Source organism: Salarias fasciatus, chromosome 17 (genome assembly GCF_902148845.1).
Source record: "Salarias fasciatus chromosome 17, fSalaFa1.1, whole genome shotgun sequence".
NCBI lineage: Eukaryota > Metazoa > Chordata > Actinopteri > Blenniiformes > Blenniidae > Salarias > Salarias fasciatus.
Genome location: NC_043761.1, coordinates 10401191 through 10528560, shown reverse-complemented (window position 1 = coordinate 10528560; position 127370 = coordinate 10401191). Strand labels below are relative to the sequence as shown.

Below are 127370 nucleotides of genomic sequence, written 5' to 3'. Positions count from 1 at the left end.
GTCGAAATGTTTTTTTGTGAGTAAATAGTTTGTTGACGTTCAAGAAGTTGACTCTTACAGCTTGACATTGATTTCTATGAACCGTTTAACTCAAAAAATGTCAATTTCATTTGAGATTTATTATTTCTTCTTACCAAAATATGCATAACAACACAATATCACCCCCTATGACTATATACTTTCACTATTTATCTGACAAACATGAGATGGTGTGCTGGTTATCAGATCTGTTGCCTTTCATACGGTGCAGACATGCTGCTTTCTAGCCTGTGTGAAACTAAACTACATATTGACAACAAAACTGTATTGATCTGTACTGTTTCTCAGGGGGGAAAAAATCTAAAAGGTAAAAATTTTTACTGGAAGAGAGGAAAACAGCTTTTCAATTCAATTTGTTTTTATAGCTGCGAATACGACACAGTAAACCTGAGGTCCTTTTACAGAGAAAAACCCAATAATTCCACATGAGCAAGGATAAAGGTGACGGTGAAAAGAAAAGATTCCCTGAGCAGGAAGAAATCTGCAGAACCAAACTCAGGTGGAGACTTTCTGTTTTTCTGGTTGGAGTTAGGAGACAGAAAGAGAGAAAAGGACAAAACATAAACCAACAAGTAACAGACGGACTGCCAGGTTTCTCGTGAAACATCACTGTATGGACTGTGGGAAAGAAAAGAATCTCAGAGCAGGTCTCCCAGCAGTCTAAACTTGTAGCAGCTAAACTAGAAAGTGATCAGCTCTAAGCTTTTATTAAATAAAAAAGATGTAAGCTGAACCTTCAAAACAGAGACTGTCGGTCTCCCTACCTGAAACGAGGATGATTCTTAAGAATTTTTTTGAGTTAAAGAAGGATTTTAGATTCTGTTCTAGAAGTTGATATTGGAGCGGTGTGATCTTTCCTGCTAGTTCCCCTCAGTTTTCTCGTTGCAGCATGTTGAATCACTTTGCTCCAAGTCAGAAGTTAAAACTTTAAAGCGGACTTCAACAGAAAAGCATCGATCAGCTTGTGCAGTGGTTTTCAAAGCGTGGGCCCGGGCGTCCCCGTTGGCCACCAGTGAGCTTGAGGAGGTGCAGAGCAGCAGGAAACATCTGGGGGTCGGGTGGAAGCTTTTTCCCCAGGATAATTTACCTCTTTTAAGTTCTTAAAAGAAACTGTGGAAAGAAATTGGTTGGGAGTAAAGCTATTGATCTGTGAAAGCACGCGTCCCCTGTAGCAATGCATTGGTTTAGTTTTGACCTTGGATGTGAGGGACTGAGTCGGAATCCCATCTGTGGAATGAGTCTATAGGTGCTGGCTGCAACGACTGCTGTGATCATTCTAAAGATTTTTTTTTTAATGTAATTTTAAAGTTTTTATTCACTGAAAGAACAAACATCCAGTGTTTAAAGCCTTATTAGGAAACTAAACGCCACATTTGCAGTGGCCGATGAGTTGCAGCTCAGACAAAAGCTCGTGACGAGCAGTGACAGCCATTCATCATGCAGGCGTGTTATATCTGCGACTCCGGACTATAAGCAGAGAGCGCAGATGCGTCGTTCTTCTTATCGCGAGTCACGCAGGTGCGGAGACCTCGGCGGTTCGGTCGAGGATGTCAGAGCACGTCCGGATACAACCTTGCAGATAACTCTTCACCCTTTCCCTCGGACCGCTCCTTCCCTTTCAGATGAGGTCACCTCCGCCACCGCTGACCTTTGAAGGTGACTGCTGGAGGAGAGATCACCAGCTGATGAACTCCCTTTGTTTTTATTCCCTCCCGGCTGGTTTGTTCTTCTCCTTAGTCAGAGTCCGCCCGCTCTCGTTCAGTGCTGATGTTTGCAGTCTGTCTGGGCTTAACAATGCATCCGCACTCTGCTTAAGCCGCCTCTGTGATCTATCCGTAAGCTCAGATTTGCTGACAAACACACAAAACTAGCCTGGTACTGCTATAAAAACACAATAACTCAAACACAAAGAGGCACACAGAAAAGCAGACTCCCAAAACTTATGGCCACATTGAAAATGCCGTTTTTACACAAACCCTGAAATCGTGCAGCATCCGACACTTCTAATGAATGTCAGCAATCACATTTCAAATTCCCCATTGCTTGTTGGAGTAAATCAACTTAGAACCATTATTTATTGGCCGTCCTTCAAGCTTTCGGCTGAACTTTGCTTACCAAGGAGTTTTGTGATAATAGGAAACACACATCAGCACTAACCAAATGTGTCAGAAGTCATTTTCTTATTCTAAGCAATGTAAACAACATGAGGTCTTGTCAGCATCAAGCCGTGGCTGGACTTTAGCTTTTTACACACACCGTTCAGAGATACACACCATCGAGTCTTGTTCGCTCAGAGATGAGAAAGCAGCTCATGCAAAAGTTGCAAAAGTCCAATCAGAGGTTTGATGATCGGAGAGTAGATTCTACCAGATATCTGGGGTGGGTGTGAGGTGCAATATTTAAAAAACCATTAGTTTGGACTACTGTAAAGTACCAGAGCCGCTAAATCGAAACTGTAAAAATGTAGAAGCGTTGTGATTCATGGTATCCTTAGGATGAGTTTTGTAGAGCCGAGATCAGGAATGATAAAAATGTTGATCACAGGATGGAGGAATTGTCATACTGCTTCTTTTCACCGGAGGCTGAACACATTTTACCACTTTAAAGAAAAATGAAAGTCTATAAAGTGCTGGTATTGTCGCCAGGAGCTCTTCTAAAAACATCCATTCACAATACTGTTATAAGTTTCAGATATATTTACCTCAGTTAAAACGCCACATTCCAATAGCAAAAAAAAAAGGGCTTAGGTTCAATAAAAGGGATGGAAAGATCTTTGGAAACGTGTGAGATTAAACATTTGTAATTAACATTCATGCAAACATGGAATGCATTATGTGGACGCAAATGAAAAAAGTTGTATACTCGGTTTGTCTTCAGATGTCTGTTTGTTGTTGAGGAACCTCCGTGTCAATGAAACCACCAATGATTAAATCAATAAACCATTGATGCATGGCATTTCTATAAACTGTGGCAACATAACTGAGATATTTTATTGGCGTTCCTTCCATATTGTTCATATCGCCCACTTTCAGTCATCTCCACTGTATCTTTCCTCTCTATTTCACATTCCTGTATCATCGCTCTTGTGAAGCTGGGCAGACTCATGACTCCTGCTCTTATGAAAAATATAAAATACTTGCATAACTTCGAGAGACGTGGAATGCAAAAGTTAACGCACTTTGCCTTCACAAACAAACCATCACTTCATGTTTGACACCTGTAGAGGCAGCATAGCAGCGGCCGTGTCTTGCTTCTAAGGACTCTTGCTTCTTTGACTTTATGTTCGCGCCTTCAAACAGCCGGGCCCGGTCATTATATATCTTATGGCAGAGTCTGTCCATGTGATTGGCCAGTCTGTAAAAGGTTAACCAAAAATAGCCTGCAACTGAGGAAAAGTGTTGCACTTCAAAGGAAGCAAGTCGCACTGCATTAGCATAAAGTCCTACTCAATTCTGACACTAGAAACTTTTTTTTAAGGAAAGCTGCAAACCAATCAAGTCAGAAGTGACTTCTTTAAAGGAAGGAAACGGCTGATCACACCTGCAACTTTTAGAAAGTCCTTGATGATATATGGAGTGGTGCGTCATGGGTAGAGAGGTGATCTAATTAGGGACAATGGTCACGTATTCGGAGGCCTGCCTTCCAGAATACCAAGAAACTGTCATTAAATAAGTTAGCAGGGCAAACTTTCCTCTGCCTTTCTCCCACAAAGTTGCCTTGAAGCGGATCAATGTAGACACATAACAGGGATGAGGCAGAGCTGCATCTTTAATCCACGCCGGGTAAAATAAAAACACCTGGGACTCACAAAATCTTGGTTTGATGAGTATCTGTGAGCGTCCTTCAACTAGGATAATTTGTGAGTCTTCAGAAAAGGAGCACGGAGGCTCAAAACACCCACAAGTTTTGTTTGACTTTAAGAAAGGATGTACATTTTGTCTATAACTTCTAATATTAGTTTTTAATAATAAGCAAGTTAAGCCTGTGATTTTCATCAGGATCCTGTGAATCATTAAAAAAAAAATACAGTTAGCTTGTTTTAGAGTTTGCCTTTATCCCAAGTGTTAAATACCCTGGCCAGAATTAAATGATCAGTGCAAATCAGCGGGATTTCTGTTCACGTCGACAGCTGGACATCTCAAAGCCAGCAGCGTGAGAAGAGCCCGAGGGCGACCCACACACACACATCTCAATTGCCATAACCCATACATTATTAAACGCTCTGAACTATTCATCCAAGTGAAAACATGATTAGAGTGCTACTTACTGCGTCGAGCTAAACGCTCGGGGAAAATGATTCTAATTGAAAAGCGGAGTCCTTCTATTTTATTTTTTTTTTGTTCCAATAATTACATTGTAACTATTCATTATTGTCTAATTGCTTTGCACGAGGCCAATTTTCACATCTAATCCTCATAATAACTATCTCTCCTCTATCCATTGTCTCCTGATCCTGATTGCTGAAACAAAATTACTGACTCTGTAAAATAAAAAAAGTGATTCCACACATTTAGTTTTAATTATCAAATTATGAGCACATTTTTTAAAGGAAACAAAAGGGTGGGGTCAATCCACAAAAGTAAGAAAAAGAAAAAACTGTTTAACCAGGATCCTTTTAGAGAAACACAGAAAGACCTTTTGTTCATAATTCGCTGACTGCTTGTTGGGCAAAAAACTCATTAATAAGGATGTTTTGGTAGAAGCGTGTGTGCGAAAGTCCAATCATAGATAGCAGCTGGGCAGAGAGAGGCCGGTTCATACACAAGAACAAAACATGTGATGATGACGGCGTATAAAACCCCACGGCGGAGCGAGACCCCAAGCGGAATCACTGCTAAATCAGTCACTAACACGTCCCTTCACTTCGCTCTGCTGAACAAAAGCCGTTTAGAAAAGCAAACGGGATCATTTCCAGATCACTCCTGAACCGCCGCGGCCAGACACGGCGTTAACTTCTTCTTGGTTAACTTCACGATTCGACACAGACAACAACCCGCAGCCGTGAGACCAGAATGACCAGAGGGAACGGGAGACCGCGACGGCAGCCGAGCCGGCGTCCGACCAGTTGACCTCAAAGCGCGTCAGCCGTGCGGGGTCAAGCAGCCTGTAAGGATGGATCTGTCCTCGGGCGGTGGGACTCGGGCTCAAGTTTCCATCAGTGGCTTCACCTTGACTGTTGAGAGGAAGAAATACAGGAAAATCAGTGTATCATTGCTGAGGTTCATCATCAGTGACCTCCCAGCGTCTCTCTCACTCTTGTCCTGTATCCACTCCGGATGTCCGAATTGCTGCACGGTTATGGGTTTACTCTAATATATTTTGAGCTCATGCAATTATTCGATTACAACGTTTAAACCAGCAGGATCTCGTGTGGATCACAGCTGCGTCTCAGGTTTTACTCTGACCATCATGTGTGTGTGTGTGTGAGCATTATTGACATAGAGAGAGAACGGCGGAGAGACACTACTATCACTGCTCCAGCCTTGGGGTATAAACCTACACATATATCCCCTGTGAGCATGCACACACACATCGCTGTGGAGTGCCGCTGGGCTCTGGGCCTGACCCTGTTGTGTTAACCCAATAGCATGGCTCCAATAAAACTGATTAGAGAAGTCTTCCCCTGCTGCTCCCTGGCCCTGCTGCTGGACTAATGGCACAAGCGGGCCCTTTAAACTTTCCACAACATCTGTGCCAGTATTGAACCGCGAGGATGGATGGAGCTCCGGAGTCGCAGGAGCACCTCTGGGAGAGAGAGGAAGACCGATGGAAAATATGGAGACAGATTATCAGAGAGCCATACACACTATAAGCGTAAAATAGATCAATAAGTAGGTAGATGTGTCCATTCAGTCGACATCCTGCTCCTCCTTTTGTTTTGCGTCTCCATCTGAATGGAATTCGCGTCATCCTCTCCTCGCCAGCTGTTCCTCCATTGTCCAGGTGCTTAACGGGATTACGGAGGGGCACGAGGCCAGCCTCTTCCACACACACACACACACACACACACACACACACACACACACACCCGCCGCGGCCAGAGGCTCCCGGAGACGGACTTGACCTGAAAACTTCAAAGGCAGATCGAGAAGCGCAAGGACACATCATCCCCCGGCTTTATGGATCAGGACCGGGTCGCGCTCGGCCGAGCATGCGGCTCAGCGCAACAAAAGGTGAACATAAATAGAAAAAAAAAAAAAAAAAAGGCCACGACAAGATGGGTAACGCTGAAAATAAAACTGCGTGCTGTAGAGTATTTTGATATGTAGTGAAATGTTATCATAATCGATTTTTTTCATTTTTATTGGTCGTTCAGAAAAAGAGGCTTCCAGGCTCTTTTCAACCACATCACTCTTTTCAGTCTGGAAAAAAACATCTCTTATGAGCTGTTTATATTGCACAAATACACAGTTTTCTCGCGGAGGCGGAAAACATCCAGCCTCTTCGTTCACTGAGGTTTATGACCAGTAATAACGGTTCGCAAAATGAGAGGGTTATTTCTGAAAACCGGAGCAATTCTGAGAGAAAACTTTCCTCCTGATCGATTGTCTGATAATGTAACAGAAAGAGCTGTTATTTTATCAACCTTAAATAATTTGTTATGCAGGAATAATTCTAAGTAGCTTAAAGTAATTATGTTAATACTATTAATCATTTCACGACTGGGAGGCAATAGGTTTAATTTTTTATTTTTTTTTAAAGATCTCACCGTTTCCGCCTCCCACTCCTTCGCTTTTATGTCTTCCACGTGCACATCCTCCCCCCGGTGGAGCGTGGCCCCTTTTTGATTTTTATCAGCGCGCCGGCTGGGCATGAAAGGGCTTCCCCGTCGTGAATTAATGTGGCCTTAATCTGGCTCCCCACACACGGCGATAAAGCGGCGTGGGGAACAGAGCATGTTCGGTCAGAGGACACGGGATTAGTCGTACGCCGCTGAGCTCCGAGTGGGGTCCGCAAAGTCGCGTGCTGTCTCACTTCCTGGTTCCAGCTGCTGGTGGGCCCCCGCTTCCCCGTCTAATCCCGACTGCGGGACAAAACCGCCGCCTGTCGGGAAGATAAGAAAGTCGCCATTGTCTCCCTGATCCTGGATCTGAAGGTGCTGCTCGAGTCAACGCGCCGACCTGAGGTGTGGCGACAATAGAGGAACAATGCCTCCCATCTGGAACGAAGGAGCGCAAAAATAAGAACACATGTCGGGGTGGCGTCCTTTCCGGATCTCCAGCTTCCTGTTTTCTCCTGAGGTCCTTCGCGGACGCAAAATATTTTGTGGACGTTAATTCCTTCACAAGGCGGGAGGATTATTCACTGACTTTACGTGTGAGTGCTCCGTGCGCGCTACACTGGGCCTGAGCCCCGGCCGTGAACGAGCACACCGTATTGATCCGCAGGCGCGGGTGTGGCGGGCTAACTGGCGGTATTTGGCCCGACGGTCAATATGCTCAATAAGGTTTGGATTGTAGAACATACTGTAATTTGGCAAATCCCAAGGAACACAGATCCATAGTGGGCTAATCTATACAGCGGGTCAGCGGGAACGCTGGTACACAGGCATAAATGTCTGTCCTTTAATTGTTAGTGCAGTTCTGTAATCACACAGTGACTTACAGCCAATGGGACGCAGCGTTTTGGTTCCAGTGCAACCAAACAGCGAGGCCTTAGCTTATGCCATCACTTTTACAGCCAGGAAACAGGAATATGAAAAAAATAACAATGAATAATCCAGCGTGCATTGTTGAGATTCATCACCTAGTTAAATCAGAACTGACAGGAGAACACAGACAGGAACGTTAACACATTTTGTAAGCAGTGGCCTTTGTTTAATTTCTCCAAACTGGCACCGGAATAATCGATGGAAAGTTTCCAAATGAAGCCATATGAAAGTTGAGGTTGTTACTCGTTCATGGCAATCATAAAATTTACCAGATAAACAAATACAAGCAGCCCTCCATTACGCTGAACTTTTACTCCATCCATCCCTCGGTGCCTTTTATTTTATTTAGTTGCATCTGCTGGAGAGCCACAGGGCCTCTGGGTTTAAACGTTCCCCGTCGCGGCGCACGGTTTTTAATGCCCACAATACTACCAGATATGTGGGAACAAAATGTTTTACTTTATTTTATTTGCTTTCAAAATGATCTACACGCAAATAAAGGTGATTGATTGCTTGATTGACTGGGCGTGCCTGCAGCAGCGTGCCAGTCTCCGGCTCCGTCCGAAGTGACCCATAAAAACATTTACTGTCCCCCGGATGGCCATACTGCCGGGGCAGAAGATGACTTTATGAGAACAAGATGACCCATCACAGTCCGACTGGACAGCTTCATGTCATTCTACAATATATGGTATTTATTTGAAACAAAAGGTCCTAAAGTTCAAAATTAATAATATGAAATAGCAGAGAGAAGAGGTTTACTGCGATGCCTGTGATGAATGTGTTGGGATTTAACGTTTGGAGGAATAAGAAAATGTGTTTTTTAAAATATTATTGTCAGTTTTCTGTTTGATATTGACATGGAAGATATTTAATTACAAACTGTTCACAGCAGCTTGAACATTAAAGGTCTGCTTCCTGCCGAAGCTTCAACGCCGGCGCTGTTATTACCTCGTACGTCAAAATGAATGAAGGATCGGATGTCGGCTGTCTTTACGATGCTAATGAGGATTGTAAAGGACCTTTTCACCAACGCAACATGAACATGCGTACACTTCTGAAGCACATGCGGACTAAAGATTTTGACAACATCCAAACGCTGACCTTTAACCAAAGGAGCGTTAACCTCACCGTGAAGAAGCATTTCAGAGTACGGTCATGTCCTCTCCTGCAGCTCACGCCCTGAATGTAGGAGTGGTATTGTTTTTTAATCCTGATTTTCTTTTCATGCACAAATCCATGTGCATGTGAGCATGCATGCGTGCATATTTGGATTCTATGCAATGCATCAACACAACATGTTGTGTAATTGTAAAGTGGAAGAAAAGTAATACATGTTTTTCAAATTCTTTTTTCTTTCTTGCAGTCCTCTGTGTTTAAGTCTTTTTTTGTCTTGATAATAGTCCTGTAAGATGCAAGTTAAGGCCTCCACAAAATAATGCTTATTCACTTCAACTCTCAGTGGTTGTCCTGTTATGGCTGTTTGCTGTATGATGCTACTTTAACGGGAGAATGATAATAATGATGATGAAAAGGTCAGAATCTATTTTCAGAAGTCACTTCACAAAGTGAAACTTTCCACCATGGAGCTGCTGCATTGAACAGTTCAGAGTGAACTCTTCCATTTTGGACAGAGGGAACGGTGTTCCCTGGCTGCAGTGGTGGTTTAGTGGTTCGCACTCCTACCCAGTAACAATATCCCCGGTTGGAGTCTGAATTTGGCGACCTCTCTGTATAGAGTTTGCTTCCGTCCCCATGGGTGTGAGGGTCTTCACTGGGTACCCTGATTCTGACTTCCAGCCCAGAAATATGCACTTGAGGTTAATTAGTGTTTCTTGTCTTCTGCGTGGGTGTGAATAAGAATATGTGGTTGGCTGTAGTTTAAATGTTTATCCTCCCTTCGCCTACAGTCCAGCTGGGATCAGTGCCAACACCCTGCAACCCTGAGAGTGATAAGACAATATAGAAAATTAGAGGATGAGTGATTTTTCCACTGACCTGTAAAAGAATAACAGCACAGCTTTTGATTTTGGTTGCTTAAAATGAATTTATGTGCTTTTCAAATTACATTATATGTCACGACGTGAGCCTCCTAAAACAAATTCCAACTAATCTGGTGGCTGTTTCAAACAAAGTCACTCAGAACTTGGGTGAAAAGAAAATTTTAATTATGTCTAAAGGTTTGAGGCAATGGAACAAACAGCAATCAGTAGCAGAAATGAGAAATCAAATGAAACATTCTTCTTTTTGAATTTAAGAACAGTAATAGTTGGGTTTTTGGGGAAAATACCTTCATGTGTGACCCTCAGACTAATCGTCACTGTGCTGCGGAGGGCTTGCCAGTCATTTACCACCTTGTTTTTTGTTGGTTAATCCTTGGTAAGTAGCTACTTAGTGAAGGTCAGCTGCGATTCCAACTCCAACAGCTTGCTTTGTGCTTTGGTTTGGTCCACAGTCATTACTGTGCACCATTTATTAATGGTGCAAAGACTTTTAATGCACATTAATTTAATTTTCTTAGATCAGTAATTATGCTCAGGATGGTTGTTGGCAGAAATCCAACCAGGATTTGACCCAACACAAAGTGTTTCACTTATTTACTTTGCATGAGTTTGCTCACCCTTTAAACGAATGATATCAAATATTTGCATTAATTGCTCTCAACACAAGCCGCTGCATGTTTCAGGCCTTCTTTTTACGTTAGGAAGTCACTTGTTTTTCTAATCTGGCTGCAGCCTTGTCAGTTGTTTATGACCCAATATCAAGCCATTTTTTTTACAGCCTCCCTGGACGGGCAGAAAGCGCAGAAGGTCAGAGTGTACATTTTTATTGGTATATACCAATGGTGAAAGTCGTAACGCTGTGAGAAGCATTTTACAGCTTTTTAAGTGCCTGTTAAGGACAAATCATCCCGCCACACATGATTGGACTTGTCATATTATCATGAATTAGCATCGCTCACCTGCGTGGGCAATATGTTGATCGTAGCAGTTTCGAGGCGAGCTCGGCGGCTGCTGCGGACTAAGACCTCCATTTTTACCTCGCTTACTTGACATCGTGCCACGGTTGTCATAGCGACGGAGCGATATGACAGAGCAGATGACAGAGGAGCGCTAAGCAGAGATCTGTCACTGAAATAGCCTCATATGGTGGAGCCGTGCTATAATGATGTGTATACCTGCGAGTGTGTGTGTGCGTGTGTGTGCGTGCACACAGACCGATCGACACTCGTGCCAACGTGTCATTACTTTTTCCTCTTTCCTCCGCTGTATCCACAGAAAATCCAGATAACTTCGTACTGATTTGACCTGGGAATTCTCGTCTCACTGCAAAAAATGACAAAGGAGCCGTGTCAAGTGTGTTTGTCCGGCATGTCCTGCACTGAAGGTGGACAAATAACCCAGAATGCCTTTCTGTTTGGGGGCATACTTGTCTGCAGCTAAAGGCTGCTGGAGGAAAAGAAACCAGCAGAAAAAAAATTCTTGCAACAATGAGACAGTTTTAAGAAATCAGCGGAACATTTCTTTACCAGTTTTCTGTCAACTTTATTTATGTTTAACAGGATTTTCAAAGAGTTTCTCAGTCTCTCCAGCAAGGCATGCTCTTAATCAAGCATCTTCTTTCTTACCTTGGGTGCAAATGGAGTAAATTAATAAATGTGCCACTTCAATCTGCGCCTCTCATGATATGAAGAAGGATTTTTCTCTGTTGGCCTTGAATAGATATTCCATCAGAATAGATCGTAAGGCCATCTGAAGGTCACCTCATGTCCCGGTGGGGTGACTCATTTCGGTCAAAGAAATTAGCCTGGTTAAGGTTCCTAATCTCATGAGAGGCGGCTTGTTTCAGTGGATTCATGATGCCATGAGGTCAGTGAAATGTCAAAGTTCAAACGGCACCACTACACCACAAAGCCTCTGTCCATCCAAGTTTTTTTTTTTCCATTTGTTCCCATGTCAGTAAAAAAATAAACCGGGGTTGTGTTATTTTGAAGAAAGACAATAAAAATCAGAGGCTGTCCTTGTTGAAATTTGTTTTAAAACCAGCAGCTATGATTTCACAGCTTTCCCCAGGCTCAGACCTCTCATCAAACCACTGCTCCGGGATTTACTGCTGTCTTTTCCTCGCTCACGGGGCTCCGCTGTCTCCGAACACACTGCTGCAATGCAGCGTTCCTTTCCCTCGACATCGCTGTACGGTTCAGTTGAAGGCAGAAGCTCCAGCAGCGTGGATCTAAACCGTCCAGACGTTTGACATTGCAGCCTTGCTCGGCGTGCATTTAAAGGTGCAGCATCTTTAAGTCAAGTTATGCCTTTTTAGTGCATTAGGCGGCAGTAGTGAGTCGATGTGTCGTTCAGTCCAGCTATTTTCTTCTGGCACTATGTTTAAAGTCAAAAATTAGCATGAGCCTATTAAATTTTTCCTTTTTGGACCGAGGGCAGACGAGATGCTGGATTTATCAGACCGGACAGAATGTTTTTATCTGATTAGCATGTTAACTCCACTGGCAACACTGAGAAAAATGGACTGGCAACTACCAAAACATGTTTTCACTCATGCTTGATGAAAAGAAAATATACCTGCATCTCATGCATTCAAATAAATCTAACTTTTTTGTTGCTTGTTGATTAAAAAGTGAGAAGGTTGTTGTGGCCACATGAATGCGTATCCCTGTTATTTGTGCTTTTTACTTGACCTAAGAGGCCACTTTTTTCATTTTATGATAATTTCGGGGCCTGCGGCAGGAGAGTCTTCAAGTGCTGCAGTGGCGAGCAAGACCACTCAAAGCTTTTAGAGCATGAGGGATAAAATGTGAAGAGACCTATTAAAGGTCCCAGCATCAAATCATGCCAAACATAGTCTCGGCTTGGTGTAATGTGTCCTAATGCCAGACTATTAGGTGTATTTATTGGGGCATTTCGATGGTGCAGGTCATTTTGCTTCCCCAGCCTTCACTCTTTCATCCCAAATATCCAACCGGTTCTTTCTTGCTCTTGTCATGGTGGATACACAGAGGAGGAACCAAAGGCACGCCAACAGGGCGAGGTTTGATCGACTAAAACACAGAAAACTGGAGGCGGCTGCAAAACACGCTACAAAAGACAGGGAGAAACCAGGAGTTGAATTTTAAGAGGGATAATCTGAAAAGATCTAAAACACCAAAGAGATGTGGAGTTGAATTACAACAGAGACAGAGACAGATGCAGTAAAAGACCAAAGACTGAACATGAGACGATACTGAGATTAAAAACACACAAACAATGAGACAAAACATTAGAGAAGGAATCAGCTCAGACAGGAAACACATGAGGGCAGCAGGAGGAGGGATGGGAAACAAAATGTGTCAGAAATAAACACATGAAGAGGAGGAGTAAAAAAAATGAAGACATGGAACAAGCTTTAGCATTTCACAGTGAACTAATAATTACTAAAAATACTCAAAAAACAGATTTTGAGAATGCAATTTTTTTAAATAAAGCATTGTGAACAGACAGGATTGACCAGACAGTCATTTAAATAAGGATATTCATGCCTCACTTCCGTATTCAAGCTTTACCCGAACATCAAAAGCTGTTTATGTGAAACTCCTCAGAAAATTAGACATTAATAAAAATATTCCAATGAAACACGCGGCTATAGATGCCACGAGTGGCTTTCAGTTAATAGTTTGACTTCAGTCAGTTGACGGCTCTGCTTTACCTGGATTTCACAATGCGATCATCTGATGTGCTTCAGTCGACCTGCTGCTAAAGTAATTTTAACCACAGTGAGGGGGAGATAGATTTTATACCTGCCTGAAAAAAAGAGTTTTTCAGAAAGAGGGAATGAGTCCACCTGAGGGGATGTGGATCCCCCTGTGCCCCTCCAGATAAATTACACTCGGGTCACGTGATACAATTTTGGCAGAAATAAAACGGCCTCTAATAGCTCTGCTTTTGATTGAGTATTATCTCACTCGTTGTGATCTGAGCGGAACAACTGCGACATTTTGTATCATTGATGAGGCCGTCCTGCCGCTGCTGCTTTTGTCTGAGCTACAACATATTGATGGAGCGGGAGGGGCGTCATTAATCTCCTCTTGGCCTTATCTTACTAAACAGCATCAAAATAAAAAAAAAGGAGAAAAATCATTAGAGCAACACGCCTCTAAAATAGGGTCATTGGATTTAGGCCTGCGGTAATCAATTTATTGATTTTACAATTGATCATGCTACTTTGATGCGATTCTTGTAATGAGATTAATGATTTATGAAAAATTATTGTATTTCTCCTGATTTCAGTTTTGTTCACCCCATTTCATTTTAAGCTGCTATTTTCTGTAAAAAAAAAAATTCAGTCACAAGTAAATATCATTGAAAACTCCGGATGAAATAACCGATAGAAGTGAAAAGTCATTTTATTGGGTCTTTTGCTGTTGATGGTGTGACCAGATAATCGTAGATAGACTCATAACAACCGATCCGAATCCAACAGATGGCAGCACGAGGCGTTCAATATGCAGAAATTAACTGATGGATTCTGAGTCAACTGCTCAGCTTTGCCCGAACGTTGAGGACCTCATCCAGTGTCTGTTTATTAAAAGCCATATGTTGTTGTGCCAAACACTCACCCCCTCACGCTAATCTGGTTTGAATAAACACCTCAGACGCCGTTACTGCGAGTACGGGATGTAATACGAAGGTGTGTGTGTGTTTGCAACAGATTTCTTTTTTACACACATGCACCGACGTACGCAAGTTGTTAACAGGTCGAAATCAATGAAGCAATCATGTTTTATTCTCTGCAAAGCAGTCAACACTCTGTGTTCTGAATAACAAATGTTGCGCACAGACATTAGAGATGATTTTTATAATTTTGTATGATGTGAGGTTTATGTGCACCGATGGTGTTTCTTACATAATAGTGATTACGAATGCTGCTGAGCGCAGTGTGTAAAGAGGAGGGGAGATGGACCTGTTTAGAGAGATAATAAAAAAAAAACAAGCATGGGTGTCAAATCTATGGCCCGTGGACCAAAACTAGTCCACTCCAGGGTCCATTCCAGGTCCTAAAAGTAAATGATTTACCCTGAGATCTTTTTGGGGTTTAGTTTAGTTTTTTTAAGCAAGAGAAGCAGAGATAACGAAACAAAAAGCAGAAAACCGAAAACTTTCATGTGTTTGTGAATTTTCTGAAAACACACAATGCTGAAGGCTGCAGAAAGTCTGTTCCCTGAGAAACAACAACCCTTTGCTAACATTAGCCAGAAGATAAAAACTGTGACAGACAAGCTTTCATCATTATACTCACATTAATTAAGCAAAAATGCTCATTTGATGAATTTCTGCAGCCAGAAAATGGCTTAATATGATACATAAAGACCTTTTTATAATGCGTTAAAAGACATCTTGAGGAGTTTTAAATAAGTTTTGCACTAATTTCACTGGTCTTCAATAAGTTTTGGCACTCCTGTTAATGGAGCTACACAGACAGAGAGTGACGGACATTGGTATCAACAAGAGGGATAAAAATGTACCACTGATCAGTCGACAGGGTTGTGCTTTCCCTGGTGTACACACGAGACAAATGGAAGGGTGGTGTCGGTATCTAGTAGTTGTATGATGTGTCTCTGTGCGTCTCTGCCTGTCATGCTCCCCTGCTTCCAATGCATGACAATTATCCTGTTCCAGACTGTGCAGACAATAAAAACAAGCCTCCATGAAATGACACCCCAGAAGGGATTTCAACGCAAAACTTCAGCTGTCAACAAGTACCTTGTGCACACAAACAGTCCTGTGATTTTTAGGGTTTGCTCTTAATTGAGTGAGGGTGGCTGTGCATACATCCCTTCATCTCTAAGATCAATAACAGCTGGTCTGACGTGTGATTCTTTTACTTCAGGAGTGTTTTTTTTGTTGTTGTTTGTTTTTAGCATTAACAGACTTTGTTTCTGCTTTAACCAATTCTCCGTCCCCGTTTAATTCATGTGTTGCTGTTTGTGACTTTATCTTTTCACAACAGTCAAATCCATTTGAACTTAAAAAACTTACTTTTTACATTTATTACTGACAATATTAGACCTCTTTCATATTCTTTTAAACCTTCATGATAATAATTAGGTCACAGTGAAAGCCGCCAGGATAGACGGATACATCGGCCGATATTTGAGTGTTTTACGTGTATCGGAATCGGCCGATACACGCCTGGATTGGCGGATTTATTTTTCTCTGGCATGATTTACAGACAGGCATCCACGGGCAGCTCTGTGTTGCCAGAAGACCCTTGCACGTGCAGGTTTTCCCTCCCCCACCAGTAGAGTCATGGCTGCAGCCTCCATAAGGGTAAGTTTAAAACTTTCAAAGCCTATAACTGTTAAACTTAGTTGAAATATTTGCCACCCACCTTGAAATTTGAAACATGAATGCAGAGTGCATTTAATACACATTTTTGCAAATATAGTTATTAAGTGTGTGGGTCAGAAAAAGGGGGGGGGGGGGGGGGGGGTACGTGCGTCTCACTTACAGAGGAGGACCTAATGAAGCACTTTATGTCAATGACAACTTTTTAGGTTTATTGTTTTCTCTTAAAATATTTACATTGTGCGATGAGTAGATTATACCTGTCTTTAATCATGTCAGCAAGCAATGCATCATCAAGGCTGTGCTGCAAATATTGATGAAAGGGTGGTGGTAATATGATGATGCAAAAAGATGGATCTGAGTCCATCGATGGAGGGGGAACAAGGTGCAGTTTCCCATTAAAAAAACAGACACAAAAAAAACATCCCATCTAGACTGTGCTTCTGTGTATGATGTCAGTTCATTAGTGTATATTGTACTGTCATTTTGCTCAAAGGGGAAAAACTACAGCCTCACGCAGTTCACTGTGCCTTGTGCGTTGCGGTTTTAGGTGTTATTGTAGTGTAGTTTTACATTTGTTCAGTGCGTGGAAGGTCTTGCCGGCTATAGATGGTCTACACATACTACGACGAGCTTTTTGGGGATAGTTTGGCCCAATATAGGACAAAATTGGACATTGTGGGTGTAAAAGTGTGCTCCTTCAGACTCCCTGCTGACGAGTAGCTGACGGTATGTGGGAATTTTTTTAGCAATTAATCTGTGAAGCGGCACTGTCTGAACAGCCCCGTCTGCTCCGCTTCGTCTGTGTGTGTAATTACCTCGTGCAACAAAGTAGTATCATAGTATTGTGTACAAAGCGCCGGTCAATTTACGTTCACGCGTAATTGTGCAATGAAAAACAGTGAACACCGGACATTTTCCTGAATTTATAAAACCCGCCCGGACGCCCCGGACAGGACGTAAAGAGTGGACATGTCCGGGAAAAAGAGGACGCTTGGTCACATCTCTATACAGTCCAGGTTAGATGAGGAGACAGTGCAGGAGGAAGAGGAGGACCGGGTGGAAGAGACAAAAAACACTGGAAAGGCATCAGGAGTAATAAATACATACCTGAAATAAAATGAGCTGAGCACATATGTGTAATGAGATCTTAGCTGCCATAAGTTGTTGTGGAGAGGAGTCAGACCATTTTCTGAATTCGATGTCGACTTTCTATTTATGACTTGCAGCCACAGTCGGCGCTTTTCTGGTTCCGTACACTCACTCGGTATCATATATAGAGTAGGATTTTTCCTTTTATTGTTGGTGTAGCCGACCACACAACAACTTTTAACCATCTTAGAACTTCCCTCGTATTGTACGTCTTTACTCTAAGTGAGCAGAGACGATGGCGTTCCCCTTTGCACTGGTTGCTATGGCCGACGGACCCGGATGTTGGCCAAATGCCCGGATGTCCGTCTGTATCAGTGTGCAGGAAGCTGGCCTCGCATGTCTTCACTCAGAACATCTTCACCGGGATAATGAGGATGAGCTGGAGCCACGGTTTGTATGACAGTGAAATCTGGGAAAATATTCTCAAGTCAGTCTGCACATGGATTTATACTCCCTCCAACCTCTCTTTCCATTCTCAGTCGAGGAAGGTCCGATTGGAGCCTCCTGAAACGTCACCACCTTGAGATGTTTGATGCCCAAAGGAAATGGCCTAATTCTGATACCAGGTCAAAAAAGGAGGGGGGCCCAGCTGCAGACCTGCCGAGTGAGTCCGCTTCCGATGCAGGCCCCCCTTTTAGGGCCAGTGTCAGACCCGGGGAAAAAACAACCTTCGTTTTCTGTTACTTTGTTGATTCGTGGTCGTGCCAGGAGCGGTGGGATTGCTGGAAGAGTGACCTGGGCCCTGTGAGCCACCACTGAATGTATGTGTTCCGGGTGTTCTTTTGAAATAAAGGCCCTGGATGTGGAGCAGAAGTCTTTGTGTCTTCTTTACTGCACGGAGCTGCCGCTGGACGCCACAGTATTTTCTTTTGAAAGACTGGAAAAATTGTTACATTTAGGAAATAACCAGTAAATCAAACCTTCCCAGAAAGTATGATGAAAAATACTTTCATAAAATTTTCCTTTGTTTTAATATGTTTTACAAAATGAACAATTTAGTTCTATTGCAAAATGGTATCGTAACAACTCAGCAGAGGGGTATAAACTTCTTAAGCCTTTGGTGAAATAGGAAATTTAAAAAAAAAATAGATCTCAGCTTCACAGCTGCTTCTTAGTGAAAAAACATTGAATCTCTGAGAAGAATAGACATAGTTCTTTAATAAAGGCTTGCCTGATTGTGATATTAGGCAATTTTGGATTAGTAATGTGTCCGTTCATCAAAAGCAAAGGGAGAATTGGGCTTACCAGACTTTCTAACAAGTTATAAGACAATTACAGATTGAGATTGCTTTGTTAATTTTATACTGAGACCTATGGAAATTGAATTTTGAACAAAAATCCTCTTAATAAAAAACGCTGCCTGTATCGTCTATAAATGCATCGCATCACAGACCACGGTGACCATGGGGGTGAGGGGGGAACCTCACTGAACCTCACTGCTGGCAAAGAAGTAACCAGTCCAGGAAGGAGGGGCAGACTAGAAAGGCTCTCCAGTTTTGTGTCATGACCCACGAACCATGAAAGAGCCTGGGAGATCTAAAATCCAGAAGTCCAGATTGAGTCTGAAACCACAAGGTGTCATCCAGTGTCCATGAAATGACACTGTTGTCACTGACCTTGAGGAATTTTGTTTGTGGTCTGTCACAACAAGTGGGAAATTCCAAGGAATTGCAATTTTACTTTCCACTCTGTTAGTGTCAGAGGAAAAAAACAAACTTTCTGCCGAGATGTGCCGAAGCAGGCAAACGTCTGAAGCCAGAGGACCACCTCTTTGTGGACCCAGGGGAAAAAAAACAAAACAGCGTCAATGTCTCAAACATTAAGAGCTTTATTTGATATTATTACATTTTGAGAGCACACTCTATTTAAAAAAATCTATTTCCTATCAGTGAATCTTAAAAAAAACAAAAATGTAATTAAAAACTTGATTGTTTCATCAATTATTTCTGAACTTATTCATACAAAAACAAAAACAAGTGTTCAGTGGAATCTACTTTTAAAAACATGGAAAGAATTTTTTGTACATAATAAATTTGAAATTTTAAAAGAAACAAACATGTTGATTATATCCAAAAAATTTTCCTTTTTTTTTTCTTTATGCTTACATTATTGAAAGAAAAAAAAAACACTTCGTCCTGTTGTTCTTTATATTCCTGAGCTGCACCAGTTAGAAACACATCTCTGAAGCTGCCAAACGTAATATGTGGCATCTCAAATAAAGGACTTGTCCAATTACCCCCCTACACAGCGTCTAATATGGATTTATGTCCTTGGTGAGACGCCTTTGTGTCCTTTCAGCAGCTTCGCGGGTCATAAACTTGGAGTCACATGAGGTCAGATGAGCACCGGGGTCACCTCCAAGCACATCCTGTCCAACCCCTGGAAGTGTCCCTCATCGGAACACATCAGCCAAACAAAACCTCGACGCTCGTCCTTGGGAATATGGACACAAAAGATATTTTTTTTTTTATTGCAATGATCTCACTAAAGAATGTCCCCTTTGTTGTTATTTGTTATATAATCGAAAGAATGACTGTTTGGGTGACGCCAGTGAAAACCTCTGACAACCTGTTCAGTCGCTTTGTTAAAAACTCTGGAAAACAGTGAGTTACGCCGTCTTTGCAATCACAAAAAAAAAAAAAAAAATCATATGTAAGCTTCAAAGGCTGCATAGCAGGGAATGAGAAATGAGATATTGAATTTTCACCCAATATAAAACAGAGGAGCGTAATAAATGTATTATTTAACATGTTTTTCTGCTTCACTTTATAAGATTTAATGTTTTTCACTTTCAAACTTGGAGAGCGCTCATTTATTGCTCTAATTGGCCAAATAAAAGCCGTGGAAGGGAATTTAAGTGGCAACATAAATTTCAATTACTGATTCCAATTATGTGAAATTGGATTCACCTCCATCTCACAAACAGTGACAAAATAAAACAACCTCCATTAACTTACACACACACACGTGTACACACACGCGCGCGTGCACGTGCGTGCAGCACGCATGCAGGGAAACGCCACAGGAATAAGATAACCTCACAATCTAAAGCAATCACTGCAAATATTTAATCATACAATTCAATTTGTTTGCGTCCGTGAGATGTTTACATCAATTAAACGACTCAGTTGGAATCAAGACTTATTTATTTATTAAATATTAATTTATGATTTATGGTTATAAAAAAGTTAATTACTTCCACAAAATTTTAAGTTCAAGGAGAATTCTTCTAGTGGACTTTAAAAAGAAGACACATTTTAAGTATTATTCAGCATTATTTCTGACATGTGTACCTCAAATATCCCATCTTTTAAGCGCATTAAGCTCCTTTAGGATGTATAATGTTCACACTGAATCTGCATTCTGTCTGAATAATAAACCAAGGCATTGAATTATGCAGCCGAGTCCTGCACAGTGTTATTTTTTGAAAGGCACTGAAATGAATAATGAAGGAACCAAAAACACTGATTTTTACCCAGACGTGGCTTTAATGTATTCTCCTGAATAATTTTTTTTATGCGTTTTTCCTCACGCTCATCTTGCTTTTGTTCCAAAATGTGAAGATTCGGCTGAAACTTTCATGCTTTTTACTAATCTCGCAATTATATGGAAATGAATTACACATTTTGAAGGCACGAGGAGATGCTCTGTCCAAGCTGACGCGCACGGCAGACGCTTTGCTTGCTCTGAAAACGATTACAGAGCAATTATCATACAGTCCTCCACAGTGTATCTCACATATTCAAATCAATACCTGCTTTACATGGGGCGCACTGGAAAAGAGCTGCTGCCTCAGACTAACATGCCTTTCTGTTTTCTTGCACACACACACACACACACACACACACTCACTGATCAATACCGGTGCCAGTAGCTGTGTTAAGGGTCTGAAGGTAACCTTGTTTGAGGATTCAGCTATGAAGCTGCCCGGGCTGATGGAGATTTGTGTTATTTGTTTCACCACATCCTCGCAGGGAGACCTGTTGACCCATCTGTTCAGCCGCTGATTATCTTTTCACTGGCAGAGAAAAATATGTTTCTCATTACCGGCGTTGGAGATTGATTGCGGTCTTCGTGCTCCGGCGCGGCGCGTCTGATTGGCCCGGCGGCGGAGATAATTGCGAGTCTCGTTGTCGGAGTATCCCGATTCTCATGCGCGGCCTTTATCGTCTGGCTGCCCGCAGAAAAGCCCGACGCTTTCATCAGCCTCGGGGTCTTCAGGTCACGTTTTTATTCCTCACTACACATGCAAATATACGACTCAGATACAATACTTTCTATCTTTAGTTCAGGCGATGGTTTCAGATATCACTCATTATAGAGCGAAAGGTTGAACTGTGGCTCTTAATGAAAGTTTTTCTTCAAAATCAATGCACATTTTTCAGCACTAAAAAAATACAATGTGTCTTAACCTGATGTTTCATTCTCCCTCTCCTGGGCTGTGAAGCCCAGATGCTACTTCTAATTAAGAACTGTTTGAGAGAAGCTCCAGACGTACGGCGACAGCTTTCCACCTCTCAGCAGCCAAATGCGATCCGTCAGACTCCATGACAAGCTCCACGTACCGATTTTGGCAGACTGCTCCGAACAAACATCTCCAAAGTATACGTAATGAGCACATGAAGCAAGATGGCGCGGTTTATATAGTGTGTCAGGTTGTGTTTGCCGAGCTGATATTTGAAGAGAAATATTGGTTTTAGGCCTGTTTTCACTGCTTCTCATTCTCAGAGGCGATGATGAGTAAAAGCTCATCCCTCTCTCCTTCTTCTGTCTAACTACTGATAATGACCATTATTACTCATCACTGTTAGGCGCACCTTAGACTCTGCTGTGATTGGGGTCATTCAAGAGGCTAAAGGTCGCAGAATAATCTGTTTTCTCCTGCTGGTCTTCCTGCATGTTCTCTCCACCACGAGGTGTTTTTGAAGCTGAGGAGAAGCTCTGGCTAAAGCGTGTGCGATTACAAACATGTAATCGCCTGACTCCATGACTTCAATCGAACATCTGTCTGAAGCCTCTCTTCCTATCGACTCCCATTTATTTTTATTAGTATGCAAATTAGAATATGACTGATTCCAAGTGCTCAGTGATGCTTGATTCTGTTCAGATGAATGATGATGTGCTTTGTGCCATTTTTTACACATCCAGTAACCTTTCAGTCGCGATATTTTAGCAGCTTCGATGCCACAGCGATGCGGATGTGTGAGGCTGAGAGGGGATGTGCACTTTACAGTATACAAGAGAAGGAAAGAAATGACAAATGAGCTTGTCTTTGGTTTTCATCAATTCCTGAGGAGCCGTTTGCATTATGGGTAGTCTAATGTATCACTGTCTGACCTCATTACCCCCCAACGCTCCCGTCCCCTGACCTTTGACCTCATCATAAAGTTCCCGGACATACCGGGGTCGCGCCACCGCTCACGGTTGTCACTATTTTAACCTTTGCACAGAATTAAAGCGATGCGCTGCTCAGGCGAGGTTGACAAACCACCTGCAACTGCGGAGCCTGTCTTGTTATTGTCTTGTTGGATTTTTTTTTCTTTTTTCTTTTTTTATAAGCAGTTCAGTTCTTTCTCTCTCATTTGTTTTGGCATTTATTATTATTTATCCTTTTGTTTCCACGAACTGAACCCTTCGCTGTGGTTTCCTCATCTGCTGGTCCATGAACTGCCCTTTGTACTTTCTGAGAAATGTGAGAAATGGGTTTGGAAATCACACCTGACAAAAAGTAGTTTGAAGCTGACGGCTGAGGCCGCACTGTTCAGGAGGTTAATGGTTTGTAGAGATAGGAGATTGTACAGTCCCGCTTTTTTTTTTTTTGATTCCCTTTGGAGAACGAAGGTGCAACATAACAAAACATGACATGAACTCAGTCAGAGACCAAACTCAAACTCAAGGCTGAAGCAAAACATAGTGCAGAGTAGATGATACAAATGATAAAGTCAGCCAATCGAAGCTATCTTCTTTGCTTTATTAATGAGGAAAAATCTAAAATGTGTCTTGATCCAAAGAGTTAAGACTGAAAACAGCACCTATAGCAGGCACCATACGTTGTTGTGAGTGTCCTCAGTAATCCAGCAGTGATGCAGTTTGAATGTTAAAGGTCTTTGAACCCTCTACCATTTACCTGTAGTTATCTTAAACTGACACTTAGTGCAGCTCCACCCTCCACAGGGATGAGCAGAGGGAGTCACCGTGAGTGGAGAGTGGGTGTGGGGTGATTAGCTCAACTGAGTCCATAATTTTATTCGGCCTGAGGGAGTACGGCTCCAGACTTTTAGTTTTGCTCCGGAGAGCATGAGGAAATATTGCAAAATCACAATGTGCCCTTGTGAAGTGTCTTTGAGGGAGGTATTAACTCCCTGCTTACTTACGCCCCTCTTCCATGTGGATCGTGGTGACGGCTACATTCTGGAACTGAAATGGGAAGAAACCCCACTGTTTGACAACGTTGAGCTTCATACAATCTTTTATCCAAACAGAACAATTCAGAAGTAGAAGTGAGTATCGCTCCATAAAGAAGAGGCTTCATGAAGGCTTATTCCTTCAAACAGATATTATTAGTGGCTAATCTCCTCTCACAGAGGACCTCTGGTGTCGTCAGCAGGCAGGAAGCTCAGAGTCTCGGCCGATATGTGTAATGTTGAGGAACAAAGGAGCGAGAGGCTTCGCTGTGTCATCCGTCAGTGACTAATGCAAAGCTTTCGGATCACGTCTGCCGGGAACTGACAGCACGAGCTCCCTGTTGTTCCAGAGGCCGTTTTTACAACGTGCTGATGAAGTCATGTTGAGTGAGCGGATGTCAGCCAATCAGACGTTCTTCCTGATGCGTCATTGTTTTTTTCTCGAAGTCATTTTTCCTTTGAGGAAAACGATACGATCACCTCCTCGCTGGATGGATATGGGTGGCTGGTCACCTTGCCTGTGTCCTACAGCTTCATTTCTACCCAACAGCACTTCAATCTCTCCATCATTCTCCCCTAAGCCTTTAACCTCTCTGATGGTTCAGGCGATCCTCCTGGCCATGTGGTTCACTGCTCTGCGATTCCTTTTCAGCCTCATGGTCCAAATTCTGATGTTATTTTTGTGTCACCTTTGCTACGCGACTCTTTTGGACATGTGCATGCTGTCCTTCAAAAAGACAATTAAAAAGAGACCGCAGGTGTTTTTTTTCTAAACCATTTTGTGAGGCGTTTGAATAAGTGACATTATTACATGACAAGATCATGCCGTGCGCGCTCACGCGGTGTGAAACTGGCGGTTTCAGAGCCGGGATCGGTTGACAAACTTACTGGAAAGCAACCCAAACATCTGCTCCGCTGTTCATTTTAGCGCCCAACTGCGGCGCAGTCTGCACCCCACCGCACCTCCCATGAGGCTTCAGGAAAGTGACAGATGGCAGCGGAGGGAATCAGAGTGTGCAGCGTGTGTTTGTCCACATCTCCTTGCACATACATGTTTTGCATTTGCGTGACGGCATCTGACAAGTGGGCCGGCGACGCTTCTCTGGTATCGGCCTGACTGGGCGACGCGTCGGAGTTGAGATGCCGCCTCAGGAGCATTCAGAGCTGAGTCCCGGAGATAAACACCGAATCTACTGGAGAAAACAGATGTTTCTTTTGGTGATTACAAACGGATTATGAAGCCGTGTGTAAAGAACAAACTGGGAGCTCAGCAATATCTGGAGTGTGATACAAAACTAAATCAGCATCCTTCAGAGCACTTATGGGCCGTTTAAGCTTTTCAAGAACCAAACAAATGCAGGTTAAAAGATTTCACCAGGGGGAAAGAACATTAAAAAAAAAACTGCAAAGTTTCGTCTTTCAGGAGAACCCAGAGCGATCGCTGATCCATTAGCATTTTTACTTACTGAGCATAATTTGATGCTTCTCTCGCTTTGAGGTACAACCCAACATTAAAAATGCATCTGTCTCAATTAAAACGATAAGAACACCCCGCACAAGGCTCTTTCACCTTTTATATTTGCCTGTATTTGTGTGGATTACCGAGGAATGCATTTTTATTAGGTGAAAAATCAGCAGTTTATTGAGATTGGATGTTTTTTTATGCGGCATTATGTTGGCATGTCAGCCACAGTAACGCTTAAGCGCCTCTCTAATTTTATCTGCCAGAGTCGATTTACGATGACTGATCCGAATATGAAAACAATTCTATGTCTACTGTTGCCCAGTTTTTAAGTATATTATATCTCAAATAAAATGAAATTGACCTGGTCAGGATGTAATGGGGGATGAAATGACCCTCTCCATTAACTTAAGTTTTCGATTCATTGTCTTATTCTCACACATTACTTTTGATTTATAAACAGATGTTTGTGTGTGTTCAGTCGTCTGCTTTGTGTCCAAAAACCAGTGATATCGTTGTGTGTGTCTCATCCAGGTGTTTGCTCTAATTAAGAGCTGTGTTTAAATCTCCAGACGCCTCACAGCAGCTTCGTACCGATTGCGATTAATCATCTTTCTGTCACGTCATATTTCCAGTGATGGTGCAGTCCCATTTAAATTACCCGGCTTCTACATTCAACTTAATGGTTTTTCCAATTACCGAGGTACTTTGCAACAAAATCGCTGGTTAGATTATGTTAGGTAGAAGCATTTCAGAGCATCACACTCACAGTTTCTCAAGGGAGAGGATATGAGCACAAAACACACGGGCTGAGATAAATGGACTTTTCTGTTTTTTTTTTGGTTTTTTTTACAAGAAGCACAAAAAAGAGCCAAAAAGTAGGAACAAAAGTAGGCAGGTGCATAAATGTGTGCACCCTTGTTTTATTGATTTGAGTATCTTTAGCACTAACTATTGGAACACAAAGTTTTTTTTGGGAAGCTCATTGACCCTTGACCTACATACACAGGTGATGTCAATCATGAGAAAGGGTATTTCAGGTGGCCAGTTGGAAGTTGTTCTCCTTTTTGCATCTCCTCTGAAGAGTAGTAACATGGGAGCCGCAAAACAACTCTCACAAAACAAAGATTATTCAACGTCATGGTTTCGGGGAAGGATGCAAAAAGCTAGCTCAGAGATTAAAGCTGTCAGTTTCCACTGTGAGGAACATGCGCTTATTAATCATCAGGAGTGCCCAAACTTTTTCATACCACTGTATACTGGGGTAAAAAACAGGCCAACAAATAACAAAAGCAAGTGTAGGTCAAGAGGCAACAACATGTGGAATATATGGAGTAGAAACAAGACAAAGCAAGATGCGAAAATCCATCAAGATGCCAAAGTTGAGACAACAAACTGTTAAAATTACAAGTATTATAGGTCTGCCTAATATGATAAACAATCCAGTCAACATGGGATTCTCAAAATTGATCAGATTCATGAGGGCAGGCCTAAATTTACTGACTTGTTTAGGTGTTTGGACATAAATTATACAGCCATTTGTTTAAATTATACACATTTATTGGATTTTCTGGAAGCTCACCACAACGCCTCCTTTATCTGCGTATAGGCAGGACATGACAACTGTTTGCTCCCAGGGTTTGCTCTTCTGATAACAAAGAGAAACCATTGTTAAAGCTCACAATGTGTCATGTCGGTGACTGTTTGGCCCACAAAGACAAGCCATCATTTATCAGAAGTGACATATTTACTGTTGTGCTGTGTGATTTTTTTTCTCTTCGGAGATAAAATTTTACGGCTGATCGGATAACATTTCTTGCTAAGGGGGAAGATTTTTGCTTGGAACAAGTGCAAGTAAACCAAGATGACAACAGACTGATCCTTTTCTATTAATAATGACTCTATGGAATATGTAAATAATCTCAGACGCTGGACTTCATCTTGTTTATGTGATGCAAACTGTTAACCTTCTGAGATGACATGATAATCAGTGTGTGAAAAAGATCACATTCAACTCGCTGTCAGAAAAAGGACAATGCAGACAAAGGACGTACAGATGCACAAACAAAGTAAGCAGACATGAAAATAGACGTGGCAGCAGTTCCATCTCGCCGTGCATCTGTTTCCACTTCAGCTTGAGACGAAGACGCCGGCTGAGACTTTTGAAATTGATACTTTCATCATCACTCCCACGCAGACGTCTTTCGGTATAAAAGGCAGAGTTTCAAAAGGATATTTTTAGGAGGGTGTTCCTGCTCAGAACGGCTCCTGGACCTTAACTTGATTTCTACTTTCATGTCATCTCATCCCTGTGAGAGGAAGCCGCTCTTGTAGCCGCGCTCGTCGTGATAAATCCAGCCTGGAGAGGGGAAGGATGGAGGCGATTGTTTCACATCATAGGGACAGAGAGAAGTCACATCATTTTGTGGAGTTTTCAAAGTCTCCTTTTTCGGCTCTTCATCTTCTTACTTTCTGCCAACTGTCTTTGTATGTGTGTGTGTATGTGTGTGTGTGTGTGTGTGTGAGTGTGTGTGTGTGGTGCCACTCTCTGCTCCCATCCTCCAGCTTTTCCCTCCTGACAGCGGGGGTTTCGCATTCCTCTTTTGTCAGCCTGACATCCATCCTTCACTTTACGGCTGAGAGCGAGCAACGCCGAACACTAATGGCTGCAGCTCCGCTCTTTTGTCCACAGCAGATGTGTGCCACTCCTCACAAAATAACAGATTCATTTCATAGCGTAACTTTCATGCACTAATACTAATCTCAATATGCAAATCGAACCAATAAGTCATTTGATCAAGAAATAATTCTTTGAATGGAAAGTCACTTTCTGAATCAGATCTCACAGTTGTTTACCTGCACTTCCCATTCAACCACAGCGAAAATGTTATTTGACATAATTTAATCAATTTAAAGTTAAATGCAAAGCATTTGTATGTGGATAAAATATCACCCTGAGAGTGGTGTATTACATGAATGCTGTGCTCTTCCAGACCCTCCACCTGACTGACAAGGTAATTGTAGGTACGAGAAACTGATCATCAGGCTCCTCGGTAATTAGAAGCACAGGCAGGCACCACTGCTCTATCCCTTTCAGCCATTTAAGAGTGTTTAACTAGAATATAAAAAGCATCATATAAGTTCTGCAGATTTGCATCAAGTTTTATAGGAGTGAGGTCTGTAGTTGAATACTTCAGCGATCCCTTATTTGCAGTCGTGTCGTATAGCAACCAGTAATGCAATGATAACCAACAACATAGAGCCTGCCTATAGTGTAAGAATTCTGGCAATTTTAAGCAAAATTTAACAAAATAAAGTCAATGCTGTAATAATATAGAAAAACAAATTTACTTAATTGAGAGAGAGTTTATCCTAGATGAAAAAAAGGACTAACTCTGTCAGCCGCTATACCCATTTCTGATAAGGTAACTGCATAAAAACTGCAAAAAACAACTTAGTTTTTTAAGAAATGCAATTTTATTTTGGTATCATTACACTATTATTTCGTAGTTATTATATTTTCAAAGACTTTTGTAAGTCTACCTCCAGCATAGAGTGTAGCTTATGAAATTCTTCTCAAAATGTCAAAAAACACAATTGGCAAGTTAGTGGTTTCATTACATCAGTTGCTGCCTGCTGGAGGCTGAGGTTTCTTCACTTTTAATAATCTGTAGAAAATATTTTGACGAAAATCACAAAAACAAATGAAAGGAAAGTACAAACTGTCGCTGCTTTTGGTCTCTTTAAGGAAAACCGTCACAGACCTTTCTGTGGCGAGTTTGCATGTTCTCCTCGTCCACGCTCAGGTTTTCTCCATTTCTCTCGCATCAGAAGATATATCAGAAGATATCTTCTCTTGGTCATCTTTAATTATGGAGTAACTTCCTTCCACACTGAATGCGAAAGTTATAAATTCCTACAGTGGACAAAATTTCATGAAGGCTGAAGATATGTCCTCAATTTCACTGACATGAGAATTTTCGGTTTTATGCTTTTGCCCTTGTTGATGTTGCACTTTACTGCGGCATTGGCCCGAGACGTTGGAATAAATTGAACCAAGCAGCCAAACACAACCTTGTCCGTGGAAAAGTGCCGCTACAGATGTCAAACAATGACACTCTTAATTGTATGTTTTGTGCATGCTGCCCGTTTTCCAGCTTCAGGAATGGCACTGAAAGAAGAAGGTATTTTCAACAAGAGAGAGGCTCCTGGGTCTGTGGATGTACTGCTCTTAATCTTTAATTGGACTCAAAGAGGATTGGAAACTGTGTTTCTGGCATCAGCATCAGCAAGCATCAGGTCTGCCAGCACAAGACAGAGACGGCGGGAGAAAGGATTTCGTGTTTCTGCCAAAGCTGACTGGGGGGTCGCGGCGCACAGCGAGCACAAATCTGGCGGGGGACTGATGAGCTGCACAAAAAAACCAAGTCGCACAATAGTCCAACCTGTGTGTTCTCGTTTCAGAATTTAGACAGCGCCGTTGGGTTTCTGGTATCTAGAGAGCATTCCCACAATGAAGTTTCTCAATTTACTCAGCGAACAGATAAGTTTTTCTTTTTTTCCAGTGTATGCAATACACACCGAGCAATCAATTCCCCTTCAATGCCACACAATGCGGCTAAAATTGTTTCCTTCAGCCTGGAAGTGCCCATTCTTTTTGTTCGCTAATAGTGAGAGAGAGCACCTATCAACCTCCCGTCTGACAAAGTACCGCCACCAGAAAGAAGGATGTGTGAAGGAGCTATTCCTCACAGGGTAAACAGGGCCATAAACTATCCATAGAACAGGCAATTACATCCTGACCTGACACCGCAACCCATTTCAGCCAATCAAACGGCAGGAGGAGCCAGCAACCTTGGTCTTGGAGGCTGCTAACCTGGTTAGCCGTGCGCGCGCAGGCCGGCTCTGCCACGCCAAATTGGTCTGAGAGATTTAGTGTGGCTCTTTCCAAACCCCGGGAGCCATCTGACGCCGCTCGGCGGGACGCTCTGCGTGAGACCGGCAGAGAGGCCGCTCTAGTCTGGGCTAACTAGCTAGCATGCCAGGGGACGCTGCCAAATGTGTGTGATTTATGGGCCACTGCGAAGGCTAATGTACCCTGCTCTGCATATGTCCTGGTGTGGCTCTTTGTTGCACATAAAGAATTTATTTTTGAGCTTTTCTGCATCTCTGATGGTGATTTTTCGTGATCTGCTGCTTTATTTTTAGACAGTATCTTCTCAATTTATGCTGTTGTGTAAAAATACAGTCGATTCTCTTTTCGGATGAAACTGGGAATAACTCACAGAAGGGAAATTGGGTTAAAAGGGTTCTGAGGATTTGATAAAAATGCAATGAGTGCACGTGAGAGACAACAGATCACACAGGCTGCACCTGCTTTGAGCACTAACAGCTACGGATCTTCTACTAAATCTATTTATGTACTTCTACCCTCACAGGTCCAACCTGACAGCAAGAGAGCTTCTTCTGATCAAATAGAAAACAGCAAAGGGAATATCTAATAAGTAAATAATCAGCTTTCCAGTGCATCAAGTGAATTTATTTTCTGTGTCTGGCATGTTGCATTAGAATACCTGGTGCCTGTAAGAAAATGAGTGGATTTATTTGTTTGTTTGTAGAGATCTGTGAGTGTCTGAGATGGTGCCACACTGTGCATTTATACAGGAGCACATGACAAGCGGTCCCAGAAAATGAATATTAGGGAATTAATGTGTTGCACACAGTTGCATCATCTGGCACAGCAATGGAAAAGGACACTTGAAAATACCATCTGTTATCTATAAACACACAAGAAAAACTCAGTTTTGAATATTTTTTTAAGTTATTATTTTGATCTTTTCCTCATATTTCTTAAATTCAACCCCAGAGAAATAGCCGGCTTTGGCCTTGGCGTTTTAAAAAGTGGTGTCATGCCAACATGAACACTGGCACAGGATTTAATGATGGTTCAACAAATATGTTAAGAAAACAGACAGTACGGTGGCCAAACGGGAGCCAAATCAGTTTCCAGCACAAAGAGGGGCGTCGCCATCCCGAAAACAGACGGAGGGACGAGGACAGACGATATTGTCTAAAATCTGTCCGTACAGCTGTGCTTGGTGATGTTGAAATGAATTTCCTGTCAGTTTCCCCTGTGTGTGAACACAGCCTCTGCACTTTATTCCACATGTACGAGGCTCGTATATCTTTCATCAGGTGAGTTAACCAGATCACCTTTCTTGCTTCGCAGAGTTACTTTGAGGGAAAGTAGCTCCCCCTGCACATATCTTATCATAATATCAGCGAGCCGTGCCACAAATGCCTTCGTGCAATGATCAACAACATTAGCAAGATTCCATCTTTGACATGCTTGAATGCCGACCGATTCGGCACCAGACCTGCAAAAAGGACAAACCAAAAACATCTAGAGAATTTCAATTTTATGCGAAATGAGTGCAGGAAATTAAAGAGATCTCCCTTTCCATGAAAGTAGCTAAGAGTGTTTTTCTGCTCATTCGCTATAGCAGACCAACATTGAGCATGTTAATAAAAGCAGACAGAATTCAGCGTGTATCACAACAACAGGCTTTTCAATATCCTCCTCTGGAGGAAGACTCGCTCTCCTGCCATGGAGGACTCACCTTTGTGCGTCTGCTCTGTTTGTTGGTAAATGATGGCAGCATTGATTCCAGCCTCATGCTGGATTTTCTCTGTCCGTGTTATTTGTTTGAAGGGATGGAGGTAAACACGGAGCAGAGCTAGTAATGGAAGTGGAAACCGGAGAGGTAAAAGCCGCCCACACAGAGACTACTACATTGTATACAAACAAGGAGGCTTTGGAGCATGACTAAAAGCACTCCAACAGACAAAAGCCTCATACTCCTCTGGAAGAGCGTCACAAGATATCATGGGTTTACTCTCTTCCCTTGGAATAAAAAAAAGAGCCGGTCAATCAAAGTATAATGAAATCTTCTAAAGTACCTGTAAATATGATGCAGCACCAAACTAATTAATATTATCATTATTATATTATTACTCTGAGGTTTTTAGAAGTCTTTACTTTAGGACATTCATAGAATGGAACAGTAAAACATATCTCATGATATTACATTATATTGCAATACTTCACAAGGAGTATGCCAATAATGTCCAGGCTTGAAACAAACAAAGCAGTGTTGTGCTGTCAAGCGAATGAGAATGGATTGATGGAGAACGTTGGTTCAGAGTGTGTGGATGCACTGCCCTCTGCTGACCGCTGCTGCACATCACCTCTCACGCTACAGGCCAGACACAAACATGTTCTCTGGCACAATATTTGCAGTGCAAATTTTGCATCAACGCAAATCTGTAATGATTCTTTGTTTTCTATTTCAAATATCACTCTTTACACTCAGTATTGTTCGCCTATGGCATGTTTTGAGCTTGTTTCCATCGCGTACAGCTTTTTGCAAGTCTTTCATTAACAGTACACACAGGAATTTTGGTCTCAAATGCAACTGCAGCATTTCAAAATCACACGATTAAAAGTGAAAGTGCTGTGTTGAAAAATACTTCAGTAAAAAAAAAAATACTTCACTGCCAATAACAGGAATTGAATTCAGTTCACTCGTATGAAAGAGTAATGCTCAATCACCATTTCTATGATTGTTAATAAAGCACATAAATTAATTTAATTTTGCAATACATTTATAAACAAATGTCTAAAAGTCTTGAAAATCGTTGTCTTAAAAGAAGACGGAACAGAAAAATTTAAATGTCGAACTCAGTCGTGACCTTTAATTTTAAAAGTAGTGGAATAAATACATGGCATGGACGTAAATATGACTGAAAGCACATATGTTATTAAAATAAAAATGTAAAAAAAGAAAAGCACCAATGAAAACGAAAATTTCCCAAAACACTGCATAATGACAGAACAGTGAGTAATCCATTACTCCCCTTCCAGCTCACAGTTCATGGTTGTCACAAAAGTGTAAATAAATAAACAAACAAACAAATAAATAAATAACATGATAATGAGAGAATGCACTTTTAAAGAAGAAACATTCAGAAGGGATAAAAGTTGTGTTTACATGAAAGTTCTTGTTGTATTGTGTTTATTGGTCTTGTCGCCCGCCAGAACGGACATTAGCATACAGATACACGATATATACAGAAGCCTCTGTTAATCCTACTGAACTCTGCTGTCAGCGTTCATAGAAAAGTAAAACCTGACTGTCGAAAACATTAATAGTTTTACAAAAAATTGCCCATGATATGGCTTTTCTTGAAATTGAAAAGACTTAAATGAACTCTGTGGATCCGGATTATTCAAAACACACAGCGCCCTTCGAGAAAAATAACCATGTTCTATCTTAGCAAAAAAGTAAAGTATGCTTTTATATTTTACAACAGTGCCTCTATTGTGAAGAGAAGTGTAATCATAAAGGGGGAAGTGGTGCGTTGTGAGAGATCGAATCAGAAGGAATTACCAGTAATATATCTGAACAACCCTGTACATCAGTCTTTTCTCTGCTTGAGCCATACAATACACTAGTTGTTCTGGTTGTTTGTTCTTCTAATTGTTTTTTTCCAATTTAACATTAAAATCATTAAAAAAAAAAAAAAAAAAAAAAAAAAACCTTTTTTGATATTACATTTCTACATGGATTTGGTTTATAAAAGTGGCCAGAGGGATTTATTTCCCTTGTCTGTCTCCTTTCATCCTGACCTTAGGGTACATTCAATAAAACATTTCAGTTCAAGAACTGCTGTTCAAAACGATAAAGTTTAAAGGTCCAAAACTAACTTTATTTAACACAAACAACAACTTTGAGTGCAGCGTTTTACCAGAACTAATGCAGAGCAGATGGCTGTAGTGGGATTTGAACCGGTGACTGTCGGTGTGAGGACTGCTTGATGCTGAAAACCGGATCCTCTCGTCGGTTTGTTTTCCCCTCCCAGAGTTTATGATACACTTAAATTCCCAGTCCCACGATGCACATTGCCAGCAGCACCGACGACACAAGGCTTAACGTCGGCGTGATTGTAGATGCTTTACCTGAAGAAGAGGGAGGAACAGTGTAAATGAAGCCGATAGGACAAACTAAAGTCATGAATTCGTTGTTGTGACGGTCGAGACTCACCCTGAATCCTGATCTTCCTCACCGGGCCGTCTCCTCCCTCATAACGCCCGCGCACCATCAGCTCATAATCTCCCACCTGAGGCATGGGGAAGTCCATGAAGTGCCAGCCGGTGACGTACACCTTCCCGTAAATATACCCCGTCTTCCTGAACATGACCTGTGAAATGAGGAAGGGAGACATATTGAATGAGGGCTGACTTTCACGAAGACGTCCTGTGTAGCGAGACGTGACGAAGCCGCCTGAGCGTACCTTGTAGTACAGGGGAAAGGAAACATTGCCGAACCAGTCGTACGTGATGTGGTCCCACCACACATACAGCCATTTTCCCGTCCAGCTGATGTAGCGCCACATCCTCGGAGGGTCTGGCGGCGCTGTGAAACATCGCAAACAAACATTTTATCAGCACACCCGTGGAATCCATTTCATTGCTCATCTAATTTCAGATTTCGGACGTGTGTTTTCTGTCTTACGGGGCCTCTTGGTGAACATCTCGCAGTGCTCGCCAGGCGGTCCAAGGCCCGCCCCGTTGAAGGCGCGGACCTCGATGAGGTAGTGCGAGTCTGGCAGCATGTTTTCCAGCCTGGTCTGATTCACCGACGCTGAGACGAAGATGCGATGGGCTCCTGGCTCTGGATCGTCATACTTTCTCCAGTATTTCACCTGAAGAGCAGAAAGTGGTATTTTTGTAATTATCGATCTGTGGATTTACTAATTAATTCAGAAAAGAAAGTACATATCAGTGCCCCACTGCAAGAAGGCCCTGGGTTGAAATGGTGGAGTTTGCATGTTCTCTCCATGTGTGCGTGGGTTCCCTCCGGGTACTCCGCCTTCCTCCCACGGTCCAAAAACAGGCATATCAGGTTAATTGACGACCTTTAATTGCCCCTAGGTGTGAATGTGAGAACGCATGGTCGTCTCTATATGCTGGCCCTGCGACAGCGTGGCGAACTGTCCAGGGTGACCCCGCCCTCGCCCAAATGAAGCTACAATTGACTCCAGTGACCCTGAAAAGGACAAGTGGCTAGCAAAATGAATATTATTATTATTAGCTCAAATATTTTAAAGCACTGATGGCAAATTATCATGCATTTATTACATTTAAAATGACATTACATTACATTAATGATCATTAGAGCTCTTAATATAGTGTAGTCACATCTGCATCATTGCAAACAATAAGTGAAAATGCATAATTATTACCTTTTTGACAATCATAACCAAAACTGAGCATCACAACATGATGTGGAATAATTCAGAGGTGGAGATCAGCTGTCACAGTACCTGGTATCCCTCAATGTACTGTTGTAATCCTGTTCCTGTGTCAACCACAGGCAGCCACCACACCAGAGCTTCAGTGGAAGACACTGGCCGAGCGTAGACGTCAGTGGGAGGTTCTGTCGGGACTGAAGGAGAAACAGAAGGAAATTAGATACTTTTATAGCTACACTTGAAAGCAGGGATGGACATTTTGACCATGATATTGATGACTATATTCTCGTCCTCACCGTCTCGTGGGTAGTAGATGACCTTGGTGAGGCTGTAGGGTCCGTCTCCCTTCACATTGAAGGACTTGATCTTCACCTGGAATTCACGCACTTGGAAATCTTCATCGGTGGGGATAAAGTAGGTGTCTCTGTGGACGTGTCGTCTCGTCTCGGGGTCGGAGATCGTCTCATACCACCAGTCGTAAGCATCGTGAGGCTTGAAAGCCAAAATGTAGCCAAACTTCTTCCCATAGAAGTACCACGGCTGCACCGGCTGTGGGTTGCAAGAAGAAGTGGAACATGTTTCATTTAGGAAACAAATGCAGCCTGTGAAAAAGAGGGTGAAATGGAGACACCTACTGTCCATGTGATGAAGACCTCGCCATTTCGACCTCCATAGCCTTGCAAATCCGTGGGTGAAATGACTGGAGCTACAAAGACAAAACGTAACATTAGGGTTTTATGTACATTTTCTGATAAAATGGCTAAATTATTGTTGGTCTTTGTCCTTACGGGCGTCCCAGGTTTTGATCTTGAGAGAGGGGATGCTGGCCTCTCCAGAGCCATACTCATTGGTAGCAATGATCCTGAACTGATACTCCATCCAGGGGTACAAGTCTGTCACCTCCGCCCTGTCCATGCTACCATCAAGAAAGGTTGGAGCTAAAAAACACACAGAGGAAACAAATTCAAACTTCAGTCACCTTAAAATTTAGAAACATTTATTTTTAACTACCGCTCAGTTCACGTGTGTGAAGTGTTTGAACCCCTGCCGGCTGTGCTTTACTCACACGTGCTGGCATTCCTCCAGTCGTCCTCGTAGAGAGCCCAGTAGTGCCTGGTCTGGATGGTGTAGGACAGGATGGGGCTGTTATGCTCCGATCCTTTAGTCCACAGCAGCTTCACCCACGTGTCGCCGATCTCCTCCACCCGGATCACACCAGGAGGCCCCGGCACACCTGCGATTTGTTCAATATGCGGAGTTAAAGATAGAACACGTGAAGATGACCGCCTCATCTGTGTAGATTCAGTCGATATGACTGACCGACGACTTTGAGGTCAGCGTAAGCCGAGTCGCTGTCCACCACGGTCTGAGCCGTGCAGGTGTAGCGACCTTCGTGCCAAATCTGTGCGTTCTTTATCCGCAGGTCGCCGACCCCATCTTCAGTCTGGACAGCAGGGAAGGAGACAGGAGAGGAGGATAAACTGAGCATTAATGAGTTAATGGACAGAATGGGGGTTAAAATTCACCCTACCAAGACGCGTTCGTAGTGTTGCCACTCGGCGTCAAAGTCGATGACTCTGAAGTCTATGGCCCAGATGAAGGTGATGTCCAGCATGGGGTCAAATGAAGCAGCGCATCTGAGGATCACTTCATCACCAACCTTGACCTCGGAGTCTTCAGGAGCCACTGAGAGGCTGGTCGCCTCTGCGTGAAGGACACGTGAACAGTAAAGCGGAAGTCATGAAGGAAAAACAAGACTTGTGTTGAGATATTTACACACATGCACAACCACCGACCTGTGATGGTGAGAGAGCCGGAGCTGTTGGCCTTTCCTCTGTCATTCTCAGCAAGGCAGGTGTAAACACCCTCGTCATTTTTGGTGGCATTGCGGATTTCCAGACTCCCGTCGAACAGGATGGATATACTGAAAATAATCAGTAATTAAAATTATGATGTCCACAGTGAAAAGGCATATTAAATGAAGGCAAATACATGAAGTGGTTTCTTATGTGCTGACCGTGAATTGTTGAAAAGCAGCTCCTTGCCCTTCGTCCAGGTGTATTGGGGCCGCGGCGCCGCCCTGGGTTTACACTCAATCACCACACGGCCATTATTAGCTCCCAGAAGCTGCTTCTTCACAGGGTTGAACTCAAACGTTGGAGCACAAGCTGGAAAGAGATCATACATTTAATTTGAAGGTCTTCATATGATTCAGAAGTTGGACTTTTTAAAAAGTGTATTCAACAAAACAGAAACTGGTAAAGCTCACCAATGACCCGCAGCTCAGCGTTGGCGTATTTGATGCCCCAGTAGTTCTCGGCAATACACTGGTACATCCCTGAGTCGTCAAAAGTGAGACTGGAAAACTTCAGCTCACCTTTCCCATACTAGAAAACACACAATGACAAAGTGAATTTAATTAAAAAGAAAATTAAAAAAGACCTACACTGTATCTTTTTTTAAAAAAAAATGTATTTACCATGTATCCATCCTTGTACCAGCGGATGAACGGGAAGGGTTTCCCCGATGCCACGCAGCGCATCGTGTGCTCCGAGCCAATGTCAATCTGAGTGTTGTTGATTGTCTCCGCCCACTCAGGTGCAGCTGAAAACAAAAAAACAAGCGCATGACTGACAACCGTTCATCCAACGCAAGGATGGAGGTGGGAGTGTTAACCACAACAGGCTAATCACTATCATCATCGACCAGTCACTTCACTCACACTCCACATAGAGCCAGGCTTTGTGCCAGTCCTTTCCTTTGGTGTTGATGGCCTCACACTCATATCCGCCCACATCTTCATACTGAACGTTGTACAGGTGGAGCACGGCTCCCGATTCACTGATTTCGTGGTTTGCCGGCAGGTCTGTGGCATCCACCTTTCTCCACACGATGTGGGGGATGGGACTGAACACACACACAGAGATACAAAGATGCGCAAAACACTCTAGTTTTTGATGAAATGTTTTAAAACAGTCTGTAAGATAATCTTACTTTCCAAGAGCAAAGCACTCCAAGGTAATATTGGATGCCAGCATGGCAGTGGTGTCTGGGAACTTCACCCTGATGTCTGCCGGATACTTCCTCTCCTCACCTGAAGCAAAACATCGTCATCATTCACGAACTGATTTTACAGACTGGAGGGTTTTTCTGCACAGCTGCTCACCGTCCTCGGGAGGTAAGGGGATGAGAGGGATGAACTTTGAGAAGACGCTCTTCCCTAAGATGGGACTAGAAACAAAGCAGGAATAGTTTCCAGCATCCTGCGCCTCGACTTTAGAGATGTACAGGTTCCCCGTCTTCTGCGAGACGAAACGACGACGGTCTGTGAAGAGGAACACTGGAAACTCGTTGTAGATCCAGCGGTAAGACACCTCCTCTGAAGAAAGAAGACAGAAAAATACACAAGTCAATATTTTGCCTCACCTTTCCACAACATGGAATATGACAGAGAATACATACGTGGCCAGGCTTTAGGAGGGGCACACAGCAGGACCGCTCCCTGTCCTTCCTTTACATACACCGGGTCTCTCTCTTCATCAGGAAACTCGCCCAGAACTACACACAAGAGGAGAACAAATCATTAGTAACAAATTATAAGACGTTATTATAAAACATATTTTGAGAACATGTTCTGTAGCTTACATCCAAACTTGACCCGAGCCTCTTTGCTGATGACAGTGCCGTATATATTCCTGGCCACACAGACGTACGTCCCAGCATGTTTCTTCTGCATGGGGTTGGTGATGACCAGGTTGCCCCCCACCAAGCTGTAGTGCTCATCCGGCTGCTCCATCAGCTTGATTTCCCACTGATCCCGACGCCACCTTCAAGGAAAATCATTACCATCAGTGTGCTATACGACCAATATGTCAATATGCCTGCATTCATTTGTAATCAAGTGAAATGCAAAATGCATAATTTTTCTGTGTAACCTGTATGTCGCTGGTGGGTTTGCTCGTGCCCGACAGTTCATTGAGAGCCTCTTATCAGGTGAGTCTTCAGTATAAACCACATCGACAGGCTCCTCTTCAAATATGGGGCCGTAACCAGTAGCATCCTCTGAGAATATTAACAAACACTATCAACTCATGCTCCTATTTATGCATCCCCCTTCAGTTGTTGGAAAATTCCAGCTCACCTCCATATATTCTTGGCTCACCGAACAACACCGCCACTGGAAAAAGCACAAGCATTTTCAAGTCAGTCGACGATGAACTGACTTTGCACTTTATCGCAAGAATCATGTATTTTGTTCCAAGTAATGATCGACTCTTGTTTGTCTTACCTGTGAGGGAGACAGAGGAGGAGAGGGCCAGCAGCAGGAAAGCAGTGGAAGCCATGACAGGTTGCAGACTGACTCACTGGAGGACAGCGGTTAGATGGACAGAGGGTGATGATGGACCAGGCATGAACTGGAAAACGACAAAATGAATTACACTTGGATGCATGCAGCTCACAGAATCAGAGAGAAAGCTGGTAATATATCTGAAATCCTGGCCTTTCACATGAATAATTCAAGACGTATGTGACTCAGCAGAACGCTGCATAGTGCAAGCGGAGAGTGTGCACATCCACAAGGACGCGCACCAGCTGAGGCACACAGGTCTGTGTTGTTTGTGTGAAACACCGAAAACACCGAAATCCCAGAACTGTCTTGCATGCACAAAAAGACACGGCAGCTCCGCAGCTTTCTTCACGGCTCCTGCTGCTGATACGTCACTTCTAAGGGACTGCTGTGTTCACCTGCATCTTTTCAAGCCGAGCATGATGGGAGAGATAAGAGAGGAGAACATCTAAAAGACAAAACGCTGGAGGAACAGACTAGAGAGAGTAGCAAAGATGTAAAAACTAGAAATCCAGAACCGAAGCAGATCGACCAGATGGGCGTGCAGCGTGCACAGTCATCACCAGCTGTGTGAGGCACTGCTGTGGCTCTGAAGCTAAATCTGAACATTTATTTAAAGAAACTCCAGATTCACAAAAATATTTTTAGTTTTTTATTTAATTCGTGCAGAAGACTTTGTAAATTAAGAAAAAATAATTGAGATAATATATGTTGTTATCTACAGCAGTCAGAATGTGGTAATAAATGTGTTCCATGGTGTTTGCAGAGTCATTGTGGGCGTGAGAAGAGGCAAGAAAAAAAAAGGAAAGCTGAATGACAGCGTAGGAAGGAAGAGCTGCCAGACAGCCACCTCCCCTCATACTCAGTCAGCAGAAACATCTGTCTCAGCCAACCAGAGAGAGAGAGAGGGAGAGGGAGAGAGAGAGGGAGAGAGAGAGAGAGAGAGCAAGGGGTACACCCAGTGCACAGCTCCTCCACAGGCAGCCACTGCAGAGACGGCACACTTGATGACTCAACAATAACACAATGGTGCACAGCGGCCGGCTGCATGTTTCCCACAACTCCCCAGCCACATGTCCTTGAGATTATTCTGGATGGACAAGACTCCAGCGCAGATATCATTTCATCACAGTCGAAACTCATGCACATTTCCACAAAACATTTGTGCTGCTCTGCAGATTATCAGTCGCAGTCTGTCCCTGCTGTTTCTGATCAGTTCATCAGAGTGTGTTTTCATGGGTTTCCCCCCCCCAAGCAATAATCCCATCTCAGATCCTCTTTGGACAGACCGGCTAAATTTAGGTCAGCACAGGAATAAGCCCAGAGTATCTCAGGAACAGGCTGAAATAAACATGGTTGCAGAGGTATTGTGATGGCAAAAAAAATGCTTTTACAGTTTATTTGGACAAGAAGGTATTCCAATAATTCTGTTTAAGTTTTGAGTGTAATGAGTGACAGATAACACTTAAGCCAAAATAATGTTTGGCATTGAAAAATACATCATTATTGGTCCAAAGTCAGCCTCATATATCCGGTGTGTTTTTCACATCAGGGGGATTAAATTGTTCTTAGACGCTCAAATGTTGCAGTGATGAGCCAAATTCGAGGAAGCAGAAAGAAACAGGGGTAGGAGGGGAGGCAGTGGGTCCTGCTAAGTGATGGGAAACAGATGCTGCTCATATTAGTCACTGGAGTAAGCATATATTGCAGAAAATGAGAGCAGTGCAGGACACTGTGTGCAGCCAGAATCACTCCAAATGTTTTATCTTTTTATTTTTAAGTTGATATGCATGTTCTATTGTAAGCTACAGTATGCTGATCCCAGAGCTAAGATTTGTTAAAACAGGCTGGTGAGGGTGTCGCCCCCTTTTTGCGCAACATTTTATCCTTCAACAGTTGCGTCCAAATGGCTCCCTGCGTCCTTGACGCACGCAGTGTCTGACACTCTCACCTTGCTCCTCCGCAGCCTCGCGCACACTTTAAACCTGCAGACACGGGGTCTGAAAGGACAGGGCTGGCCAGACGGCACTGCCTCGGTCGCATCCATCCCCCCCCCCCCAAAAAGTAAGTGCGCAGCCCCGTTACATCACTTCACCCCGGCACCGGCAGTTCGCGGCTCTGCATTGCGGTACTCCAGAGCCGGTCCACTTCACGCAGCGCTCAACTCATCCCGCATTTATTAACGCAAGTCCGGACATCTAAAAAAACGAGCCACGCACACACACACACACACACACACACACACACACATGCACACACTCCGTCTCTCCGCTGTGCTGTCTTTCTTACCTTACAGGCAGAATGGGAATAATTTCAAGAGCGCAGTTGTCATGACACACCTGGAGCCGAACCGCATCGTCCCGCTGAGCCCACCCGCCCGAGCGTCCCGTGCACACAGCAACTTTTCTATTGGAGGAAGGCGCGTGAGTGGCAGGCCGGGGAGGCAGGCAGGGGGCGGCTGTGATTGGTCCGCGAGAGCGTGGCGGAGGAGGATGGGAGGGATGCGGAGCAGCACGCTGCTGCGCATCCCGCACCGGGCTGGAGGGACGAAGCATCCCAGGAAAACACCAAGAAACTGGAGAGATCACGACGACAGGTCTGTTTACAATCATAGGTACTGTTAGAATTTTTTTTGTTTTGTTTTGTATTTTTTTTTAATCCAAAACCATAATTTAATACATTACAATATACGCAAAATGAACAAGCAAGAAAACCTGCAGCCATGTGCTGTGCATCATAAATGACCTTCAGTTCAATCTATTATTAATGGAAGGCTCTCTGGATGATATGAAACAAGAGACGTGATCTGATACCCAGTTTGAGTGTATAAAATAAAAGATTCCATCAGATTAAAAGCACTGATCCACATGAAAGTTAAAAAAAAACAAAAAACAAAAGTAAATCTGTCTTTTATTTTGATTGCATTTGTGAAGCAACTCACAAGAGAAAAAAAGAAGAAGTGTATTATATTGTGTGTTTGTTGAACATGTAGTACTGATGTAAATGTGATGAAAACAAAACTATAACTTGTGTTAGATAGAATAGGTGCAGCAGTATCTTTGTAAACATATGGGTGGGGGTCTTTATTTGATAAGCAATCATATTTCAGAAAGGAAAAAAAAATCTGAATTTATGTTATGTATCTAAACACAATGACGGCAAATGCATTTTTGATTAACAATATTTGACTAGAGCTGCTTTGATAACACTGTTTTGCCTTTAAATCTCACCAGTCATTGACACCAAACGCCTTGATATGAAACCAGTGAACCCATCGCTATAGGAAACAAAACTCTCCCAGTCGATGTGATTGAAAAAACAGGGAAAACACACTCGCACAGGCCCCAGATGTGTGTTAATCTGAGGATTAACACTTTGTTTTATCTATTAGCTACAAGCAAAAACCTGTTTGAACAGTAGGTGGCGCCACAAGCACACTTATGAATGTCCCATTTAAAGCAAACCCAAATGATTTGAAATCCTGAAACCAACATTTATTTCATTTTTTTTTAAACTTCATTTAAAATACAAAATATTTTGCAATATCATATTGTAGAGTAAACCATTTCGACAGCCTTTCATGCTTCTTGTGTAGCTTCAACATTAACCAGAATGTCATATATCATATCATATCATATACTGTGAGTTCACCAGTAACTAAAACATCGTTTCCAGGTTATTCACACACCGGTCCAATGCCGTGTCCATGCCGACTGCTTTCTCCAAATTGGTTTAATTCTGTTTGTATTTTGTTTTAGTGCACACTCTCAGGAGGATATGTCTTTTTTTTTTTTCTTTTTCTTTTTTTTTTTTTTTTGTCTTGTTCAGGACAACACACTTCACCCGGACACCAAATGCTGTCCTAAGTTACATCGGTGGATTACGCTGAAATGTAACGGCCTGTGTAACTGTGTGCATTGGTATAAGAAAAAAAATACAGAAAATGTGCGTGAACTGTCAAGAGACAGAAACAAATACAGGTGTCACAAGAGTTTCAATCACTCACGAGTTAAATAATCTCCTGATTGGCTGAACGGCTGACCTTGCAAATTTAGCTGAGAAGTAAAAAAAAAATATATAATAATCATAATAATAAAACAATTGCACACTAAATGAAAGAGTGAAAACCGTAAATAGTCTCATCTCACACAATGCCGTTTTCTCAACCTCAACCCCTACCCATAATGCAGCACGGGCCGGTTGAGGTCAAGCTCCGACCTCCACCCTCAACAGGTCAACGCTCAGTTCAAGCCATTATTTACAGAAAAAAGAAAAAAAAAAAGAAAGAAAACAAAAATATCTACACCTGGAAAGCTGACACATTGCAACCTAAAAACTTGATGCAAGTTATGATAAAACTAAGACATGGAAATGTTTTCTGAAAGAAAGTCTCCGATCTCCTGTCCGGAGACTGCTGGACACACATTGGAATTATAGACCAGAGATAGAAAGCAGTAGTATACATCACGCACGCTGTAACACGGTAGCATGCATGTGCCCCACACACACACACACACACACACGCTCACTCATTCACACACACACACACGCTTTGACATTCGCCCGTAAGTCCATTCGTTTACAGTAATAAAAACACACTGAGTGGTGCACTCCCAATGAAAACAACATACACATATATAAGGGTAAATGCATAAACCAGAGTCACCGCTGTGTTTCCCGTTTGCAGAGGGGGGGGGAGAAAAGAAAAGCAATATTTTCATTCGTATAAACAGGAAAAAAAAAACAAAAAAACTTGTTTCCACATTCAGCATTTTAACGCCATTTTCCACCCCCGTCGTTTGAAAGAGCCACCAGTAGGCGCCAGCGAGTCTTCACTGCTCCCTATCGGCGGTTACCTGGTGACCAGGTTGGCAGTAGTTTAATCCTCACGGTGAACGGATGAGGAAGAGGATGCTCTGAAGTGATGGCTGCGTGAACTCCGGTCTCCTACACGCTGATGGTTTTAATACTCGTCTGTTGTCGGATTCCCGGTCGGGTTTTGCTGCATGAGCAGATGGTAGCTGGATAACATGATTGTCACTCGGCCATAACAATCTGAACCTGACTAGTGTTCTTCTTAACTGTTGCCGCTATAAAACTGAGAAACTGGTCTATTGTCTTGAAGTTGTTTTGAGATCTGTGTAGGTTTCCCGGACTCCCAAAATCAAACCGCTCATAAAATTGTCATAACTCCCTCATCAAGCTGAATCCTGCATGTTTAAAGTAGTTTTTGAACGTTTGCAGCAATCTGTACAGCGAGGTTTTAAGTAGTAGTCGTATTTTTGATCAGCTCTGGTCTGTTTTTTTTTTTTTTTTATATGAAGACTGATGAAACAGAGGAGGAATCTGGGTCAGTTTTCTCTACAAAGGCACTAGAAACTGTGCTGAGAGCGTCTTGATCATCAAACAGCCGAATATCCAGAAACTACAATGTGTCCTGTCTCTGCGTGTGAGCAGATCTTCCTGGAAAAAAAAGGAAAACAAGGCCGTCGACGGCGGCCGTGAGGTGGAAGCACTTCAGGACGACACTGGATCAATCACTCCTCAACTCCTGTTCAAGAAACAGCGACTCGAAACCGACCCGAGAAAGAAATGCGAGCGAGAAACGGTGAATTCAGAACAGGCCGACTGGAGTTCGGTGTGGGAGTTTTGGCATGGGGGGGGGGGGCGTGGCCAAGCGCCGGGTTCAATGCATGGACACACCTGACCTTGAAATATAGCTTTCCTCTTACTCTATTACATATGTACAGTCCATCTGTCTCAAAAAAAAAAAAAACCAAAAAAACAAACCAAAAACACAAACATTACGCTTGTTTCTACTTTGAGTCACACGTTTCACAGCACTGTCTTCAAACGTGCCGCCGCCGCGACACGTCGTCTGCACATCACAAGCCATTTAAACACTTTCCGAGTGAAAACAAAGAAAACAATAGAAGGCATATCCATCTGCATGAAGGCGTGCACCACGGACGTTTTTCCACACGCAGCTTTTCCCGACACCAGGGAGCCGAAACACTTGAGAGAATCATGATAAGAACTTCATGCAGATGTTTACGAAGGTGATTCAATGCATATCTGCCTGCCTGTGGGTCACGTACTATACTTCATTAAAATATATATATATATATATATTTGGATATGTCATATTTAGTTTGCAAAAAGGATCAAATGGCACAAACGCACACACTTTTGCCACAATCATGCTCAGTCTGAGTGGTAAAAAAAACCCCTTCTGGTTCTGGTACATTCCTTCCGCTATCCCATATTGCTTGCTCTCTCGATTCACACCTTTTCATGGTGGTGTTGGGGGGGGGGTGGAGGGGGTGTCAATCTCTGCCGTGTTGGGTGTGCGTGTTGATCGGAGTAGGTCACAGTGTGACTCGGGGGGGGTGGGGGTGGAGATAAGGACGTGTCAGCAGTCTCGGTGACGGGGCGGCCGCGGCCGCCGGAGCGACAGCCACCGCAGGGGTACAAGTAGGTGTTCACAGCAAACTGTCGCCTCGGCAACCGTCACCGCGGAAGGCGGCCTCCGTGGTCACGTTTGCCGGGGCGACGCGAGCGGGGGGGCCGCAGCGGCCGGGACGCAGCCGGGCGGCGGCCCCTCGGTTACACGAAGGAGTTCATGGCGTTGACGGGAGACGGCGCCTCCGAGCTCTCGTTGCCTTCGTGCGTGTCCTTCTCCTTCTTGCCGCTGTACTGGCCGATGAAGGAGCCGTCCTCGTTGAACTGCCCGTCCCCGCCCTCCCCGTAGTCCACCAGGCTGTCGTCGCTCTCGTCGCGGCGCACCGTCCCGTTGGACGGCGTCCGGCTGCCCTTCAGCGGCTTGTGGTCCTCCGTGTCACTGCGGAGAGTCAGACGTTGGACAGAGGGTCACTTCATGCGCTTCACACATGAAAACCCTTGATGTCCGTACGGAAGACGGACTCGAGCGTTCAGCCTGTCTGTCCACTGCACAAGCACACCTTGCCACAAAGATCAGGATGTATTTTGTTTGCTCGTTGTCTTTTGTTCCAACTTTACCGACATAAAACTCTTCATGTCAAAAACTAAAGGGTCATTTCCATGGAAAAAAAAAAAAAAAAAAAAAAAAAAGCAAGTGTTACATGACTCTTCCAGGTAAGGTTCTTGTACAGTGGAACAGTTCGGCTCCTTAAATACAGCATATTATCTATATTGTTAGTGCTGAGGTGATATAAGCTCGGGTGCAATGCAAAAAAGGGGGATTTTGCAAATGCGTGCAGTTCATCCTTTGCCACGTACTTGCAGCGTTAGAATGCAATCACCGGAATTATTTCCATTATTATGCTTTCCATTTACATGCAAATCTCAAAAATGCAATTACTTTCCAGATGATTAACTCATTAGTACCATTTGCATCCGCATTTTATGCTCCGTTTGTCTACAAACCTCCACAAGCTCTACAGGATCAGAGCCGTTCTCTGCTCTCAAGCTAACGGTCGTTCGTCTTTTAAAAAAAAGCCGAATGAAGGAAGCTAAAGTGAGCAATAAGCAGTCACACAATGTTACTTTTTAGTGTTGAAGCTGAAACCGTACTGGGAGCGCTGACTATGTCGCAGCAGTGAGCATGTCGATACAGGTCAGATCAGCTCTTGTGCTTTATCCTCGCCTCGACTCTCACTGGAGTCAGAAACAACTCGGAGTTGTTTTAAAGGTTGCGTAAATTGCATGCTCGTTTTACCGCAACTTGTCTTACCTCTCCATCGACCTAAACTCCCCATAAACAGAGAAACGAAAAAAAAAAAAAAATCGAAGGAAACATGAAAAGCAGATCACGAGTCACAAGGTCTACTGTCTTATGTGCTTTTAAGACACACATTGATTTCTTATTTTTTTTAGTTTTTCAGGAGAGAGCATGCACATGGAAAGATTGAAAAAGACGTGAGATCATACCAAAAGAGCTAAATTAATCAAACTGAATATTTTTCAGAAGTCAGACGTTTCTTTAATATTTCTAAGCAAGTGAAATAAATGAAAAACTAAATAGTTTCCTCCTATAAATGCTTTCGGGAGAGTTAGTATAACAACTGGGGTGGCCACAGATGAGGCAGTTTGTTAAAAAAAGAAAAGAAAAGAAGTATATTTCGGCCCGTGTGCTTGTGAGTTGGTGAATATAGAAATCAACACAGACTAGTCTGGACTTGGCCTTGCCTCTATGGAGTGTTTGGTAATGGAGTCAGGTGGAGGCAGTGTCTCTGCAGCCTGGTAAAATGTTCTATATGCAAACAGCCAAACCAGGATACAGTGAGTAGGAAAAAAACAATTCACATTTTTAATGATAAAACCTGATTTTGCTCATGAATGTGAATCACCTGTACTCTCCAAATGTCCCATCATCCTCCTTCATGGGTTGGATCTCTGGATCCTGGTGAGCATCTTCTTTTTCTTTGACTTTAGAAACATAGATCATTTCATTTTATTTCCAGCTATCAATGGCATAATGGTTGTAATATGAACTAAAAGAGAATCATTTTACCTGGATATTTGCCCCCCTTGTTTCTTTTGATGAAGCACACTATAAGCAGCACCAAAATGAGCAGAGCAATGGCGCACATGAGTCCAATAAACCAGCCCTGGGTGGCGATGTCTACCTGCCGGCTGGGCGCCGCTGGATGGAGGAAAAAAAGAGAGAGAGAGAGAAGAAGAGAGACAAAGTAAGCATTCATCCGAATGTCTATTTCAGATGAGTTCATGCTGAGCAGCGTTGACACTGACAGAGGCTGTGAATGGAGTTATAAACATGGGTTAATGATCATTTAGGCCCAAACGAAATGAGGAAAAATAATGAACCTTTTAGTGATGACTTGAAGAGACATGCATTAGATCAACAGGACTTGGGGGGGGGGGGGGGGGGGGTCATGCCTGACTGAAACGCTTTATGTCTGATGATGGGACGGAAACACACAAAAACAGGCTGGGATGAAGACGGAGGCCGACCGTCCCGAGGCATGCCGCCTCACCTGGCACCGCCACCAGCACCTCGTCTGAGCTGTGGGCTGTCGGGTCGGCCGCATCTCTAGCTACCACACGCACCCTATACGACGTTCCCGGCTTTAAACCCTTTATCATATGAGAGTGTGACCCGTTAACCAACTCCTTTTTCCAGTCCTCTTTACCTGGAATTGGCGATGGAGAGGAATCATTTGAATATGTGAGAATTCAGTTACAACCATTTAAGGCATGCAAAAAAACTGAAATACAGGGAGAGGTCTTACTGTTTTCTACAATATATTCCACATATACAGTCTTATGGTGTCCAAAATACTCCCAACTGATCACTGCACCGTCCTCTAATACAGAAGTGTTAACTGTCCCAAACGCCGGGCCAACGGGAGGCGCTGAGCACACAAGAGAGACAAAAAGCTTTTCAATCAGGGTGAAAAAGATTAAATGAAAAAATACAGAATTAGAAATAATAGCATAGATGTCTATATATTATCAAGCACCATTTACAGGTATGTGTATTTAAAAAGAAAAAAGTAACATCCAGTCTAAGTTTGGCATTTAAATTAATCAGTTTTACATTTACAAACTTTGAATTGCAAAAAAAGATTTTTATGTCTTGATGACAAACTTTTCCTAACAGTAACATCACGTCACATTCATGCTGCAAAAACCTCCATTTCAGTAAAGACTGAATATTAAAGCATCACATCAATGAATTAAGACGGAAATGTTCTTAGCAAAGTCGGATTTAACGTTATTTTATTGTTCTGTTGCAACAATTTCTGAAATGGAGCGTTTCTGCAGCTGAATTTATGGGTAGGCATTTTGGGGAGGCAGTGAGGGGGCGCCGGGGGGGGGGGGAGTGTCTGTACCCTTGTGAAACGGGGAATGCAGAGACTGAGTGATGGGGGAGGTTGGGTGGGGGGGCTCTGTGGGGCCTGAAAGAACACGGAAAAGAGTGAGACAACACACACACACACACATAACGCACTACAACAGACGGCATACAGTACTGACGCTAAGAGTAGGAAAGCTGTGGCAGCTTCTTTCTACGCTGAACTCTAAATCCAGTTCAATGTCCAAAGAAATAACAGCGTGCAACTCTAAGCCCCGGCGCTAATACATGCAAACTCGGTTCAAATGGATTATTCCGTTCTGAGACAACAGTTTATGGAGCATCGGCAGGTAATTAAAGAGTGTTAGCAGGAACATAAAAGAAATGCAGTCAATAGGATCATGCAAGAGAATTCACTGTCGTTTGAGGTAAAAAAAAAGTAAAATAATATAAAAGCACAGCAAGTTGTAATGCATGTTGTACACAGTGAATACAACCGATTCTTTTAGAATAGGACACAAGCACGGGTGCTTTCAGGTGCCATGGAAGTCTCTCTGAAACTCTAAAGGCCCCTAGCAGGAACATGCGGGAGGAGAAATCTAAAGACTCGTTTAAGATCAGTTTGATTTCTGATATCGAAGGGCAGAGTTGGCATGCAGGGTCTTCCAGTGGCAAGCTTGCGTTACCTTTGCCCGTCTCTACAGTGGGCTGAGTACGAGCTTCAGGGAGGAGAGAAAGAGAAAGAGATAGACGAGGCGTCAGACGTCGAGTGAGGAATGTATGAGCAGCTCCTCATCCATCACAGCACTCTGGCCAACGTTACGGCTGTTTCAAGGTCGCCGCCATCGGACTTTGAATGTTTCCCTCCTTTGTGCAACGCATGAAACTTATTTCACATTCTGGGAACTCACTTGTGTCCATTGCTGTGAAGGCCTCTTCAGAGATGAAGGGGCCAGAACCCTTGATTGTCTTTGCACTGATGTAAAACTTGTAGAGCATGCTGGCGTTCAGGCTGCTCAGGGTCGCCGTGGTCTCGTTGGGTAGGAAAGTCAGGATTTTGATTGGTCCTAATTCATTTGTTTTGTTGACTACAGACACAAAGAAACAGACAGGATAGTTTTTTTTTTAACTGGTTATTTGTAAAAACACACAGGTGACTGTGGTGTCACGCCATTGCTCGGTGTACCTGGTTGATATTTGAGGGTGTACCCGGCGAGGCGGCCATTGTTATTTTCAGGTGGACCCCACTTCACGGTGAGCGAGTCCAAACTTGGGTTGAGCACGTTTAGAAAAGAGGGAGGCCCTGGGACTGAACACAAAATCACAACACCTTTAATCAAATGGCAGATTAGATTTACATTTTACTATTTACATTCTGTGTCAGCGGAATACTGATGAGCCCTGCGCCGTGCACACCTCCTTCGGGCGTTTCAAATGTCCTGATGCTGCTTGAAGGCCCCTCCCCTTTGCTGTTCAGGACCTTGATGAAGAGGCTGTAGACGCTGTAGGGCTTCAGACCGGGCAGGCGCCCCTCACTGCGGTTCCCACCGAACGTCAAGACCTGCTGCTGCTGGTCTGGCTGCCCCTCGGTCTCATGAAGGCCACGGTCCCGGTGGTAGTACACCTGGAAGACAAGTTATGAGATAATAGTCAAATTTTCAACATGGTTATCCTAGCAAAGGGGTATTGAGTACATGAGCAGTTTTTCCAGTGATACCTTGTATCCCTGTAGCTTTCCCCGCACTGAGGAGGTGGATACGGGCTCCCAGTGGATTTCTGCGAGGGTGCTGTTATGAACCATGACCTGGATGCTCTCCGGAGCAGACAAAGGCACTGCGCAGCAGAAAGAAATGGACACGAGAACATAATCTCTAACAAAATCAGAACTAGTGAGATCTCTCATACTGATGTTTAAATTCTCCTCATGAGGGTCACTTACAGTCTTCACCAGAGAATCCAACCACTACTTCAGGATCGGGGCCAACGCCATAATCGTTCAGCGCCTGAACCTTGATCTCGTACGGCACGTAGGTCGGAGTTTCGGACACAACAAACTGCGACACGTTGGCCACATTCTGTGACGACCAGTCGTCTTCAACATCTTTCCGTCTCCAGTGGACTTTGTACTCCAGACCGGGCCCGTTGGACTGCAGTCCGGTCAACGGCTGCACAGAGAACGGCTGGCATTAGGAATTCGGCGAAACACACCACTGAAATGCTCTAATTTCTTGATGTACATGACAAGTCTAACCGTCCAGGTGATGACCAAGTTACCAGGCTCTGATCCCGCTCCTTCAACTCCTGATGGATTTTCATCAGGAGCTAAGAAAACCAAGAATTTACACCTCAGTCTGGGTAATTTTTTTTACCTTTCCAGACACAACAGTGCAGCACTGTGTTTGCTTCCGGTTGTTTGTGTTTGTTACCTGCAGGATTCGTCCTGTATTGGCGCGAGGGCAGGCTGGGGTCGCTGTAGCCCACGTCGTTCAGAGCCAGCACTCTGAAGGAGTAGTAGACGTACGGCGAGAGGGCCAGCTGCACCGTGGTGCTCATGCCTGATGCTTCGGTCAGGTTGACCCAAATTCCCGGCTGGTGAAGCAGATCCTCATACTGGATCAAAAACTCTGGAAAGAAGAAAATACAAAGAAGTGTTTAAAAAAAAAACTAACATCGTGCCAGTGATTTGGAAAATTCGATACATGGAAAAAGGAAATGTTATCATAAAATTGAGCTTTTCCTACTCTGAGTGGGGCTGTTGTGTTCGTCTCCGGGGCTCCAGGTGAGCTGGACGCTCCGCTCCGTCTGGTCCGTCAGTTCGAGGTCAGTGGGAGGGTCTGGCTTCTCTGTAAATACAACAAGGACGCTTACGTTTGGCTTCCATTAAGATTTCATATCATGGGTATTTTTATAAGATCCGTATTAAACCCATTTAATATTGATCAAAACAATCTTGAGTAAATAAATAATGAACAAACATACATACATTTCATGCATTAAAATAAATATTTAAGAGTATACACTCTGATGCAGCGCAATTGTTTTCAATTAAAGAATTCACATTCAGAGAAGCCACAAATTATCTTTGATCAGGCAGGTGAAAAAAAATATCTGTGAGTTGCACATCTGCAGATTTGCAACTGCTTTTTTAAATAGCAAGCACCAATTATTCATGCCGACAAAACTTTGAAATTAAAGTCTATTCCTATTCAGATTTTCAACACCGCAGTGCCTATCTGAAGGACATTTTTTTGCAGATGAACCATTGGCAGTCTTAAATATAATTGCAATAAGCAAAATGAAAGTAAAATTTCAACTTTAAAACGGAACAACATTTAAAAACAACTGAAAACTATAAAGGGAACATAGAAATCTTCATAAAAATAAGAGATAACTGAGATCGAAATGAGGGAGAGAGAGCTGCAAAATGCACCACTGGAAACAAAGTGTTTACCGTAGACGATTGCTGGAGTAGGAGTTGCCTCTGACAGCGAGAAGCAATAATCAAGTGCAGGAAGAGGGTTAGATGTTATTGACAGACATTAAAAACAGCAGAAAACTCAACTATTGTGATTCTAGGAGAGACTCTAAAGTCAAACGTTCAAGAGAAGATCAGCACAAAGGTAAAATCAGAACAGTAATTTTGGGAGGACAAAATAAAAAGAAGCAGACAGAAGAGGAAAAGACGCCTCGTTCATCCAGGACTGATAAAAACAGCAGGTAATTTTAAATGTGCGCCGTACCGACGACAGTCAGCATGGCGCTGGCCGAGTCATGGTCCAGGGTGGTGTTCATGACGCAGGTGTAGCTACCCTCGTCTTCATCCGTCACATCTTTGATGGTCAGGCTGTCCATGTCCACCTCGAACCTGAGAGAATTACCAAGGAATGTTTTAAAATGAGCTTTTTCCTACAGACTGAAAATTTAAGTCTTTAAGTGTCACCTTTCATCGTCCGGCAGCTCTCCTTGGTCTTTGAGCCAGGTCATGGTGGGAATGAGTGACGGGTCGTGCTTGACTTTGCACTCGAACACGGCGCTCATTCCTCTCTGCACCACCTTGTACTCAGGCTGCTTCAGGATGCGAGTCGGTTCTGGAGGACAAACGAGAAATCAAACACTGTTATTCTTTAATCAAAAAAAAGAAACAAACCAAATCTATTTGCCTGTTTGCAGTGTGATCCCTCCATACTGACCTTTAACCTCCAGGGAGACGTGGTTCTCCTTGATCCCCAGGTTGTTGGTGGCGATGCAGGTGTACTTCCCGCTATGCACTGGCTGGGCCACGATGATTTCCAGCGTGCCATTCTCATGGATCACATATGGGTCACTGCTCTTAATGCTGATCTGATTGTCTTTGAACCTACATGACAAGAACAACACTGATTAAACTGCGCTTTAGTTTTTTAACATGAGCCTTTATGAAGTGTTTCTTTCATCTAATAAGCCTCTTACCATGTGATGCTCGGTATCGGTGAGCCAAAAGAAGCACAGTCCAGTAGTGCAGGGTGATTAGTGATGACCTTATAGACTTGGTTGGGCGGAGTGAGCACCCTGGGAGCTTCAGCTAACGAGAGAAGAACGTAAGAATAAATTATTAGCTTGAAATGATGCGTTTTTTTAATGCAGCAGCTATTAAATTTGACTTAACTCACCAAGAACGCTGACAAAAGCATTGGCCATCAGGTAGCCGAACTCGTTGGACGCGTTACACTGGTACACGGCGCTGGACCCGGACTGCACGTTGCTGAGGATCACAGTGTCGTCGTCCACTTTGCGCGTGTGATCCTCAGGCGCATCTGGCAGCGAACCAGACATGAGTGTAAAACATGCAACGTAATGCGTGCATACGACTGGAGCTAATTCTCCTACTTAGTCTGAAAGCAATTTCTAAATCTAATCAAGATATTAAATCAAAGGCCTGCAACGAGGCAGTGTAACAGCAGTTTCGTCGGAGAACAATTTTCCAGTGCCGTTTCCGCCTCGGCTCACGTTACTCACTCTCGACGGGAACTCCGTTAACAAACCAGCTGATCCTGGGCTTGGGCTCTCCGCTGACCCGACAAGTCAGGATGCCAGTCTCGTTGGGAGCGAGGATCAGGTTCCTGGGAGCGCTGACCCAGAAAGGAGCCGCTGCGGGAAGTCAACGGGAACGAAAGGGCAGACTGAAACTCCTCAGAGATTCTGACTTTTGCTTAATTTAGGGTGGAAATAATAACCACCTCAAAGAAAATTCGAGAGCAACATACCTTTGACGGTGACCTTGATGATGTGGTGTACGTTTCCCAGGACGTTCGACGCCATGCAGCGGTAATCGCCGCCGTCGGCCTCATTCACGTCGGAGATCTTGAGGGTTTTCTTGTAGTTGAGGAAGGACGCCCTGCTGCTAGGGAGCTCGCCTCCGTCCTTCTCCCAGGAAATGTCTGGAGTGGGCCTGTCACAGAAACCGTTTTAAAATGCAATGAGCTCAGACAACGTCTTGATGGCGTTTGCTTCATCAGTATTCAGGACTGGCAGATTTGTGGATATTCAGACTCACAAGCCATCAGCGATGCACTCCAGCTCGAGAGTCTCCCCTCTCAGAACCATCTTGGTGCTGGTGGTGCCCAGAGGCAGCATGAAACCAGGGCGGCGCTCCCCCTCCGGGCTGTCTGAACACACCAGGACACGAGAGATAATCAGACCAGGGCGTCAGCAGGAAGGATGTTCCTGCTACAGGGATTTTTTTTTTTGTTTTTTTTTTTTTGGTTTTAAACAGTTTGGGAAGCTAAACCATGACTTTTGGCATCATGAAGGGAAAAGGTGCAATCGAGTCAAATGAATCTGCCAAAGTGAAAAGAGGGAATAGAAAATGAGTGAGCAATGATCCAGCAAATTGTCTAGTTTTTCTTTTTTTTTTGTCTTTTTATGCTTCTTCACATAAAGTCTCTGTCTGAAAGGATCACAGGATTATGTTGCATTTTTTTTTTTTTTTTTGGTTTTTCATTCCAAATGGATTTGCGTAAGAATGAGATGGGAGAACGTGTTATGTTGATGCGGCAGGGGGGTCAAGGGACCGGGGTCAGGGGTGTCTCAGGTGTGGTTACACAGGGCTGGGGTTCACACTGGGGGGGCTGAGTGGGAATTGAACCGGCAGCACTCACCACTAAAGATATCAGTGAAATTGTACAAAGCAGCCAGAGTCTCATTCATTGTTTCCACTGGAATATAACAGAAAACCATAAGCATGCAAACCTAAAGGATTAAACAGACAACGCTTTACTTTACGACGGCCTCTCCTTTATAATAACCATCAGTCGGTGAAAGTGCATTTCAGACGTACATGGAGCGTTTCTAAACACTGAGATACGGCCACTGTAAAATCACACAGCTTGTTCTTTTTTTTTTTTTTTTTAAATCATAAGCAGCTTAAATGAATCTATGGCAGTTTCATATGAACAAAACAAGCACTGTTCTACATCATCTGCAGTTGAGAAGAGATTATTTCCTGCAATATCAATTGTGTATTTGAGTTAACCTGTTTAGTTCTTTTTTTTTTTTTTTTTCTGACTTACTGTTCAGCACAGTGACTGAAATCGGCTGTTTCTGCTGGATGGTCTGTGTGTGCGGGAAGCGAGCGTAGCAAATGTAGTCACTCCGGGTGTCTTCTGGGAGAACATTGGAAAAATACAAGTCTCCATTGAGGGCCTGGGACACTCGCTTATCCAATGGCAGCCTCTGAAAGTCTGAAAGGGAGGGAGGGGGGGAGCATATGAAGAGAAAGAGCAGTTTAATAAACCAAACGTCGCTTGACAAGATGTTTCTTTTTTAGAATCATCTGATTTGTTACACTGAAAAATAAATGTCGAGGCTGAATATGATAACATGATTTATTGTGATTAAATGTAGCTTTGAATGTACATTCAGTCCATGTACAGATGAAAACAAAGACTCTTTTTATCTATCTTGCCACTGCCAGTGCACATATTATATATGTATAAGGAAATGACTCACTGTTATCCATCCAGAAGATAACAGGAGGGGGGAGCCCCGCGGGGGGCCGGCACTGCAGCACCAGGGAGACCCCCATCTGCACCACAATGACCTCATTTCTCTCCTTCGACCATAAGGGGGACCCTGTGAGCCACAGACATCAAACAAAAGGCAGTGAGAGCTTCTCCTGCTGCCACATTGCGCTGATTGTAATCATTATGCTTTTAATGATAAGAGCGCGAGGAGATAATCCAGTTTAGTCAGTCAGAGGACTCACTGGACTGTCTGATGACAATGTTATTGGAGACGGCAGTGCCGTGCTCATTGTGGGCCGTGCACTGATACGTTCCCTCGTACGCCTCGGCCTTCTCCCCGCTGATGTCGATGACAAGAGTTCCTGATCCAGGCTTCATCAAGACCTTTGAGTCTTTCTCCACGTCAAAGTGGGTCCCATTTCTGGTCCACGAAAAGCTAAGAAATCAAGAAAAACAACCGCAGCTTAAGTCGTCCCTCAGAACACAGAGCTGCGATCAACCAGAACACGGCGTGTGAATCTGTGAGAGTGTTTCCTCTCACCTGGGTTGAGGCTTCCCCTTGGCCTCGCAGTGGATGACGATGTTTTCCCGTGGATCAAAGATGTAATCCTTCGGGGACTGTAGTGTTATGGTGGGGGGTTGGGGCACTGGAGACACACGAACGGAAGCAGCGGTTCAGACACTAACCACGTCAGCGTAAACACGGCGCTCAGTGCAAGTGTTCGAGCCGAATATACGCACAAGGAGCATGCGACAAGCATTCAGACAAAACTTGACAATCAAGTCATGTAGTGCTGAAACGCGGACTGCAAACCAAACACACACACAGCAGCAGCCATCCCTGACGACTTACCGTCTCTAACGTCTACAAAGTGACAATCCAGATTAAGCGGGGTCGCTTCATACGCTCACAGCGCGGTAAAAACTGCATGCAAACCACTCCTTAAAACCACACGACAGCACACATTATCCTAAGAGCAGAAACGCCACACTAGAGGTCACAGCAGCGTTTGGGCCAACTTACATCCTTCCAGTACTTTAGCTTTTTGTCCACCGCGACATGCCGTACCACAGTAATGGAATATTGAGGAAAGGTGTTAGTTGTTTCAAGGAGGAAAACACAGGTTCAAGAGAAATATTTGCACTCTTGCACACTTTTATGCATTAGACTGAGCCTGCTCGGGCGGTTTTTTTTCCCCGCTTATGCGGGACTGCACTCAGGAGGAGCAATAAATGCAAGAAAAGTGCACGAGTGCAGCAATATCAAGGTCAAAGGAGTCTGTTTAAAATGTTGTCATGTACAAAAAAAATCTCATGCCGAAACGTGCAAAAACTAAAACGCAACTTCAGTTGCAAAAATCCTTGCAAACTGCACTCCTGCAGAAAATTAACATCCTGAACTTTAAAAAGTTTTGATTTTGTTACACAATTTGCAGAATCTTTGTGAAGCTATAAATGTTTATTCTACGTTGCAATGTGGGGCAGCTGAACTTTCCAGTACCTGTATCCACGAATGTAACATCGATGAGACCAATACTTACGATCAAGAGGCACTTCGAGCGCTGAGGTCATGTGACTCAGGAGTATCAACAGCACCGCTCTGAAGCCAGGACCCCACTTCCTGTTCCCGTCCATGGTCGGGTGTGTCGCTGTCACACTGAACGCTTTGAGCCCACGACAGGAGAGTCCGGGTGGTTGAGGGGGAAACCAAGTCTGAATCCACTCTGCAAAGTTGCAAGAAAAACAGAACAATGTTTATCATTAATGGTATTTAAATTTTTACGATCATATTTTAGAGCGATCAAACAAGACACACATACACAGAGTTAGAAAAACCTTAAACAGTGTAAGTATAATGTAAATGAACTGTAGGTAAGTAGTTGTAAATATTTAGTCTGACCTACAATGGGAAGTTGACACTGTTGGATTTTTCTTTTGAAGTCGACCAACTTAATAGCTGTCTCCAGTGGAGCTCTGCGCTCAGCTGACCTGGCAGACAGCCCACCATTCTGCCAACATGAAGACTTTAGCAGGAGCTGAAATCAAAACAGACCTGCTTCCCTTCCACGTAACTTAAACAACCCAAGCACTGTGCCTGTTATTCATCCTCTGTGGCGACGGAGAGCCCGGGCGAGTTGGACACGGCTTCCTATAACACGCCTCACCTTGGTGCTCTTTCCTAGAGAGCGGACTACAAACCCTCACATGCTGAGCCAGCCTTTGTGGAGTTATTGTTTACTCGGTGTGTTCGTATTACAATGCTCCGCAGACGCCGGGATATCCCACGTGCTCGCCTGTAAACATATGGCATGTGAGTGTGCTCGCCTGGAACAATTAGGCACCCTCCCCGCCCAGCTGCAGATAGAACCACACTGGGATTGGCACGTCCGTGCACACACACGCCGCATTAGTCATATGGATCTGGTTACACATGAGCGCAGGCCCACGAGCGCTGTCTTTTGTTGCGTGGCGTGGATTGATGCGCGGAGCGATCGCGGCCGCGCGTTGGCATTAATGGGCTCCCATAAACTCCGACTCAGGGAAATTATGTTTGTTTTTCCACGTTATGGGTGTTTGTTTTATCCTTTTTATGTTCACTGTCTCGTGCTCTGCATAAATGCTCACATCTGCATCGGCAGGTCTTAATTTATCAGCATGAATGTATAATCACAGCAGTGGCCGCGTCACCATGCGTAGAAATGTCTTTTTACACAATTCACATAGTGGCCCCTCATAATCCCTGGAGATTAAGCTATTAAAACATCAACATGATTTTTTTTTTCCCCTCCTCTCTACTGATAAGTTAATTCAATTCGAGAAGATTAGAAAATGAACAGGCATACTTTTAAAACGAACCTAAAAATGACATAAGAATGTTCATTATTATTGCAGAAAATCTACCTCTCTACCTCGACTCTACCCCTCTTGCTGCATTCAGTCTAAGAACAGAAGAAATATTTATTGCATTGTAAATATAGAGTAACTTGTGTGCAGCTTTGGTCGTTTTGTCTTCCATTCCCTCTGATAAAGATGCAGGACTGCACGCTGCAGTCGAAGGGCAGCTGTCAAGGAGGTAAGTGCATCTTTACATCTTCATTACTCATAAATGCATCTCCACCTCTGCACACACACACACACACACACACGTGCACACATGCAGGGCAGGCACACGTGCAGACACTGGCATATACGCAGGAGTGTCCATGATGCATCTGAAGGTGAGCTCCTCGCCACATGGAAGTCTACCAGAGGACGAGCCCGTCAGATAGAGTACGGTAATGAATCCGCGCTCGGAAAGCACCGTGTCACATTGTTTTCCAGCTGAGCTAGCCAGAGAGTGTAAGCTACTGCAACCCCAGGACACAACTAATTACAGCGACATGTCCGATTGGATGCAACTCTCACTCGTAAATCGAGAGGGAAAACAACAGAGAGAGAAAGCAAGAGAGAGGGAGAGAGAGAGAGAGAGCCGTCCATGCAAACTAAATCCTCTAATCTCATTGTGGAAAAAGCAATATGATCATGCAGATGTAATATCCCATTTTCAGATTAATTACATTAATGCTCCACTGTGCCGCTTCCCCCACAGTGACAGCGGCCATATTGAAGTTAACTGGACCTCAGGGCGTTTCCTCACTGAGACACGGGGAATCCCGGCTCATTTAAAGGGACCTATGTCTAAAGAGCAATTAGAGGCAGGATGTGATGGCTAGTGGTCAGAAATCAAGATATTTAAACTATTATGCTGTATTTTTTCTACATTTCAATGTTTCTTTGATTGGAATGATTTGTATATTTTACTAAGCACGTCCTTTATGTTGAAGAAATCCCCAGCATGGAAGTAACTCTTCATTCGTCATCATTTGTCGTCCCGTGTTTCTGTTTTTATCTCCAGAGATGAGATGGCCCGGGGGGAAAAATGGAAGAAAAACAACAACAATAACAAAAAAAAAAAAAAAAAAAAAGCAGTCGACGTGGATGACTCCCTCAGCATAGGCACAAACACACACAAAAATAAATTGAGCTACCATGTTGCAAATGTCAAGATCTCCATTGGCATTCTTTTTGGAGATAAATCTGAAGCGTTCACATGCTGAACCTCTAACCTCGAGCTCTCACTGTCCTGCCTGCAGCTTTACGGCATGAATTTGGAAAGATATTTTAGGAATCCCTATTAAAGGATTAGTCACTTATACACAGATCTTAGCTGTGCAGTGTAATGCCACACACAGACCCAGATAAAATGTCATTTGTGTTTGCACGCCTCACATGTAAGTGAATAATCCGCCAGTGGGACTATTTACATGCACGCCACACACTGACCTTCAGCCACCAAGGCCGTGGTCCCTGGTTCGCCACGTGCACGGTGACTGAGCTGACTGACATGTAGGACAGAGACACGCACACTAACACAGCTTTGGCAACAAGAGAAACGAATTCCATGTTTAAACTCTTTTTTTTTTTTTACGATGTTTGATTAGAAACATGCCAATGAATGAGGAAGCTCTATGGAGTTCCTCTGCGCTTTTATTTAGGGTCATCTCACTGAGAGCAGACACTAAAAGCTAAGCACAACACTCCTCTGCGGCGTGACGTGAGGCCAGCTGACACCAACCCAGCAGTCGCTCTGCCTCTCAGTTTTGCGAACCCCAAAGCAACGCGCTAAGTTGGTCACCACGCAGCCTTCAGTCACGGCGAGAGACGCGGGGAGGCGACAGCCTGACGAGACGGATGAGGGAAATCAGAGGGAGGGATTGAAAAAAAACAATCATCAGCAGTCACAGCCAATCAGGGAGACGGAGATATTCCAGAGTCAGTCTCGCTTTCAGCTACACTGGATGGATAGATCACTATTCATACACGAAATATAACACAGCAACAGCTTTAAGGGGTAAAAGTTAGTCTGTCATGTTTTTTCTCACACTTTTGCTTACTATTATAAACTATATTTCATATACAGTATGAAATATAGTTATGTCTGGGAGGTGACACACATTTTTCGACTATTTAATTTGGAAGAACAGCGACAGGTTTTGCCACTTCACTACCTCGCTTTGATCGATGAGAGCTTATCCATATCCTGTTACAGAGTTAAGTATTATTTACTTAAGCACATTTGTGCTTCATACAAAGGGTGGATAAGGTTGCACTTTTTCTTGCTGCGGAAGGTAAGAGGAGACTTAATATGAGTGATGGTATTAAGGAAGACGTTCGACACAATGTGAAGCTATGCTCGGCGTTACAAAAGGAGTATTTTCTGTCAAACACATATTATACACTGGGAAAAGCACAACTGAGAGGCTGATTTCATTGTAAATGTGACAAAAAACTCAGGTGAGGTAATAGCCTGCTTTTGTTACTGATAGAGCTTTGGTTATTTTGAGCACTGAACGCAGACACAGTTCCACGGATCATTTCGTATCTTCGGTTCGGTTTGGATCAGGATGATCATATCATATGATATTATATGATATCAGCGTCTATTTAAAACATCCAAGTGTTGGAGACGTGATATTTGAAAGCTATACTCCATATTTTTTAACAGATCAGTTATCTGATGATAAATTGCTACTTTTCTTTTACAGGAAGTCCTGTCTGAACTGCTGACTCCGTCAGCGTCTGTCTGAACCCCTGGAAGTTGGAATCAGGGCAGCTTTCACGCCGCTAACACCACTTCTTTGCAACTAAAAAGACAAAGATGGCTGCGCCTTTGTCTCAGACCGGATCCCACGCAGCCACCTAATCAAAACAAACTATCTCAGCCACTTTTTGCAAGTGCACACATGGAAACACACACACACACACACACACACACGCATGGGGGCCTTCCCTTTTCGGATCAGTCATTCTAGCATCATCCGCAGAATCCCCCCCAGCGGCCGCTTTTCTCTGAGGCTTTGTGAAGTGCTGATGGTCAGCATGTGCCAGGCGACGCCTGCCCACATCCACCCGCCCGGCACTGACCCGCGGGGAGCCATTGTCCTTCCCGGTTGTTTACCAACGGGATAATGCTGAAATGGCAGGGGTGTTCTAGGGCACAAGGTGACACCCCTGGCAATAAAACACGTGGCTGCATTGCCGACGGTATGATGAGGAAAGAAACACTATTTACATGCACACTGCAACCTACTTTTAAAAGTTATGCAATATTTAAAAAAAAAAAAAAAAGAGTTTTCATGAAGAACAGGGAAAAGTATCATCTGCATATATGTGTGTTGAAGCACACAGCTGGTCTAAACTATCAAACTTTTCAGCAAGATGTTTGAAGCGACTCGCCTCACAAGTTGTTTTCCTCGTGAAAATGCATCAATCAGGCGTACTTACTGGGAATAGCCGAAGTGTGATCCAAGCAGAAGGTCAAACACTATTTATTTAAAAAAACTCCTGCTGTTATACAACTATTTTTCCTGTAAGATCTCCTTCGATTCAGAAAAAGCATAACGGGATGGATAAGTTACCAAATATGGTCACTGGGCCGATGAAGGGTTAAGAGATGGAGCATATTTATGCATGAATGGCGACAAATATTTTAACCTGCAACGTCACACTTTGTATAACAAGGAACATATCACTTCATACATGTCCTGGAGGTGGACTTAAATATATAACCCTTCTGAAAAGAATTCCCAAGCACACTCCAGCACTTATGAATCCCAGGCGTGGAGAACTTGACCCTGATGAAAAATGAGCATCTTTGTCATTTCCTGTTTCCTTTTCAGGCAATGTGAGCAGCGCGCCTTCTGCGTTAACAGCTTTGCTCTCGGCGCACTCCTGTAAAAGAGCCGTCGTCACGCCGAAGGGGGGAAAGTTCGAAGGTTGAGTTGTTCAAAAGATTAAGTTTCAGGCGGCTGAGAGAGAACTGCAACGGCAAGTGGAGGAGTTCATTTTGTGTCAGATATCAACAATGGCTAAAACTGTAAGTAAAAAAAAAAACAATACCAACAATAAATATTACTCAACAGAACAGTGGGATAAGTGTGACAAACTGTGTCCGGGATCAAACAGGCGAAGAGGAATGGAACACCACGGATCAATAAACAGCTTCATTTTTATACGGTGTGACTAAGAGCAAGTGGACACATAAATCCAGCCATCCACCTCATTGGTATTCCTGGACGCCGTTGCTAGGAAAAGCTATTGATGAGCAGGACGCACGTGGCCTTGGTGCGTGAGAGTGTGACACTGATAACCCTTCACAGTTAAAGATCGCACATATCTGGCTGCGAGATGACCAATAACTCCAGCTCTGAATGAAAAGATTAAAGAAGAAGAATGAATCGGATAAAGATTGAAATGTCGACGTGGATAAACAGGGCATGATGGGAAAGAGGGGCAGGAGGTGAGGAAGGGGGGGGGGAGGGACTGATTGACGGTGCTAAAACAGCGCAACAAGCTGGCATGCCCCTTTTTTTCCCTCCTCCATCCATCTGTTCGTGGGGATTACTCATGGAGAGGGGCGGACGGGAGGAGAGAAGGTACAGGAGGAGGGCAGGCGGGAGAGGAGACAAAATCCATAATTGAGGCCTCCGACTGGAAACACTTCTCCATGACAGCTTCTCAGTAGAATAAAACACCATGCTAATGACTCACTGCTGAAATTACGGCTCAGTACAATAATATGGAGAGCACTCATGAGACTGTTCAGGTAACAATGATAGTAATGGAAGGTGGAAACGCTGTAGCGGCGTGTTATGTAATACTCTGCTGAGCGTGCTCCACTTACTAAGAGTATTGCTCCCTGCTGACAAACATGTTTTATGGGTTTTCTGCACGGTGGATGCAGCATGCATGCCAGCAGCTTGATGTTTGTGCTCATTAGCGTAAAGCCCCGTGTTTGTCAGTCCTCGGTATTCCAACAGGAATCCGGACGGCTTACAGGAGAGGGAAACCTCCTCTGTGTAATTCTCTGTAGTCCGGTAAGATTTGTAATTATAAGCGTGAGACTGATTCGCTGGAAAATACCTCATTTAAAACTTTCAAATCCCCTGCATTACATGGGTTGAATTGTATCCATTGCTTTGTGCGTGTGTGTGTGTGTGTATGCACAGAGGAGTGTGTGCAGCAGCAGGTGATGCCGGGACATGTAGCTTCTATTCTTTTTCTTTCTTTCCTGCACATGCTGAGTAATCACACTGCGTGGGCAAACTGTTCCTGGCTGGTTGAAGATTTAGCATGAATATGCAAAAAATGTATCGCTGTCACTATACATGAGCACAGATATTTCCTCCACTTACAGAAAAATCAAACGCTTGCACAGCCACTACATAACAAAATCGCCTGCTCTTGGTTTGTTAGCGCGCCGCTTGTTAAGTTTGACACACACTGCAGATACAAAGGTGGTGCAGGCAGGACTGCAAAGGGTATAAATCAGTCACTGCCAGCTGTGAGTCACCCGCTAACACTCAGCACTTTTCATCCAGGCTAACTGACCTTTCCTTTCAAGTCCAACCATCATCTGAGGAGACGATAAAAAAATTCCTTTTCACAGCAGAAAAACAATTTAAGACAGTTTGTTCATTAAACTGAGTCGAAGGAGAGCAGATCTGCTCTGTTCCTTGTGTAATAATATATCAGTGAAAGTCTGAAATACAGCAGACAAAGCGGATAAAAAGCCACAGAGCGACATGTAACACACTGAGAAACATCATCTTGCACAGAGCAGAATAAGTGGCTGCAGAACGAGAATCTCACTGTGAAAGCGTTTATGTCACTGAAGCTTTAAGCTGGATATAATAGCATAATTACAGTCTTTATTTTACTGTGAATCAAAGCAAAGTTTTTGAATTGGCTTTGATTTTTGGTGGGGCTACTATTGAATTCATAGATTCTCTGTAACTCCAGAAAGTGCGATCATACTTTTCTTTCCATTTGGGACAGATGTCCTGATGACCAACGGGCAGCGCTGTTGATACTTTTAAAAGGAACTTTGAGGCTTATCTCTCTGGTCTGAGCTTTCTGCAGCAGTTTCAGCTCCAGTCGTACATCTGCTGGCTGGAGCCAGCCTTCACTCCCCAGCTGTATCGCTGAGCCTGGGCCGGCCGTGGCCTGGTTGAAGGTTTATTACGCCTCTGTCCTTGGACGACTTAGAATACAGATCCCTGCAGACCAGGAGATGCTCTGACTGATGTGTTGAAGCTCACTTGAATCCTCCAATTTTCCTTTTTGCAAGTCAGCTTTGAATATCTACCCGTCTATCGATCTGTTTTTTTTAAATAACTTATTGTCTCAATTGTGTTTTCAAATTCCAAATAATAACCCTTTTATCAGCCTTTATTAATAGTATCTACTTGAAGCTGGATGTACAATCACAAAAACACGCGCACACACACACACACACACACACAAGATAATCCAAATAATTTAAAGTAGAGCTTTAAAAGATCCTTGACTGACCTGTGTGGATTAAATCAGCTGCTGGCTGTCTTCAGACAGCTCTCCAAACCTGCAACAAACAAAGGGAGAAAAAAAAAAAACAGTGAAAGGAAAGTTTTAACCCAGATTAGATCTCTCTCAGAAATGTAAAACAAAAATATATATACCCACTACTATTACAATTAAAAGTCTTCCTCAGACAAACTATATTATAAGATGAAATATTACTTGATTCCATGTGACATTATGTGACAAAACCGATCAGGGCATCATTGAATAAAATTGAACAACTTGAGAAGTGCTTCTGACACGATCATGAAACAGAGCAAAGCTGAGTCTCTGTGCCGGTAAAGAGCACTGCAGCCCTCAGATAGCAAAACAATTACTGTGGAAATTAGTTCTTCAAATTAAGGCAACACACTATAAGTAACTCAGGTGATTATTCAGCCCTCAGAATCTAATTTGTTTCTAATCCAAGGCCAGTGTCGCCCGAGCCCAGACACCCCTGCTTCCCGGGGGAATACCAAGTGAACGACGCAAGCTCCTCAATCAATAACCCCAATGTCCGCTGTCATTTTTTATTACTTTTACCTCCAGCCGGGGACACGCGCAAATGAAAGGTTACCCCCCTAAAAACACATTCGCGCACATACACACCGCGCCTCCCACCTCGCGCACAAACCGGCTTCCCTTCGTGACCGCCAATGCATTATCATAATCTCCAGAGAGAGTCTCCATTCATCTCACATTAGCAAAACAAATGTGACGGACAAAGAACGCCGGCCCATTTAGACGCGCGGCCATTAAAACTGTAGTACGCTCGGAGGGGGGGGGGAGACGTGAGTGATGTGGGCAGCCATTAATGGCCGACGCCGAGGTGTTTGAACTTGTCTGAGAGTACGGAAACATGAGAGACGTGAGGGATCGTTCTGTTGGATTTTGGACAGAGACGTGGGAGAATAACTAAGGAATCAGAGAGATAGAAATGACCCAATAGAAATGACCGACTGTCATGAAAGCAGAAGGAAATGCTGGCAAAAAGCATAGTTTAAGCTGAACTGAATTGAAGACACAAGATAGTCGTCATGGGAATATTTGGAAAATGTGAGGTACAGTCGACTACATTCTACCACATGGTCTGATCTGATTCAAACTGAGATGTATTGATCTCTACCGCAGCTGAACTGAAACCAATTGAAACGAGACGAGAGAAGGCGGAGAGAGGGAAAAAAAATGAGTTCAAGATGTTAATGAATGGAGACAGAGATGCACTGAGATGTCAGAAAACTGGAGAGGCAGGGAAGGCCAGGAAGATGGGAGGAAGAGACAAAACGAGGGAGAGAGAGAGAGAGAGAGAGCCTGGGAAAGACAGTGCAACAGAGTGAGAGAGAATGTGAGAAGGGGAGAGAACAAACATGAAAAAATGAAGAGAGAGTGGGGATCAGAAACATGCATTATTAACGGGCAAATCTAAAAGCGCTTCATCATCAGGGCACAAGAGGAGGGGGAGGAGAGAGAGCGAGAGAGAGAGAGAGAGCGAGAGAGAGAGAGAGCTGTGGAGGCAGAGCAGAAGACGAGGTCGAGGAGGAGAACTGGAGGGAGGAGGGGGGGGCGACAGAAGAGCAAACCTAACTGAGCTGACCCCATGCTCCGGTGCGTTACCATGGAGACTAAAGAGAGACATACGGACGAGGACGACATGCAGGAGCAGAGAATGCAGCTCGCTATAAAAGACGGAGTTTCAGGAGACACGCTCACTCGCACGCTCTCAGGCAGTCTTGGAGAACATTGATATACCTGCAGATACAGATTTAAAACAGCATGATGTGTTCTGATCTGAACATTGAGAGATAGCAGTACTGATCACAGTCCCAAAGCTAACAGGTGCATGTGTGAGTGTGTGTGCACGTGTGTGCACGGTTGTCTGTCTCTGTATTTCCCCTGTGATGGACTGGTCCTCGTCTCATAGTCAGCTGAGATTGGGTCAACCTGCAGTGACCCAACATGGCATAAACCAATATAGCAGACAGATGTAATATAACCAGTCAAATACAATATCCGTTCACTTTTGTTGGGATTGAGTTGACAGAACTGAAGCTGCAGGCTCCTGTTTTAGAGCGTCACATTACAGAAGCAAATAAGCTCCATTAAATATTGTGGATCTGTTTGATCAACCTTCTGAAAGATCCACAAAGCAAAATTAGATTTGATCTCAGGAAGAATCCAAACTATATCCATGGAAACGGCGTGAATGTGAAACATACGCTCCGAACGAAAAGGCCACAGTCTCTCTGGATCTCCTTCCACTAACTACAGTTTGATCACTACATTTGATGAGTGAAAGCCGAATGCATTGAGATCTGCAGCAATACTACTTTGATTTATACGTATTTGCTGTTTCAATTAGCTCTCTGAGGTTATGTATCCACTGGGAGCCTGGAAACGTTTTTCAGCGTGTGGTAGAAGAGGGGACTTCGCAGACTGTGATAGAATAACAGACCCCAGGCGTGTGTGTGTGTGTGTGTGATCCCTGGGGCTCAGAGGCCTCAGTAGCAGATGCCCAAAAAATACATTTAACACACACCCTGACTGCATGGCCTCAGATTTTTACTACCTTTATCTGACTTCTATCCAGAATTATTTACACCCACAATGGTAACTTAAATCAAACTGTCAGATCATCTTTATGAATAATAAAGGGGATCATCACCAATTCCTGTTTCTAAAGCCAGATTTCCTTTTAGACACGTTTTCCCTCCCTAATTTTCAGATTTGTCCTAATTTTAAAGTGAAAATCTATCTCACTAACATACCAGAGCAGCTGCCTTCAGAAATATAAGCAGCGAAGTGTTTCATAGGTCCTTCGCTGTTCTTGTAGTTGTGAAAAAGTCTCGTATCAGAGCCCTCGTCTTGAATTCTCCCAAAGGTTTGCAAGTACCTGTGTAAAGAATGCTTTTATGCTTTTACTTAAATTTAATGTTTTAGTCAAAACTGACCTGCTAGTTAACATTAACTTCAAGTGTGGTTTCTTCTGTAGCCTTGATTCGCGTTGCCTTGTGCTTTGGTTGTTAAAACCTACCTATTGTGCAGGATCCCAGGAACTGCCGCTTTTCTAAATTGCCCAGGCTGAAGTCGAAATGCAAGAAGCTCCAATTAAGTCTGATTTCCCTGGTTTGATATTTGTGCACCAGCTGCTCTGGAACTGATCAGACCGAAGAACAAGAAACACGCTGAAGTTCATTCAGGATGCTCCATTCAACAAATATAATTAGTGCCAGACTAACAATGGCAAAACGTCGGTATTGCAACTTCTCTGCAAGACTAAAACTAATGGTCAGCGATGGGTGAGATTCCTGCTGAGCAGACAGCCGAAGGCCACGACTGTCATGAGCCTGAAGCCTGAGCTGATCGGTATTAAATGCACCATCTGTGATGAAGTGATGATGAGATCTCAGCTTCGGTTATTTATTACTGCTCGTGCATGTTCCCTGCTCATGTACATCTGTCTGCATGCTCCCGCCACGAATGACAAACGATCTTATTAAACTGGTCGCCAGGTTGGGTTTACTGCTCCATGTCATTGTGCCACACGGATACATTTCCCCCTTGGGAAGAAAGAAATCATGGCTGTCGGTAATATTCACAGAATGTTTCACCGCGATTGGTCCTGAAACTGGGTCTGAATTCATTTAGGGTTTTAAAAAAGTTATTTGTGCTTGTAGCTATTGCTCACATATTGGATTTGGATTTACCCAGTTCTGCGAAAACATTCAATTTAGAAAGAAAATGTCTTTTTCCCAATGTATGGAGACGCTGACAAATACCACAAGCCAGTGAGAAGCTGGCCTAGCCGGCAGCTTTCCAAGGTCTCCATACATCCCCCTTTTAGTGTGTGTGTGTGTGTGCATGTGTGTGTGTGTCAGAGAGACACTGGCGGTCGGTTACCATGACTATTCTAAGGCTTTTTAATTTCAAGTCTGGGAGCATCCTTCAGATGACAGACAACGCACACAGTCCGGTCCGACACAAAAAGAGCTTTTTACAAGAGCCGGGTTTAATCAGAGAGATTTACTGCCCCCTGAAAGTTGTTTTTTCTTTCCCTGCAGAGGTCAAAGGGGCACTTCTCCCACCCTCCCTGTTGCCCCTCAACACCGCACGGCGCACACTATGGAGTCGCCATGAATGTCATATGTACAGCAGGCAGATAAATCAAGATTAAGAAGCAGGAGGATGTAGAATTCCTCTTCAGCTGATCCTCTGCAGTTTGGCGGGAGGCCATTGTAAAAGTGTCCAGGTAGGAACTCTTAGGGGACCGAATTCAATCATCAGCCTCATTTCAAGGCCCCAACACAACGAGTGCATGAAAGTAGGATTGAGGCAGAAGAAACATGAAATGGACAGAACTGAGGGAGGTCTGGAGCAACAAAAGATGAGAAGAAGAAAAAAAAACCTCGTGATTTGTGGGGCGGCTTTAAAAGACAAGCTGTGTGGCCTCCATCAGGGGAGATAGGTACCTCACCATATGCCCCACTCCATTGAACAAGTCGGCGTGAGAGGAGCTGTCGCACACTTTGATTTCCATGTTAATTTGTGGATGTCTGCAGGCGGAGGTGGGGATGCGGGGAGGGTGGAGGGTGGACGGTCTCTCCCAGGGCCATGAAAACTCATTTAGCACCAACATGTACTCCTACACACTGGACCTTTCCAGCATTTGACTTCCTTGAACGATTAAAAAAAATAAAAAGAGAGTAAGTTTTGGCAGATCTATACATGCATTAATGTTTCTTTTCATGTGCCTCGGCGTCATCCTGACATGTCATGTCAGGATGACGCCGAGGAACATTTGTGCTGCCTGCACCCGGGAGACCGTCATATCTACGGCAACGACACAAAGGATGCGCAGGGGAAAGCAAAGATGGAGACAGATGTAAAGGAAAGCAATGAGATCTCAAATGAGCGGAGGCTGATGAGAAACTGAACGCCAAGACTGAGAAGACATGGCTGCGCAAACAGCAAAGTATGGACCCATAGGACGCCCGGGAGACGCCTAATATTGACTACACTGAAACAAAGAGAGAGAACTGAGGCCTCCTAATATTAGCAACACCAATGAAGAAGGATTTCTTTCATTAATTTAGGACTTCTTGTAACACTGATCATGCAGACATTACATTCTCTACATCTGTCTGGCTGCGTATCTGTAACCAAGTGACACTTTTTTTGTCATGTTTTAGTGAAATCTCAGCGTGAACGCTCCTCATGCCTCATCCAGTCTCACACCGGACAAACAAAGCACCTCAAGGCTGCTGGAATGGAACATCCTGCAGCACAGCGCTCTCCAAAGACCGGGCTGATCTGGAAACGAGCAGGCAGGAGACGTCAAGGCTGCGTTTGCTATTTTTAGAATATATCAAGGAAGATGTGGACTTGCTTTCCACTACAAAGCATGCCACCTTCAGGGTTTTTTTTTTCTTCTTCTGAATATGTGTATATGGATTACAGTCTACTGACAGTCCAGCAGATGTGCTGTTTCATGTTCGTGTCAACTCCAGTGTCATTATTTAACAGAAATTCCACAGCTTTTCACAATCTTTTTGGCCTTTTTGTAACAGAGGAAGATTGTGATTGGAAATGGAAGACGGACATTGAGGAATGTCACTCCTCAGTGTCTGTCCCACAGCAGCCGCCTCCGTCCCGGTCTGACCTTGCGTTTTGGGACTCCAAATGGCAACCAGGAAACCTTTATTCATCCTTGGAATCCGCCCAGATGCATCTTAATTACCACCGCACCCCGACTCTATTGTTTCAACAAACAAAGTAACCTCACTTTCCCACAAGTGTGTGTTGCGGGGGGGTCTTCCTTCAACTTATGACTGCATATGTTAACCAGATGTGCCTCTTCTTCCTTCCAGGTAACATTTAATCTTAAACCTAAAATATTATCTAACAGTCCAACCACTGAACTTTCACCCGCCAGACTGTCTGGCATGGATGGCCTGGCAAAGTCTAACCATCACAATGAGGACAGCAACAGCAATTCTGAATTTTACAGAAATAAATTACAGATGTGATTTATTTCAAATCACATCTGCATCAAGATTAAGTAGCTGAAAACAAGCACACTGTGGACGTGCAAGTCACTGCGCTAAAAAGAATCTCTCATCATCTGAGCCTTCATTTTCAGTAGTTGAAGCAACAACGGAGATGAAACATGTCAGCAAATGCAGACCCATGTTTAAAATGCGTACAGATATTCGGTAGGAGTGATATACGAGGTTTCTGCAGATGACAGCGAAAACAACAAAACGCTGCTCTGTGGTGCCTGCGGGATGGGAGAGTTTTGCATCATTTGTGCGTCTGTGCATGTGCGCGTCTAATGAAAAGTGACTAATTGCGCTCCGCTCGGCAGTTGCCCTTCACTGAAAGCAAAAGCTCTGAAACACGTACTTGAGAAGAATGGATCGACGTGACATGAACAGTCCACTTCTGAAACAAGGACTTGATTTTGCATGGAGACAAAACACGGTGCCATCTGAAAAGCAGCATTATGTACTGGCTGGGGCTTTTGTGGTGGCTGAATTGGCATGTTTGAGCGCTTTGTTCTTTGCATTTATAAGTGCTTTATTTGTTTATGCACCTGAAGGTCAAAGAAATTTCAATTGATCCTTGCATGGTTTTCACCTCTGCGGCTCTCAGCGTTGCTATTATGGCGACGTAACATCGAATCGCAAAGGAGGCACCAACAATGCTGCAGATGATGTGTGCAAATGTCTCCCTGGATGATGTGACAGCCGTGAGCTGTGACCTCAGCCGAGCAGCAGAATGAAAAGGCGCAGCATAACTTATTTGGACGCTGTCGCGGCTCGGTTATGCAGCGGAGCTGCTGCTTCCTGTGGCGCACAGTGTGGCGCGCAGGATCACCGAGGCACAGAATCAACATCCATGCCCACATAAAGTGCAATACACATGGATTCACGCACACGAGCTTGCTTTATTTGCTTCCCAGTCTGCGCCTTGATTTCCATTAAACAAATTCGCGCCGAAGCAGCATTCACCTGCATTCAAATCTGGCAGACAACACAAACCAGAGAAACTCCCACTGTGGCCTGAACAGCTCAGAGTCACGGGACTGCAGCACAATAATATCACACTCCTGCCATTTCTAAATGTGCAATACATTTGTGACTCTTGAATTGACAGAGTCTTCGAGTCCCAATAAAATAATTACGTGACACCTACCTACTTTGTGAAAAGGAGGACAGGTTACGTGTATCTTGTGATACTTTAACAAGGCTTATGGAAGTAAGAGAAGATCAGTGTTGCTTTTTAGCCAAATGATCACAGGCACCTCTTCCATTGTCCTCATTCAGTATTATATGTCAGTTAAGTCAAACGAGTTATAATCCCTGCCTGAACCACAAACCTGATCTGGACAGGCGGACAAGGTAAACTGTGGATAAAGGCTAATATAAATATGACCATTACAGCATAATAAACTTTCAAAAATATACTATTACTACAGTGTAATTACCAAGAGTAGTGCGATTACAGTACTATGTGACTTCACAGTGTGTTATTCGCAGCGCTTGTGCTTTGTTTTTGCAGCAAGAGGCAACAGTCATTGGTCAGTATCCCTTTATAAATAACTGGACACCTGCTGTGACTCAGCTACCTGCCAGCCTGGAGGATCTGCAGAGCACTCTTGTGCTGATGCAGAATATACCATACATAGAAGCAAATGTATTTTTCCCCCTGCTGAGTGTGAGAATGTGCACAATTTGGAAAATCATTTGGAAATTTGGAAAATCATTACGATGCACAACACCTCTTAGTAACCTTCACATCCCTTTGATAACATCATCCATCCTATGCATTTGAGCTTTAAACCACCACGATAACAGCATGATGAATAAATAAGACACCATAAGCTCCAACATGAGTGTAATTCACAACAGTTCATGCCTCACAGCTTTTCTTTTCAACTCTAGAAAGATCCAAGATCAACAACGGTAGGGGGGGGGGGAAATAAGCACAACCCAGTTTTTGAACAGTGTGTGCGGCTGGGCTCAGTAAAGCAGCAGACCCTAGCAGCTTTGCTATCTCGCCATCTCTTGTGGCGTGTGCACACACACACACACGAGCTCATGCTATTCAGCAGTGCCCACAGGCCTCCGCTGCCTCGTTGGCTGGCGGCGCTGAGCCTGTGGACGGCCAGACAGCAAGGACCCGGCTGAAAAAGAAAGGCTGCAGCTATCTCTATACAAAGGCCCCACTCAGCACTCCGGTCCTCTAAAAACAGATGCTGCCTGAGCTAATGAGTGCAGCTCACAGCAAAGCAGCCCTGAGTTTATATTGGGACATTCTACAACTCTTTTTTTTTATCAGCCTCTTAAAATCTTTGACCAAAATTTACAAAAGTGGCGGTAGAATGAAATTCAGATTGGATTGTTCGTATATTCAAAAATGAAGGACCGTGAAATTTAATGCGGCTCTTGCCAGAAGTGAAAGGCTGGAGGAATCTCCTTCTCACAAAGTGACTGCGGGGATTTTGGCTAAAAAGATAAACTTGAGTTAACCCACTCAATGGCGTCCGTCTGCTGTTAATGAGATTGCGAGGGATCACACAGCCATCCTTAACAGAAGGCTCCGCTTAAAGCGGCGCTGATGCCCTCCGGGTCCCCAATTCTAATCCCTGGATCAATAATCTGGATGTCAGTTCAACCTGGTGGCCTGAAACTTATGGATTTGTGTTAGCAATCCCCGCTATCAATCCGTGTGTTGGTGTAAATGTTCATGGATACCAAAGGAAACCTGACAAAATCTATCACGTGGTTCATTTGGAAAACCACAAAATGATTCAATCTAAAGGAAATTGTCAACAAACCAATATATTTCCTAGATTAGATTACAAAATAATCCAAACCCTGATGTAAGTCTGCAGCCGTCTTCCATTTCACAGTTGGAACAAGGACAGCGTTTCCAAAAAGCTTTCCAAAATTTGACCCCAAAACACGGAGGCTTTTGCGAGTGACAAGCGGGAAACAGCGCTGAATAATTCATCAGTCAGAACTGTATTTTGTAGCCCGAGCTTTCATTCAGCAGAGCAGTAACGGTGCTTCTAAGCAAGAAGATAAGAGACATATTTTTTGCATAAGTGAGAGGACATCAATTATTCAAACATAAATCATCTCTTGGGGCGAGATGAACCCTGCAGCAGATCTCGCTTGATAGTTTCCCGTAGAAACTCTGTGGTTCATCGAACCACCTGGAGAGGGCAAACCCTCGTTTTCCTTCATGCTTCGTACCTTCAAACTGAAGGTAAACAGAAACCATGTCCCTTAAAGTTTCAGATAACACGCTGCTGCCTGCTTCAGTATTTCTGAGTAAGTGGAGCTCTAAAATTTTATCAGCCTCCTAAAGCACAAGGAGATGATCTCTTCCCGTTTATGCTCTTTTTGATCTACGGTCCATCGTGAAGCGGATACACACGAGTCACGTCTTGCTTCAAATAATCTGAGAAGGCAAAGACTGATGTATAGATAGAGAGAGATAACAGAGAGGAGGGCAGCTACACGATGTGTTACCATGACATCAATCACGGTGCGGATCAGACGAGAGTCTCTGCATGATTTGACAGATTCATACCCACTTCAGTCTGTTTAGTAAAGTTGCACGTTACTGGAGAGCAGGTGTGTTTACCGCGTCAGTGTTGACCCGGATGAGTGACGGTTAATGTGATCCAACAGTGGGAGGACACGCCCTCGTCACCTGATCTCTCGTGTTACCTGGTTATGTGAGGAAAACACCATGGGAAAAAGAAAAAGGACATTCATTCCTGAAAACTATCTCCCCTTTTCTACTTATTAATGGGCCTTTTGTGGAGGGAATAACTTGCAGATAATGTGTCGCATAGCTGCGACCGGCTCAAATTAATACCTAACAAAGTAACAGGGTTTCCTCAGCTTTGCAGTTATGTTAAAGCAGAATATATAAAAGCTGTCACATATTCCATAGTTTGTGTCCTGTAGATGTTTTATGGTAAATACAGAACAGAATACACATGGCGAAGCATGAAACAGAAACGGTTCAGTGTCATGTTTTCAAGAATTTCCATAAAAGCAAGGAAAAGCAATAAAAATGAGATATTTGGCGCTTGCAGCCGGCGGGTAGAAACCAAGTGCTGGCTTGCACTTAGCTGGGTAAAGGTTAAATAGTCTTTGTGAGTCACGGATCAGAGCAGAGAGAGGAGAGATGGAGTGGGTTGAGGGTCAATACCAGCAGTGTGCATACGGTGGGAAAACGCTGGGAGGACTCAGGGAAGGAGAAAGCTGGGCAAATAGGTGCAGCGTGGAGCCATCTGCAGCCCTCCCAGGCACGGAGCCAATTACAATCTAAAGAATGTGGACCTGTTCAAATGTCATATTTCATGATGTATCTCACAAGCTTGTGTGTCCACGACATCTCCATAGAAAACCGTCTGATCATATTCATATCAAAAAACCAATTTCCTCTCGACATATCAGATGCAGCTTTCTGCTGAAGACTGGAATGTCAGTTAAATATTCAAGAAATCCTATTGCATGTTCTGAAAATGAGTGAACCTGCCATGTAAATCATTCTGTAAGTTGCATCATTGCAGCTTTTGAGGCAGAAGCCTCCAACCAGCACAGGTGAACAGCTGCTACATTGACACGTCGATCTAAACTGATTGATATGTTTTATTTTAAAAGTACAAGAAACCTGGATGCCATCAAAATGAAGAACTCTATGTTATATATTCTATAGAAAAATATTTTGAGACATCATTCAATTAGAGGCTTAAATTTGACAATATTCTGATTATAAAATACTGTCATCAGTCATCCTCTTCATCCTCCTGTTATGTAAATCGGTCCACAAAGTTAACAAACGTATCCTTCTTTCCTCTCAGAATGTATGTGGCAAAGCTGCCATTTGTTTAATCCGTTGTCCAATTCTCGGTTGCATAGTCTTTTTCCATTTTAATGCTATTAACCACTTTGCTTAAAAAAACCCACGTTGATAAATAACCATTCACACTTTGTATATGTACGTTTTCCAGGGTATAATCCCAAAATGAGGAAAGCGGCATCGATCGCAACCTCTTTCGATATTATTTCTTTTATAGTTTGTGTTAGTGCATTCCAAAAGGTTCCAATCCTTCTACATTCTCACATGCAATGCCACAGCATGCCTTTGTTTTCATTACATTTAGTGTATGGATCTGGGATATTTGGGTTACAGCTATTCAATTTTACAGGTGTAATATCTATTCCCATTAACCATTTATACAGCGAGCTATTGCACAGACTGATTCCCATTCCTCAATTAAGATATCAATTGAAGAATGTCAACTGACAATCAAATATCTTCCAAATTTGTCCTTAATCACACTTGTGACCCTAAAAGGTTCAGAGTTCTGGATTAGTGAAGCATCAGATGCAAAAGAGGATGCATACAGAGATCCTTGTCTTCTCATCTCCTGTCTATTTTAATGTTTTCCTCTTCTAAAGAATGGATCTCCTGTCAGAGAAAAAATTTTTTGATTCCAGGTATTTTACTTTGGTCATCACCTGTTTGATCTTTTTTTTGCCTTTTAAACCTCTACAATTCCAGGAAGCACATTTAATTTCCAATTGTTGTTTAATTTAATCGCGCATTTTAACAACCCATGCTTAAATATAACTGAGGGTAAAAATACAGCAACTGTCATCAACAGGAGAATGTTTTTAAGATGACGGTGATTAAAAAATAAAACAAAAAGTGCAAAATTCCAACATGAGAATATCTCCACTGCTCGGTTTTCGAAGGGCAGGTTGCAGCTTCTGTCCTTGCACGGCTGACAACGCGTTGATGGATGCTCTTAATTGTCTGAGGACCTGCACGTGTCCGAGCTCTGGCTTTCATACATGCAGCCTGCCTTGCTGCGTGGATCGTCGCTGTATATCTCAGCGATCTGAGGAGGAGCATCAAGGTTATCTGTCTCCCTCACACAACAAAAGCGAAGAGCACAGAAGCGAGTAGGTAATTTAGTCAAAAGTGGCTCAATTACAATCTGTTCCCTCGTTTGATCGGCGCCAGCTGCAAGCAGTCGCAATGAAGAACGCTTCACGGTAAACTGATCAGCAAAAAACAAAACAAAACAAAGAATAAATTACATTTTTCCTTTTAAATAACAACCTTGGGAAGAGCACTTCCAGTAAAAAAGTGGGGCTGTTGGCTGAGATCACACATCAAATTGCAATAAGCTAAAGTGCTTCAGCAGCAGCATCGCGTCACGCAGCAAAGAGCCAAGGTGAGCGACGCACAGCGCCGCTCGGGTGGGACAATACGCAGAATCGGGCATCCCCAAAAACAGCCGGCTCAGCAGTTTGAAGGGTGAAAGAGAGAGAAGAAGGCCGAGAGGCAGGAGTGGCAGAGCGCGCCCCGTCGTCGTCGCTGATGTGAAATGCCATTGACTTATACGGGCGGACGTCCAGACGCACCAGTGATGCTGAGTAAGAACAAAAAGGAAGTCACTTATTCGTACTGTAAGTCATATTTCCCGATGAGCAGTCAGCTGACTGTAAAAAAAAGAAAAAAGGGGACATTTAAGGTGATTAATGAAATGTTTATAACTGTGGAGGACATCAGGAAGCTTTATTGTCATTGCAATGAAATTTTAGATGGCACTCTCGTAAAAGCAGCGGAGTGGAAACTTTCACAATAAAAACCAGAGTGGCACGCTGTCTGTAGAGGGAAGCATATATATATATATCAAGGTGTAGGAAATAACGCCAGTTTTACCATGTGGTGTGTGTATTGCTCGCTTTAGGCTGCAAAAAAAAGGCTTAAAAACACACAGCAATATATAATTACACACTCCACAAGTCATGTGCAAACCCCTGAAGACACAATTTCCACTGGAGCTAATCTCAGCTCGCCATAGGGGCGGGGTGAAACTCTAACCTCAAAATATAGTTTTTCACTAATTGGAAAGTGGTAATGGATGGTTTTAAAAGGTGTGACCGTTTTTGAATGTTGGATACAGTTAATAAAAAAAAGGGTCAAAGCTGATTGGTTGAATTTTACCCTGTAAAAACATTTAGAATAATACTGTAAAGGTTTGGCTGACGCCCGTCATGAGATGCTGGTTCCTCAGATCAATTGGAAGTTGAGAGTGATAAAGAGAGCTGGTTAATGGCTTCTTTGACCTAAATCCTCAGCAATCATTTTAGAGCCGTGACAAAGATTGTGGGAGAAAGGGGGTTGGGGGGGTTATATTATTTTTAAGCCTTCTGCACAATGAATTAATCTGCCACCAATGTGAGCAACACCCCCCCTTTGTTTTCCATATTGTGCCATATGCCCTCAATATGTTTGATTTATGGTAGTTTTTTCATCTTATAAAGAGCCAAAACGTTGCTTTTTCTATGAAATAAGTGAAATATTAGTGTGAAGCACATCTCAACATTCCTTTTTAATGAAAAAGGGAAAAAGACATGCGGTAACAGGCTTAAAGCAGCGGCTTCTATTCAAGCACGAAACAGTGTCGCAGTGAAAATACCTTTAATTTGACTGTATATCAGTAGTCTCCAACCTTCTTTCCTAATCGCGCTGCTTTCAGAATCCTTCTTAAAAAGGCCAGTGATCACCTGTCCTATTTCTGAGATTACTAATTTCTACGAGCACTCAGAACCGAGAGACCTCACCAGCAGGATCTCCTCCCTCAGTTTTCTTTACCTCATGCAAATCTCAAGTTAAAAGCATCAAGCTGTCTCAGCACAGATGTTTAAGCATTTGCCATCCTGTTGCATTGACAATCACACCTAAGTCAGCTCAACAAGCGTGTCTGCATATGGCTCACTGTACAGCATTAAACCCGGCTGATACGTGGATGTGTTTCTACACTCAGAAAGTGACAGCTACTACCAGTCTGGCAACTCCTCTGATCGCACCCACTGTCCCATCTGTTGCCCACCTGATCCACAGAAACAACCAATCTGCAAGCAGAACCCCTGGTGGCATTCAAGAGAGCCTCGTAGCTTGGAGTTTTGTGTAATTATTGACCTTTCTTAGTCATTTAACTGTGATCGTGCTAACATGCACAGAGAGAATCGGCATTATGCGCATGCCAGCCGTTCGGGAGTGGTACATTAAGTCTCCTTTTAATAATCTCCAGCCTCTTGCTCTACTTCAGATGTGCCTTGGCACAGCTGGTCATCTGTGACTTTTAATCTGTTTTCATCTCTTTTTATTGAGCTTCCTCTTTCACTCGTGTCACCTTTCCCTGTACTTTATTCATATATGGTGAAAAATGCACATCACACTCTCACTAAAGTGACATATTTCAATTGTTTCCTCTTTGCTGTGTCACACATCTCGGTGGTGTAAAGACCTAAACGCGTCCATGACAAATCATTTGAACTTAGAACTCAGTTTGACGCCACACAAGTGGATTTGTTTAACTCTCCGTCCTCACCGTGCTCGCCCATCTTCCATCAATAACGATTTCTTCCAAAAAAGGAGAAAAAAAAAGCCAAACAGACAGCCATCTGTCCCATAAGGAAGGTAGAGGACAACAGCATCTGTTATCTCAGACGTCTATCAGCGTAACATCAACTTGTCCCCATTTTACCATTCATCAATCTTAAGTCAATGGTGCTGGTTTAATACGTCTCAATCTTCTAATGAAAACAACCACCCAAATGTGTTCAGCTATGAGCTGAAGGTCTGTATCAAAGAGGGAGCGGGGGGGGGGCATTCTCTGCGCCTCCCACCCCAAAGCCCACCATCATAGCTGCAGGGTGCTATTAACCCAAAATGAGCAGAAGGATCTGTGAAGCTAATTGTCTTCATTTGGTTCCACGGCGGCCGCGCGAACGTCTGCGCAGACTTAATAAATCCAGTCTGAGACGGAATCCAGGGACGTTTGTTATTATTTCATTAACATCTGCGCCTGCACGCTTTGTGGACAATGACTTAGTGAAACATTGTCTATGTTTATTAGTGACAGTAGCATTAATATGCAGTCTTATGAATACAAAACTTTATTCAAGTCCAAATTATTTGAGTAAAATAAGCAAATTGTTGGTTCAGAGTTTGGAGAAAGATAATTCTTTGTTTTGTGTACAAATGATTGCATTTTCTCCCATTTCATTGGGTGAACCCTCCAGACGTCCAGTCCATCAATCCACCTTTAAAACAACAAAAGAAGTTCAAGGAAATAAAAGCTGATACATGGTCACAAATCAATGTGAAATATGAGCAAGCTGTCCTCAGTCCTGATTCCAAAATAAAAAAAAAGCCTGAAGGCAATATTATGCGTCCCCCTCGTCTGGAGATTGTCCCATCACTTAAGGTGACAGAGGGCAGAATGAGAACGCACCTAAAGCCGCCGTTAAGCTCCGCCGCCCGACTCCCAGCCTAATGGGCCGTGGATAAATGAGGGGGGAACGGGGAGAGTGGCGACGACACTGCGTCTGCCGTGAGTAATGGCTCGGCGCTGGCTCCGCACCGGCAGTCCGGGGAGCCGTCACAGGAGACGCAAGCCGCGTCTTCCAGCGTGTCAGGAGGGGAGAAGCTGGCCGTGACGCCCACAGCGCGACCATGTAAATATCTGGTTAACAAAATACCACGCAGCATTATTACTATCTTTAAATGTATTAGAAATGTACCCACTACTTAAGAAGCCGTAACATGTTAAAAGAATATCTTTATTACTGTTGCACTCAATATGTTTGACAGGTTGAAATCACAGCTCTTTTCATAATGTGAAAAGCACAGGTGTGACTAACAGCAACACTATTTCCAAATGTGTTTTAAGTGGTGTTCGCTCCTATAATCTGCCATTCCTGGTCCAAATTAATAAAGGTCAAAAAGAGAAGAACACATGCAAATTGGCTTGGTTCTCTTGAAGGTCAAGCTGGCATTTTTAAATTGGACCAAAGGATTTACCCAGCAGACCCGTGGGGCACATCTAATGTACATTCTGCTACACAACTTTCTTTAGCAAAGCTGCTTTTTGAATAAAATGCATGCACGATTCATCCGTTCATCTTCCTCACCTGGAGGACCCTGGAGGAACATTCCCATTGGAAGACGGTGCACATGTGGGATTCTTTTGCAGAGGACTGAAAACAGCGACATGCAAATAATTACAAATCACTGTAAGTATCCGTCGCCCCTGAAAGCCCATCTGGTGACGCCTGTCTGGCCAGTTTGGATCTCTGCGGTCTGTGCTGTGATCAGACTTCATTCAGCTCCGCTTGTTCACTGTGAGCAGGGATCTGAATGGAAGCAATCACAATTTACATGAATGGGCCACACGAACAAATCCCATTGTTGTAACTAGAACAAAGTAACCTGACATGTGCAAAAAAAAAACCTGATTGCACAGGATTATACGCCTATGTGCAAGCCACTGTGAAAATAAATATAATTAAAGGGATGCAAAAAATTATATATTTTCTATGAAGTAAGAGCAAATTCTCCTGATTGCCTAAAATTTTCTATTTTATTTCACTTCTCAGACTTCACGTATAAACGAATACAGAACAAAATGCTGACTACAACTTCTTAAATGTAGGTTACAGGGCTGCTATTAGCATTTTCATGCAGATTCAGTACAACTCGGGAATAAAGTTTTCATTCACTGCAACTATAACAAAAACGAGCAGCGGGGAAACTACGTGAAGCAGCTCACTGGCTTAGATGGAGCGCGGGGTCAAAGTGAACACATAGCATCATGTCAGATTGTCTCACAGAGTGTTACAACAGCAGCAGATGCTGACTGCAAATATTAACGCTGCATGATACCGCTCACACGTTCGGCACGCAGTGCCACTCTTATCAACACCGCGGCCATTCCTCCAATTCATCACCTGTTTTAAGAGTCACATGTGCAGCCGAGTGGACTCTGTATCGTCAACAACATCGATGAGCGTCACTCAGACAAACGCAGTCTGACTCTCCCACATGCAATAAACACACCGCCGCACAGGAAAGGACAACTCTGCACGTGCAGTGGTTTAAATTACAGGTGATACAAGCTGTATAGGGATGGAATTAAACGTGAAGCAAAGCAACAAACATGCACAGACAGTTTACTCAGAGATGGGACTTGAAGTGGGCTGAAGCTGACAGTAACTTTCAAAGCAATCTGGCGATCTTTAATCTTTTTTTTCTGTGATATGTTGCAAAAAAGAGCAATAATGCAGGCTTGGAACTCTTGCTTGAAACTTAGTAGGTTGAGTCAATGCTGATTCACTTCCTGATCAAAAATCTGTTTATTATTTAATCTTTCTTTTGTTGAAGATCAAAAATACATATCACTGCACAATATGAACATACAGTGCAGTAAAAAAGCCAAGATAAAACAACAGTCTCAGCTTCAATTCTGACTTCTTATTGTGATAATTGGCTTTCCAGGACAAAAGATCACCACAGAATCGATTTTTAGCAGCGAATGAAATCTCCAAATATTGTAGCCTCATCTATCTTTGATTCATGGCCCATGATGAAAGACATATGGCTCCCTGTGGAAAAAAACAACTGCAAAATTGAGGAGTAGTTTGAAGGTTTGAAGGTTATCACAGAAGGAATAACCCTTGGAAGCCCGTGTTTTATTTATGACAGAATCAATAATCTGTTCGGATCACAATGAGAAATGGGGGGACTGTGCCCCTCTCCATCTCCATCCCTCGGATAAATGAGCGGGGGCCTCGGTGGCTCTGCACCCCTCCTTTAAGTCAAAAAAAAAAAAAAAAAAACACTTGAAATGATACCCGGAGGAGCCGAGCTGCAGCTGGCAGCATCTCCGGCAGACATCAAATAATCGGCTCAGCGCTGCGGGCCTGCACGCGCCGGCCGGCGGCACAGGCGAGCACAAAAACCCCCGCTGCCGCTGCCGCTGCCGCTGCAGCACCGGAGACACGGAACGCATCCATCCGACTCAACGGCCCAGCGTCAACACCGCTCTCCCTCCCTCCCGGTTCGCTTTGATGCTCGCTCCTCAAGATGCAGGCGCGCGAGCGCACAGACTGCAATGGGTCCGCGCGCCGTTCATCCTCTTTGCACAATCCACAGTTTAAGAAATAAAATAATAAATAAAAACCCACAGTCGGCGTCCATATTGCTATGATATGTGCACCTGTCGGTACCAGACAGCAAATATCACTGTGATGCTGTAGTAAATATAAAAAAAAAGGCAGCGAGGTGACACCTTCACTGCACCATTATTCTCGTGCAACATGAGATGAGACAATGAGAACGTTTCAATTCCCATGGTTTTCTGGAGGAAAAAAAAATAAGAATAAAAATGCTCAAACTCACCGATTTCTGCAGACCGGCTGCTTCTTCCCTTCCAGCCTGATATTGTGTGTGCGCGTGTGTGTTGATGCTGCTGGGAATGATGAGGTGTGTATGCGAATGAGCGCGTGTGTGTGTGTATATACGTGTGTATGCGTGTGTGTGTGTGTGTATGTGTGTGTGTGTGTGTGTGTGTGTCGGAGGGAACGTGCCCGGCTGGTGTGTCCGTCCCCCTCAGCCGCTGCTACAGCGGGCTGGAAGCTGTGGTCCACACGGATCCTCCGCTCTGAATCCGCACCAGCTCCCCCCTCCCGCCCCCCCGCTGTCAGAGACCAGCAGCCACGAAGATCGTCTCTGCGACAGACGACGCACTCCCACACGGAGGAAAAAACGATAATTTTCTATGAACTGGCTCAGCTTAAAGTGAGCCTTTCCTAATTATTTATCAATCTGATATTCCTCCTTCATAATTAAAATTTCATTAAAACCACGTTTAAGTAACATTCTCATTCATAATCATACAAAAGTATTTCTATTCCCTCCGAAAATAACAGAATTTATTTCAGTATTTTTTTCTCAACAGTATTCGTTTTTATTGACATTTAAAGAACCACAGCATCATGAAAATGACTATATCTTCGTTTTTTCTACAAAAGTAGAAACATAAATTGCTTCTTTGACGTCCACGCTGCTGTCAGAGAAAGTAAAAGTTGTCAGAGTGGGATGTCTTTCTCCTCCGTGGATCTTTCTGTCTCTTCCAAATCGGTGCAGGAAGAAAAATAGCTCGCAGCAACAGCGCCCCTGCAAAATGAGCGGCGACAGAGGGAACTGCAGACAGAAACAGGACACACAAACAATCACATGGGACAGGCACCAAGTAAGATTTCTGATGAACTGAAGGTGTTTTAGTTGGGAATAAGCAGTTTTTCATTTGTTTAGAGTCATTTTTATGATTGGACTCCCTCTGTCTTTTTTTTTTTTTTTTTTTTTTTGCTCAAGCAAATTTCATGTAGGTATATTTGAGTTTTTCTCCATTAGTTTGGCTCTTTTCTTGTTACATTTTCAAAACTCTAAGATCATTTGCCCAAGCAGTCTTACAGTTCAGTACAACACCATAGTTAACTTGCTAGAGCTCATATCTCTTACAAAACTGTTCACTCATGTTTCAAACCTATATTTCTTTCTTATGTAAATAGTCCGAGCAATCAAAATACAAAGATCCTTTTCGACAGCTTTGGCTCATTTCTCCAAACAGGCCAGACGTTCTCAACACTTTCTGTTCTCTTGTCAAAAACAACCTGCATGGTTCAGCACAACACCACGGTTCACCTGTCAAAGCTCAGATCTCTTCCAAACCAGTTCACTCAGGTGGCAAAACTACATGTCTTTTGCAAACCAATGGTCAATGCCCTCAACATGCTTCATCCCTTTGGCACTGTGTGAGCACTGAAAGTCAAAATGTTTAGATGTTTTGTAATAAGTCAGAGGAACATTAAAATATCCCTGACGTCCACCTCTCAGTCTGAGCCCTACTTTTGACAGTTGAACAGATGATTTTGCAGGTGGTGACTGATAAAATAAAATGATTCCGATATATTTTGGAAAGAACAACCATTGGACAGAGAATCAATCAATCAGTTTAGATCTACATGATATACTCACTTGGAAATTATACTAATTCTAGCCTTACTGTGCTTAATCGTTTGCAAAGATGCTCTGAGATACCAAGACATGTACTAAGACATTTCCAGTGTGATTAAAAGAATGAGAAATATTGTTCTGTTGTGAACAGTTGAAGGGTAGTTTGGAGATTTGTCCATGTTGCTTTGAGAATGTTGTTTCTGTTTCAAGAAATGAGCCAAACCAATGGATAAGATGGAATTTGTAGATGTGATTGAACAGTACAGATCATTTTACTAAAGCACATACACACAGATATTAGGGAAAATAGTTTAAAATCAATGAATCATCCATCTCCCACCTGGCACTGGAAACAACCCCAGCTAAAAGTCATCAGAAGTCGCCAAATTCAGCACTTACATTTGCATTTCACCCTAAATGTACCTTTGAGGAACAATTTATCTTCCTTGGTGCTTTGTCCAATTTGAAAGTGACACATTTGTGTTAAAATATGGACACGGAGGATTGAGTTATCAGGATGTACGGACTTAATCTATTTGAAAAGATAAATAGACATTTAATAAATGAAGCAAGCACAGATCTGTCTTTATGTATTTGCTAACAATAAATACACAGACTGATGACTAAAAAGGAGATGAGGAATGGAAGGCATGACAAATAGGCTACGAGTGCTTGTACAAAGCGGTCTAGTAGAAGGGAGGAAGGAACCAGGGGTCACAACAATATGTAACATTTGAAGGGTGAAAAACCTTGTTGAGATGAATCCATCCGTCCCTCCAATGTCCTGACCGAAGCTGTTTCGTCAGGCGAAGCATGCATGTTAGCATTAGGACATGCCTGGGATACTGCCACTGGAGTCATGGCCTCATGTTTCCTAACTTCAGAACAAGTGAAGACTCAGTCGCCTCTATGTGATCGTTGGCTTTAATGAAACACCGAACCCCAGGTGGAGAAACAGATCTTTGTTACATAGAGTTCAATTTGCTGTCTGGGAATGTTAATAGTGACTAAAACTAATGTGATGTGCATGTTCTGGGTAACTTCAAATGTCAGATGTCAGGCAGGTGTTTCTCAGCCGTCATCACCGGACAAGCGGCCTGTGCGCCCTCGTGCAAGGCAGTGCCGGTGTCAAACCCTCCACTGCACATTGCGTTATCATGACCTGCATCGCGGATTAACCTGCAGGTCCTTATTCTGCCTTGACAGCTGTGCGCCAACAGCCTTCACCAATCCCACATCAAGCATCTCCAGACGGGGCATGTCGGACACACATTAGGACTGTCAGCAGCGCCGCAGCCGTCAGCTCCACTAACGACCGGAATGTCTCAATCGTTTTTCATGGAAGTGAACTCGGCTTTCACTGCACTTCATGTAGTTTTCTATTTGTCAGGTCATCAGCGCTGCATTAAAACAGTCTGTTACGTGTGTGTGTGCAAGACGTCCAGAGACCTACCAGACCTGCACACCAGCCAGCTGATTTTAAAACATGATTGTTTTGTTTAAGCGCGACTATCTTTTAGGCAGATCTCGCTGTGGACTGACGCTGAAGAGACGGGCACAGGCAGTCCTCTCCTGACATTTATGCCGGGTAAATAGGATGTGTGTGTTTGTGCGTGCAGGTGTGTCTCCTCCCCCCACTAACCGACTGGCAGAGATCTGCGGAGAGCCACACCACTGTGTAAACTGTTGTGGCGTCTCTTTGAGACACAGCAACGGACAGACACTTTTTTTTCCCCCCTTGACATTGCAGACATACTGCAGGAAATTGTGAAACAGTCCTGTAGCATGTTCTTATTACTAATCCCAAACAGTAGAAGCTTCTATCTATAGGTCCACCAAATGAGATGAAAACAGTTCTGAATGGATTTCTACTTCACTTATTTGCAGAAGAAAAAGAACTTAACGTTTTTTCATTCTAGATCTACATTTTTGGGACGCTGCTGACTGGTTCTTGAGCAAACCTCACTCCAGAAATGTTTCCTTACCACATAAAAAGCCGCTTACTGACGCCGGGATGTAATATGGTGAAACAATGTCTCTTTGACGTTCACCAGACACACATTTCCATACAGTTACTGCTTACTGAACAGCCTTGCTCTCATCCTTTCTTTGTATTCTTGTGTCGGCCTCACACTCTTCCAACCCCACATGAACGTATTTATTGGTTGACTAGAACCCAGAGGTTGTGTTGTTGTGGGAAAGTGAAACTCTGTGTCCCAAGTGGGTGAGGCCGTGCTACCGCAGTGCATTTAAAAACAAAGTGAGACGTGATTAAACAAGCCGGGACGGCTTGTATTAAAGTCTCTTCACATGCCGTGGCGTTGTTTGTATAAGAAGATGGCACATCCTGGCACGAGGTAGGCCGACGAAGACATGGGCCAACTGCAGCAGCTTCAAAACAAGGCCAGCGTCATTCGATCCATTACATTTCCCGACTGACAAAAAAAAAAAAAAAAAAAAAAAACACATTTGAATGGATAAATAAAACACTTAAGCAAGCAAAAGAGTCGATTATATAACACGCTTCTGCCAGATTCGGGACAATTTTAGGCAAACGTGGGCACACATACATTGAGAAGATTGTGAATGAGGAAAAAGGAACTATAACGGTTGCTAGGGAACAACATAAGAAGACACAATCCGATTCTGCTGGAGGAGTGGGTGGAGAGACAGACAGCTCCTGCCACAACAAGCAGCTCATATTGCAGAGGTATGAACTACATATCTATATATGTAGGCATACGTTGATCAACATTGGTTGAACCAGTTACAACTCTGGCCACTTCAAAAGCAAAGCAGATTGTTCACGGCGACTGGTGTGACTGAGAGGAATGACGCTGAGGAATTTCAGGACATCTTCAATGGGATCGAAATAACAAAGCAGAAATCAGTGTGTGGAATTAAGAAAAAGGGCAATCCATCATAGGCAAACGCTTGGAATTCTTCAGTGTCGACTCTATTGTGCGATCAGTGGTAAGCGGCGCTTTGACAGCCGGATCTAAAGGCAGATAAACGTGACACACGGCGGACCACAGATCAGCGTCAGAGCTGAACCTCAGAGAGAAACACGCCAGGAGAACGTCTGCGACAAGGTTTTGACAACTGAGTTTTATTATTTCATGACATTTTATAGATTCTTTGCATTCCAACAAGGATGAAAAAGGATGGGTTCCAGGAAAAACCAGGATTATCACAATTTAAAAACAGTGTGTTCAATTCGCAAAGAGTTCAGGTAGGGAGGGTTTCCATCACTGAATGGCTCCAACTAGAAGACGCATGCTTTGCACAATGAAGGTTTTAAGAATCATATCCTTATACTTTAGTCTAAATTCACGTTAGATCTAAAAGAGTCTGCAGCATTGTTTTTGCAATTTGTCTGATTATGTTTTTTTACTGGGAACACTCAAAAGAAAAATTACTTCAAACATTATTTACATTGTTCCCGCAGCAGCAGGGAGAAGAATCATATCTTACAAAGTGCCTTATTTTTCTTTTTCAAACAGTATAACAACGAGGCAGTCATGTTTTAATTCTCACTGTGCAATCACGTACTAAATTACATCTTAAAGTATTCAACTTAATAAAAGTTCAACAAAAACGAGCCTGGAAAAACGATCACGCTGGCGTTTATTCTTCATTTCCAGACTCCCGCCTTTGTGCGCTTCAAATCCACTCAACTCAACACTTTTGGCCACTTTCATAAAACTTTCATTGATGTTCCAAAAAATGAATCATATTCCGTCTCCATCGCAGACACATTCTGTTCCATGTCACACATGAACACACTACTTATAGTGTTAATATGAATAAATAATCAGGTTTCAGTGTTAGGTAGATGAGTGATTGGACCTTGTAAACTTTGGGCTTTTCACTTTCCCCAAGATTAACCAAGTGTGCCCATTTTCATAATTTTCTTTTAAAATCTCCTGACCTTATGACCTTTTCTCGTCGTCAGGCTAACACTTACAGCTTGGACACGAAGGGGAGCCCCTCGTACATGTCGGCCTTGAGCTTGGCCCACTCGGCCAGTCTCTGAATGGCGCCCTTCTCCTGGCCCAGCACGCTGGCCGCCTTCTTCAGCTTGGCCTCGTTGCGCTCCAGGTAGCGCTCGCCCTCGCCCTTGAGGAAGTTCAGCTTCTCCCGGCGGCTCTCGTTCAGCGGGACGTCCTCGGTGATGTACGGGTTGAAGCGGAAGTAGGTGTCCGGCGGCAGGAGGGCGTCCAGCATGGTGTGCACCTCTGACGGAAACATGGAGGAGACGACGCTCAACTAAACTTTATAAATAGACACGTGCTGGGTGTCAAACACTTGTTGCGTGGTGTTACCCTCGGTGTCGGTGGCGCTGCTGATCACGTTGGTGAGCTTGGTCTTCAAGCTGGTGTAGGTCGTGCCGTTTTTGCCCATGGCCTCGTAGCGCCCGGTGCCCAGGGACAGCACGCACTGCAGCGGCGTGTTCGGCCACAGACACTTGCACTCGTGGATGGCCAGAGCTGTCGGGTTGTTGATCAGGAGTCCCCCATCCTGCAGGACAAAAAAACAAAACGATAAAAACACAATAATGAGCATATAGAGGAATCCGTGATGATCTGTTGGGGCAAATGAGGCGAGGTGGCCGTCCCAGAGGAAAGACGTGCAACGCTGGCGGACAGCCCTCTTTACTCTTTATCCAGAAGAGAACACGGAGTTCAGTGCTGAGTTGTTTTTTTTCAGCTCCTTGAAATGATCTAAGTCAGCATGGACCTATATGACTCTGACAGTTGTTTTAAAAATGAATTCGGCATCACTAATAAATCAGTTTTAGAACCTTAACTGATCGTTGTTTTATTTGCTTGCTCTCACACCAGGAACATCGCGTCCATTTACATTAAATAACGTCAGAGGGGATCATTAAAGAGCTGCTGACCTAAATGGTGCCGGCGCTGAGAGAAAGAGGACAATCACACAAATGGATGCCAGGACCGATTTAGTGCTTGGGCTGTTTCTCGGTCTTTCCCCAAGTCTGGATGTGGACCGCGTCCAAGCGCTGAAGCGTTTTTGGCTGGGATTAAAAGAAACGGCGAGTGTATCGCGCCATCTTTACCCCAGTGGAGCAGGGGCGAAGGTTAGCTCCATGTCTCAACAGGTTGAGCGGGGCTATAAGGTCTTCCAGTCAAAAACATAAGCTCCCAAAAGAAGTGGCATTGATCTTCAGAGTAAATGCTCTAAATAGGAGGCTTGACCTTTAACCCCAAGCTCTTAGCTAACTGAATCACAGTGAGCCTGGAACAGTCAAATTATGGTGATTAATAATTACATATATGTAATTAGTCTTACTTTAAGTCAGTGGACCTGATTTAGATTCGTTCTTAGGTAAACAACAACTATATGAGAAAAGATGAGCCCACAGAATGAAATGACAGTTTACAGATACTCATAGATGGAGATATTTTAAAGCTACAAAACGTAAAATTTGCATATTTTTCAACGTCTGCACAGACTTTGTGAATGTAACTCCGTCTTCTCAGTTTACATGCTGATTTATGTGCAGTTCTGATCCGTTGCAGCGGCAGAAGTTTCCTGTGAAATACCACCGCTCCTGCCGAAAACTGGAGTAGGAGTGAGACCGGTGGGCGGCGAAGGGAGATCACACTGTTGAGGAAACACACTGCAGCTCCAAGAGGAATGTGGAGCACAACAGACACGACTCCCTCAGTCTCCATCCGCACTGTTTACGGGTAACGGCGACTTTCTGAACACACGTGTGCAGACAAAATATGGAATGGAGCTCCGTCTATGTCAGTTTGATTTTCAGGAGTGAAAGTTGTGTTTTAAATAGTTGTAAATGGTTTGAATATCCTGCGAGAATTAAAGATCAGGCAAGCACAGCTGGAACTATTGATTATGATCAGCAATGGAGTGAAACACAACACAGGGCTCTCTGTTAAGGCTTTTGCTTTAGAAAATGGCAGGGGAGCGGTGGAGGGACAAAGCTAATTTCACTTAAGTAGGTTACCAAAATGAAGCGAAGCCTTGAGCGTAATTGCTGCTCATAAAGACCATCTAAAGATATCTGGCCTAATAATCAAACCTCATGAAATAAGACATTAGCAGCTCCGTCTGAGCAAAAGCAACATGAAAGTTAGACAAAAGGCCATACTTGCACAAAGTAAAACACATTAATCCCACATGTATTTGAGCAATTTAATGGATGGCTTAGCGGAGAATTACAAAATACATTAAAAGCCTGATTTTTATTCAGACCTCCTAGTTTGATCCAATCTACATTTGTCAAAGCTCGTCATTTATCATATCCTCCTACTGCTGTGAGTCAATAGAGAAAAGGTGCGAGCCTGCAGCAGAGCCAGAGTGGGGGCAAGGGGGCGGTCGCCCCAGGGCCCACAAGGTCATAGGGCCCCGTTTTATGTGACGTGTTCACATTTACTCGTAAACAAATAATTATAATAATATGTGCACTGCGTGCGAGAAGGTATAGGCATATGAGTGTGGGCTCCAATTTGCCAATTCTTACATTATGCCTGTCCTTGAACGCATCAGAGCTGTAAGCCAGCGCTGATTGGCTGTGCGGCATGAACCAGTTTTTTCTTTTGCACTTGATCTGAACTCTTTGGAGGGAAGTTAAACAGTATGCTAAACACTATGCTAGCCGCTAGCGGTACTACCCAAAACCTAACGTCGGAGCCATTGGTGAGTCAGTGAAACCTTCAAAAATCTTATCTTTATCAGAACGCTGTGGTCTTAAACACCTGGCTATTTGAATGTGCCTTGTGTTGCTCTCAACTATAAGAGACCGCCGAGTCTATTTTTTTTCTAATATACGTGAATTCCAAAAGATATAGATAGCTGTGTCTTTATCTATCTGAATAGATTGTGTAATTTTAGACCAGCTGTGTTCATTTTATATTTAAGCTGTATCAAAGATGGTACAGATTTAGCCAGTGAGTTTTTAATCTGAATTTTCAGCACCATGGACAGCGAACGCTCTGAGATTGACAGCTGTCACTCAGGCTGCGTGTGTGTGTGTGTGTGTGTGTGTGTGTGTGTGTGTGTGTGTGTGTATGTGTATTTGTTCTTCAGAACAAGTTTGTGAACTAGTTTGTGACTTTATTCTGCTTTCTGAAGCATATAGGTTTGCTCTGCTCAATAAAGTGAGCATTAGTGTGTTGTTTGATGGTAGCATGAGGGATTGTTTGAATGGTAAAATTATTATCATAAGGGCCTGTGGAGAATGCTCCGCCCCCTCTGTACTGAGACCTACGCTCTGTCTCTGGTGCAAGCATCCATGATTATACAGCCATTAATCAGAGCGACAATGAGTGAATCGGAAACAGTTTTAGGATTGAAAGTTTGTAAATCAAGAACCAACAAATCAAATTATCAGTGATGAATTTATACTCACTGTCTACAGCAGGGCTACTCAACCCTGGTCCTTGTGGGCCGCAATCCAGCATGTTTTAGATGTTTCCCTCTTCCAACACAGCTGATTCAAATGATCAGGATCGTTATCAGCCTGATCATTTGAATCAGCTGTGTTGGAAGAGGGAAACATCTAAAACATGCTGGATTGCAGCCCACGAGGACCAGGGTTCAGTAGCCCTGGTCTACAGAAAGCTCATTTCAGACACACACTGGCCTGACAGACAGCCTCCTACTGGACATTCTCTTTCATGTGGAAGTGGAAACTCTTTCTCTCCCTCCCAGCGAGGCGAGCCAAGTCACAGGAGGACAGAGCTTTTGATGTTTAGGGGCACAGACCAGGTCTCGGGACTCCCTCCATCTAACTCTATTCACTCCTCCTCTATCCATCCGACTCCTGACAGCCAGGACAGAGGATGAGCCAATTAGGGGACGCTTTAATAGCTGTGTGGGCTGGGAAAGAGCGAAACAAATCTACACCCACACAGAATCAAGTGCGGTAGAGTCGGTGTCAGTGAAGGCAGCCTCTTAGAACAGTGCATTTATTCGTAAAATCTTATGAAAATAACTCTCTCAGACTCAAATACTCCACTCAACACATGACCGAGTTGTCTATTGTGAGTCTGCTGGACTGTTTGCACTACTACAATCTGACATCCTAAGCTTTATAAGTAAAGATTAAATTATATATAACTTGTTGATGTCTCTCAGTTCCACACTGTACCTGGTGAAGGTCTTTTCCCAGCACAAATTCCTGGAAGTATCCCGGCGCGGCAGACGAGGCCCTGATGGCCTGCCACATCTTGTGTTTGCAGTCTCCGAGGTAGTGGGATCTCACTCCTGGCATGAGCCTGTAGTTCCTGAACACAAAGGCCTTGAGGGGCAAGCCTCTGTTCACGATGGTGCTCACTGCCGCCACCTGGTGGATCAAACGGGACACGTCAACCCATCCATCAGACCACTGGACACTGCACAGTTCATAAGACATGTGACTTACTTTTGGGCAGTTTGGATCTCGGGCGCTCTCAATCATACTCATTTCTCCCATCCGTTCTCTAGAGGACAGAAAACACACAGCCGGCAAATCAGATCATCCTCGAATGGGAATAGAAAGAGAGGTTGGAAGTAATATAAATCCATTTGTAGACTGACTTGAGAATATTTTCCCAGATTTCACTGTCATAGAAAGCGTGGCTCCAGCTCATCTTCACCGTCCCGACGATGACGTTCTGGTTGAAGACGTCCGAGCCCAGCTTCCTGTACATGTCCTCACACTCTTCCAGGGGGATCTGAAAAATCCCCAACATGAAGGCCAGGATGGCACCTAAACACAGGACGGGTCACATTACAGTCAATGGACATTACAGAAATGAGGATTCAAATCACGGTCAAGGTGAAAGAAAACCAGGTCATCTTATACCTGTGCTGACGCCACAGATGTAGTCGAAGAGCTGGTGGATTCTTTTTCCTGTCATGTCCTGCAGTTTCTGGAGAGTTTGCAGAGCCAGCAGCCCCCTGTGGCAAAACACAGAATAACACGAGTACAATTTCTGACATTACAGTACAATATACACTAATGAACTCACATCACACACAGCAGCACAGTCTGGTCTAGATGGATTTATTTATTTATTTTTTAACGGGAAACTGCACCTTGTTCCTCCTCCATCGATGGACAGGACTCGGATCCCTCGGCCTTTCACGGGTTCAGAGTAGCCGACCAGCGCCAGAGCTTCTCTCACAGCAGCCTGAAGTGGAAGGTCTCTGCCCTGACGCAGTCGCAGCAGGCAGGGAAGCGCACTCTCCTTAAAGGAAGATCACACATCAACAGTCACAAAACACATTTTAGGACTTTCATGAACATTTTTGGATGGAGGAAATCTTTCTCGTGATGGAATCTTGTTTCCTCAACCTGCTGTAAAGATCACACAAGATACATAAAACCAGGAAAAGAGAGCAAATAGCAGCATTTCCATTATATTGGTGCACACTGCACTCAACCTAACACAAGAAAAGAAGCCGCGAAACAGTTTAAACTTACTTTGATGGCCACACCGCGGGTCTCAGGATACTCCAGCAGATGGTAGCTGAGCTCTTCAACTCGAGTAGTGAGGAGTTTGGCATCAGAGACTTTCTGCAGGCGTTTCACCAGAGCTCTGGTCCGGTTGTCCACACCCACTCTGACTGTAATCTGCACAACAATTCAGATGATGAAAAGCACGCAGACAGAAAACCCGGCATTCAGTCACTGGCTGAGTTCAGCATCTCACCTTTTCCCTTTGAATCACCAGCTGTTTGGCTTTCTCGGCGTTCTCTTCACTCTCCGCCTTCTCGGCTGCTTTGTCCACAACCTGCTCATCCGCAGAGGTTTTATCTTTCTCACCTCTAAACTTGGGGACCAGAGGGGCGATGTAGCTGCCGACAAAAGCCTGAACGCTGGGTCGAGGGTAGGACAGGTACTGGGTGAATCCCTTTTTAGGAGGGGTTGGCTGAGCTACGCTTTGACTTGCAGAGGCTTCTGAAGGAGGGACGTTGCCAACAGGACTGGACTTTTCTGATGGAGCGGGCGGTACAGGAGAGGTAGTGGGTGCTCCATCGCTCTTAGCCACTGGGGACAAAACAGGAATGTGTTGCTCTGTTCTTTGAGGGGCAGAAGAAATTGGATCCGGAGGAGGAACATCCTCTTCTCTGCTCTGCTGCTGCTTGTTGTTTCCATCTTCCCCCTGAGGGTTGCTGCCAAAGTAACTATTGATGTGATGGGACAGGGTCTTATAGGTCTCATCCATGCTGGATAGAGCTGTTGGGTGGAACAGCTGCATGGTTTGTTTTGCCACATTGGAGGAGGAACCTGGTGTGGAGAGATTTGCAGCTGAAGCCAAGCCGGACTTCTTCGTCACAACAAAAGGTTTTTCTGTAACCTGCGGGCATGGCTTCTCCGACTCTTCCACAGCTCCACTCTTTTCACCACCTTCTTCCTTCATCGTGTCAGGAGCTGAAGCTGCAGCTTTGTTGTTCGAAGTTACGGCCTCGGCTTTGACCAGAGCCTTTTCTGCGCCGTCCGCTGCGGCACCGCCAGGTTTCAGACGGGAGAACTTGGAGATGAGGTCGGTGCTGCCTACTGCCTTGGTGACACTGTCCAGTGTGGTCCTGAGTCGCGACATCTGTCCGCCAGTGCAGCGCTGACTGTATCAAGCAAAGTAGCAAGGGTTCGGTGTTTGTGTGAAGAGATCCGGCATGCTGGCAGGTTTCCTGCCATGGGCTACAGTGGGTTAGGGTTCATAGTGGAAGAAAACAGGCTTGGATTGCTGCTGCTGGGCCAGTCTCTCCTGAAAAGATGCAACAGAAATAAGAAAGATACAGTTAGAATAGGAACATCTAACAAAACCAAGATTTTGAACATAGAACACAAGCATATTTATGATATAATTAAAGGAACACTTAAATAGAAATCAGTGTGCAACAGATTGCAGGACTCTTTTTTTTTTCCATAATATAGCAGACATCAACATTTCAGTTACTCCATTGCTTCTACAGCAGTGATCCAAATGTTTGATTTCACACAGGATTTATGTGAGATGCCCTTCCTTATAAAACCAAAGAAATTGTGGGGTAAAAAGTCTTGTTAATCACAGCAGTGATGAGAACAATAAAATGTGTGTTTGTCTTTTAGTGATGGCCATTAATGGACTTGTGCCCTATCAGACCACTACCTTGCCTTTCACCCAGTGCCAGCTGGCACTGGCTCCACATCTCCACATCACTGATCTTGATAAGACATGTATAGAAGGTGGTCAGATGGTTGTGGATGAGATAACTTCAGTGTGCATTTCATTATTTGTTTGTTTTTTTTTAACAGTGACAAGATAACAACCTGGACCATGGTCATTGAGGTTTTGATAAGAGTGACATGGAGTCAAATGTGTAATTTCAAGTGTGGTAAGTGAAACCGAGGCCAACAGAGGGCTCCACCTGACTTCCCTCTCCTCTTGGTAACCATAGAAACAGCTCAAACAACACAGCAGACGCAGTTTTCAGAGTTAAATTGACGTTCACTCAGTCGATTTGAGGTTTAAAAAGAAGCTGAAATGAATCGAGACGCCTGTGATGCGACTTATGCAGCCGAGTCAAGTCATCTAGTGAAAGCTGTGCTGGAGAGACACCGCCTGACCAGGCAGCAGGACGATCAGCACCCGGATAAAGAGGCGAATATCCGCTGGCCAGCCTGTCAAGACTTCACAGTGGAAGAGGGGAAGAAGCACATCGCTTCGTACATCCAAACATGGGAGCTCCAAGACCGCTGGATCTTCAGTCTGGACTTCCTCTACTCCACCGAGGAGGAATACTGCACCCTCTATCATTACAGGGCCCGATTCAGCACCCCGACACCGCAGAGGCCGATCCAGGGGACCGCCAGTGTTTACTTCGCTGTGGACGTGTCTAAAGTGAAGCCTGGGAGCCTGCCGGTGCAGGTTCACTTCGTGGTGGAGTCCAACCGGCTGGTGCACACGCCGGGGAGCACCAGCTTCAGGGAGAAGTGGCTGCAGGACGTGATCGAGGGCAAGACTCTGCTCGAAGGAGCTCTGACCTTTTAACGAAGACTCTTTGTTTGTTTTCACTGTTTTCTGACTGATAACCTCGTCACTTCGATCGACAGTGAACAAGCTAACCGCACAAAACCCCTGTCATCTTTACGTTTCTCACCGGGTAACTTTGGGTACAAATAAGCTACAAAACGAAACCAACCACATAATTAAACCATTCACGGATACTTGATGAACAGATTCGGCTAAATCTCACTGTACTGATGTTGAAAGCTAACACGCTAAACAAACAACTCCGGGTGTTTAACACCGCCAATGTATGGACATACTAGTGTCGGTGAGCGTTCACAATTTCAAACAAATGTCATCTTCTTACCTGATAAAACACAGAAATGCTGCTTTTAATCACCACTCCACGTAAGCCTGGCACAACCCCGATATGAATGAGTCCAAAGTTAGATAAAATAAACAGGAAGTTGACAGGAAGTGACGACATAGGTCGAGTTCAAGGGGCAGTGTCTGATGTTGACCACTAGATGTCGCCACATATGTGCAACAAGACTCAGAACTCCATTTGAACAGTGAAAACAGAATCATATACTCAAAATTCAGTATACCTTACAAGTTTATGCATTGACATAAGGCCGATTAAATTAAAATGATGCTAAAGTCAGTGATTTTCCTTCAAATAATCTTAATTGTACATTTTGTAACCACTATAAGCAATTTTCCAATAGCTAAAGCTTTATTTAGTTTTGCTAATAAAATCTGATTACTGGAACACAGGGGCATTTCTATGTGAACCTTTCAGTTAGGTAAGGATAGTATATGGTGTGAAGAAACAAATGAAGAGCTTTCTTCACACTGAAGAAAATGCAGTTCAACATTAATGGTCTTAAGAACTAATTAGAAGTAATTCAGTAATTGCAGTATTACCATTTTCTAAGTAGCAGTAGCATTATGATCAATATTATTATTGCTATTAGAACAGAATAAAATGAACAGCATATAACATTATTTAATATTATGTAATTCATAATAATACGATAATTCACATTTGAGTTTAAGTGTGAGAGTTCACATTGTCTGCAATTCCTTGTAAAGCATGTAAAAACATATCAATGGGTTGTTTTTCGTCCTCTTTTTTTTAATAAGTTCCTTTTATGGGCCTGTTTGTTGTTTTTTCATCTGATTCACTTGTCTGGAATGAACTCCATAAATGAAGGGTCAGCACCATGGAGCGCGACAAGAAGTGGCTGTGAAGTGTTGCAATTCACAAGCTATGAAAATCAATTAATTACACCAGAATAACACGTTAGTGTCCAATCAGCCTAGACTTATGGTGTCATAAATTTACAAAGGTACCTTAATCCTCTATTCAATCAGAAGATGAATAAGAAAACACCCCCGTTCAGGCTGACAACTCATCACACAACCAAAAATAGCTCGGAAACCACCTATTCACATATTTGTTTAAGCCCTTTGCCAATCAAGGGCTAAACACAAGCCTTTAGTGTGTTGAAGGATTGCTGGAAAACCTGGAGGAAACCCATAAAGGCATGGAGGAATATGTAAACACACAGAGAAAATGCACCTGGACAACATTAAATCTAAGATCACAGAGCTAACCACAGCATCTCCAATCAGCCGTCTGATTTATGAATGAAATGTTTCAGCGACCAAAACTTCAAGCGTGCCTTTCCCTGAATAGAAGAAATCAGTTTAACACACCGACCATGTGAAGCCAGCTGATTGCTAACTTGATGAGCAGTTTGTGCAAAAAGGCATCTTAATCCTCTGTTAATATTCACTTCCTTTCTTCACTGTGATGCACACGTGAGGGGCAACGCTCGCTTTCTTTTCAACAAAGAGGATTAGTCACTGAGGTGATGGCAGTCTTTAGAAAACAAATGCCCACTCACCGCATGCTGACCATCATGATTACACATTTCATCAAAACTCACATAAAAAAGGCACTCTTAAACATCACTTAAATTATGTGGGCTTGATTGCCATTGTATTTAAGGTTCTCTGAGAGCATAAAGGTCATTTTCACAATAATGGCTGAGGATTAATACTTCAGCTGGTCATGATAATAGTTCCTCCAGCACAGACAGATCCAGGCAGATGACTATCTTGGTGAAGGTTAATACATGCGGAGCTGCTTTCTCAACAGGACCTTGTTCATCCAGTGACAGCTGAAACAGATATGTGGAGAACATTTTACCTGGAAAATTACCTCTTTATCAATACAGGGATGACTTGACACAAAAATACATACCTTTGAGAAAACTGGATTTTTTTTCTTTAACAGTGGGAACTCAAGATGTTGCAAAAAGTGCCAAGAGGTGGAATGAGTGGACAATGTCACTGACTCACTTCTCAAACAAGAAACCTATTATTAAGATGATGTTAGTGCACATTACTCTAATTATACATCTCACTAGCCTGTTTAGAACTGTAATGGTTGAATGGATGGACAGTCATAATGACGGCCTGTCTCCTTTATGTTATTCTGCTGCGGCAGAGCTCACAACATCAATAATATCTTTCACATTAAATGTAAGTCCTCACGATCAAAAACTAGGGTGGTTAGAACGTGCAGTGTGCACATTGAAGAAGAAAGATTGGCTAGTTAATTCCTGTGCTCACATGCAGTTCAAACAGATTTTTAGATGGATAACCTTATCTTAAAGTACATACAGTTATCCTCTCCTCCCTGCGTCAGTTAGAAATAATAAATAAATTAGTAACACCTGACTTCAGTATGGAACAATAGTTTACCTACTGTGACTTAGATTTCTTAAACTGGCTCCACATTTTAAATGTCAAAGCTTTTATGAACACAGAAAAGTCAAGTAGAACTACAGTCTAGTTCAACTCGAATGCCACTGCTGTGTAATTTTCCCCATCAGCTCCGTACTCCCTCACTCAGCCTTTCTTTCAAAGCTCTCCTTCACAAGACCTGCCAGAGCTCTGAGACAGCCATACAACTGGAATCAATTACCGTGAACACATGCATTTGCATCTATTGTAAGCTGAAAGTGGACTGAAACTTTGAAGACAATAAACAGATACCTCACACATTATAGACATACTCTGAGTGCCGGGTTCAATGTGGCAGAGATGGACCACAACAAGTAGTGATTAAAGGCACTTATAGAATCAATTCCATCCATCTTTGAGTCAGAAATATTGTAAGAAAGAAGCTTTCTACAACACAACTTTTCCCAAATGTTCTTACATTCCAGCTGGGGGCCCAAGTCACAGATGAATTTAGATTATGAGGGTGTTTTCTTTCAAGTGATGCTGAAGTTGGGATGGTTTCAATTAGAGGATCTGGAGGCATTAGAGCCACTGTGGAACAGTAACTCCACACTTGATGCATGTGCACTGTAAAAGTGTCTCACAGTTTGCTATGTTAAAGTATTTGAGTTTTCCGGTAAAACGTTCTGATGAACAGAACTTCTCTTTGCTGCTGAATCTTGTTTTGATGTTGAAATAATCTTCCAAACATAACTTTAAGAATAATTACATTTTCCCTGAATGTGATTTTATCTTTAAGAGCTTCAGTTGTTGAATAGATTAATTTTATTTGAGGGACCCAATCTGGATTAATTTGATCTTGAGTGATAAACCAGTGACAGGGCCACAAATAACTTGTACATAAGCTCAAATTCTTCCGTTATTTCAGTGCATCATAGTGAAAAATACAGTAAAATATCAAATAAAAAAATTTAACATTTCATTTGGCGATAATATTCATTTGCATTTGTTTTTGGGTACTGAATTAGGCATACTTAACATATTATTTAATTAATTAATTATTTAATTAAGGGATATGTTGTATTTTCTGTTTACTCTGTTCAGTGTTTAAAATAAAGGTTCCGGTTTTGGATTGTTTGTAGTACTTAATTGAGAAGTGCACCGGGGTGGAGCCGGAGTGAGAGAAAGCGCGGGAGCACAGTTAGAGTTTGTGTAGTGAAGAATAAAAAGTGCTGAAACCTGTCCTGCCGTATTGGAGATATATTGCAAAACTAACGCCGGACACAAGATACTTGTAACCCGCTTAACCCACTGCCCTGGAGACGGAGGAGACAGCGACTACAGACTGGTAGCAGCTGGTTTATTTGATATTTTTATTTGCTCGTCTTCGTCTATGCTAATTAGCCAAGGCAGTCAACGACTGTGTGAAACTTGTAGGGCTGAAACGATTCATCGAATAAATCGAATAATTCGAATAATTCGATTATGAAAAAGCTTCGAATTAAATTCTGTTGCTTCGAGGATTCGTTTATTAATTGTGTACAGTGAAACTACCGTGAAACCGCTAGCGTGTAGCGCCCGGAACTAAAGTGCAGCATGTTTCCGCACGAGAGTGTAAGCCGCACGGACATGTCGGAGCAAGCAGATGGAGCACAGCGCGGTGAAACGACGCGAGAAATGGAGCTATGGCGTCATTTTAGTGCCAAAATTCCGCGCGCAAAAAAATCATAATCGCGCACAGTTAAACCACTCTGTGTGCGCTCGCGATGCCTCTCCGCGCGCGTGGTCTATTTCTGCGCACACGCGGTCACTTTTTACGTGCACGACATCACTTTTTGTGCGCGCGACATCTCTTTCTACACGCGCGGTGACATGTCTGAGCTGTCTGCTCGCGCGGTGATGTTGAGTTTTGGCACTCAGGGGGCGGGCTTTGAGTTGACGCCACTCAACCCCCCTCGCCTTTGTGATTGGTTGCTCTAAACATCTACTGTCTTCAAATGGGTCTATTACTTTTGTGACTTATGAAACTTATCAACATATCACCTGCTCAAAACAAAGAAAAAAAAAAGCAAAAGTACTTCACTGATCCTGGCATAAAATCAAATGAAATCTGAGAGAGAGGGAAAAAGACAGAAAAAAGGAGAAAACATTTACTATAAATTTAGGATAGGTATAATTGAATAACATATAAACTAAACAACATAATTAAATAGAGTTTAAATATTATTTTAAGACAGATATAATCAAATAAATATAGACTAACAGATATGAATTAGATATAATTTACATATAAATCTAAGACACATATACTTAAAGGTATAATACAACATTTTCTCGAAAAGACGAAGCCCCACGTCTGTTACTCACTTTTTGAACGACGCGCATGCGCCAGACCATCCGCCCGGCTCTCCTGCTTCTCCCAGAAAACGCGGAAGTGTACGAGCGCGATCTCCTCTTCTCCGGCGTGCACGGCTCTGTACAGTTTCTGCGATCCGCCTCGCTCATAAATAAAGCTTTTTTTTCCGAAACAGCTACAGTTTCATTATGTCAGACTCGCCATCGGTAAGTACGAGCTCAGAAGCTCACCGGCTACATAAACACTCTGAATGCGCATGCGCAAAAGGGAGAAGCTGATTGGGCGCAAGCACGGACAACCGCCTTACGAAAGCAGCTCGTCAGAATGATTGACAAACAGACCCACCAATTATTTAGGTGATCCACCCGGAAATCAAAATGTTGTATTACACCTTTAAATAAATAACAGATATACACTAGCAGATACAAATTAAATGTAATTTTTTTTAAAAATCTAAGAGAGATTTATAATTAGATGAATAACCGATATACACTAACAGATATAAAATCAAATATAATTTACATATACATTTGAGACAGATAGCCTTGATGGCTCCATGAAGACGTTTTTATTTGTTCTTTCGCCTCCCAGGAAACAGCCAGGTCTCCTCCACAGTAATCAAATCACTGTATGGAGGTTATGTTATGTGAATTTTACTCCTCAATTTTCCAATTCTGCCGCCAAACGATGACTACCCGCCCTACTTAACCTCTGATTGGCTCTGACCGGAAGACAGTAGATGTTTAGAGCAACCAATCACAAAGGAAAGAGGGGTTGTGTGGTGTCAACTCGAAGCCCGCCCCCTGAGTGCCAAAAGGCAACACCACCGAGCGAGCAGACAGCACAGACATGTCACCGCGCGTGCAGAAAGAGATCGCGTGCGCACAAAAAGTGATGTCGCGTGCGTAGAAAGTGACCGCGCGCGCGCGGAGAGGCATCGCGAGCGCACAGAGAGTGGTTTAACTGTGCGCGATTATGATTTTTTTGCGCGCGGAATTTTGGCACTAAAATGACGCCATATGGAGCTGCGTCAAAATACAATTGAAAACAAATGGGAACGCGCGTTCCACCAGCGACGAGACGTGGACGCGTCGGATGCGGCGCGTTGTCGCGACACGTCAGACGCGTTTTTGCGGCACGTCGGGGCGTTGAAGAGTAGAATGAAGAAAATGCTGGCAAAAAGGAGGAAGGACAACAAACAAAACGCCAGAAAATGTCAGAAGTTTGGGACAACTTTAAACGAAAAAAAGGGAAGAGCTCGGTGCAAAGTTTGCACTGCCAAGCAGAGCTGGCGTATTATAACAGCACTATGTCCATGCTAAAAAAAAAAAAAAAGTGACTGTATTCTGAAATTGTTGTTTTGCACTCCTTTGAATGCACTTTAAAATTTTAGGGCAGCTGTCAGTTTAAAAAGGTGAATGTGCTGTTTTGGACTCAGCCTGAGTATTATTAATTTTTGTTTGTTTTTTGCACGAGACAGATGGCAAATTAATATCAATAGGAATTGTTTGATAATACTGAATATTGCCTGCCATACTTGAAGGGTTCTTTAATAATCAGCTTTCAAGTGCTTTTTTTTATAATGAAGGTAAGGCCTTAGCCCTCTATCAGGTATTCTATTTATTTTTTATTCAAATAATCTGTGAATTTAAAGTGCAGTGTTCATCCTAGCAATGAGTTTAATGAATTTTACTGCAAGCATTATTAGTAGTTCATTTTTTTGTCCGTGGTTAGTTGTATGCTTGCCAAAATAAAATAAAAAGAAATATTTAAAAAAATATATAAAATATAATTTATCCGATGAATCGATTAATCGACCAAATGAATCGATAGATTAATCGATTACTAAAATAATCGATAGCTGCAGCCCTAGAAGCTTGCCTGGACAATAAACAATTGTAGTCTGCGGATATTTTTGTGTGGACCCAGAGTTTCTACGTGGTCGTTTTAGTTGGACAATGGATATTGTAAGCAGCATGTTGTGGCAGCAGCTGCCAGATGAATGAGCTGTTTTTGCTTCATTTTCTTTTTTTTTTTTTTCCCTTGTCCTGTTCGGCAGCTGGGGCGTGCAATATTGTATGATTGTAGCCTTTTACTATCCGAACAGATTTTAATGTTAGCAGCAGGACGAGACTGAGTCTCCTCCTGCTGCTGCCTTTATTTAAAGCTGGCATCCGGCATGGCTGCCGGACAGGACCGGGACGGAAACGCTCAGAGAGCAGGGACAGAAAGAGAGAAAGATAAAGAGAGGGAGAACGGGGGGGGGGGCACAACCTATGTACAAAGTCACAATACAAAACAGTGTTGTCGACGCACCACACGCAACCAAGAACAATCCCAAACCCCAATCAAGACAACACCAAAACAGAGCCGACAACCAACACAGAAAATTACAGAACCATACATACTTTTTTTTTTTTTTTTTCCAAAACATATTAGTGAACAGACCATGCCACAAAAATAAAAGGAGGTGTAGGGGAGGAAGGAAATGCAAGGACACCACAATCCCTTTTTTTTTTTTTTTTTGAATATAGCTAGTCATAACTAGTAGTAAACTCGGGGCGTGCATCAAGAGAGGTCTGCTACAGATCACCATTAGTCTAACCACCACAAGAAGACAAGGTAACTGAGTATGTGAAGAGTGATTAAAGATCAACGTGATCATGTGAATATGATGGTGACAGTAATGGTGATAGTGATGGTGATAGTGATCATGCATATATGACCTCTGACCCCTGAGAAGGCCAGAAGCAGGCCAGAGAGGCCCTCAGAGCCCAGACAGCCGGCGGTCATCACAGAGCCCGGATCCAAGCCGCCCCCCCAGGCAGACGCCCACGCTCCGGTCCAGAAACGGGGCAGAGGAAAGCCCCGGCCGGGGACCCCGGCAGCCCCGGGGCCCGGGCCCCACGGAGCCACGACCGGCAGGAGCCGGTCCAACCCGGGCGCCGGACACCCGGGGCGGGCAGGGCCAAGAGCCCAAGGTCCAAGAGCCCAGGAGCCAACCCCCCATCCAGGCGGAGGGCCATGACCCACCCGGGAGAACCAGCCCACACGGGCGGCTACCCACCCCAGGCCAGTACACCCCCCAGCGCTCCGGCCACGCACCCCGAGATCCAGGGCACCCCCCCCCTCCACCCCCCACCCCCCACCCCCACCCCCCACGACCCCCACCAGGAACCCACCCCCCCGTCCACCACCCGGCCCACCCCTCCCACCCCCTGTCCTCTCCCGCCTCACTCCCCCCCGCCCCAACCTAACACTCCCACTCACTCACTCATACTGACACTGACTTGCTTCATTTTCAAACTTTTGTAAATGCAAGACAACACCTGTCCGAAGAACCACTGGAAGTTTTTGCTGCAGAAATTACAAGACTAGTACTGGAAGCATTTCCCAACTATGGAGAGACAGCCATTGCCATGGAGTGCTTCAGAAGATTTGTTGCTGGACTTGAGCCTGTGCTGCAATCTAAATGTCATGAACATGATGCAGCTACACTTGAAGAGGGTTTGGCAGTGGCATGGAAATGTGAACGCGCTCAAGAGGCTTAAGACTCCTTCCACCTCCATCCACAGTGAGTACCATACCGTATGCTACACCTCCTGTGCCCAGAGAAGAGCCGCTGTCTGCTATGGTGTCTGCAAGGGTCCGCGCGCAGCCACGCGTTGCACGTACGCGCAGCTGACATCGCACACCCGGCCTCGCAATGTACGCTTGGGCAGTCGCCGCCATGTTGGAGTGAAAACAAACACTCAGTGCTGTAGTCGAGACCACCTTAACCGAGACCAAGACATGGCCGAGACCACAGTGTGTCGAGACCGAGACAAGACCAAGACTTTGAGGGGTTGAGACCGAGTCAAGACCGAGACCAAGACAAATTTTACTTAACTATTTTATTCAATGCTTATTCATTAGTTTTCAGGTGAGTGTGAGGTTGCCTGTAATAAACTTATCTGCAACTAAAGAACAATTCAACTCGTCTCTTCAGTATAGCATTGTCGTGTTATTTAAGTTAAGTTTAAATTCACAATAAGCCATGTACAATTTACTACAACATAGCTAAATCTAGAACGGTGTTTATTTATTTCTATAACACTACAAATGTTTTTTTTTTTTTTGAAAAATCTGATAAACCATGTGATCATGAAGGTGAGATCAGCCAGAGGTGTCAAAATGAATCCCTGAAAGGCAAGCATCCTGTATGTTATAGATGTTTCTCTTGCAAACTACATCCTGCCTCACCTTTGTACAGAAAAAGCTAAGTTTTTGCAAAAGCTAATAAGTTGGATTACAATCACAAAAAAATATCTTATAAGTTAAACACAGTCAGCATGCATGAGCGGCAGCATATAATGATTAAATGAGCACACATGATATTATTTAAAAGCATAAATGAAAAAGGAGTAAAAAGGGAGAAAAAAAAAGGACATCCACCATGGTCCAGTACACGACAAAACAACTTTTTTTTTTGTTTTCGCCAAGGTCCACAAAAGTAAAAGGACCCTTGTTCCATTGGGAACATGATGAAATTCATCACTTTTTGAAAAAGCTCATAAAAAACATGTTGTCTTCCACAGTCGGATGGTTCAGTGGACCAACTTCACCCCTCCACTGCACTCAGCTCAATGTCCGCCCGGTCTGCCTCCTGCTGGCCTGCAGAGACATGACGACACACAGGAGTGACGGAGAGTTTTGCTCCACCCAGAGCTTCAGAACATCAACACAGAGGTGAACAGTACCTTACAGTACAACCACAGAGCAGCCTGCAGCAGCAGGAGAGACAGCGGCAGGACCACCGCTCTGATGATCACAGCGGTTGGATCTGAACACACAAAGAAAAATCAGACATTTGTCTGAGGACTGCTGATAGTGAGACCATCAAGAGTCCATCCATCTTGGCTCCTTCTTGGTCTGTATCAGGTCTGGGTGGTGATACAGAGACCAAACCCCTCCAGACATGCCTGTCCCTTCCATCTTCCTCCAGCTCTTCCGCCTGGACTCCAAGTCTCTCCCAGACCAAACCGGAGTTAGAATCTGTCCAGAGAGTCCTGGACCCACCTCAGGGCCTCCTCCCAGTGGGACCTGCCTGCTAAACCTCTAAAGGGCGGGGGGGACTGCAGGCTTCTGTCTGAATCTGTAGACCATCTCTCCATCACTGCTCCATCTCTACTCCCAAAGAGGACCCAGAGATACCTGAACTCCTCCAACTGGTGAAGGTGCCCCCCGGCCCCACCTGGAGAGGACATATGATGGCTTCCATTATGATGGACAAATGATGCCTATATGATTTCTAACACCCTGCTTTGTTGCAATGTTTACAATCCCTTATCTTATGTTACATGCTCTATTGAATGTTCTTTTATCTTTATATTTCTGATCGTTATATATTGTTTTCTGGTTGTGAAGCACTTTGTGACTTTTGGTCTGTAAAAAGCACTATATAAATACATTTTACTTACTTACTAAGCCCACACAATGCCCTGCACCCCAATATGAAGACCTCCATCCATCACATGAATCACTCTATCCCCCACGTGATGCCCTCCACCTTCCCAGACAAATTGATCTGACATGAACATGTAAAACCAACACCTTTACTCTTGAACCGTCGTGTAAGGAGGCTTCAGTTTCTTCTTACCGAACACAGACAGAGACAGCAGGGGGCTCTCTGAGGAGAAGTTGTGTCCAAAAACATGGAGGTGATAAACACAGCTGTAGTTTCCCCGGTGGGCGGGCTCTGCGGCAGGAAACAGGAAGTGTGCAGAGTGATTGGCTGCTAGCTGGGTGGAGTTGTAGGAAGTGTCATTGGAGGTGAAGGTGAGCTGGAAGGAGCCTCCTGGGTATTGCGGCTGGATGGAGCAGCTGATGATGAAGCTGGAGCCCCGGATCACCTGGAGCCCCTGCTGCTGGGCCTCAGAGACCCCGAGCATGGAGGAGGAGGAGGACACAGAGATGACTGGGCAAAGCAGCAGGTCTGGAACGACGACACACACACACACACACACACACACACACACACACACACACACACACACACAGTCTTGTATTTCTATCCTTGTGGGGACCGTCCATTGACTCCCATTCATGTCTAGCCCCTAACCCTAACCCTTACCCTAACCCTAACCCACACCACAACAAAGCCTAACCCTAAAGAAATGTTTTTGCACTTTTACTTTTTTCAGTAACAACAACATGGTCAAGAAAACACTGTTTCTCCTACTTAGGACCGGAAAAAGGTCCCCACAAGGCACGTCGTTCCACGTTTTGCTATCCTTGTGGGGACATTTGGCCCCGACAAAGATAGAAATACAAGAACACACACACACACACACACACACACACACACACACACACACACACACACACACACACACACACACAAAGGTTGTTCAGCAGATTCTTAATTCTGTGCCGAGTGAGCAACACACAAGAAACACACCACTGATTAGCTTACCTGAGCAGGAGAGATTATTACTGGAGTCACCTTCAAAGATGAATGAACACTTAATGAAATCAGATCCAGACTGAAAACAGTCATCCCTGATCATCAATGTAAGTGTTGAGTTGACTGAAAATGTCCAATCTGCGGACACGGCAGAGCCACAGTGAAGATATGAACAAAAAATATCTGCTTTCTCCAAGGACCACTGAGAGATAGATGTTGGTCTCCAGACTCCAGAGCTTCTGATCTGCAGAGAACCTGCACAGCGACTGTTTTCTCCCACCAACCTGGTTTCAGGAAACTCTGAACAAAGAGAAGAGTGAGAGGATGAAATGAGTGTGAAGAGAAGAAAAGTGGAAGCTGCATCTCCTCTTCTACCTGAGCAGGTGAGTCCAGCAGCTTTACCAGGTGGACAGCTGCTTCTAGCTGAGCCTGAGCTTCTACAGTCCAGCAGAGTAGATTCATTGCCTCCACACTCAAACTCTCGGGTCCACGTGGGAGTCTGCACGTCTCCATACAGCGCCCCTGCAGGACTGAAGGAGCCCCACAGCCCAGCTCCCGGCACACCACCTGTGCATCGTGCAGGTCCAAGTCGGCTTCACACACTGAAGACCAGCTCTCGTTAGATGGGTTAGTCTTCACCTGCAGTCTGCCTGAACAACGACTGGATCCATTCAGCAGCCGCACCGAGTCTGAACACAGGGCAGGAGGTCAACCAGAGGAGAAAGTAGAATCTTAGAGGAAACAAGTGGAAACTCAGAGAAAACAAGTGGAATCTCAGGGGAAACAGCACAATCTCAGAAGAGACAATAGAAACTCAAAGGAACCAGTCGAATCTCAGAAGAAACAGTAGAAGCTCATTGGAATCAGCTAATTCTCCGAAGAAGAGGTACAGTGTAACAAATTGCTCTAAGAAAACAGCCAGTTTCGGACAGTAACATACTGCTTTTCATTAAAACATTACAGTACAAAGCATTGCATTCTGGGCAATTTTAATTGACAGGTTACTCTGTACATCCATCTCTCTTCTACCACTTATCTGGCACCGGGTCTTGGGGGCAGCAGTCTAAGCAGAGATGCCCAGACTTCCCTGTCCCCATACATTTCCTCCAGCTCTTCTGGGGGAATCCCAAGGAGTTTCCAGGCCAGCTGAAAGACATAGTTTGTCCAGCCTGTCCTGGGTCTTCCCCAGACCCTCATGCTTAGAACACCTCTCCAGGAAGGCATCCAGGAGGCATCCTGAACAGGTGCCCCAGCCAGCTCAGCTGGCTCTTCTCGATATGGAGGAGTAGCGGTTCTACTCCAAGCTCCTCCCTGGTGACTGAACTCCTCACTCTATCTCTAAGGGAGCCCAGCCACCCCACAAGAGAAGCTCATTTTACCCGCTTGTATTCAGAATCTTGTCCTTTTGGTCATGACCCAAAGCACATGACCATAGGTAAGGGTGGGGGCGCAGATTGACCGGTAAATCGAGAGCTTTGCCTTTCGGCTCAGCTCCTTCTTCATCACAAAGGACCGATACAATGACTACATCACTGCAGCTGCTGCACCGATCCATCGGTCAATCTCACACTCCATCCTTCCCCTATTCATGAACATGACCCTATTGAAGTCTTCTACTTGAGCCAGGGTCTCTCCACCGACCTGAAGAGGGCAGACCACCTTCTTCTGGTCGAGGACTATGACCTTAGATTTGGAGGTGTGGGTCTTCATCCCCATCGCTTCACACTCGGCTGCAAACCGCCCCAGTGCATGCTGTAGGTCCAGGTTCAACGAAGCCAACAGGAAATCCTAATCTGCAAAAAGCAAATATAAAATCCTATGGCACCCAAACCGGAGCCCCTCCAGTCCCTGGCTGCACCTAGAAATTCTGTCCATATAAAATTATAAATAGAACCAACGACAAAGGGCAGCCCTGCCGAAGTTGAACATGCAACATGCTCTCCCCTGACCTGTCACCTTAAAGTGGTGGGGGAGTTTGAGTACCCACATGATCCCAGAAGCAATGTTGTCATGGGCTTTAAGCCTTTGGTAGGGTCTCCCATGGCAAACAGGCTCTCGGTGATGGGTCAGACTAAGGGCAGGTCAAAAGCCCTGATAATGAAGCTGAAACCAAGGACCTTGATGTGGCCTTTGCCCACGGGGTTCAGCCAGGCTCAGCCTGAAGGGACAATGTGGGCCTAATCTCCAGCGGACCCACCACCTGATGAGGGAACCGAAGGGGCAGGGTGTGATGTGGATTGGGTGGAAGCCGACGGCAGGGTGCCCGGTGACCTTAACCTTGGACAAAGGCTAGCTCTAGGTACATGGACTGTCACCTCGTTTGTGGGGAAGGAGCCTGAGCTTGTGAGAGAAGTCAAAAGGTACCACCTCGATATAATTGGGTTCACTTCCACTCAAAGCCTGGGCTCTGAAACCCAACCTCTCGAGATGGGCTGGACTTTCCACGTCTCTGGCATTGCCACAGTAAGAGGCGGCAGGCTGGTGTGGGTTTGCTTATAGCCCCACAGCTCAGCCACCATGTGTTGGAGTTCACCCCAGTGAACGAGAGGGTCACATCCCTGTGCCTTCGGATCGGGGATAGGAGTACCTCACTGTTGTCTCAGCTTATGGGCCGTACAGTAGCATAGAGTAACCGGCCTTCATGGAGTCTCTCGGAGGGGTGCTGGAAAGTGCTCCAACTGGGGACTCCATTGTTCTACTGGAACACTTCAACACCCATGTTTGCAGTAACAGTGAGACCTGGAGGGGCATGATTAGGTCGCATGGCCTCTCTGATCTGAACCCGAGTGGTGGTCTGTTATTGGATTTTCGTGTCAGCACAGCTTGTCCATAGTGAAAACCATGTTCAAGCACAGGTGTATCCACAAGTGCACTTGGCACCAGGACACCCGAGGCCGGAAATTGATAATAGACTTTGTTATGTCATCTGACCTCCGGCTGTGTATCCTGGACACTCGGGTGAAGAGAGGAGAAGAGCTGCGGACCGATCACCACCTGGTAAAGAGTTGGACTTGCTGGCGGATGAGGAAACCAGACAGACTTGGCAGGCCCAAACGTGTTGTGAGGGTCTGTTGGGAATACCTGGCAGAACCCTTCGTCAGCATGGTTTTTAACTCCCACCTCCGGGAGAGCTTCTCTCACATCCTGAGGGAGGCTGGGGACAAGTTCAAGTGGACCATGTTCTCCATCTCCATTGTCGATGCAGCTGCTCGGACCTGTGGTTGTAAGGTCTCCGGTGCCTGTCGTGTCGGCAACCCGCAAACCCGGTGGTGGACACCGGAAGTAATATAAGGGCTGCCGTCAAGTTGAAGAAGGAGCCCTATCGAGTCTTGTTGGCTCGTGGGAGAAGCAGCTCCAGAAGCAGCTGAGAGGTACCGGCAGGCCAAGCGAACTGCAGTCCGAGTGGTTGTGGAGGCAAAAACCTGGGTCTGGGAGGAGTTTGGGTGGCCATGAAGGAAGACTACCAGTCGGCCTTGAAGAAATTCTGGCAAACCATCCGGCGCCTCAGCAGGGAAAACCAGGTCTCTACTAACACTGTTTACAGTGGAGGTAGGTAGCAGCTGACCTCAACTGGGAATATTATTGGAAGGTGGAAAGAATACTTCGAGGACTGAGACCGTCGTCAGACAGGTTAGTTTTACCCTACTGATAATGTGTTGTTGCAATAGTAATCCTGCAGTAGAAGCCATAGACTCAGCCGCTGTGCACCGATATATCCTTCCATGGAGCACTATGCTTATGCAGATCTGTGTGTATCAAAATGTTATTTTAACGGATTGAAAAGAAAACACGTCTTTTAAAATGTTTTATAACCATTCGGATTTACTTCACGTGCTAATACGCCATCCCCTGGACCACTGTAAGGAGTATTTTGTCCACTTTCGTCAGTCCGGCTCTGTTTCCTATTGACGTCCAGCAATCGAGCTAAGCTAACTACGATGCTAACAGCTGGGAACCAGCCACTGGATGCACAGACAAAAAAAACGTATTTATGAGCTTGTCTAACTTTATCAATGATAGGGATAGGGCATGGGTCAAAAATCTTCGGAGTATTCCTTTAATGTGGTATGTCATCTAGAACTTGCCATGGAAGAATGTTGAAGCATGATCACAGAATACTTGCGGAGTATATAAAGATGTCCAACCAATAAAGATGTCTGGGCTCTCCTCTTCCAAGGTGAGGACACTAAGATGGCGCTCACTGTTATCCAGCTGCTGATGGCCCAAATCGCAGAGACCACAAATGGGCTCATCATTCTTGCAGATGTAAATTTGTTTCTCTTCTTTGAATTCTCATTACAGTGCTATTGGCTGTGCATTCCACAGTTCTGACATGATAGTTGAGATCAAAATGACCCTCACCCTACCCCCAACTCCTCATTTGATACTGCTTGGTATGTATTAATGAATTTGCAATTACTTGCTATATTTTTCATTTTAGATGAGCTTTTAAAGGAATACTCCGAAGATTTTGGACCCACGCCCTATCCCTATCATATACAAAGTGAGATAAGCTCATAAATACCTTTGTTGTGTCTGTGCGTCCAGCGGCTGGATCCCAGCTGTTAGCATCATAGTTAACTTAGCTCAGCTGCTGGAGGTAAAGAGGAAACAGAGCCGGCCTGACGAAAGTGGACAAAATACTCCTTCCAGTGGTCCAGGGGATGGCGTATTAGCACGTCAAGTAAATCCGAATGGTTATAAAACATTTTAAAAGACGTGTTTTCCTTTTCAATCTGTTAAAATAACATTTTGATACACACAGACCTGTGCATGCGCAGTGCTCCACGTGTAGCGGAGGAAACCTGGTTGGGGTTAGGGCTAGTCCCGGAATTATCTTCCGTTCATGTCCGGTGTGTCGGCCAGAACACCGCTTGTGACCACTTCAGGTGAGGAGTAATGAGGAGGGAGGCAGATTGCAGATGAAGGCTTTTACTCACAGTTCAGCAGGTCTACAGACTGTACTTGTGAGCGTGGATGTGTGGGTGTGTGAGTGTGTGTGTGTGTGTGTATGTGGTTTCCTAAACAAAGGAAAGAATAAACAATTACCAAATGACATTGAGGTGATTACTGTACAAAATAAACATCAAGTTACAGCATCCACTGCACTACAGGAAATACAATAAGGCAAAATAAACCAGCACCCATGATTACACAGGCATGGAGCTTTAATGTGAAGGGGACCGGAAGTCACGTATCACCGTTAGGCCGTAGCTTGACAGTCATCCACGGCGATGCTGCATCGCTCTGTTCGAGTAACAATCAGGGAGCGATCATGCCATGTTCTACCAGCTATGCAACACGTGAGCTTGTGACGGGACCACTGTCTGTAGCAGACTGACAGACAGCAGGGAACAGCAGCCTGTCCGCGCCGTGCTAATAGTTAGCCACAACATGCCCAGCGCTAACCCAACTTCCCCACCGGAGCCACGATACGCCCAGCGCCAGCCCGACTTCCTGACAGAGACGCCGACTCGCCAGGTATTAAACCGAAACCCAACATAACATGCAACAGCTGACATCATGAGCCAACGGTGGAAAATAAGTGATAGGTGAACTTACTTTTCACTGACGCACACGAACTTCACGATTGATCTCTTTCCCCTGTGCACTGCTGCTCCGTCGAGTCGGTGCTTAACTACAGGTAAGGGGGCGTGGCGGCGTGACTTATACACCTCCGTGAACTATAACCCCGTGGCAACTGAATAAGCTCATTCTAAACATATACAAACTACAAACAAACTTTGTGGCCTTTTCTACACTGCGGAAGGATATACCGGAGCACAGCAGTAGAAGCCATAGACTCGGCCACTGTGCGCCGGTATATCCTTCCGCCGCACACTATGCTTGTGCAGATCTGTGTGTATCAAAACGTTATTTTAACGGATTGAAAAGAGAACACGTCTTTTAAAATGTTTTATAACCAGCCAATACTTGTCACCAGGCTCGCTGTTCACTTTGCAGTGTACTATGTCTTCAAAAGTCCTCCAAAAAAAACCAAAAAAAAAACCAGAGAGGCTTGTTCCAAAACAGTGTCAAACCGTGAATCCCAACGTGTCTGCCCTCTTGAAGAGCCTTAATGATTTTGAGAGGAACTTCATTTAGGTCAGTGTTACCTGAACATTAACAGCCAGAGTTTGATTGTACAAAGTTAGGTGTTTTAGTTGTGTGTCGTTTCTCTTGTATTTGTTCTTTGTTAATACATCTTTTGGGTAAATCTTTTATTTATAGTTTGTATCTCTTCCTATGCATACTTTTTTTCTGCATTATAGTGAGCTATAATTCATTCAGCAAATGTTCCATACATCACACTGAAATCGCTCGAGTTACAGTAATGATGTTGTTTCTTTCATAGTGATTTGTAGTGAAGGCCAAGTGAAACCCTGTGAACTGCTGTCCTTATTTACTGAAGATTAGACTTTTTAATAGAGAGGCTAAAGGACATTTCATTGCCAGGATTTCATGAGGCCTCATTTGGTCATATTGATTGGCTGTCATCAATACTGTCATTACTGATACACTATTTATACTAAAAGGTCTATATGGTACTTTATTTAGGATTAAAGTAAAATTCCATTTCTAATTTGAAGGAAAAAATTTAGACCCTGCAACTGTAAAGTCAACAGACAGCACAACATTATTTCATTAGATGACATAAGAGTAAAAAACTAAATAGTTTACAGCAAGCAAACAATGAAAAATGGCAATTATCAGGCAACCCTGTGGCCAGTAGAAGCTCAGAGGAAAAAGTAGAATATCAGAGGAAACAGTAGAATGTCAGTTCACCTCCAGCAGTTGTATGTTTCTCCTCAGATCTTTCTGGATTTTAAGGTTTTTATAACACAGTTTTGTTGGAGACCAATTAGCTGATCTGTGGTTTGAGTAACAAACTGAAGGATCAGAGAAGCAGCAGGAAATTAATCTGCTGTCAAACCAGGAAGAAAATATTTATTTTTCAAAGTCGTTAAACCATTCCTGAACAGCTGAGTTTCAGAGTGAGAGAGGAGCTCCATGATTCCACTGAGTTCCACAGTTCAGATCGAGACTGAACACTGTCTGGGTGGAGTCTCCACACAGATTGACGCGATGCATCAGTTCGTTGGACAGAAACAGGAGAGCCACAGTTCAGATGCTCACAGATGAGCGCTGCTTTCTTCAGGCTGAAGACCTCGTACACCGCAGGTCTCTGTTCACCAAGATATTTTAGCTCCAGTCTTCCTGCACAGCGACTGTTTCCTCCCACCAACCTGAACTCATTGCCCCCTGAACCCAGAGCAGAGAGAGAAGAGAGAGAGAGGATGGAGTGAGTGTGAAGAGAAGAGGAGTGGAAGCTGCAGCTCCTCTTCTACCTGAGCAGGTGAGTCCAGCAGCTTTACCAGGTGAGCAGCTGCTTCTAGCTGAGCCTGAGCTTCTACAGTCCAGCAGAGCAGATTCATGGCCTCCACACTGGAACTCTGGGGTCCAAGTGGGAGTCTGCACGTCTCCATAGAGCGCCCCCTGCAGGACTGAAGGAGCCCCACAGCCCAGCTCCCGACACACCACCTGTGCATCCTGCAGGTCCAGGTCTGCTTCACACACTGAGGACCAGGTCTGGTCAGACGGGTTAGTCTTCACCTGCAGTCTGCCTGAACAATGACTGGATCCATTCAGCAGCCGCACCGAGTCTGAACACAGGGCAGGAGGTCACTGTAGCTACAACCTTAAACACAAATACTGCAGCTACAACCTCAGAAAACATTGTACCTATGACCAGAAACACTGTACCTACCTACACTCTTAAACACAGGAGAGAAGGCAGGATCATAACACACAGAACATGTTTTCACAAAGGTTTTTCCCTGTGACACTGAAACTGAAGACAACTGAGATTGAAACATTATCTTCTGCGTGCGTGCATGCGTATATGCACATGCACAAACACACATTTACGGACAGTTGAATAATTTTCATTCCTGAGCTGCAGCACCTGGTCCTCTTTTTCAATCTTGGGACTAAAAAAATCTTGAATCTTTCATGATTGATAATGTTATGTGCAAATTTTCATGTCTGAACTCACCATGTTGAGAACATGTAGTTAATGAAACCACATTGGTCTTACCTGAGCACGTGAGATTAGTGAAAGAAGGAGCATTAAAGGACATGAAGCAATTCTTCAAATCTGATGGAGACTGGAAACACTGATATTTAACCCTCCACACAGATCTTCTTGATGACTCAGATGTTACTCTCATGGAAACAGCAGAGCCACAGCCCAGATGTTCACAGACTGCAGCTGATAACTTCAGGTTCCAGTTCGCGTCGTCCACTGGTCTCCATTCTCCGCGGCGTTTCAGCTCCACTCCACCTGAACAGCCAGAGCTTCCTCCCACCAACCTGAACTCATCATCAGCCTCTGAGCAAAGAGCACAAAGTCAGCAAAAACAAATATTCACTTTCTTTCTTCATCTTTGAGGACTTTCTTTACCAGCTGGATGGTTTCTGTCTTCAAGATGGACTCCTGTGGGGAAAAATAGAGAGTGTTCAGTATTCATCAGTTTTGAATGATTCACAGTTCTGATCATGCAGCTTGAGTTCAGTGTCAATATTCCAGTGAAATACAGGACTGTCTCAGAAAATTAGAATATTGTGATAAAGTTCTTTATTTTCTGAAATGCAATTAAAAAAAAAGTCATACATTCTGGATTCATTACAAATCAACTGAGATATTTCAAGCCTTTTATTATTGTAATATTGCTGATTATGGCTTACAGCTTAAGAAAACTCAAAATCCTATCTCAAAATATTAGAATATTTCCTCAGACCAAGTAAAAAAACAACATTATAACAGCAAAACAAAATCAAACATTTGAAAATGTCCATTAATGCACTCAGTACTTGGTTGGGAATCCTTTTGCACGAATTACTGCATCAATGCGGCGTGGCATGGAGGCAATCAGCCTGTGGCATTGCTGAGGTGTTATGGATGCCCAGGATGCTTCAATAGCGGCCTTTAGCTCATTTGCATTGTTGGGTCTGGTGTCTTTCAGCTTCTTCTTGACAATACCCCACAAATTCTCAATGGGGTTCAGGTCAGGGGAATTGGCAGGCCAATCGAGGACAGTAATGCCATGGTCAGTACACCAGTTACTGGTGGTTTTGGCACTGTGGGCAGGTGCCAGATCATGCTGGAAAATGAAATCATCATCTCCATAGAGCTTTTCAGCAGAAGGAAGCATGTAGTGCTCTAAAATCTCTTGGTACACAGCTGCATTTACTCTGGACTTGATGAGACACAGTGGACCAACACCAGCAGCTGACATGGCTCCCCAAACCATCGCTGACTGTGGGAACTTCACACTGGATTTCAAGCAACTTGGATTTTGCTCCTCTCCAGCCTTTCTCCAGACTCTGGCGCCTTGACTTCCAAATGAAATACAAAACTTGCTTTCGTCTGAAAACAGGACTTTGGACCACTCTTCAGCTGTCCAGTGCTTCTTTTCCATAGCCCAAGTCAGATGCTTTTTTCATTGTCTTGAGTTCAGAAGTGGCTTGACCATGTGCTATTGTAGCCCATTTCCTGGACATGTCTGTGAACAGTGGCTTTTGATACCTGGACTCCAGCTTCAGTCCACTGTCTTTGAAGCTCCCCTAAATTCTGGAAGCGGCTCTTCTTCACAATGCTGTTAAGCCTGCGGTCATCTCTCTTGGTTGTGCAGCATTTCCTGCCACATTTCTCCCTTCCAACAGACTTTTTGTGAATGTGCTTTGAAACTGCACTCTGTGAACAGCCTGCTCTTTGAGAAATTTCTTTTTGTGTCTTTCCCTCCTGATGGAGGGTGTCAATGATGGTCCTCTGGACAGCAGTCAGATCAGCAGTCTTCCCCATACTTGTGATTTAGTTTACTGAACCAAGCTGAGTGTTTTTCAAGGCTCAGGAAACACTTGCAGGTGTTTCGAGTTATTTAGACGACTCAAGTGATTAGTTAAATAGCCTACTAGTAAACTTTTTCATGATATTCTAATATTTTGAGATAGGATTTTTGAGTTTTCTTAAGCTGTAAGCCATAATCAGCAATATTAAAATAATAAAAGGCTTGAAATATTTCAGTTGATTTGTAATGAATCCAGAATGTATGACATTTTTGTTTTTTTAATTGCATTTCAGAAAATAAAGAACTTTATCACAATATTCTAATTTTCTGAGACAGTCCTGTATGTTTGATCTGAAGATGAGCTGAAAGTATGAAGGGTCCAGCTCAGGTGTAGAGCATCCAGACTGGGCCAACAGAGTTGGCCAAGAAAGGTCAAGAAGGTTCAAAGGTCTGTGCATGTGCAGCAGCAGTGTTTTGCCAGTCAACCAGGAGACACCCTGAGCGTTTCCACAAAGTCTCGTTTTCTGTCCTCTACAAGGAGACAGAACCCAAGTGTTTTCAAAAAATTCAACCATGAAATCAATTTCCAATAAACTTGTGTTTTCAGTGGACACGAGAATTGTTGTCGTGTAAACAGAAAGCAACACAAACTGCTGTCTGTAAGTCAACATGGATTCAGATCACATAGATCCACGTCACTGCATTAACAGAGTTCATGGAGAGAATCAGAAGCTCCACAGACAAAAAGAATGAAGCAGTTCCCGTGTTCATTGATCTGAAAAAAGCATTTGACACAATAAATCATAAAATAATGATCAATAAACTGGAGTTCTGCTATCAGTGGCGTGGCTTCACACTGGAGGAAAAGTTAATGAAGCACCACACAACAGATAAAAATGGAAGATGTTCAGTCTTCATGCTTGGACATTGTTTGTGGTGTCCACAAGGGGTCAGTATTGGGACCAAAACTCTTTATTCAAGACATTGCAGTTTTTCTCACTTTGAATCATTCCTCACAGCACTCTTTACTTTTGCAAAACACTTAATGCATTCCTCAGAACAATTAGTACAAAAAGCAAAACCGAGTAGAAAACCTGGAAAAACGTGTCACTTGCTCAAAAATGGATAGATCATTCCTCAAAAGCAAGTTTTCCTGTCAGGGTCATTAAAATGAAAACTCCTGGCACCACGACTTGTTGCAACTAATAAGATTAGATAAGAAAATGCTTCACACACTCCTCATCAGTGAAGTTGAAGTTCGCCTGAGAATAATTCTTCAACTTGGGAGACATTTTCAGGACAAACAGATTAAAAATGTCTATAAATAGCTTGACAGATGTTGACAGCCACTGAGTGGTTTCAGTGGTCCGGTACAGAGTTCCAGGACTTCTAAGAATGAATAAAAACTGTGCGTCCTGGCACTTCTCAAAGCTCCAACAACGTAGTGGTACGCTCACCAGCACTTCTCTTTGAATCCTTCAAATAGCTGCCTGTCAGAGCACATCAGCCTTCACAGGGCCCAATACACATTTACTCCTTCATCCCACACATACTTCATTACCCATACTGCCCTGGGCTTTACCACAGAAGTGTGCATGCCTCGTTCAAGCTGCCTGCACTAAACATACCAGTCCAGCCAAAGCGTGTGTGGAACCGGAGCTCTTAAGCTAAGAAAATTTTTTTTTTTTGCCTGCATATCTGCTCTTACAGTGACATCAACCAACCATGATGTCACTGTTCAAGCTGCATGCAATTTTTTCTTATTTGTGAGTGTGACCATCACCTGCCCTCACGGCAAGTAACCTATCAAGTTTATCTGAAGCTGTTTCCTACATTATGCCATTGAGGGCTGTGCACACTCAAGTGAGACATAAAACAAACACAGGACAGACAAAAAGAGAGGCATAAACAGTGTTCTGAGAGAAGGGTGCATTAGATTTATTTGTGCTCTGTGGTTCACACCTTGAAGCCAGTTACAGATCCAAAACCTTCCCAAACACCAGATACTGCAGAATCCCAACCAGGTCAATCAGGAAGCTGTCAGGAGACCAGAGGAAGTATAGATGAAGCAGAGTGAGATCCAGCAGACACTAACCCAGCATTCTCCACTGACTCAGCAACCGGGGGAAATCTACTGAGTTTTGGTAGATGCTGGTGTGGTGGATCTGGCATGCATGAAAACCTCCACCAAAGCAGGGAGCTTCTCCAGCCCAACAAAGTCGGCCCCCCCCGCGGTCGGTGGTCCCGCGGGGGCCACCGGCCAGCGAGCCAGCCCAGGAACCCGGGACGACGACCACCCCCCCCCCCCCCCCCCGCCCCGCCCCGCCCCGCACAGCCAACGCCCCCCCAAGGCCCGCGCAGCAGAACAGGTCATAGCGGATCTACACAGCGCCCCAACGGCCCACAGTCATACCACCCCCGCAACTGTTTTTAAAACAGTTGTGTCGTTTGATGGATGTTGTAATAAAAGGTATGTCTGAAAGTCTGAGGCTGTTGCAATCCTTCTGTTCTATTTCTAACCAACAGTTGGCCTCTCCGTGCGGTTGAGCCCATGAAATCAGATACTGTAACTGGTTAGCTAGATAATAATGCATAAAATTTGGTGCTTCTAGACCTCCTTTGGATTTACTTCTCTAGCGAGTCGATAGGCTAATTTTGGCTTTTTTGTTGTTCCAGTAAAATTTTGTAATAGCCGAGTCCAATGACCGGAACTAGTTGGGCGTTGGTTTAAATGTAATCATTGAAAAAAAGTAGTTTATTTTTGGTAGGATTTTCATTTTAATGGTAGCTATTCGTCCCAGGAGAGATAAAGGGAGATTATTCCAGCGCTGTAGGTCACTGCTGATGCTATCCAGCCGAGGAGTAAAGTTTAAATGAGTTAATTAAGATAGTTTTGGTGAAATTTTTATGCCTGGATATTTTAAATTACCTATAGGAAAAGAGTAGTGTGGATCCTGATCTGCAGGATTCCATGAGTTTTCTGTGATCGGGAGCAATGTTGACCTTGTCCAGTTGATGGAACAATCTGACAAGTGTGAGAATTTAGTAATTAAGTTAAATACTTCCCTTAGTGAGGAAGCGGGATCTTCTAAATAAAGTAATATATCATCTGCGTATAAATTAATTTTGTGTTCTGTCGCCCAAGAGCGAATTCCCTGGATCCCGATATCCTGGCGCACAGCTGTTGCCAGCGGCTTAATGAATATCGCAAATAGTAGAGGGGAAAATGGGCATCCCTGTCTGGTGCCATGCTGTCCTAGCTCCAAGCTTCAACAAGAAGAGAAGGACTGTTCACCATCACAGTAGAGTTCATTTGGACCGACAGGACATGAGCAAATGATCATGTCATCAAACAGCAGAGAGTTGGATGGAAGCAGCCGATGCATGTTCACAAGCATTTGCAACTTGTTAGAAGGAAGAGACACTGCTGCAATGATGAGAAGAAATGACTGAATGTTGAGGAGGTTGAACTGACTGTTGAGCAAAAGGAAAAAGTCATGTGTGAAATGCATCAAAGCTACTGAGAAAAACTGTCATGAAGGTGTAGAAGTAGAGAGAGATCCAGAAATCAAGTTTCTGAGGGTGAAAATCATCAAGAAGATCTGTTGGAAACCTCACATCAAACATGTTGAATCCAAAATATACACAAGTCTTTCAGTCCTCAGCAAAGCAGAATCCTTCATAAACAGCAATGCTCTCCAAATTCTATGTTGTTCACTGATACTGTCATACTGGAATGAAGTTTGGAGCAACAGCTCCAAATCCTCACTACGATCGCTGTGCTCATTCCAGAAAAGAGCCATCAGGATGATCCAAGAAGCAACTTTCAGGACCACACTAATGTATTCTTTCCAGTTTGTGCAGCACTAAAACTCCCCGAAGGAGGAGAATTCCCAGCAGAGAGAGAAGCAGCAGTGAGCAGCAGAGTCCTACCTGAGCTCCACAGCAGCAGCAGCAGCAGCTGCAGCAGCTGCTCCATGTTCCAGGTAGACCACGTCTCTCTGTGTGTCTGATTATCTCTGTCTTTGCATATTTGTCCAGGTTTAGAAAGTTTCGTAACCATGTTGAGCAAGAAGTGATTTCCTGAGAAACTGACTTGTATAATTAGATCTGATAGGAGGCTGCTGTCATATGACAGGACGTGGTTGTGTTTCCATGACAGAATTAGAGATCTCCTCTCAGATTAAAGCAGTCTGATTTGTCTCAATGTATCTTTTGCAGGCTGAAAAATTATGTTCACAACACCCCAACATGTTTGTGTTTCTTCCTTCTTTATGCTCTCTAGGATTTCTTTCAGTAAATTCCAATAAGGCTGGATCAATAAGTAATACCTTTACACAGCTGGAAGATCTAAAAGCTCACAGCTTAATGCTGAAACACACTACAGGAAGTATTTTGTCCTGATCTCTGATGATCAAAGTCAGCAAAGGCCCGATTGATGGATGTGTGAAAACGACATGGTGGCTGATGTTCATGTGTTCCGAAAATATATTCACTATATATGTAATTAAACTGTGGAAGTCTGAAGTGTTTGGGGTTGGAGTCTGAATTGAGGAAATAGGTCCAGCAGTGACACAATGACTGAGGATTAACTGACTTTCAGAACTACTGAGCAGAGTAGCTCCCACTTCTGTTTCACCGTCTCCAGCACACACCGACCACTGAGGAGGATTTTAAAATCAGCTCCAGCAACACTTTGGTGAGTCGGAGCTGTCCAGCCAATCAGGGAGTGAATACCAGGCTGATGAGGGAGCAGATAGACTGACACTGAGCAGGCTGGGCTCCTCCAGAGCTCCACACACACTGCAGGAGTTCTTGTAACAAAGACTGAACATGTTCATTATGGACCATCTCTCCTGAGAACTGCTGAGAGGATCAATCAATCAATCTTTATTTACAGAGCACTTTTCATGTTCATATAAAAAACAACGCAAAGAGCAAAACACACACACACACACACACAGCACTGAGCATCATGGGAAACACCACCAGTGGGCCTGCCCACACCGGGAGAAGTCAAAGGTCAGGACTACAGAATGTGTACTAGTGAAGAATGTGAAGCTTGAAATATAAATAAAACTGTTGTTCCAAAAAAAAAAAAAAAAAAAAAAAAAAAAAAAAAAAAATTTATATATATATATATATATATATATATATATATATATATATATATATATATATATATATAAACAGTCTCTCTGATCACACCTCACACCACAGCAACATCAGACACCATTTGTTTTCACACATCCATCAATCGGGCCTTTGCTGACTTTGATCATCAGAGATCAGGACAAAATTCATCCTGTCGTGTGTTTCAGCATTAAGCTGTGAGCGTTTAGATCTTCCAGCTGTGTAAAGGTATTACTTATTGATCCAGCCTTATTGGAATTTACTGAAAGAAATCCTAGAGAGCATAAAGAAGGAAGAAACACAAACATGTTGGGGTGTTGTGAACATAATTTTTCAGCCTGCAAAAGATACACTGAGACAAATCAGACTGCTTTAATCTGAGAGGAGATCTCTAATTCTGTCATGGAAACACAACCACGTCCTGACATATGACAGCAGCCTCCTATCAGATCTAATTATACAAGTCAGTTTCTCAGGAAATCACTTCTTGCTCAACATGGTTACGAAACTTTCTCAACCTGGACAAATATCCAGAGTTAAAACTCCAACAAACTGATGCAAATGACAACAAACATGTCCCATTTAAGGGGGAAGGTATGTGGAGGATGACCCAAGATGCCAGTCTCTCCCAGAGTTGTGTGTAAAGTTCATTTCTTATAAGCCCAGAGCACCAGGTGACGACAATGACTAATGAGACACAGGTGAGGCAAATCAGGGTGGAGAACAGCAATCAGACACGAGGAGGGGAAGCAGCAGAGGCTGAAATGAGAAACAACTGGCCTGTTTCCACCTCCCTACTCTACTCGACTCTACTCTACTCTGCTCTACTCATAGACCATGATTGATTGGCCAATAGGCAAGGGGCTGACCCCAAAACACGTCTTGAAACCCCGCCCCCTCATTTACATAACAGAAATACAGAAATAAATACGTGTGAAAAAAACCAGTAACAAAATCCAAGATGCATGTCAGTCTAAGAGGAGGCTCTATAGCAGGGGTGGGGAACCCTGGTCCTGGAGGGCCGCAAACCTGCATGTTTTCCATGTCTCCCTGCTTCAACACACCTGAATCGAATCAAGATTCATGGCCAAGTCCAGCAGAAAGCCAGATAACGAGCCTCATTGCAATCAGCTGTGTTGAAGCAGGGAGACATGGAAAACATGCAGGTTTGCGGCCCTCCAGGACCAGGGTTCCCCACCCCTGCTCTATAGTCATGAATACTTTTTTAAATGTCATGTTTAATTAGTGATTGCACCTCTTTATCTGTAATATAAATTTTCCTTTAAGATTTTCTTAATTAAACACACAGTTCAGACAAAATGTTCCTTTGTTGTTCATTGTGAAATAAGATATTAGAGGAGTTTGAACCAGGGATTAAAACACGAAGTAAACTTTGAAATCTTCATTAAAATATCAGAATCAAATTGTAGCATCTTTAATCAAATATTTACAGATGTGCACTGTTTCTGGGTTGGATTAATCTATTTTAGGTTAGTCGTTATATTTCAGTGATGTTTGAAAGGGCGTGGTTAAGAACACTGGCTGCACCATGATGGTTGGAGACGGATGAAAGTTGTGGAAATTTATTTTTAAAGAGTTTTATGAGTCTGCCGCCCAACTACTCCATATTCCTCAGGAGTGATGATGGGAATGTTTGAGCATTCTTATAGAACAGGGCTCACTCTGACTCTGGATGTGGTTTGAACAGACTTTTTTGGACGGATTGGAAAGAAAAACCAAGGTTGAAGTTCAGAGTTTCTTCAGAAACATTAGTTTAGGACAGATATGAAGCAGGAAGCTCACAGAACAACCAGGTTATCAGATTGCGTTTAACATGAACCAATCAGGGCAGGCTGGTCTGAACCAAAACACAAGGACTGTTTGAAATACAGTAAATGAACCTTCACCAAATTTCAACAGAATTACTGGATATTTAAGTTAAAATATTGTGGAAGCTGTGAAGGAAGAGACAGACGAGTGTCTTCTCCCACAGTGGACGCCACACGATGACATTACACAGAATTCTTACCTTCAATAACTCACAAACTAAATGAAACGAAGAATTTATATTTAGCACAAGAACACTGATTCAGTTCACACTGACAATCAAACAACCACCCAACCGTCAGCAGAGTCCTTTACTCATCCTCTCCATTGTTGCTGACAAAGACTTGAGGAGGTTAGAAACCTGAGACTTAAACTGACGACATATTTACAAATTTTTTGAAGCTCCGTCTGGGAATCCTCCACTGATGCTCTCCATATCTCTGTTTGGTTGCTGACAGGACTGCTGTCAGAGACAGAGACTATCCTTCCTACAGAGGACAGACTCACTGAAGAACCAGAGTCCCAGAATCCAAACCCAGCAGACAGCGGTTCAGTGAATGTGGTGTTGAAGGTGTAGAGGTGGATCAGAGAGTCAGAGGAGACTCTGAAGAAGGACAGAAAGCCAGCAGGACAGTCCACACACACTCCTACTCTACCAGAGGAGGAGGAGAGGGAGGAGGAAAAGGAGGAGGTTAATGTGTCATTGTGCCAGACATACCAACCCTGATCGGAGCAGATCAGGCTCCAGGACTGATCATTCCATCCGAACACACAGTCATTACTATTTCCTCTCCTGATTCCTCTGTAACTCACTGATATATACATTTTTCCGCACCACTCGACCTCCCAGTAACATCGACCACTCAGAACATTTCTACACAGCAGCTCATGAGTCTAGAAGTCTTCAAATCGGTCTGGATGATCAGGATACGGCTGCTCTTCCCCCACAAACGTCACCTTCCTGTTGTTGTTGGACAGTTTTGAGTTTTCTGTTCATTGAATTTGTGTCCAGTTCAAGTTGAGAGAAATCTGATGGAAAGAAAAAGAGAAACGTCATCCTCTTACACATGTGATGGATTTCTTCTTTCTGGACTTCCTGACAGGTTAATTCGGAGAAAGTTCAATGAGGAAACTTTTTGTCAGACTTCTCTTTTCGTTAATGTTTGAATGAATCAAAACTTTTGATTGAAAGACAGACACTGTTTGGTCC

General features: G+C 43.8%; 4 protein-coding genes across 6 annotated transcripts; 1 reads left to right on the top strand and 3 right to left on the bottom strand.

The window, feature by feature from the left end:
- Positions 1–33789: 33789 nt before the first annotated feature.
- Positions 33790–42116, bottom strand: cntn1b (contactin 1b). The gene is made up of 24 exons (XM_030114126.1): positions 41999–42116; positions 39650–39776; positions 39503–39538; positions 39297–39423; positions 39007–39188; positions 38824–38919; positions 38528–38740; positions 38356–38455; positions 38084–38268; positions 37841–37965; positions 37631–37748; positions 37379–37529; positions 37158–37285; positions 36893–37065; positions 36682–36805; positions 36428–36595; positions 36150–36299; positions 35997–36067; positions 35658–35910; positions 35434–35555; positions 34623–34812; positions 34402–34523; positions 34152–34308; positions 33790–34066 (listed from the first exon to the last, which is right to left on the bottom strand). Exons 2-24 carry the CDS (start codon positions 39702–39704, stop codon positions 33984–33986), a joined length of 3129 nt encoding a protein of 1042 aa, XP_029969986.1. The 5' UTR covers positions 39705–39776; positions 41999–42116; the 3' UTR covers positions 33790–33983.
- Positions 42117–43476: 1360 nt separating this feature from the next.
- nrcama (neuronal cell adhesion molecule a) lies at positions 43477–84467 on the bottom strand. 3 transcript variants are annotated; one of them, XM_030114123.1, is made up of 33 exons: positions 84212–84467; positions 65903–65951; positions 58051–58233; positions 57534–57551; positions 57051–57156; positions 56752–56945; positions 56496–56618; positions 56057–56227; positions 55042–55153; positions 54752–54936; positions 54504–54635; positions 54158–54301; positions 53958–54069; positions 53699–53865; positions 53449–53596; positions 53249–53373; positions 52960–52989; positions 52250–52351; positions 51935–52132; positions 51760–51830; positions 51448–51673; positions 51226–51341; positions 50925–51132; positions 50695–50817; positions 50420–50596; positions 50195–50227; positions 49546–49611; positions 48943–49065; positions 48688–48843; positions 48204–48335; positions 48040–48118; positions 47424–47435; positions 43477–46550 (listed from the first exon to the last, which is right to left on the bottom strand). In XM_030114123.1, the coding sequence occupies exons 3-33, from the start codon at positions 58142–58144 to the stop codon at positions 46316–46318; spliced, it is 3918 nt and encodes a 1305-aa protein (XP_029969983.1). In that variant the 5' UTR covers positions 58145–58233; positions 65903–65951; positions 84212–84467; the 3' UTR covers positions 43477–46315. The 3 variants fall into 3 exon arrangements, with proteins under 3 accessions (XP_029969983.1, XP_029969984.1, XP_029969985.1); XM_030114124.1 differs by lacking the exons at positions 47424–47435; positions 48688–48843; positions 48943–49065; ... (1 more) ...; positions 50195–50227; positions 52960–52989; XM_030114125.1 differs by lacking the exons at positions 47424–47435; positions 48688–48843; positions 48943–49065; ... (2 more) ...; positions 52960–52989; positions 57534–57551.
- Positions 84468–89327: 4860 nt separating this feature from the next.
- Positions 89328–98231, bottom strand: pnpla8 (patatin-like phospholipase domain containing 8). The gene is made up of 10 exons (XM_030113680.1): positions 98159–98231; positions 95512–96567; positions 95283–95432; positions 94895–95046; positions 94662–94756; positions 94394–94565; positions 94239–94296; positions 93966–94160; positions 90154–90349; positions 89328–90066 (listed from the first exon to the last, which is right to left on the bottom strand). Exons 2-10 carry the CDS (start codon positions 96400–96402, stop codon positions 89792–89794), a joined length of 2184 nt encoding a protein of 727 aa, XP_029969540.1. The 5' UTR covers positions 96403–96567; positions 98159–98231; the 3' UTR covers positions 89328–89791.
- Positions 97327–97833, top strand: akap14 (A-kinase anchoring protein 14). The gene has a single exon (XM_030114048.1). The coding sequence runs from the start codon at positions 97327–97329 to the stop codon at positions 97831–97833; it is 507 nt and encodes a 168-aa protein (XP_029969908.1).
- Positions 98232–127370: the final 29139 nt, after the last annotated feature.

What these genes read in the sequence shown, in the direction of transcription:
- cntn1b (XM_030114126.1), bottom strand. Translation starts at nt 39,704, where the DNA reads ATGGCTTCCACTGCTTTCCTGCTGCTGGCCCTCTCCTCCTCTGTCTCC. An exon ending in GAGTGCTTTGCTCTTGGAAA is followed by an intron (nt 38,269 to 38,355) that starts GTAAGATTATCT and finishes GTGTGTGTTCAG; the next exon opens with TCCCATCCCCCACATCGTGT. An exon ending in CTGGAGGAATGCCAGCACGT is followed by an intron (nt 36,300 to 36,427) that starts GTGAGTAAAGCA and finishes TGTGTTTTTTAG; the next exon opens with CTCCAACCTTTCTTGATGGT.
- nrcama (XM_030114123.1), bottom strand. Translation starts at nt 58,144, where the DNA reads ATGGACGGGAACAGGAAGTGGGGTCCTGGCTTCAGAGCGGTGCTGTTG. An exon ending in CGTCTCCCTGGAGGTTAAAG is followed by an intron (nt 53,597 to 53,698) that starts GTCAGTATGGAG and finishes TTTGTCCTCCAG; the next exon opens with AACCGACTCGCATCCTGAAG. An exon ending in CTTCACAGCAATGGACACAA is followed by an intron (nt 50,228 to 50,419) that starts GTGAGTTCCCAG and finishes TCCTCCCTGAAG; the next exon opens with CTCGTACTCAGCCCACTGTA.
- pnpla8 (XM_030113680.1), bottom strand. Translation starts at nt 96,402, where the DNA reads ATGTCGCGACTCAGGACCACACTGGACAGTGTCACCAAGGCAGTAGGC. An exon ending in CATCTGTGGCGTCAGCACAG is followed by an intron (nt 94,566 to 94,661) that starts GTATAAGATGAC and finishes TCCTGTGTTTAG; the next exon opens with GTGCCATCCTGGCCTTCATG. An exon ending in CAGCGCCACCGACACCGAGG is followed by an intron (nt 90,067 to 90,153) that starts GTAACACCACGC and finishes TGTTTCCGTCAG; the next exon opens with AGGTGCACACCATGCTGGAC.
- akap14 (XM_030114048.1), top strand. Translation starts at nt 97,327, where the DNA reads ATGAATCGAGACGCCTGTGATGCGACTTATGCAGCCGAGTCAAGTCAT.